Source organism: Diadema setosum, chromosome 17 (assembly GCF_964275005.1).
Source record: "Diadema setosum chromosome 17, eeDiaSeto1, whole genome shotgun sequence".
NCBI lineage: Eukaryota > Metazoa > Echinodermata > Echinoidea > Diadematoida > Diadematidae > Diadema > Diadema setosum.
Window position 1 is genome coordinate 10,592,671 of NC_092701.1, and position 144,179 is coordinate 10,736,849.

Genomic DNA, 144,179 nt, shown 5'->3' on the forward strand with positions numbered 1-144,179 from the left:
TTACAAACAGGTATATTTATGTACAAGTATGCAACAAATCAACTTCCCTCTTTATTTCATAATATTTTTCACTTAAATTCGAATATACACACATATCCAACTCGCCGTTCGACAGACTTTCACCTTGTAAACCCCAAAACTGTTTTAGCTCAGAAATCAATTAGACTTTACGGTCCCGATGTCTGGAATAACCTACCTGATCAATTAAAGCAGTGTACTTCACTTTTTTCCTTTAAAGCTCATTTAAAAAAGTATTATTGAAATATGTTTCCAGTTAGTAGTCTTTGATCAACGTATTTTTTCTTTCTTTTTTTTTTTCCTTAAGTCTCAGTCAGCCCTGATCCATGCAAAGTGTTGTTGTTTTTTTTTTTCGATTTTGTTTTCATTCCCTCCCGTTCCTTTCTTTGATAACGATATTGCATACATTCAGTAAAGCGTATACCTTACCCCAAAAATAGGCATGCTACAGCCTTTATTCTCTCTTGCACTGTCACCTGCACACACGACGCACTGTCACTCACACACACCTACGCTTTTATTGTCTGCTATACCATGCTGTAGTCAATGGTGCTGCGTGCTTTTTTTTTCTTGTTTTAAAGCGCTAAGTCACTATTTTTCTTTTCTGTTTTTTTTTTTTGTCTCTAGCAAAATGTGTTTCGTGTAATAAGATTAAGAGTTTTATGAGTACATATATAATAGACAAGGCAGAGCCAGGCAAAAACTGCCTTTTTTCCAGTCAAGTTTTTCTCACTTGATTCTGGTACTTTAGACCATACTTAACAAAATAAGCTTCTGCGCCATCTTGAAATCTGTCCAAATCCAAGATGGCCGCCAAATATCCAAAATGGCCGCCAGAAGACCTAAAAAGTGCCTTCTGTGGTTAAGATTTGTCTGGGGACGGTTTTTTTTTTTTTTACTCTATTTGATGATAAATGGTAAGAGGAATAAGATTCAGTGAATTAAAATTAAAATCAGTTTCTTTTTTATTGCGAAAATCCAACATGGCCGCCAGACGCAGCTCCCGAAATTGATAAATGTCATAATAACTGGAGGGCCAAACCCTAGAAACTTGTTTACTTAACAAGTGACTTCCACTCTCTCTACAAGCTAAGTAGACCATGCTTATTTTCAAATTCTTATTGTAACAAACAACATTCCACTGGTCTACCTCAAAAAATCTGTTGCGGAAGCCTCCAAATCCAAAATGGCGTCCAAGATGGCCGCCATATTTACTGAATTTGCTATTTGAAAGATAGAATTTGATAGAAACATCACATTTCAACAAATGTGATGTCATATGAAAGAAAATAAAATTTCCTACAAGTTGATACCATTTTTGTGGTCGATTGTGATAACTGAATTGAGATATAAAGGAAAAACACTCATTTTTTGATATTTTTCTGAAAAAAGGAAAATCATGAAAATGCTTGATTCAGCATAAATCAGAAAAAGACTGAAGGATTATCTTGAAACGTTTTTAAGAATTTTTTAACATATAATTAATATTTGGAGAAAATTAGGGGTCAGTACCATTTGCGGTTCAGGAGTTATAATGTCTCAAACTTGAAAACTCACTATATGTAAAAATTTCCACTTTAGCTGTGACAAGACCTTGTTGGTCGTAAAGAGAGTCTGCAACCGCCAAGACTACTACACGCTTGCAGCAGTGCCAGTGGTGCGTGTAGTAGTCTTGATGCGCGCAGACTTTTTTTTTGACAAACAAGAGTTTGTGCCTGCAAACTAACTGTTCATACCAAGTAGTAGCTCAGGTGACGCTGATCGTTATTATTTCAAAGTAGATTGTTCTGATATGTTTTTTATGCCTCCGCCAACGAAGTGGTCGGAGGCATTATGTTTTCGGGTCGTCCGTCCGTCTGTCCGTTCGTACGCCCGGACGTCCGTCCCGTTTTGTTTTTGTCGTTATCTCAAGAACCGTGTGGTGGTTTTACATCAAACTTGGTATGAGGGTATATCCTGGGGGATAATACTTTGTTTGGATTTTAGGGTCATGGGGTCATGGGGTCAAAGGTCACACGTTATTTTGTGAAAAAAGGTTGAAATTTCATGTTTTTCTCCATATCTCGCAAATGGTTAAAGGTATCTTCATGGAACTTACTATATATATGTATATATATATATATATATATATATATATATATGCTTGTACCGATGGGCAGTGATTATCTAGGAAAGTCGGGGGTCATGGGTCAAAGGTCAGGGGGTCAAAGGTCAAGGTCAACTCCTCAAAATATCACTACTTATATTTATGCAATGCCTGAAGGTTTGTTTTTTTAACTTGATGTAGTGCATGTATTACCAAATATATATTATGTGGGAAGTTTTTGCCAAAAGGTCAAAAATCAAAAGGTCAAAGGTCAAGTGAAAGTGTTTAATTGCACTTTTTCCTCCATATCTCGAAAGTAACTCAAGGTATCATCATGAAACTTACATATTTATGCATGTTCTACCTGACAGTGATCTCTCTTTGGAACTGTGAGGTCAAAGGTCAAAGGCCAGGTTTAGATAATTCTATTTTACTATTTGATACTGAAATTATACTTTTTCTCAATACCTTGAAAATTATTCAATGCATAAACTTATAAAAGGGTCAAAAGTCAAGTAAAAATCATCAGTTCCCCCAAATACCTGCACTCTGACGTTTTAATCATTCATCCAATTGAACCTAGTTCTAGGAAAGTGAACATTTAGCACACTCTTTTGTGGCAAACCTGTCATTTTAATATTTTGCTAATTGTGTGAAACTGTCATCACACATTGTCAAGACATTGATTTGTGGCAAACCTGTCATTTTAATATTTTGCCAATTGTGTGAAACTGTCATCACAAATTGTCAAGACATTGTACTATAGACCTATTAGGAGAACCATGCATTATGGCGGAGGTATACCAGTCGCCGTAGCGACATTTCTAGTTTTTTATACTAAGCTGTCAACAGTTATCAATGTTATGGTTTCTTGAACAGAAATGGTGATATATCCGTATGTTTTAGGCTTCATTATATATATAAATATAAATATATATATATATATATATATATATATATATATATATATTGTTACATGGTAGAATGTTTTGTGATACAACTAACCTGCACATATAAATCGAATGTGATATCTCTTCCGATGGTAAACGATACCTTTAGTGTGTTGCGTCAGAGTCAAATCTTGATGAATAATTTGATATATTTTTAGAATGTATTGTATTGATGTCTATCATTGTCCTTGTTTAAACCATATTGAGGGTTTATTTATTTATTATTTTTAGGGGGGGGTGGAGCTCATTTTAGTGTTTGGGTAAGGCCTGATCTTTGATTTAAAAAAGAAATGCTTCTGTATCAAAGATATGCTTTTGTACTTGTATGTTACTCTGCTGTTGTAGAAACGTGAATGATGATGGCATTATTATGTGTAATAATATCTGATCCGTACATGTCCTTGAAAGCCCTTCTGATCCGAGCACCCCCCCCCCCCCGAAAAATCCGACATGGCGGCAATTTCTCAAAGTTGCTTTTAAAATTAATGTGTTGTGCGAAATTACTTTTCAGTATATTGTTCAAATAACACTGTCCAAAATGATTATTCATGCTGTATATTCACATTTCTGAGGGGCTCACATTCTACAACACTTGTCTTTTTAGTGGGTCCTTCCATTTTTCAAATTATCCACCATGTTTACGTACTTCAAATCACTCAAGTTTTATGATAATCTGTAATGATTGTAAGGTGCTACATATTATTGTATTCTTTTCATCCTACATAGTTTTGATTTTCTGTTACCAAAAAAGAAGAAGTGATGTTTATATGTTCTTGTCGAAAAATGAAACAAAACATTGAATTCAATTGAACTGAATTGAATTTACAAATAAGCATGCTGAAAGTGTATTCACTGTGAATAGATTTTTCTTCCATCGTTTTAGGCTGATTTGATGTGGGTTATAGTGTCAAAATTGAATTGAACTAATGCCATTGGCAGATGCTTTCACATCTGAGATATCAGGATCACTCGAGAGTGGAAATGTTCATTTTCATTCCTTTTAGAGTGATCTCAGGGATCACTCAAAAAGTGACGAGTGATCCCTAAGGTCACTCTAAAATGAGTGAAAATGAAAACTTTCACTCAAAATTCACTCCAATTTTACTTTAGATTTACTGATTTCCGTTATTAACTCCTTCAGAAATGAAACTTCCACTCGATTTTTTTTTCTTTTTCGGAGTAGAATACCACTGGTTTTAAAAATATCTCCATAAAAACCCATGACGGTTTGGAATAGCACTACAATGTTCAAAATATATAAAAACTATAGATAGATAGCGCAACAGACAAAATTGTACCAAAATTAAAAATTAATAATACATTTAATTTGGCGCAATAAACTATGTCAGCTTTGATGGCCTGCAATCTTGAAGTTTTTGAGGGATTGATCCAAATTTTGTTTTAAACTTTCTATAGCATGGTTGTTTCAAGCTTCTACTATTTGAAAGACATTTTTTGCTTCATCTCATCTGCTCCAGAACAATCTACTTTGAAATGATAGCGATCGGCGTCACCTGAGCTACCACTTGCTATGAAAAGTTAGTTTGCAGGCACAAACTCTTGTTTGTCAAAAAAGTCTGCGCGCACCAAGACTACTACACGCACCACTGGCACTGCTACAAGCGTCAGTGCCAGTGGTGCGTGTAGTAGTCTTGGTGCGTGCAGACTCTCTTTACGACCAACAATGTCTTGTCACAGCTAAAGTGGAAATTTTTACATAGTGAGTTTTCAAGTTTGAGACATTATAACTCCTGAACCGCATATGGTACTGACCCCTAATTTTCTCCAAATATTAATTTTTGTTAAACAAAATTAATAAAAACGTTTCAAGATAATCCTTCAGTCTTTTTCTGATTTATGCTGAATCAAGCATTTTCATGATTTTCTTTTTTTTTAAGAAAAATATCAAAAAATGAGTATTTTTCCTTAACATCTCAATCCAGTTATCACAATCGACCACAAAAATGGTATCAACTTGTAGGAAATTTTATTCTCTTTCATATGACATCACATTTGTTGAAATGTGATGTTTCTATCAAATTTTATCTTTCAAATAGCAAATTCAGTAAATATGGCGGCCATCTTGGACGCCATTTTGGATTTGGAGGCTTTCGCAACAATTTTTTTTTTTTAGGTAGACCAGTGGTATGTTGTTTGTTACAACAGAAATTTGAAAATAAGCATGGTCTACTTAGTCTACTTTGTAGAGAGAGTGGAACTCACTCGTTAAAGTAAGCGAGTTTTTAGGGTTTGGCCCTCCGGTTATTATGACATTTATTAATTTCGGGAGCTGCGTCTGGCGGCCATTTTGGATTTTTGGCGGCCATCTTGGATTCGGGACAGATTTCAAGATGGCGCAGAAGCTTATTTTGTTAAGTATGGTCTAAAGTACCAGAATCAAGTGAGAAAACCTTGACTGGAAAAAAAAAGGCAGTTTTTGCCTGGCTCTGCCCTGTCTATAATTGGTGTTGCATTACATCGGTATCACATATTCAGATAGGGCCTCATCCACGTCAAGCTCTGCTTATGATGACGGTCCCCTGTATTGATTTCTCCTTTGTTAATAGATACAGTATGCCTTAATATGTTACTTTGATTCATATGTCATTTCAGACTGAATGTTGATACGCATTTTTTTTTATTGATTTGTATGTATCTGTATCATTTTGTTTTCATTTGCAATTGTATTCGGAGAAAGAAAATGCAGAAATAAACCAAACGAACAAACAAACAAACCTTAGAACATTACAAAAATAAAACAACACTACTGACCACCCCTCTTTGTATTTTTTTTTTTTTTTGGGGGGGGGGGGGGAGGGGCAAAGAAGCACATTTCAGTCATATCAAGGTGCCACAAAGGGTTTTTGCAGTCAACTCTCCAACCTGTCCATTGATTTCGCCGATTGTGTAAGATTAATACCTACACGAACTACTGTATACCATGTACAATATATATGGGCCTACGCAACACATTCGATTTTTCATTCAAAATGGGCGTCCGGTAAAAACACATCGTCCCATTTAGGATACCATAAAACGAGTTATATTTCGCCTTATCTTACAATCTCTTTGCTGCATAAGATATCAGAACGTATATTATATTTCGAATAGATAAAAAGTTTTGAATAGATTGATTTAGGTACAATGTAGTTTGAAAAAACTATGAAATATTGGTAGATTTTACAAAGTACAATTTTGAGTAAATCACGGTTTTATGTTTCATTGCGCCAACATTTGTGTGTAATATTCTACATTCAAATGTATATTAGTCAGGTTCTAAACTTGAAATAGAAGATTTTTGTAGTTTGAAAGGTACTTATCAACCATTACTTATTTCGATAAAAAAAAAATAACAATCGTGATTTTTTTTTTACATTCTTTCAAATTTGTGTATTTTCGGCAAAAACGCGCGTGACATCCACCCGTACGCTAAACTTGAGTATTTTTGCAAGACTTTCGGCTGGAAAACTAAGCATTAACAAATTTTGCTGTCCAAAAGAAGAAAAAATCGTCTTGGCTGGCCTACTATGACGACCAGTTTTATCATGCAAACCCAATTCCCCGTACTGCCACTGTCATACGAGCCACTACAAGCTATGGAGAAACTGACTTCATATTGGTACAGTCTGACAGTACTGTACTAATGTACTGTCAACAACTTCATGGGGGGGGGGGGGGAAGATAGTGACAACAAATGGAATAAAATTGCTCACTCTTTTTCTTCATGTTTTGTTGGTTTCTTTATTTTTGTTTCTGCCCAAAAAGGAGAGTTGCTCTGCATGTCCTGTGTAAAAAGAAAAGAAAAGGGTGTACATGAGGTACCGGTACTGGCTGTTTTAGCTTGTCTGAAACTTCAAAATGTGTAATCCTGCAATTTTTTACAGTGTAATGTGTAAATTTGCAATTTTTGATTTGTTATTTTTTTTTTTTTGTCATTAGTCTATGTACTTCTCTCTCGGCCTTTGCCAAAGATATCTGAAAAATAAAAAAATGCCTGTTACTGACACTTGAAACACTTGTAAGTTCTGTTTACCGGTTATGCCATCCCAGGCCTGCGTAGAACATCGTTCCAACACTCTGGACAGAGTTGTGTCAGAAAAACAGAAATGCATAATTTTTAATTTCATTTTGCTACCTATACATGGCACCGGTACCAGTGCATTGCCTCTATCTGTCAAAGTTTTTTTGTTTTGTTTGCTTTTTTTTATAGAATTATGGGTACACTGTATAACCAAAATATTTCTCTATGGTACATGTATTTATATTCTCTGTCTTTGCCAAATATATAATCTGCGAAAACCGTTTGATGTATACAGACACTTCACTACACATTAGCTACGGAGTAACATTATCCTTAAGGTCATGTTAAATTTCATCAAATCATCCAGATCTCTCTAAACTTTAGTTTCATCACAGAAAACAATGTAACACCTTTCTTCGCAACATATTTCGGTTCTGGACATGAATAATTTTCATCACATTTCATTTATCAGGGCATAAACAAAGGTGCAATTAAAATTTCATCTTGTCTTACTTTATGTCCCAGTATGATGTGAGCTTATAAATCTTCTTATCTGGTATCTACTGTAGATAGAACAACCTCAAATTTTGCTGAATTGCACTTCAAAGAAGGAAGTAAACAAAAACTAGAAATATCACAATCAAGATGATACATCCTCCTACTTTAGATACCGGTACTTTCCACTACCTGCAGCCTATTCAACCTAAAAAAAAAAAAAAAAATGTATTCCATAATGTTTAACATTCTATCATAATCACTGTTTCTACTATCTGAATCTGTACAAATTGGAAAAGAATTTCACCACTCTGCACAGCTTCCTGATTTTGAGACCATGATGTGTTATTACCATGACACCACACTTCACTCTTTAAACGTGTATCTTGCACTTTAGATATTGAGTTGCTTTTATGTGGTCCATATTTCTGGTAATTTCTAATTAAAAAAACTGGAGAATTAAATCTTATTTGCTATTCCTTTACCGCATTAAAGGGCCATAATTTGCCGTTGCCATGGCAACACATGGCAGTGGTGATGCTGGGATCAAAGAAAGACCTCCGTTCGTAGTCCATAGTCTGCTCAACATTGTACGCTGTTATAAAATGGGCTTTAGAATCTCTGCAATCTGACTGGTCAATTGTCATGCATTGATTTTTACTGATCCACACTTAGCCATGCGTCCGGTAAAATCCGAATGCATGGCTCAATTCTTGTATAGAGTTGTAGGTGAACCGGACGCATGATGGGGAAAATGGTTGTATTTTGTGAATTTACGGGCCCATTTTATTACACAAATGATGCACAGGCCAACTTGTCACCCTTGTGATAACGCATTGGTATTGAGGACAAATTTGATCATTTATGTGTCATCAACAAGGAGAAGAAAGTGGATGCTATCTGTCAAGTGTGGTGAAAATGTATCATGGTGTTTTAAAGAAGAACAAGATGAAAATGTACAGCAAAGACCCCCTGTTGCGACACGGATTGTCGCCCCTACACGGATTGTCGCCTCTTGCTCGGGGCGACAATCCGTGACGGGCGTTGGCGGCACGGATTGTCGCCCCCTACGCGGATTGTCGCCTGGCGACAATCCGTGTAGGGGGCTCGCGGCACGGATTGTCGCCCGCCCTCGAAGCACATTTTGCTGGGTAATATCGTTCTGGACATAATCATTGAAATACTAACACATAACTTACATGGCTATATCCATGCAAACATGCCGTGTAAAAAGTCATGGTGAGGTTTCAAGGAAGTGTGTATGTGCGCGTGCACATGATAATTTAGTGTCCGTTTGTGCGTGTGTGTGTGTGTGTGTGTGTGTGTGTGTGTGATGGAAGAATGTGTTTATTATGTCAGTTTTTTGCGTATGTGTTTTTTAGCTGCGCGTGGTGAGGGATACCTAGTAAGCTGTTGCTGGCATAAACATTGATATTGATTTTATCAGCAGCTTTGAATTTGATGAGTTTGTTTGGCAGATTTGTATATGAATTCGGAGTGGAGCTTGCGGTCGGGCGGATGCTGCTTTTCTGCATACGGTCCAGTATGTCTTATTTATCAACATTGGGAAATCGTTTCATTAGGAAGGATGTGGTATCGGTTCGGGTGTGCGTCGGTATGTGGGAAGGGGGTTACATTTCGTTATTGCAAAAGTTTGTTATTCTGAAGGCTCATTCGTCCGAAGGGTCATTATTCCGAAGGTTCGTTATTCCAAATTTCATTTTTGGATCAATGAACCACTAGGTATAGGGAATTGTGTGTTTCTGATAAATGAAGCCTCGGAAAAAAACGAAACTTCGGAATAACGAACCTTCGTGTGTGTATGTGTGTGTGTGTGTGTGTGTGTGTGTATGTATGTATTTGGGTCGCTGAATGTGGGTGTGGGATGATTTAGGTTTTGTTTAATCAGGGGTTGGTGGGTTGGGGATTGGATTTGAAGAAGGATAGTTATAAATTTTATGACGGATGTTGGTAGGATTTAATATTTAGGATAGATGTAGGCCCTAGATTTGTTTCGGTTTGGGAGGGGAGGGGGTGGTCGGGTTTTTTATGACTGATTTCATTCTAGATTTGTGGAATATATTTGTGTGTGTTTTTTTTTTTTTATGTATATGCCCTTGTAAGTAAGAAGGTGTTACATGATCCAAACCAATATATTCAAGGAATATAGGTTTGGTAGGGCCCTATACATGTCAAAACTTTCTCGTGAAGAAATTATTAGTAGGGTTGGTCTATAATCGAGTTATCTATGTTGAAGTGAGATTATTTGTGGTATAAATTGACAAATGGATTTGCTTTTGTTTCGAATTGCCATTTGTAACTTTTTTGTTCATGTTGCACCCAGAATGGGTCGATTTATGAATGATTTGAATGAAATCAATAAATATCAAGGAAAAAAGTGTTGAGTTGGTTTATTTGCATTATGAGGTTTGTTTGAGTGTTTGTTGGTGTTTGTTTGTATTACGTATGTATTAGCGGTGTGCAGTTCGTTTGTGCTAAAATCAAGTAACGATTGACAAATTTTTCACGGCGTGTGGAAATTATTCGCTTATGCATAAAGCATGCCAAACCTATTCTGGGACAAAGAATAGTGGTATGGACGTTCTAGTTTATAAGACTGATGGAAGAAAATGACTGCAGGGAAAAATGAACAAAGACAAATAACATTTGGGGAGAGTACCTCCCTCGTATGTATTTTCTCTCGGTCTCTCTCTCGCCTAGCCTGCCTCACCGCTGATATTTGGTTGAACACCAATACTATTTTTAGATCAACGCTGGTGTGAATTCTTTAAACACGTGCTCATGCACTCTGAAGGCGTTTGTATTGCCACAGTAGCGCCATTATATTCCACATACACACGTAAACATACAGGCACACGTATACACACAGACAAACAAACCACTACCACTATGCAACCACCACACATGCACAGTTTTTACATATTGTATTATTATACTCCAAACACACACACACACACACAAACACACACATACACAACAAATCATACACATCACATATCATGCAGCTCACAACACACACACACACACACACACACGCATAACTTACCAGTCATACCCATCCCACCAAAGCTTAACAACGGAGGAACCACCCCGAGCCCGGGGCGACAATCCGTGACGGGGCGACAATCCGTGTCGCAACAAATTTTTTTGCCAACACGGATTGTCGCCTTCGAGGTCAAAAACTGGGAACTGCACAAGCGTCACGGATTGTCGCCCCGAGCAGGAGGCGACAATCCGTGTAGGGGCGACAATCCGTGTCGCAACACCCCCATTTACACCAATATCTCTACCCTACCTGGGCACCAAAGGAGCACCCCTGCAACCGTCATGACGAGAAAAACTTAAAATTACAATAATCAACGCACCGACTCATAATTACAAACTTTAGCTGTATCACTTCTGGTTCTAGAGAAGAGTTCTAATTGTTCCTTAGTTTTAGATATTTGGACCCCTGTGGGCCCAACAGCGTGCATGGTACCCATCTGAAGAAATTGAGATCCTATCCCCAAGCGATATTTCCTGCCAAGTTTGGTTAAAATCTATCAAGGGGTTTTCAGGGAGAAGATGGAAAAAAATATTCATACCCCGTCTAAGACCCCGTTTACAGTGCGAGGCTCGGCCGCGGCCGAGCCGCGGCCGAGCCCAGCCCCCGCACAGTGTAAACGCGCAAAAGGCCAAATGCGAGGCCAAAATTGGCCTCGCATTTGGCCTCGCTCTGGAGGTGGTCTCGGCCTCTTCTTGGTGTAAACGCAAACTGGGCCAAATGCGCGGCCAATTTTAGTCTGGCATCCAGACCCTCTGCCCGTACTATTTCGCTATTCACGATATTAACCCCCTCAACGTGGAAAACTAGTATAGTTTAAGGTGGTTTTGTCCTGCAAAGGATTTTTCCTTCTTCAAAGGCCTTTGCCCGAACGGCGACTTCGTCGCCACGGAATCCAGTTGGCAAAGGGTCTGAAAACCAGGCTATACCAAATTGCGTTTGTTTACAAGCAGAGCGCCACCACGACAAAATATTGAAAGGTTTGAATTAAAAGCGCGGCCAAGCCCAGCAGTGTAAACGGACAAAATTGCGAGGCTCGGCAGCGCAATTGAGGCCGCGGCTGTAAACGGGGTCTAAACCTCTCCCGCCCCTCCCCTGGGCGACAAGGGGCACCCCTGGTGTGGATATGAACAAATTTGATATCACATTTATCAAGAAACGCAAAGTATATTAACTTTTCTCTTTTCCAAAGAAGAACATTTCTATTTAAAATATTCAATATGGGGGATGTCGGGTCCCCTGGTGACCCCTGGAGTCGGCGTGGGGCCCATTTGAACAAACTAGATGATACGTGCCAAACTTGGGTAGGAATATGCCATGGGGTTTTCAAGGAGAAAATGAAAATGCATAAGGTTGACATACGATCGCGACGCACGACGCATGACGGACTCCGGACTCCGGGGGGTGTTTCATCAACGTTTGCTGACAACTTGAATCACCATAGTAACAGTCAGTGACCAGAGCATCTCAGCCAATCAAAACCAAGGATTTTGCTGAAATTGGTCAGCGCCGACAGTTGTCGGCGCTGACAAGCGTTGATGAAACACCCCCCAGGTGATGAGATGAGTGATAGCAATAGCTTACCTGAGCCTTCAGCTCAGATGGGCCGAATAGACCAGTTCAATTTGATCAAATCAAAGCATCACTGCTAACGTTACACGTTTCTTTTTGATAGAGTTATACCGTTGACTGCTTACTTAACACTCAAGTAATCTTCACTTGGCCAAATTTGAGGTTGGCATCTTAGTAGACAATTAATCAAAGTCACATTCATCTCACATAGTCATCATGGAATTCAATGTCAGAGATTTCGTCAAAAAACTCGTGACTATCCTTAACTGTCATGACGCTTAACAACGTTATCACTATTACTACATCTCTTCTGACAAATTCACACATACACATACTTAGATAATTATTATAAAAACCGGGAGGGATCCATAACTTATTACGACTTCGAAACGAAAGATGATCATTTGTGAAGTGGATTACGTTGCGGTGAAGAAAAAGCAAACCTTTATTACAATCAGTCATATGAGCAAACTATTATTGTCAAGAATTACATGTAAATTTCGATGATTCGAACAAACTATAAAGACAAAGACAAAACACGTCATTCAGTCATGTCCTCTGCTAGTATACAGTCTACAACATTTCTTGGTGCTGTTATGTCATATTTGAGGTAAGATCATCTTGACATTTTTATAATGAACTTATCTGACAAATATCAATTGTTGAAAGGCATTTAGGCCTATTGTTGATTTCTCCATGTTCTACATATATATGCAAATTATTATAATTGCACGCGTATTTTTACCCAATATGTCGTAATAAAAGATTACAATTTTAATGGTGTTTGTACGAGATAAAAACTCTCTAAAAACTATTATATCCGGAAAGGATCGACATATCAGCAAATTTAATGAAAGTGAGCAGCTTCACCTAAATATTCAAACTTGATATGTGAATATAGATGTCTATGCAATTTACCTACGCGCAGCTTCTACTTTGTATCACAACACCATTATAAAGATGATTGGTATATATCGGTTCTACCTTTAAAGAGTCATAAACTGATACAAAACATACCTAATGACACCCGAAGCAACAAAAACAACAAGAACATAAAAACATAACCAGAAAAGATGTCGCGGTTCTATACCCGAAACCGTATCCAATATATCATATATCTTTGGAAAGACACCACAACGACCACTGTGTACGTTTTGATATGGCGTTTGTGTTACTTCTTGCGAATGTCAACCCTCATTTTTGATTGATTATTCCTTTTGCTTTATTTATTCATTTTTTTTTTCATTGGGGGGGGGGGGGGGGTTGGAGTAGGGGAGAAACATCTCTCCAGGGGTGTACACATCGAAATCCGGATACCCTACAGCCATACAACCATCATGTGGTTATGATGATATTATCTTTTCATATACATTTTACTTTCATCCTCTTCATCTTTGCAACTGCTCCAGACTGTATAAGCCATGATTTTGTCAAGACTCTTTGGCGCAAGTCTTCGATTCTATATGTTTTATTTCGTGCACTTGAAAACCATGATGTGTGATGTGTATTTTTATTTCTTGTTTTAGTGATAGTCTACTGGGTCATTATCAATACATCACGACCCAAAAACAGTATTTTTTTGTGATGTGATGCTGCTCTTTGTTCATAATAATTCTCTTCATTCATTGTCAGTAGTTTATATGATAGAACTACATTTCTTTTTCTTCTTAGATTTTGGTCGTACAGCATTCATTTCGGTTGTAGACTTAAATACTGAAGAATCAAAACTGAAAAATCCGTATTGAGATAGCATTTTAATAAAATAAGAATGCACATAATAGATAATTCAACCACAGTTCCCATGCACTAATCTCCGTCTATAACGTAGGATACACATTAACTTCATTCAGTTTATGGAGCTAGACTATACCAGTCGACTTAGTACATTAATTTGTAACGACCATCAAAAGCGTGTGGCAAAGCTGTCCGTAGAAGCAGGATTAATTTAAACCGCCCTATCCCTCGCAGCCTGAGTTTGTCATCGTTCTACTGAAGTTATTTAGAAGGTTCGCCTTCGGACCTCGCCCAGGCCACCTTGTAAACTTTGATCCAGCGTCAATCAGATACCGGTATCTGCAATCGATATGATAGGAAAATTAAGAGTAGATTATTATGTCAATAGGATACTTCAATCAAAATAAGGAACTGCGTACAGTAGTGTAATACGAGCAGAAGAACAGTAGACAAAACAAACCGAGAAAAGTAAAAATAACACGCGAATTGCAATCCCTTCAATTTTGATTTTACGCATGTATTTGCCAAATTCGACTTATTCACGAAACAAACTCACTGAATATTGTCTGAAGGCAGTCCCGGTAAATGAGTTTAATCAGAAATATGAGCTACAGAAGTAGGCCTACTACATACAAGATAACGTGTACATACACAGCTGGTCTACGTCGTTAAAAACTCTGCTATGCTGTACTTTGTCATTTCAAACAAGCTTCTTTGCACAGAGTGACTGCTCATATATTAAAGTTGAACAATTTATTGCATCCACTTCTTGTCATGATTACTATACTTAACATCAGACTCTCAAAACACTATATCAATAACATATTGATGCTTTATCAGTAACTAAAGAAAACATCATTGCTATATTTTGTCTGGTTGCAATCAAGGCACTATTGAGGTCTTTCCTTACGTTCGAATTCTAGCAGAAATTTGGTTGATTTCAGTGCACAAGGTCACAGGAATTGTACATGCACATAATGACTCACCCTTCTTCTCCGGATGCCGTAGTGTATTTAACAAATTTGGAACCCACGATAAGGTAATTCCCGTTTCTCCTTAGGTCGATACAGGTGCAATGTTGGGATAAGTAGAACTCCCGTTGCTGCCCCGCACCAAGCCGATCAGTCCCTGGGTATTATTAGCAGGAAATGGAAGGGTACAAGCACAATGATCAGGAACATCGGCGCTTTGGTGATAGATTTGTCAGCCGAATATTAATTCGAAGTCAACTTGAGTTTCTTTCCTGACCCTACTGTAAGTTTTTGAAGAGTGAATAATTAAAATAGATGATATATTGCACGCGGTCGAAGGAAAGTTTTTATCATGAATTTGTCAAAGGCTCAATATGAACGTGATATATTTCTTATCATCTGCAAGTGACATTGCCTGTTGTAGTCAAGATGGATGTCAATATTTCATCAGGACAATGTAAAAAAAGTACGCCACTCTAAAATCAGTCAGTCAATATAAGTTTGAATGAGAAAAACAAAATGGTAGCATTTAAAGAGCAAGACAGGGAACGGTAGCCATAATGCACACGCGCAAAGACTATTTACATCTTTTCGTCAAAAACATTCATGCCACACACGTCATATAACTAGTTTTATTCACAGAAACAAACAGCAATTAAACTTTCAAGCGATCCTTTAAAGTGCAAGTGCAAAATGAATTTCCCTCTTCATAAGAATCGTATTTTGTACTCATTTTACTTATTACATTTGGCTGTTTAGTGATAAGAAAACAATTTGTCATTACACATTCTGCCCATGATTAATGCCAACTGTAACTTTTAACATTATTCTCTCAAACGTGATTACAGTTGAAAGTGAAGAGCGTGCAAAGGATGTTTTAGGACATGGAAAGGGGCCCATGTCAGTTCCTTACCAAAAAAAAAAAAAAAATTGTAGACAAACTTCTGAAAATTCACTTTCCCACTCATTTTGGGATCTCAAACTTAGCAATGATATACAAGAAGAATTTAGAAATGTAAAAAAAAAGAACAGATTGACTTGGTTGACCAGAATCATCTTTTTTAAGTCCTTACGTAAAATCAAGAGGTGCGACTTTTGTTGGTTTGTGATGCACGGTCACATAGATATATATGTATATATATATATATATATATATATATATATATATATATATATATATATATACATATATATATATATATATATATATATCTGTATAATGTATGCATATTAATTTCATATCATTATGTACACTTATCTAACATATGCCATCTTAAAAATGACAAACTAACCTGTTTTAATTGGTCTTGTAACGGTAGCAGTGATGACTTTGAAGCCGCTCTTCTCTGCTACTGTGTTGATTCTGATCCTGAACGCTGACATATAGAATATAAAGAGTTTATTTTAAAAAAAAACCGACAAGCTCATTTTTAGACATGACAATCAATCGATATACACTGTTATATAAACTGAAGATATAATCAGTTTGCAAACCAAACTAAAGATATTATCAGCTTATGAGAAAACGCAATATAACTCGGATTATTACAGTCGTTCGTATGTGTTTTGTTGCAAAACCCGATAGGCCGAGATTTGCAAGTCACCGACTTCACACCGCGTGCGCTGGACTTATCGGCTTTTACAACAAAACGAGAACTGGAAACATTGAAAGGTTAAATATATAACATTTTCACATTTCTAAAGCTTTCTGAAAAGTTCACCTTCTATTACGTAGGTGACCGGCATTTAAACTTGATCTCTACATCATTCGCGTTCAGTGCCAACAAAGTTTAATGACAATTTTGATTTAAAAGAATGGGAAAATGGACATATCGATTTTTTCAAAAACTCTTCATATTCATATTATTAACATTTGATGACGACATCTCTCTAAAGGTAGCTACGAATTGTTAAGAAGTAATATTCAAGTCAGGAACTTTACAAAATATTAAGTGGACATCAATGTCCAGCATATCACACGAAAAAAACCCTTACACTATTAAAGCTATAATCTTGCTTAAAATTGAGAATTTTACATAATTGTTTAAACAACAACAACAAACCGCAGAGCATGATATATATATATATATATATATATATATATATATATATATATATATGAAAGTATTATGATGAGGCAGATTTTTCCCCTTAATCAATGAATAACCTAACCAATACAGTTACATAACAATATTGAATTTTTATGGTCCTACCATGCTTAGCAGCTTCATTGTTATTAATACGAGGATTTATCTTTTCTTCATGCAATTGATAGATTGAATTTGTAAAGCTTTATTTCAGTAGAAATTATTTAATCAAATCCTTTTTATCTTTGTCATATATTTCGTTTGTCATTGTATTACAAAATAATGCCTCCGGCACCACTTTGTGGCGGAGGCATAAAAACAAAGGTTGCAGAAATAAATCGAAACTGACATTAACAGATTAAACACATTATTTAAGATATTTTGGCATGAATGACTGGATATGCAGCATATCTGCTTTGCCTACTATGATACTTGAAGAATAATATAGAAACTGTTTTTCGACACGCAGATGTGTTTTTTTTTTTATTCACCTTCTTCTTCACTCATCGACTCAACTACCAAACATAGTTATTCAAAGCACAACGCAGGTTTGGTCTTTTATGACGGATCTTAGCGAAATAGAAGGCAATATCTCAAATCAGAAAAAAAAAAATGTGGCTTGTTGAACAGCTGTCGTGAATAATTTTGCGGAATTTTTTTTTTAATTCATATTATGCAAACATGAATGAACACATACAAACACACACACAGGCACACACACACACACACACACACTTACCGAAATGTTCATCAGTCACACAAGCCGCCGTCTGTAGTTGTTCTTGGGTGTATGGCCGGCATTCAAAACAAGCGTCTTCAGGAATTAAAAGAAAAAAATAAGTGATGAGTTGGTAAACATTCACCTCGATTGTACCAAAGTTTTTGTTTTTTCCCCTCCCTTCCGTAAATTCTAATATCACTGTCACCTTTCTAAAAATCAAGTTAGATAGTTCCTATGCAGTGGGTTTATCAATGCTTTGGACACCTCCCCCCACCCCCACCCCCGCCAAAAAAAAAAAAAAGTCCTTTCCCGATAGGCCAGCACAACGCTATACAGGAATAACTTGAAATGCAAATGGATGTAAAAAAAGAAAAGAAATTGATGTAACCACCATTCTAAAGGTCTGTCACGCTACAGCGTATATCGTACCAACGAATCCCGACCGGATTCGAACATTTGATGAAACATTCACATCCGTTGCTGATAACTAGAAGAGTTTATAACAAATTTGACTCTCCTCGTGTTCTAGCTATTCGTGAGAATTCGCGGAGATAAGATGGAACCGGTTTCTTTTCCTTTTCATCTGGTGGTCTCATCTCTATGAGGACGAAATTGTACCTCATTACCATTCTAAGTCGTCTCCAAAAGAGTAAGCAATGTTACAGATCACTCTTACGTATTAGCCTGTATAGCTAGTTTAGCTAGTACAGGTGCAGCCTTTTTTATTACGAAATCACGCATGGATGAAACTAAAAACCTATCCATAGAATATTACTTTTAAAAGGTATATTATGACCAAGGGAAAGAGGAACTTCAGTATGTCATGGGTGTCGTACAGGTAAAACGTTTAACACTTTGTGATATATCTCGATCACTACATGAGTGGTATCCCTCTATCTGCTCCAAATGTCCTCTAAATTACACATTGGTAGGTATTTCTGATGTACCTTGCATTGTTTAGCTTTCTATTGCTAACGTCAGGTGTAATAAAGATTAGTCCTTCTCACAGACTTAATTGTGATGACATTTCGGCTTTTATGTGAGAAATATCTACGTAAAAAGTGATTCTTCAAGGGTAATTATGAGTTTCTCAGATTTCAGTTTTCACTTCATCCAATAAGTAGCTCATGTGAGCAACGTTCGTGAAATCTATACACAAATTTCACTGTTGCATTTATCATTCCCACACCAATCATTGCAAAAATTCAGGTAGAATTAATCGTCCTTTCAACACGCTTATTGCGGGGAAAACAGACAAAAAAATACAGAACTGGAGCTACTATCAAAATGAAGACATTGATCGACATCGCACTTAAAATGGCAAGAAACCACAGGGGGCAGTAAGTTTTGATTATCATTGTTTGTTGTTGCTGTTGTTGGGCTGTTTTTTACCTCGAACGCAGACGCATTCATCGGCAGAGCATAGAGTTGAAAGCAGCGGGCTGCCGTCTCCAGGCTTGTAAAAGATTGTGCAAGTCTTATCTGGAGCGTTATCAGAAATGAGAGAACAAACCATGAAAATGTTCCTCAACACAGTATAATTACAGTCACATGGAAAACAATTTCTTTCACCCAATGCTTAAAGGTAATGAATTATATATAAATGCCGATTGTAAATACAGCTATAATTATTTACGTATATATATATATATATATATATATATATGTATATTGTATATATATACGTGTGTATAAAGGAACATACAGCACATAAGATACAGAAAGCATAAACAAAAACAAAGAGCTAGATTAGAACAAAAAAGTTTACAACCGATATTAAATAAACAATTTGGGAAGCATTCAAAATACGTTTATGGTTTTCAAAAGTGCAGGTTTAAGATGTTAGGGCTGTGTTTACTTTTCATATACATTTTAAAGAAGAGTGATATTATAAACAGAATATCAGTAAGGATGAAGAACTGATATTTGACATTAATGCGTAAAAAAGAATGTGTTTTATTGCGTCTCTTACCCCTCTGCCAAAGTGGGTTATTAATGAGTTGGAAAGAGTTTGATAGGAATGTATTTGGTAAAGGGAAACCAAAGATTGTGTAAGAGTGTTTGGTATCAATTACAAATGTGTTAAAAGGTTATTGCATTGTGAGCTAGACATAAAATGGAAGCAATATTTTGAGTCTGCCCGCAAACATTTGTATTAAATATTTGGTGTTTTTTTCTGTAATTGTTTCATCTAAACCTCTCAAAGAAATCCTGCAATTCAGTTTGATGTATTGTTCTCTTAAAACTGCATGATCATTCAAATATGACACCATGAGAAAGTCTAAGTAATCTTTCTCTACAGTGATAACTTTTACTTGTTTGCATTATACATTCTTGGAATGCACAGTACGATTGAGTATGAGGCAAGGCCAAATATGAAATGTAGTAAAATGCAAACGTGTTACGTCAGCAGTATAATCCACAAATTGATTTGTCTTTTCAGGGAAAGTATGTGCTGGAAAAAAAAAATAATTATTATGAGAATCGAATTACATTAAATGCTTCATCGATGAATTAACAACTGCAGTTGTATCTGCAGATAAGAAATATACATTGATTTTGACTAACAATTATCTATAGTAGAGAAAATTTTTAAAGCGTTCTCATGTAAGCATTGCTCATTTTAGTTGCCTTTTTTTCTCTTCGAAACAGTACGTTATCAGCAGTAGAATTGTTGCGATGTTTCATTTTTGATCTGTCCCCATATTAAGCTGTTTTTAACACTCCAGGAACACCCGATCGTAGCACGTTGGGTGTCATTTTAAAGATGATATTAATCAGACATTTTTTTTTTCTGATGTCATATTCAATGAAGATAATGCCTGTATAAGAGAAATATAATATATACTCTGATGGCAGAACTCATTTTGAGGGGCGTATCTTTTGAATTGGTGTAATACGGAATTTTCGAGGAACTTGTTTGTAACACGAGTTAAAAACAATGGAATTTAGGGACAAGTATAATCATGTAAGTAGGGAGGTATTGTTTTTTTTTTAATCATTCGTATTGAAATAAAAATTGTATATGAGAAAAAAAGTTTCAGATTGGATCACGTAATGAATATGAATGGGAAGATATACCCAGTGGATTTTTTTTTTCCTGGAGAAGGGCTTGATTTGAGATGTTTTCAGTATTTGAAAATTATATGGATCACTGCCAACTGCGTTGAAATGGAATACAGAGAACACAGAGGAAGAGGATGGTGCAAGTGTTGATGAAATGAATGACCTTTATGAGAATTGAGAGAAATATCCTTTAAGATCAGATTACTTCCAAAGATGCCTATGGTGATTTTGTTTTTAAAAGAAAAGATAATTTGTTGGTCAAAGAAAAAAAAATCTGTGATTTTTTAAGCAAAGATAAATGAAGACTCCATTTCAGCGGGGCAAGAAGTAGTATCTTTAGTTCCGTTTTGAAGGATTTCAGTTTAGATGACTGCATAGAATAGTGTGCACAAACTATCACGTATGCCAGTTTAATTTTGTAAATGATATATTATGTTCGTTTTGCCATAAACAGGAAGAGATACATGTGCATTCTCCATGGAGACTTAGAAAAAAATGCAATACTTTCTTTCATTTTGTTGGTTTGCGACAGTGGAGTTGAGAAGAGATTATTTTGGTATTGATTTACCAGAAAAAAAAAGGGGGGGGGAAAGCTTTATTAATTAATAATCAAATAGTTTTGGATAAGAAAGTACCATTTTTAAGGAAATTTCATTTAAAGTTTTGTAGAACAAGCAGAGTTTAATAGAAGATGAAAAGTTAGAATATTAAGTTGCCCCCGAGGTTTTTTTTTTTGTTTTGTTTTGTTTTGTTTTGGTTTGGTTTTTGTTGTTGTTATTTTAGCATGTGTACATCTAAAATTGGAGGGGTTGATAAGAGTGAGGGACAATTTTTAAGATTGAAATGGGGGAACTGACGGGAAATATAATTATGGGTTGGGTTTGTTTTGATAGGAGGTTGATGGACATTTTGTGTTTTTGTTTTTCCTACATAACTTTAATCTATAAATATGGAAATTTAAAATCAGTTATGCCAAAATGAATGTGAGTATAATGGTAATGTTACTGATGCAGTTGATATAAATATTGTGTAATAGAACTATAGAGCACTATCAAATCGAAAGTGATTGTTGGTCAGTAAAAAAAATAGTAAAAAAGAATGACGGTGTTTATGGGGTGTAATGATTATGAACATGAAGTTATTATGCATGTATATTGTTTATACAATACATACAATTAGTTTTGTTTTTTTAAATCCTAAACTCCGTATCATCCAGACCTGTCACATTTCATTTACTACATCGTCGATAGAGAAAATTCTGTAATGAATTTGCTACTACACACACTAACTATTAAAAGGCATCGATAGTACAGACTTGCACGTATACTGGATGATTTAGTTGTCTTACAAAATTACATTTCTCTCTATGGTTGGTGATTCTCACTACGAATGCAGATGTAAATGGATGTTCAATTTGAAGAAATAGCTTAAAGTTCAACTGGGAACTTCGTAATAACAGTCCAGACAGACAGAAAAGAAGAATCTTAAATGCGATAATCAAGAGTCCTTATCAAGCTATGGTCGCATTCAAATGATATTTTAAGTTGGTTTGAGAAAGAAAAATAGACAGTCGAATTCAAGAATTGGAATTGGGGCGTTTTAGATTTATGATCACAGATGGGATAAATTAATATCATGAAGAGTTCCATCGCAAAATAAATTCACTGCAGTCTTTCCAATATGAATGTGTTTGCAATCAAACCTGGTAATAACCAACAAAAATAACATTGAAAACTATGATATTCTCAAGCATACCTCCACGAATATTTCTCGTCAGGTCTACATGTATGGAGAGATATTGTTGGAAAAACTTATATACTACTTTATCGGATGATGGACTTTTACTTTGAAATATTCAAACATGACGCTTAACTTGTTTGGGATGACCCTCTTCATAATATTATAGACAATTTGAAATAAGGTGTTTTGAACCTTAATTGTACCTGTATTGTAGTAGTCATAAACATGAACAGGCACGGCTTGGATGTTTCCAACAGTACTCTGGGGAAGCACCTTGAAGCTGACGCACAGGAGTTCATCATGCGGAATCTGTCAATTGAATGTTGCATTGTTATTTTAGTTCGATTTTGATTTCATATCCGACTTGTCAGGCAGTACATACCAACAACAACAACAAAAAAAAACACTTGAAAAAAATACAATTAACTCTAAAATTGTTTTAATCATGTCTTTGGCTTGTTTTTCATGACAAATTCTAACGTGTTGTATTACATATATATATATATATATATATATATATATATATATATATGTGTGTGTGTGTGTGTGTGTGTATTGAAATCAGGCAAGCAATATTATTTGACCTTATTAACGATCTCATAGGACAATACTGCATACATGTATGAACGTCCAGGCAAGATGGACATTAAATTCAAATTCGCAGCTGTGCAACCCAGCGATACGGATGTGATGGCTATTCCATTACGTAATAATGAATTCAGTGATCGATTGATTGGTGGATGGATGATGAACCCGGAGTTTGATGAGATCTAACTTATCAACAACAAAAAATCAGAGAGGATTTAACAAAAGAATTTCAATTTGCGCTTAAGAGAATGCAAAGATGGGGAATGTTTTTATTTCACAGCTTAATGAATTCCAAAATCTAGAACCGGTGTATATAAATGTGTTCTGAGCTAATAAAGTTCTCAGGAGGGGTAAATGAAACTCATTAGATTGCCTAGTGGGATAATAATGAAAAAAAATGGTTCCGTGGAAACATTGAATTGAAAATACTGGGAAGTACATTTGCATTGTAATTAAACATAAACTGACCAAGTTGAAAAAAATGCAAATCTTTAATTTTCAAAATCTTATATTTAGTAAATAACGGCTCAGAATGAGAATGTGGCAGGACGCCACAAATAATACGAAGTGCCTTTTTTGCAGTAACAGTAATTTATCTAGTAAAGTTTGATGGGCACTACCCCACGCTATGAGTCCGTAATTCAGATAAAGTAAAATTAGAGAATCTGATTGTATTCGGATTCAATGTTTCGCCAGGAAACATAGCAATCCTTGTATTCCTTACCGCGTCAGCATAAAAGATGACTGATCGGTCGTTAACTTCGTAGGATGCGATAAGGTCGCTACTGTTCGTGATCTATTAGAAAGATGGAAGAGAATGGACACATCAATATTCAGCACGTTGCAATCGTTTTCACGGTCATAGTTCAACAACTCGGTAGTTCACAGATTCTTTTACAAATGGAAGTGATATTATATTCCCGATTAAATGCAACTTCATTTTACGAATAACTCATACTCAAACTCAAACTCACAACACCGTGTAATTTCATGCTGTCTACACAGTAATTGCAACAACGGTGTAATGCAGAAGGTGTTCGAGAGGGTATCACAAAAAAAAAACATATTTATTAAAATGTTTAAATGATATCTAATGCGTTTCAGTAGAGTTTTTTGTTCTTTTTTTAATTGGCGTACCAGAAAGCTTGTGGATAAGCAACCAAGGATGGACAGTTTTAAGTCATCTACTCAAGAAAGATAAAAAGCTGTGCGTACTGTGTGACAGTTCATTACAAAACCAATGAAAGATGCTCGCCCTGATTTTACATGATTTTACAAAATATGTAAAATGGGTTACCTAGTCAATATCAAGCTGTTTTTATAGTTTCTGAAAGAGTGAATCTTCTTTCACATGATCGTAAAATAGGCATTATAAACGAATGAAAAATTGAAGGGCTTTTTGCAGTTTTTACTAGAACACACTAGAATACAGAATATCCTAATAAGGTAGTTGCCTATGTCTTACAGGCCCTTTTTCATTTCCTGAAAACACACTCTTCACTTTCAACTCTGGTCACTTTTGAAAACATGATGCCACCAGTAATGCACTGGAAGTTAATACTAGGCATAAATGGAACGTGCTAATAAAGTATGCACAATATCAGCTCAATATAATAATCATTTTTATTGTTGTCGCTATGGAGTTTTACTTCCTGTTTCGTCCCATTAATTGCACAGAGCACCGCTTGATACAAGATTAAGCACTTTGAGCCTCTTATTTCAGCAGGGGCTATGCACTTCTGCAAAGTGTGTACATTCTTTCTATAACCTAGATAGGCCACAGAATTCCTTATATATTAAGGTCATACATGATTTTAAAGCTTGGTTCTTTCAAAATCTGCGACGTACTAATGACGACTTTTCGATGGTAAGTGGTGCAGGGTCACAATGTAGGGTAAAACCGCTGCTGTCAACGGAACCACCGAGGACCTTATTATGATCCACTGTATCGACTGAGCCATGTGCAACGGCTCTTCCAAGGAAACATAAAAAGAATTATACCGATAGAGCAGTATAATCACACGATATAAACCCAGGTGACTCTAACACTGACAATTGCTCTTTTACCCACGTGCTTACTGATGAACCAAAATGTCACTGCAAATCACGAAACGTCTTCCGCACTTGTTATCGGTAGTTACGCTATTCACACAATTCAATTTACTCAACCTTTTGATAATCAATAAAAATGATACCATTACGATGGAAAGTAAAACATGCTCTGGACAAGAGTAAGAATTTTAGCATCATCTTGTAAAATCAAGGGGATTCAATTTCATTTCATTTCATTTATTTCATTCCTTCTTTCTTTTTCGTCAAACATAACACGAAATGTATCAGAAGATATAACATAGGCATGTATTCGACTTTACATGGTAGATAATGGTTAACAAATACGAAATTATACATGCATACCGGCAAAATACAAAGTTATGTTTGGAGGAAAAAAAAAAGAAAGAACTGAGAGGTTCACTGAAAAGCATGCTTGTAAATTGTGAACCACTCAAAGGATTCGTGTGAATACACAGGAGAGAACAAGACAGTAGAAACACAACGACATTACATGACTTTACAGTAGGGTATACCATGACAGTAATAAAACACAAAAGAATAATGGAAAGAAAGGAGAGAAAGAAAAAGGAAATGAAAGGAAAAGCCAACACGCTGAACATCGGGATCAGAAGAGGGAATTAAGGTGCTGAACATCGGGATCAGAAGAGGGAATTGAGGTGTTTCAGCTCGATCAGCCGAGCAAAGTTTATACAAATAAGATAATGTAAAAATACACAATGATGAAATCAATGATTGACGATGAACCCTTAGGCTGTAAAGACCAGCTAAGTAATGAATCGCATATATCTTAATATGAGTTCAACAAAAAAAAAAATTAACTTTCGCTTAAACGAATTCAAAGATAAAGAATTTTTTATATCACAACTTAAAGAATTCCAAAATCTAGGGCCAGTGTATATAAATATATTTTGAGCCAATAACGTTCTCAGAAGGGGTAAATGAAACTCATTTGATCGCCTGGTGGGATAATTATGAAAAGATTGATTTCGTGACAACATTGAATCAAAAATGCTGGGAAGTGCATTTGTGTAGTGGTTAAACATAAACTGACCCAGCTGAAAGAAAAACAAATCATTGATTTTTAAAATCTTATATCTAACAAATAATGGATCTGCATGGGAACATGGAGAAACGCCACAAATAATACAAAGTGCCTTTTTTTTGTAATAACAATAATCTATCTAATAAAGTTTGATGGGCACTACCCCATGCTAAGATTCCATAATTCAAATAAGGTGATATTAATGAAAAATACGACGTCAGCAAAGAAGACAACGGGATATGAGATTTAAGTCTATCAATAATACCAATATTACGCGAAATTATTTTACTAATATTAATAATATGAGGCTTCCACGAAAGTTTATCGTCCACTGTAATACCGAGAAACTTTGTATGAGATACACGCTCTAAGTGAACGTCATCAAAGATGATATCTGTGCGTAAAACTTCTATAGACTTACTGAATAACATATAGTTAGTTTTCTGAAGATTCAGTCAAAATTTATTGGCTCTTATCCATTGAGTCACTTTTTTAAATTCAGAATTAACAGTATCGACAAGAGTAATTGGATTTTGGTGGGAGAAGAAAATATTTGAATCATCGGCAAAAAGTATAAAAGAAAGTATATCAGATGATCTACAAAAATCATTTATGTAAATGATGAAAAGTAAAGGTCCTAATATACTACCCTGAGGGACGCCACATTTAATAACTTCAAGACTAGAGCTGTGCTCGTTCAAAGATACATATTGTTTTCGGTTTTGCAGGTAACTCCTGAACCACTCCAAGGCTTTCCCTCGTATACCACAATGAGACAATTTATGAAGTAAAATTTCGTGATTAATTGTATCGAAGGCCTTGGAGAAGTCCAGGAAGATACCAACAAGATGGGAATGGTCATCTATAGTATGTGCGGCGTTATCAATAAACTTCAAAAGAGCATGAATGGTGCTATGTTTTTGACGAAACCCAAATTGAGAATTCGTAAAAACATTATGATTAAGAAATTTAATGGTTCTTGTAAATATAAATTTTTCCAAAACCTTAGATAGGGATGAAAGTAGAGAAATAGGTCTATATTTACTTAACTCAAAACTGTCTCATTTTTTGAATAAAGGACACACCTTAGCAATTTTCATACAATCAGGAAAAACACCATGTATTATGGATTTATTAAAAATATGAGAAAGTGGATCAGCAATAGAAAATATAATTCCCTTTATGATGAAATGACTTAATATCATCATAACCGGCACTTCGTTTATCATTCATTGCAGTAACAATGTCTATTGTTTCATATTTCGTAGTTGGAGCTAAGAAAATAGAACTGGGATTGGATTGACCTAAAAATTTTGCAAAATGCGTATCGGACTGCGGTACTTCTTTTGCCAGATTCTCTCCAATCATTGAAAAATAAGAATTACAAATATTTGCTATATCATTAGGATCTTCAACAATTTTATTATCAAATCTTATTTTTGTAATATTCAATTTCTTTTTTGATATATTCATGGCCTGCTTTAATATCTTCCATGTATTCTTCACGTCACGTTTATATTTTTCTATCTGAATGGTATGATATTTCCGCTTTTCAGATCGTATGACCTTAATCAAAATATTCTTATATGATGTATATTTATTTTTTGACTCCTCAGTTTTTTTCATTTTGAATCTATAATACAACCTATTTTTCCTTTTAATTGAACGGAGGAGAGATTTCGAAATCCATGGAAGTTTAGGTGTTGTTTTATAGTTTACTGACTTATCTTTTAATTTAGGAATATAATCATCTAAATGCTTATTGATTATCTCCATAAAATTATCAAATGATACATTAACATCATCAGTATCACAAACACTTGACCAATCAACCCTATCTAAACAAGCATCAAGACTAGCTAAATTTTCTGGTGTGGCTCTACGTCTAAATGAAGGAAAATAAGACTTATTAACCGAATGTTTAAGATTGCAGCATGTTATAATTGGAAAGTGATCGGTCATATCGGATAAAATTATAGAAGAATTCAAAACTTGTAAAGAATTAGTAAAGATATAATCAAGGAGGGTGGCAGAATGAATTGTAACACGTGTAGGTTTGGAAATTAATGGCAAAAAAGAGGATGACAAAAATAATTCAAGAAATTCTTGTGACGTATTATCATCACTCTTAATCAAATCAATATTAAAGTCACTCATTATATAAATGCATTTATTAACAAAACGAGGACTTTTTAATAAATTTGTGGTACTATCTAAAATATCTTTAGAACTGGAGTTTGGGGGTCTATAAACAACACCAACTATAATATCTTTACTTTGAGGGATGGAAATTTAAACAAACAAAGACTCTATTATATCATTCATTATATTTAAATCATCACAAGTATCAAACTCAAATTCATTAGATAAATAAATCGCAACCCCGCCGCCGGTCCTATTCACTCTATTATTTACAATCAAATCATAACAATTCAATGCATACGGTAAATTAATATCAGATGATAACCATGTTTCTGTTAAACCTATTACAGATATTTGTTGTTTATTTTTATTATCTAACAATACCTGTAATTCATCAAAATGCTTATTCATACTCCTAATATTCAAATGTACTATAGAAAATATACTTTCTGAAAAATCTTTAAATTGATCAACCGTAACATATTTGGAGGAGATTAAAGTGGAATCATGTTCAAAGTCAAATTCATTAAACAAATCATTAGAAGAAAAATTAACATTATTGGCAACGAGGTTTTCAAAAAGTGCGGAAGAACGTGAATTGATCTGACTTCTTGATTCTGTAGGCGAGCGTCTAAACAAATCAATCTGTTTTTGTTTTTGTTTTTTGTTTTTTTCAGAGCACTCACCTCTTCGAGGTCCTCAATCACAGGAGCGAAGCCAGAGTAAATTCCAACATCTATGATCGCCATGTGCGTCTCCTCATTGCCCAGGTACCTTGATGCATCAACATTTTTTTTTTTTTTTTAAGGAAGAAAGGAATGAAACAGATCACATCTGGCGTGGTCCATTTGCAGAATATTTCATCATGCGAAAAAAAAAAATGGACCTACTAAGTACACCTATTTACTATTCAAAAAAGTGATATGTAATATAAAGTAAAATATGTAATACTAGTATCTGTTTACTTCCCGCATGTCCCCTGGATATCCAGAATAGCTCTACAAATAACATTGAAAGCAAATTCATTTATGTCTTTTTCTGTCTAGAAAGAGGATTTTATTTCTTGTTTAAAGTTTCCTTTAATATTCATATTCACATTGACATTGAGATTCAGATTTCCATTTATTGTCCAATACGGAAAATATGGGATTCTGAGGTCCTTGTATTGAACATATTGTCCCCCTAGTGATCATGCCCGCCTCCCTTGTTGACATTTTTGACAATGTGTTTTCGAGAAGAAACTATGAAAATAAGGATCTAATTTGGTCTCACATTCTCCACAGCCCCCCCCCCCCCCCCCATCACCGAACTACTATGAACAGACTTAAAACTGAAGTCACAAATCTACTCATAGAACTAATTTACCTTCTCACCTCTGGTTCTAAAGAAGAAGATTTCTTAGTAAGGGCCCCCCCCCCCCCCCAAAAAAAAAAAAAAAAGAAAAGAAAAGAAAATTATGCAAATCGTGAAGCTGTGCCCATTTGTACAAAAATGTATTCTTCACTTGTAAGAGAATAACACCTGGCAATTTGGGTGAAAATCAGAACCTTTGGCTAGGGTGGGCTAATAGCAATGAATTCCCTACACTATTGTATACCTTGTGCATACTCTAATATCAATGTGTTTCAGGTTGGCGCCTTCTCTGACTTCAGTAGCAGTGACATTCAAGATGAAAGGACAAGTGTCTAGGTCCGATGCCTCCGTGTTGTAGGATAGTTCGACCTGCAAAGCGATGTAGAAGTGCGACAGTTCAAGAGAATTGATACTGTGTCATTGCTCAGTGTTGTGTTATATGTTTAGGTCTCTTTAATCACAAATCAAGTATTAGCATTCAAAATTGCACAGCTGAATTTATTTAGTCAAATAGTCCCGACATATATAATCAGTTCAAATTCAACAATCATTTTATATCTATACACATTTATTTTTTGTTCTTTTTTTATTTAGTTTGATTTTATTTTTTTTTCTCGAGGTATGGAAAGAAATAATCAAAAAGTATGCACAAGAGTACAAATACAAGTTTAATTATTCCAGTCCGCGGTAACCTTCACAGTTACAACAATCAACGTACTTCCGTGAGCACAGGGTATGGAAAAGTAGCGATAGTTTATATCATGACAATTGATAACAGATTGAGAAATGATGCATGTGCGATGATATATAATGATACAGACACAAATGTATCAAATCAAAAGCTTATGAAATAAAGTAAAATCAAAGATATGTAATGAATTAGTGTAGGATTTACAATTAACAAAAATATTTCAAAACTTACGTTTGCCTTGGCAATTCCTTGCCCCGAGCCGACGAGAGTTAATTCTTGACCGATAGAGGGTGTAACCTGTAACAACAATAACCATAAATGCTATTCCACTGACACGAAGAAAGCATAGTGTATATGAACCACTTATGCTTTGAAATGATGAACGCAGGATTCATTATATATCGTGATAACATTTTTAATAAAGGAATAAGCATAACAAACGTATTCAACGCAGTACATTTTCCGAAGAATAAAAATGATATAGTAAATCAGCATTTTATACGTTGTCATGCTTTCTACCTTTTGTTAAATGTTACATGTTGAACCCAAAATATTAAATGTAACAGTCAAAATGTCGAAATACCATTTCAGGAATGGTAAAAACCATTAGATTTTACACTTTACTAGAGGTTGGATGACAACATTTAGAAAATTGATTTACCATGTTTTTTTTTTCCAGCTGCATTCATATATTTTTCTATTGCATCATCCTCGTAGAATTGTATTCAGATTCATGCATATTTATGTCCAAATGTCGTGTAGAGAGAGTTATCAGTTTTTCATGCTTCCTGCCGGGATCCCTGATATTCAAGGTAAATATTTGCAAGCTCTTGAATGATCATGGACAACTTTTTTTTTTTCTGTCCAAACGAAGTGTTTACAAGTATCCATTATTCACAACATCACAATTTCAAACTCATTATAGATATCATACACCACTTCAATTTGGAAAGGTTTGGGTGTAAGCATAGACCTTTGTTAAGTTTAATTCAGTACTGGGTGATCTTTCAGACGAATTTCAATGCTCGCACACCTCGCACTATGCAATATTATTATAAATACGGTTTCCACCCCAGTGCATATGCTCAATTTCCACCATCATACTCACGTGTTCATACACAGAAACAGAATATGAATATAATATAAATAGATGAATATATATATATATATATATATAATATATATATAAATATAAATATATTCAAACATGTGTAACTAGGCAGTATAGTGAGACATATTTAAGAGGATGTTGGTGCAGGGTCACTGTCTATACTGTGAACGTGCAATTCAACTTACATCTTCTTCTTGCTGCACTCTCGCGTTGTCATTGTTGAACGCGTATCTAGTGGTCCTCTCCCGGGAAGGATACCCCACCGTACATTCAAGATCGATATCGTCTTCCATCGGGCGGGAAGAGGAATACTCAGCTAAGGCCTGCATCGCCACAACCGTATCCTATTTAAAGTAAATGATAGAATTCAATGAGCTCATTTCCTTACCTGTAAGGAAGCTCTTCGGCACCAGCCATGGTCTCAAGAGTTATCGATATGTACTCCAACAACTGTAATTTCAATACCCACCTCTATTAAATGCACCAGAAGTAATTACAAGAAGAAATCCATGCAATATAGTCTTTTTTGATACTATGTCTATTTCTTTCAGTTTATTTCTTAATTTTTATCGTCTTTATTTCTTTTCTTTTATTCGTGGATTGAGCGAAAAGAGCTTTTACAAGGGCAATTTCTCCATTTCTTTTAATCTTTTCTTTTCTCGTATGTTGACCTTGCCTCCTTCGATCGTAAAGGTAGTTGACGGAACAAATTTCTCTTTGGCATAATGTACAATTAGCGAAATGGGGAATAATAAGACAGAAATATACTATCATAAGGATGATTCCACCAGACGAGATGAGGAAAATCCAAAGTGGAGTTTTGTGGATGCTGTAAGGATCAGCCGGTTCTGTGCATTAGAATATGCCTGTTTGATACCTCCTTAAAGCAGCAGCCAAATAACAGCAACGTAGCAATCGAATGTCTATCATTTGCCATTCTTTCTTCTCTTTTTTTTTTTTTTGGACAAAGTCACAGAAAATATTGCTTTTTGCAATATTTTCTGGCGCGCTTCGAACAACCCTTGATATTCTACCTGTGGGGTAAGAAAAGCCCGCTATACCAACCTGAGTGGACACGAATCCTCCCTTGTAATTTCCCTGGTTGCTCAGCCATTGAACTATCCTGCCTGCGTAGCTGTAGTCCCGTCTGGTGAGTTGGGCGAGTAAAGCGTAGGCTGTAGTCTCGACAGCAATTGAAGTGGGTCTACGGCGGAGCCAGAATGGGACGTAGCCGGTGTTGTAATTTTGTGCGCTTGGGTCCCAGTATACCGCACTGCTGTCTGTGATGAGGATGAAGATTTTCTCATTTTAATTATACTCAGGTTTTGGTATTGGCTCACTCAACATTTGGAATATGACGCAACTCCATATCATTGTGGTGGACATTAATGACCAAGACATTGTGTGAGATACACTTGTTTATACGTACATTCACAATGAGTTCTTCATTGTCAAAGCTGGCGATATCTAATACATACTGTATAAGGCGCTTAGAGGTCATAAGTTCGCAATTTAGATGGGATATCCCTAGGGGCCTATACACATGCGATAAGAGGTAAGTGTACTCCCTTTAGAACAATACATTAAAATTTTAACAAGTGACGCGGAAAAGATAGCAAAACATAGTTTCCCCAGAGCAAACAATTCTTTTGAATTTCATTTACACAACCTATTCAGTAACAAAAAACAAACAAACAAACAAACAAATGTATGACCTAGACAAAAAAAAAGAACAACTAATTTTCTCTTGTAGATAGGATCGAACCCATGTTCTATTATGAAGTAGACACAGAACTATTTCCTCTTGTAGAAATGTTCTAACCCATTTTCAGTTATCGTTGGTATTTTTTTTTTTCACATAGGCCGTTCGTAACCCTATACTGCTTACCTTCAACAGACCTTGCACTCTCTTTCAGTCTATCATTTGCGTCTTCGGCAGTACCACTGCCCGCCAATGCAAGCGCAAAGGCGACTATGGCCTTGTCATACACCCTTTCAATTTCTGGAATCTTCCCCTCCAAGAAACGGACAGCACCACTAATCGCCTGGTCTATTTCAGCCATATCTTCTGCCTGTGAAAGTGTTGAAAAAATGCTATTATATCAGTAGTTTTCTTTCCTTTTTAACAGTGAAGAAATGATAACGCCAATGATAATAGAAATGATGTTGAAACACTAATGAAAGATCCGGCCCCATGCATTGGCCAAGTGGCAACCGGTTCCCGCCAGTAAGAAACTTTTTATCATTCAGTGATATCGTCCATAATCAATACTACTGCGATTTTGTACTGAAACTGATTGCGACCTTTAATACAGAGCATATTCGGATAAATTTCCTGAGTCTTTGCTCTCAGTTGTTATATGACAAAATGAAAATAGCTTTATTTCTTTTGTTTCACCCTTAATCATGAGGACCAACTCGATTTAAGGGTGAGAAGGTGGAGAATGAAATGATAATTCAAAATAGACCCTACAAAGTAATCATTCGTGAACTACACGAACAGCATCGTCATTGATCGTTTAATAATGGAAACGAAACATATAGAAAGTATAGACTATCTTATAATAAAAGTATACACGAAAGGAAGAAAAATTGCTTGGATTCTTACCGGAGTGGTAGGTTCCAGAAACGCTCTGGTTTCCAGGAGGGAAATCAGAACAAAGGCAGTCATAGATACTGGGCCTGTGACAGCACCCTGTGTAAAAGAAAAATGTTTTTACTTAATTTTACCAAATGCATTTCCGATAAGAGAATTTCAACAATATTGCCATGTCTTTTTGTTTTGTGGTTCTTTTTTTTTTGTTGGGTATAAACATAGACGCCTATGAATAATGTTTGATTTGATTTCATTTGATTTGATTTATTTTCTGTGTGCCATTTTTTCAAGCTCATAAATTTTGTGAAATTTCATTAACATTGTACAAAATAACAGTAGTATGAATATTTCAACAATCATCATTTTCATCTATTATAAAATACATTTGTAATAATTCCATTACCTGAGTTGCATCTTATTTGTACACAGAACGATTGCCAAGAATAGGCAAAAAGCTTGACTGTTTGTCACCCGAAAACGAACAACATTACAGTGAAGAAAAACAAAGGTATCCAACATGATGCTCGTGGAATAAAGTTTGAAGAGAGAGAGAAAGAAAGAAAGAAAGAGAGAGAAAGAAAGAAAGAGAAAGACAGAAAGAGAGGGGGAGGTGGAGGGGAGGGGAGGCGGAGGCGGAGGGGATGAAAACCTCCCGTTTCTAATCTCGCCAGATCAACTAATTATATACCTATAGACACATAAAAACATGCACATAATTATACTCATAAGTTATAGACAATTTTGGTAATTCATTATTTAAAGATCTTATGACACAATGATAATGTTAATTTAAAGAAAATACGTTGGTGTCTTCAGCAGAAGCTACGAAATGTAATAATCTTGATGCACTAGGTAAACACAACAGTGGCGCAACTATTGACCCTCGCGGTACACCACATTTATTTTTTACCTAATCCCATAAGCTTTAGTGTTTGAATAACCCATTAGATGAATAAGGACACAGCAGGTCCTATTTCCATGCCAAATACGAGGGCCACAGCATAATTCTCAGAACGTTTGTACGCTTCAGATTTTTTTTTTTTTTTTTTTTTTTTAGCTGGGCTTGAGGCATTAGTGGTTTTTTTTTGTTTGTTTGTTTGTTTTTTTCGATTAAAGGGATTATTTTGAAGAACGAGACTTTAAAGTAATAAGAATTATTTCGTGGAGGTAAAAATTTGGCAATAACATGATCTAAAAACAATCAACGACACTTGATAAACAGCATTATAAAACGGGTTCAAGAATGTAGCCAATTGGAAGCGCTGAAATGAGTCACGTGTGCGCACATTATTTTCTTACTAACATGCACGGCCGTGCGAAAAGGGTGCAACGAAAAGTCATAACAGCACGGCGTGCATAATTGCAGAGAAAGCGTATAGTACCAGTAACTGCTCAGTCACTGACGTCACAATGTTTACACTAGCAGTGCGCACTCAATCGGTTGTTACAAGCGCGTCGCGCGCTACTATACGCGCTGTCAATCCTGTAAACAACTTCTAGTTCGGGCTGCCAGCCGGCCTTTCTTGTGCATAACATGTGGCGTACGTATACTCTTATACGTACAGTACTTATATGTGCGGGATTTCCGAGTGAGACGTGCGTAAATGTTTGGGACGAACATCTTCGGACATCTTGACTTTTGAGCGAGTGCTACATGTAACGGACTGGTATTGACCCACAAAGGTACATGAAAAATGCTGTTAGTTTTCGACCCATTTTATAAATCAAATAATACACAGGTTTAAGTTCGTGACGTTAGTGGAGATGCAGCTCACTCTATGTAGTGTAACATGCACTCGGCTTCTCCTCGTGCATGTTTCACAATTGTAAATACCCTCGAGTGCGCTACATCTCCACTAACGCACTCTCACCTGTGTATATATTTGTATAACAACAACTTCAAAGACAGTGCGTCTCAGGTGACGTGCGTAATACGCTTGAGGACCGCGTGCTGTCCATTTGCTTTGTACAGGATTAGCGCGCACTTTCCTGTCTTATGATTGATGAAAACCTCAAACAGTCAAAAATGCGCAGCTTGAACTCCCAAGTTCATTGACCCTTACCTGCCAAAACATCGAAAATCCTTCAAAAAATCCATTAAAAAATCCGGATCACTACCAAAGTTTAATCATCTGTTCCTTGTGTCATTCTCAACCTTCCCTCCTAGTTTAATCCAAATCTGTGCAAAACTTTTTGCGCACGGACAAACTAACAAATCAAAGGTAAATGAAAACATAACCTCCTCCCTTGGTGGAGGTAACAAACAGAGAACAAACGGAGGGATTGATTATCATCACGTCTGTTTGTTTGTTTGTTTGTTTTTTTTTAAGTAGGAGAATATTGCGAAAGTGTATTGTAAAAATTTGAAGAACAGGAGCCCGATTTATAAACATACATGTGTATTCAATAGTCACTGCAACGACTATAATAAATCATACACCCTTAAAATGTAGATATAGACCTGGTACAAATATTTGAAAAAATTGCCGGACAATTCTCACTTGATTGTTTTATAATGACTATGACAAGAAGATTATAAAGACTATCATCATGGAGATAACATTCATCATATTTTGTGTTTGTCAAGTTGTGCTGCGCTCACTCCACATTTTATGTTTTGAAATACTGACTTACAATCATTTCTTTGTGTATGACACGATGATTCTCTTCAAAAGAGCCATCATCAATCTGGTTTTCTCTGATCAACCACTTGACGCTCCCAAGAACATGCCCCGGGTCCACTCGCGTAAACTGGCTTGCCTGACTGAACACTTTCAATACGAAAGCGGTGAGCCTGTAAAGCAAGAAACAAAAAAAAAACATTCTGAAACCAGTTCGGTTATATAAGGCAGGGCCAGCGGAACATTTTTTCCAGCTTGTGTTTGTTGTATGTGTGCCTGAAGAGGGGGGGGGGGGGGTGAGGAGGAGGAGGGGAGTGGAATTCTTTGGTTAGATTTAGGGTCAGCTACTTTTTGTTTAAGATGCTTCCTCTCTTTCCGCTTGAGCATAATGTGGATGTTCCAGATTGACCAGTAATCTGATTTTGTATGTTGCATTAATTTTAGAGTAACTACTTGTATGATCATTAAACTAATACTAGTCTGGGTGCCAAAGGTTGAACCATGTTTTACCGTCCACCCAATGTTTTTTGATGGTTTTACCGTATTTCGGGGGTGCTGAATCCGAATCTGGATGATGAAACTCTTGCATCCTTGAGGGTTTTGACATATTCAAGATGGCCGTCAAAATGGCCGCCCAAACCGGAAATTCCTATGTATTTCCTTCTAAATGTTGAGAAATTGAAAACAATTGATAGTTTTACCATATTTCGAGGGTGCTGAATCCGAATCTGGCTGATGCGACTCTTGCATCCTTGAGGATATTGAGATATTCAAGATGGCCGCCAAAATGGCCGCCGAAACCGGAAATTCCCATGTTCCTTCTAAATGGTGAGAAATTGAAAACAATTGATGGTTTTACCCTATTTCGAGGGTGCTGAATCCAAATCTGGATGATGCAACTTTTGCATCCTTGAGGGTTTTGAGATATTCAAGATGGCCGTCAAAATGGCCGCCCAAACCGGAAATTCCTATATATTCCCTTTTAAATGGTGAGAAATTGAAAACAAGTGATGGTCTTACCCTATTTCGATGGTGCTGAATTCGAATCTGGATGATGCAACTCTTGCATCCTTGAGGGTTTTTGAGATATTCAAGATGGCCGCCAAAATGGCCGCCCAAACCGGAAATTCCTATGTATTTCCCTCTTAAAGGACAAGTTCACCTTCATAAACATAAGGATTGAGAGAATGCAGCAATATTAGTAGAACACATCAGTGAAAGTTTGAGGAAACTTGGACAATCGATGCAAAAGTTATGAATTTTTAAAATTTTTGTGTTGGAACTGCTGGATGAGGAGACTACTACAGCTTGTGAGTCATATGCGTATAACAGTATAAAGAAAATGTAAAGAAAATTCAACATATTTTCACATTTTTCGCATAATAAAAGAGCACTTGACTTGCCTCTTTCTAAAGGCAGGGGGAATTATAATTATTACCCCTAACAGGTTTTATGTCGGGGAATGTCAAGGGAATCAAGGGAATGTGTACTTTTTTCAAAAGATGAAATTTTGTGAAATTCTCTTTGTATTTTCCTTATATTGTTGTACGCATGTGACATCTAAGTTATTCACACAATGCAGTAGTCTTCTCATCCAGTGGTTACTGCATCAAAACTTCAAAAATTCATAACTTTTGAACGGATTGTCCGATTTTCCTCAAACTTTCAATGATGTGTTCTGCTAATATTGCTACATTCTCTCAATCCTTATGTTTATGAAGGTGAACTTGTCCTTTATTGATGAGTAATTGAAAACAATTGATAGTTCGAAGCTATTTCGATGGTGGTGAATCCGAATCAGGATGATTTAACTCTTGCATTGTTAAGGATTCTGAGATATTCAAGATGGCCGCCAAAATGGCCGCCAAAACCGAAAATTCCCCTGTATTTCCTTCTAAATGGTGAGAAATTGAAAAACTGTTGATGGTTTTACCCTAGTTCGAGGGTGCTGGATCAGAATTTTGATAAAACTTTTGTATCCTTAAGGGTTTTGAGATAATAAAGATGGAAACCAAAATGACCGCCAAAAATGGAAACTCACATGTAGACCCCCTTTTTCCTTCTAAATGGTGTAAAATTGAAAACAAATTGATGGTTTTACCCTATTTTGAGTTTGCTGAATTTGAAGCTGCAGGATACAGCTGATGGTTTTGAGATGATAAAGATGGCCGCCAAAGTGGCCCCCAAATGGCCGTCAAAAACGGAAATTCCAATGTAGGCCCCCTAATTCGTTCTAAATGGTGTAAAATTGAAAACAATTGGTGGTTTTACCCTATTTTGTGGGTGCTGAATCCGAACCTGGTTGATGTAACTATGTGTTTTGGGGGTTTTGAGAATTCCAAGATGACCGCCAAACTAACTGTCAATATTGAAATTTTTGAGACCCTATTCAGCACCCTCGACTTTTTGTTGTTGCCATTCTTGCATTCCTTAGGGTTTTCGGATGTCCAAGATGACCGCCAAAATAATTGGCAGAAATTGAAATTCCAATGTTAATATTTTTTTTTCTAAATGGTGAAAATTTGAAAATAAATTGGTCTCACCCCATTTCGAGGGTGCTGAAGGTTTTGAGATATTTACAAATGCCCTGTATAAACGAAAATCATATTCCTTGATATTTTCTTATAAATTGTGAAATATTGTGCTATAACGTGAAGCGAGGGATTAAAAGCAATAATCCGTATTCTTGAATACAACTCGGTTGAGCAAATTTGTCAAATCAGCCAACAATAATGGCATCCAAAATGACTGTCACAATGGTATTGTAATATACTGAGATATTCCGATATGTCTCAAACGGAACTTTAACACGTAATGGAAAGAAAAATGATATTGACATCATACTGAAACGTACAAACACAAAGATAAGACCGAAATCTTTTTTTATGCACAATTGTTATAAAGTAATGCCTGTGGTAGCCAATAAGGGCTCCGTAGACTGATGTGAAGTTAATCCTTTTTGGCTATAAGAGTAATATCAAATTATGGCCTGCTGGTACTTGGTGTTGAAATTTGTCTTGTATCCTAATGAGTCTCGCCGCGTACTCTATGAAACTTGTGGCATATAAATACGTCACTATATGAAGAGCTTGCTTCCAAAAGGCGCTAAATCCAATTTTTATCGAACTCCATCTTTCGCATGATTCGAACAGATCTTTGTCATGTGCATATGAGGCACTAAAAATTTAATCAAAATTGTTTGAGGAATTATGAAAAAATCAAACATGAAATTCACGCTTTCAACCAAAAGGCGCTAAATCCATTTTTGCTTTCAACCAAAAGGCGCTATATCCATTTTCTCTATTCCGGTCTCTGATTGGTCAGAGCACGCCAGCTAGGGGTGCTCTGACCAATGAGAACATGCAACACGTACTATTACATGCAGCGATACTGCACTACATAGTTCAATGGCAATTCTTCACGGTCATGGATCACTACCACTGTTGTCTGTAGTGCTGTACAGAACCATGGCTATCAGTCGAAAGTACATGACAGTTTCATAATGGATGAAAGACCCAAGACTGCCGGTGATCTAAAAAGTGGTACGAAAAGTGGAAAAATGAAACAGTGTTGAAGAAATGCAAGGCTAAGCAGTGGAAATACAGCTGTGAAAGGTGAGTTTACTTATCTGTACGACGCCCAGATTAAGTCAGTCCCATATGTGCATCTTGGTGTTGGGACCGAGATGGGCATCATACTCTACTTTGAACATGTTGAGTTGATTTATGAGCAACGTAGAATGTCAATTTTGGGTTTTATTACAAATCTTATAATCAATCATTCAATGGGATCAATAATCTGCTGGGAAAATTGTGAAATGGGCCCCACCATTCACCGCCACCACAAACAGGGCTCGTCGTGCATCAATGTAAATTATGTATTTTACGTGTTGGCTACCCACCAGCTAAATGTTTACCTGTAAATTTACAAGGCTGTAGTGTAGAGCTCTAACGTTAGAGCTCTATTAAATGTTAGTACTATATACAGCTGTAATATGTTTTAGTAAATCAAACCTTTTGATCTACGGGTTCTGCTCGACGATGCAATACCAAGCAAGGTAAATTTACTACTACTAGCAATGACTAGAGTCTAGGCCTATACTAGTAGCTACTACCAGATATTATAGGGTGGACTTACAGCAACAGGGCTGCGTGTGTATATTCACAGGGTAAATTTACCGGTACTTTTTGGCGATGCAATACCAAGCAAGGTAAATTACCAGTAGGCCTACTACTAACGTATAGGGTGGACTTACAGCAACAGCGCTGTGTGTGTATAAACAGGGTACTTTTCGGCGATGCAATGCCAAGCAAGGTAAATTACTACTAACGTTACTAACATAGGGTGGACTTACAGCAACAGGGCTGCGTGTGTATAAACAGGCGAGCCGCTGTGAACCAATCCTGACATGCAGTGGTGGGGCCTATTTAACAAGTATGCCGTTAGTTTAGCGTAGGGTTGTATACCTATGGTAAGAATAATCAAGGGTCATGAGGAAGTCTTTCCAAGGATAGAATGAAGGGCAAAATCGTGAAATCGGCCCCACAGCAGTGTGCTTGCACTCGTGCATTTAGCAATTAAGCAAGGTTAGGTTAGGGTTTAAGGTTAGGTTTGGGTTGTACTTATAGTTGAATTGGCTGTGGAATTAGTCGAGGGACATTAGGTAGTCTTTCCAAGAATAAAATATTAAGACCAGAGAAAAAAAAAAAAACGGGAGAAAGGGAGGACTATGCTGTGGAAATCGGCCCGCCTCTGTATCAATTGCTCGTAAACACCGTTTGGTGGGGCCGCATTCACAAGTATTATACTGTGGAAGAAAGCCCCAACGCAGTGCTTATGTACCAATGAACGCCACACGGTGGGGCTGAATTCGCGAGTATAAACAGGCGAGCCGCTGTAGTATTAGTACCGACACGCAGTGGTGGGGCCTACTTCACGAGTATGCCAAATGAAGTGTATTGCTACATTGTATGCAGTGGAAACTGGTCCTGTTGCTGTATCAATCATGCATATTAAAGTGTCGTTTGGTGGGGCCACATACCTCAGTATTAGCCCTGTATTGTGCAAGAAAGCACCATATTGAACACCACATGGTGGGGATGTAACAGGTACGTAAGCTGCCGTATTATTTAGTACTGATGATAGACAGTGTTGGGGTCCATTTCACAAGTATGTCACTAATTATCTGTTGAAGGAACTGTAATCAATAAATGAAGTTACCTTGACTCATTTTCTCAGTTAAGTTTTCTGTAGATCTACAGCGTGTAACTATTCAAGTCAGTCTATACAGTACTGCTTATGCTGTGTTGCAATGGTAATGACCTGGTTACCTACTTTTCTAACTGTTCGAATTGGTCTATGCAGCACGGGTGCATTGCCCTGGTAATGATAGAATTAGATAGAGCCTGTCTAATATTCACTGATGGATCTTATAATCCTGATATGATTGCATTAGTGTTTTTTTTTTATGGTTGTATTAAACATTAAAAAATTATGTTAAAAAATCTGTAAATCAAACTAGTCCCTTTCTTTTTGGTCTTTTAGTAGAGTAAGTGTTGCTCCAAATCACTATGGCTGTCTAGAAGCTATTGAGAAATGTATAAAAATTGGAAGTTTGAGGTTGTGTTTGCTACTCGTGGACAGATATTCTAAGCCATCAGTATTAATTACTTTTGATTGAATTCTCTTATTCTTCTCTCAATTCAGGTTAATGGCAAATCATCCTTGGAAGTCATACAACCTACAGCATATCTGCAAGCAGCAAGTGTCACTGAGCTGGCAAGACACCCAACGACCTGCCCAACTCCTCCTCACGCCCAATACATATGTCCCCCCAGGAGCAAACCTCCCAAGGAGGGAGTGGGTGTCATTAAATCGGATTCGAACCCGAGTTGGGCGTTTCAACGCAGCCGTGCATCGGTGGGAGCTACGCCCGTCAGCAGCCTGCCAGTGTGGTGCACCAGAACAGACTGCTCAACACATCTTGAGTGAGTGCCCTGATCTCCGCCCTCCTGACAACATGGACCTGACACACCCTAATCCTGAGACTGTAACTTGGCTACAACATCTGAGGGACGTTATTTAGCTGCCGCTGCCTCATACGCAAGAAGAAGAAGAAGCGCACGTCGATGACATTTACCATGCCTTATACCAGGAGGGTGACAGGATGCATTCATAGCAGTACATGAAAGGCCAAGATTTCTTAAGTGAATCAGAGGATTGCGAGAAATCACAGAGCTTATCGTTCATTTCTGAGCTCATGCGTACTGAACCAGACAACGGAACCATCACAGTGGTCTTAATCTCATTGAATGCTGAATCAAGCTTTCTTGAGTACGCCGGTAGGTGCAATACGTCGTACTTCGAGTGGCTGTGTGTTTTTGACATCATTGAACGTAAGCTGAGAGGAGGAGAAAACATCCCTGGAAAACAACATCAAGGTGATATTGCGTGCATTGAGGCGGTGGACAGGAATTGGGTGAGGGGCTGACCTAGTGGCCCGTGCTTTGAATGACTTCCTTGATATTGAATACAGTGGACATCTCAGGCAATTAGGATAAAGCAACAGCAGTGGCCACCAATGATGAAGGGAACTCTGACTCGAGCTTATGGCAAGACATTATGATTCCTAGGGCAGGCACTTTAACTAGTTGAGATATTCTGCCATGGACTTGATGGTATGCATTTCATGCGGTAAACCTCCTGTTTTGGCTGTAAATGACTCAATTTTTACTTTTTAGAAATGAACATGGTAAGAAGACAAAAAAAGACATTGTGATTCACAGTACAGATGCCTAGATGTAGGCCTTATTGCTGTTGACTTACCTATAAACAAAGAGTTTTGTCCACAGATGTGCTTTCATGTGCATCTGTTGCCTTCTTAATAAGTACTACAGTTTTAGCAAATTGACATTTTTTTTTTTTTTAAACAGATGTTTGGTTAGTCCAAATCAAAAAGCCTCCAGCAAAGCCTTGCGATGCTTTCTTAGTATTAATAGGTAAAGCATACAATGTGAGGGCTTATCATAGTGATTTGTTTTCATGTCTGTTGCAGTCAGATTTCTGCATGACAACCTGTATTTTATTTTCACCTGAAGTAAATACTATCAGTCAACATGATTTCACAATCTCTGCAAGTCCTCACTTTCCTTGAGTCACTGTACCTTCTGTATAGACTTCATGATATTCAGTGCAAAGTGTCATTAGGAGATCAAAGTATTTTATTTGTTGTTGTTGTTGCTGCTGCAGTTGTATTTTGCATGTGTGGAATGTATAATGAATAGGTGTACAGTATGCTGCTATTATGAGTAAAATTAAAAGCAGCATGCTGGGAAATATTTCACATTTTGATGTGTGTGTGTTTTGGTGCATTTGTGTGTATATGGGTGTGTGTTTGGGTGTGTGTGTGTGTGTGTGGGTGTGTGTGTGTGTGGGTATGTGTGGCTACTGTGATGTAAATTTATGTAGTTCTCTAGTATTTACCTGGATTGCACATTAATGACATTCCCTAATACCAATGTTATTGAACAACTCAAAAGTATTTCTTCCAAAAGGCGCTAAATCCATGATTTCTTCCAAAAGGCGCTAAATCCGAAAAAAATCTGAAATATAAAAATTCATAAAAAATAAATGGTGTGTGCAGGATTTTTTTAATGTGCATTTTTATTACCTACTGTGATGGCTCTTCCACTAGGAGCATAGACCTAATGAATAAACAAGCTGTAATATGTGTAATTAAAAAACATCAATTTACTCGAAAGTAGCCGGAATGGATTTAGCGCCTTTTGGTTGCAAGCTCTTCATATATGGTTGCATCCATGACCACTATAGTAGATATCAATATAAGGGTAATTTCAAAAGCACTCTGCGTGATTATGATATTCGTAAGTACTGGACTATCAACTATTACCTTACATGTTGTCGTTTGTTTGTTTGTTTGTTTGTTTGTTTTTACTGCGCGTTACCTGTGATTTTTCCATCCCTCCTGTGTATATATGATATCGTCGCTTGGGCGACAAGCCCTGTATCTGAAATTTTAGTGAAAATGACTTTTTTAAATAAACAGTCAGATAATCAGTTAATGATGTCCTGTCCAAACCTTAGCTATCTTACCCCAAAAATGAAGCTACCATGGCATGTCAAAGGAAAAGTTCTCTCATTGTTATAGTGCTTTGGCTGCCATGTTTGTTTGCTTTTTTTCTCTCTCTCCTGAACATGTGACGTTTTGTAGATACGAGGTATGTCGCCCCATTTATTATATATGATATTACATCATATTGAAGAAAAATTTGAAGCAGAACTATAGAAACTTCCGACTCTTGTCTTCAACAATGTCATCAAGACCACCAATATAAACCAATTAACCAATGTGAGTGTTCATGGATGAAACGATTAAAACTGTTCATGGATTAAAACAGGTAATGTTGGGAATCTCAGTAAACTTCTCTACATCACTATCACAATATGATCGAGATGGGTATGTCTTGTCCACTGATTGTTAGTGTTCAAAACATATCCATGATATGTAGATGAAACAGCGTAATCTTTCAAATATTCAACCGCATCTGTAGTCTTGCAGGATTCATTCCTGGCACAGCTGTATCTTACAAACTCCAAGATATCCGGTTAAGCTGATTTCACAGTACAGAAAGTTCAAACTGGGAAGTACAATATGCGTTCGTTTATGAGCAGAGTATGGTTGGGTTTAGATTTTGCCATTGACGAAAACCTGAAATAGGGTAAACCCATCAATTGTTATCAATTTCTAACCATTCCGGCGAGCATTTTGGCGGCTATCTTGAATATCTCCAAACTCTCAATAATGCAAGGGTGGTATCGTCCAGATTCGCATTCAGCACAGTGATCGAAATAGGGTAGAATCATCAATAAAATTGTTCTCAATTACGAAACATTAAAATTGAAATACGTGGAAATTTCCGGTTTTGGCGGCCATTTTGAAATCGGAATAGGATAGAACCATCAATTGTTCTCAATTTTGAACCATTGAGAATGAAATTCGTGAGCATTTCCGGTTTTTGCGGCCATTTTTGCGGCCATCTTGAATATCTCAAAATCCTCAAGGATGCAGGAGATGCATCATCCAGATTCCGATTCAGCACCCTCCAAACAGGGTAAAACAATCAATTGTTTTTCAATTTCTTACCATTTAGAAGGAAATACATCGGCATTTTTGGTTTATTTGGCGGTCATTTCGGCGGCCACTTTGGCGGTCATCTTGAATATCTCAAAATCCTCAACGATGCAAGAGTTGCATCATCCAGATTTGGATTCAGCACCCTCAAAATAGAGTAAAGCATCAATTGTTTGCAATTTCTCACCATTGAGAATGAAATACGTGAGAATTTTCCGTTTTGGCGGCCATTTTGGTGGCCATCTTGAATATCTCAAAATCCTCAAGGATGCAGGAGTCGCATCAGCCTGATTCGGATTCAGCACCCTCCAAACAGGGTAAAACCATCAATTGTTTTCAATTTCTCACCATTTAGAAGGAAATACATCGGAATTTCTAGTTTTAACTGGCGGTTATTTCGGCGGCCAATTTGGCGGCCATCTTGAATATCTCAAAACCCTCAAGGATGCAAGAGTTGCATCATCCAGATTCGGATTCAGCACCATCGAAATAGGGTAAGACCATCACTTGTTTTCAATTTCTCACCATTTAAAAGGGAATATATAGGAATTTCCGGTTTCGGCGGCCATTTTGGCGGCCATCTTGAATATCTCAAAATCCTCAAGGATGCAGGAGTTACATTATCCAGATTTGGATTCAGCACCCTCGAAATAGGGTAAAACCATCAATTGTTCTCAATTTCTCACCATTGGGAAGGAAATACATGGGAATTTCCGGTTTGGGCGGCCATTTTGGCGGCCATCTTGAATATCTCAAAATCCTCAAGGATGCAGGAGTTGCATCATCCAGATTCGGATTCAGCACCCTCGAAATAGGGCAAACCCATCAAAAAACATTGGGTGGACGGTAAAACAAGGTTAGGCCAAAAAAGTGGCTTTGGCACCCAAACTAAACCGCTTCAAATTATGCATCAATACTACAAGTTGACGGCGGGTGCTGCTTCATGATACCCTGCACATCACTGATGTGGCCAAATCAATGTCATTAATATTTCATAATTATTTTCTACTTTTGTTTCTCGAGATTGCTTGGATACACTCACAAAAACGAAACCTTTCAAACCAAGATTCTTCCAGCGACATAATATGTCAATCATTGCTAAAGTACTAAAATGATTGAGAAAAGACACTGACATGCACTTTTCAATAAACTGAGCATAACGTCTATATGAGAAGGTGATTTCTTTTTATTTTTTGATAAATTTAGTACTTTAGCAATGATTGCTAGATGAGGTCACAGGAAAAATCCTGATTTTTTAAAGATTATTTTGCTTTTTCTTTTTTGCTGTTTTTTAATGTGAGCGTATCCAGGTAATGATCTGAAGTAAGATAGAGGAACAGATGCGATGATATTATGCCACATTATGTAGATATTCCTTTTACCACTCAGGTGACTGTATGACACCACAAGTCAACATTTGCATTGCACAGCTTCTTTGAATATCAGACGCAATTTCCACAAAAGTGTATAATTATCATTATTGTCGGATGTCATGCCGTCTCCAAGGGTTTTCGGTAAATGAATTGGGACATATAGCAGGTAAAGGCATTAGGTCTTCAGAATTGGATGGAATTAAAATAAGGCCGCAGCTAACCGCAGACATATAGAAGTACGACCTATCATCAATCACATGATATTATATCTGATAAGTTTTAAGTTGATTCAATGATTAAAGAATCATATCACAGGGGCGTAGAAATCAGTATAAGCCAAGAAAGGCCTGAAACTTCAAGGTTCTACCTGTTTTGCGACACAGATATATCGTTTGCAGCTACATCTGTAAATCTAATTATGGTTATAATAATGAGTAATCACCATGTACTCCCAGGACGATTAGTAAAAGCAGCGTAGGCACCACTAGATTGGCGGTATCTCAGCTCACGACTAACTCCTAGGTGATCAAGCGACAAAGAACAGTCACATGTTAATCCAACATAAGAAAGAACAGATCAGAACAAAACAAAACAAACATGTAAAGTATAGATCCAGACTACACTGAAAAGGGCACTGTCATACATGATTGTAATACGCGAAAGGCAAATTTTTGAGGAACATTAAATTGGTTTTTATGTAGTTGTTGTTGCTGTTATTGTTATCACGCCGTAAGCTCTAAGATTGACGAAAATTTACAGGAGGCAAAACGCTTGTACTTTTTTATTATTTAGGATTCTAATAGAGTATCCAATTGCTGATTATCGGCACGTTTACATGTTTTCGATGTAAGAAAAGATAACGAATGGCCGGAAGAAGTTTTATGTGCTATATCAGATGAAAATAAATTCTTGAATGCTTGAATAGGTCCGTTTTATTTTCAATTCTGCTCCGTTTGTTCTTCATCACTAGCCAACTCAGTCCTATGAGTTTAGGTTACAAACACCAAAATGGATATTTGTTAATGATGTACGTAATTACTATATTACTATTTTACTCTCTTCCACGTTGTATACGATGCCGAATCCTGGCTATCACTATCTAACAGCTGAATCAAATTCACTGGCTTTTTATAAATGCCATCCTTTACTGATAACCATTTCAAACGGCGCTTTCTTTGAAAGGCTCGATCACAAATACCTTTACGAACTGCTACGAACGCCGTACGAACGATTTTTAGACAATTTAGATCTTCTTAAGAATGCCGTACGAAACCAGCGTTAGTAGACCATTCGTTTACCGTTCGTAAGTTCGTAGCCCGGTCGATGGTCTCGTCCAAGATTTTTTTTTTTAAGTTCGTACGAAACCCTCTCTTCGGAAGGCGGCCGTACGAACGTCGTACGCACATGGTAAAAACTACGCAAGATTTTGTAAGGTCCAGAGACAATACGAGAAGCCTTAAATTCTTACGATGGTAGTAAGAACGCCTGAAGTCGTTCATAGAGGGCTCTTACGTGTTTCGTAAGACCGCCTTACGAATTAAGATTCGTAAGGCGTTCTTACGAACAACTCTTCGAGTTTGTAAGGCGTTCGTACGGGACTCGTAATGCGTACTACACAATTTGTGCAACTGTTGAGTTCTAGGGGGTATAAAGCCAAACGCGCGAAGTTAAAATCCTCACTCTGTTCTAGGTGTTCGAGCAGAAAGCCTCTCTGATAGATATGGGGCCAAAAGGGAAGGCAATCAAAGGGAAAAGGGGGAAGGGGAAGAAAAGAAAGGAGGGAGTTGAGGAGGAAGGGGCGAGAGGGGGAGAGTTGGAGCAATAACCTCCTCCTCGTCTACTTGTAGATGCAGCTGCAGTTGTAGTCTCCTTGGCACTAATGACATCTTAAAGTCTGATGAAAGAATAACTCAAGGCATTCGTATGAAAAACGTACGAATTCTAGGGCCATTGTATAACTGAAAATCATTTCGTTTCTCTAAAAGATCTTAAGTTGTTCTTGCGAATTAAACAGCGTTCGTGCGAAATTCGTAAGAAGGCCGTAAGAATCTGTGCCCCAACTACGAATCTCTACGAACTCCAGAATTCGTACGAACAGTGACATTCGTACGAACGCATCGTTCGTACGAATCTTTGTGACCGTATCTTTAGTTACTGATGTTTTCAGATTAATTAAGATTGTCGGTAAGCTCCAAACTTGACTCTTGTTCAGAAATGCATGCATGTATACTTACCATTTGCTATGTAGTTATATGCTCTCGTTTCCATTTCTCGAGTTTCCTCACCAATAACTCGAAGGTACTTGGAGACGTAGAGCGTGGGACCGAGTCTGATCATGGTCTGTTCCCCACACCCTGTAGGGACCCTTATGAGACCCTCTAGTCCCCTTATTGGATCAGCAGAAATTGTTCCAAGTGGATTAGCTACAGATAAAATACCGTGATGATTTTTTTGATGGCGTGAAGTGACATATGTCAAAAGTTTTGAGAAAACTTGGATACAATAGCAACATGATTAATTCAGCATACATTGTATAATTAATATTTGTACCAAGCTCGACACTGACAATTTTTTCCTCTCTCTCTCTCTCTCTCTCTCTCTCTGATGGTTCGTTTGAGTCACTAAAATCTTTAAATCTTAAATTTGATTTTTTTTTTAATTCTTTTTGTTTTGTATTTGCAAAATCAAAACAATAAAAATGTTCATTTGAGAAAACATGAACTGCATTGCAAGGCGAGTTATGTTAAATCTTTTGTGGTTAATGCAAACTTTGGCAAAGTTAGATTTTGCCAGAAGAATTAGAGACTTACTCGTCTTGAATTGAAAGTGATTCGATTCGTTGCGGTTAAGATAAGAATATAACACACCGAGTGGCATCATAGTGCAGGAATGAGAATAGTGCTCTGTCAAAAGCGAGAATGCAGCATTCACATTCTGTTGCTGCAGGTAAGGTGGAGTAATACGTCCTGCCAGGAGAGCATCCTGGTAGCTCAACTGAACCTGTCAAGATCTTTTATACTGATAGTAATGCACAGTCAGTATCTTGAATCGAAGGATAAATTGACAGAGAAGAAGAAAATGATATATGACTTACCAATCATGCTGACAAGGCACGTCTCGGTATCCATGATGGAATCATGTGGAAGAGACACGTTCATTTTGGAAATTTGACGTCTGTTGATGATGCGCTGGTTAACTGTGAAGTTCATCAAAATTAAATTAAACAATGACGGAATTAGCCCCCCCCCCCCATCTCCATGAACGAACTTGAATCTATACAATCACCAGTGCTGTGTCCTAATGCAAACCATGTATTCTATTGCAATCTAGCGATAATATCTGCGAAGTTTGATTTTTGGTCATGTATTGTAAAGGAAAATTCATTTCAAACTAGAAACATTGAGCCCAAATTTGGATTCACATGAACAAACCTGAAACTATACAGTCACTGAGCCGTACTTGCTCATAAACTCAAGCTGAGCTTTTTTACCCTTGGAAATGAAGAAGAAGATTTGAAAATATTCCTAAGTGTTAGAGCCTTGGGCCCGCTTACATTAATTATTTTTAAAATCACTTTTACAGGTAAGAGAATGACACTTACCGTCGATGTTCCCGGGGGCCTGCGTAGTGACACCGCCTTCCCCATTCACCAGAATTTCGCTTGGGTCAAGGGTCAGAGATCGGACAGAGCTCTTCCGCACTCCTTGAGCCTGATAGAAATAAAGTATTAAGAAAAGATCAGAAACCGGAAATTGTTCTTGCAAAAACCAACATTTCACTGCTAACAATTCAGAGGAAGAGGCTCATTGATTAATTTCGCAGTCTAGTTGCTAGTGAATCAAAGGTAACAGTCATTCTCTAAATCCATTTAAAGTTTGGGAGGGTGTGTACATTCATGAGCACGAAATCATCGTTCACTTCATTGCTCTTGGAGAAAGAGCGATTTAATGCCCGGAAAACAAAAACAAGACAAAAATAAAATAAACGCTTGCTTGTTGGATGATCTCATGAGGAATTGCGTTGTGTTGGTCAATTAAAGGTACTCGTTACTTTTCCCTCTTCAAACTACGAAAAGTTGCGTGGTGTACGATACCGGCGCCACTTATACCCTCTAGAAGACTTAAAACTTATTACCACAATTAAGACTGAATATTTCACCCGTGTGATGCTAAACCTACCCTAAACAAGAGGAATATGCTAACACTCTTCGTCTTGTAGTTCCCTATTATGAATAGAATTTTAATTATACGTTATACTTAATCGCATGATTTAGGAATATTTCAGCATGCATCTACTTTTTTTTTGTGAGTCCAAAACAGTCTTGCTACATCAAAGTAAAATGATGATAACAATAACAACAACGACAATAATAATAATGATAATAATAAGGATAATAATAACCTCTCTCGTTTTTTGCGCGTTGAAAACTATCTTTATCAAGCTGCGTTTTTCACCGAATCCAGCACGGATCACGAAACGGGGTTTTTGCTATGATGCGCCAAAAGAAACCATGTCTGGTTCTGTTACAATATTTTACTTCCTCGTTAATAATTTTGTTACAATATTGATCTTCTACTGTTGATTTTATTGCTCTTGACTTTTACATAAATATAACATTTGGGGTTATTTTGTACCGAATAACTGATTCTTTTAACAGAACCAGATGTGATTCATTTTGGCTTACCATACCAAAAACCCGGCCCATTGCCCGTACCGTGCTCGGTGTAAACGCGTCAATCGTTCCAACTACGACACACACTACCTACCACAACTCGGAGTTTCTTCTCGACCGCATCTATCGCATCGCCAGACCTCGCCTTCGCGTGAACCCTGATCGGGTGCTCGCCAACCTCGATAGGGAGAACAAGGAAGGTCGCGGTGTTGGCATCGTTGCGAGGGACAGTCAAGGTTCGACGTATTGGTCCCCTTGCTCCGCTGCCTGCACATAGACCTTCCGGAACGGTGAAGTTAACATCAACCTTTGGCAGAGAAATGAGATGTTGATGATGGAGAGAGATCGTTTAATCTAGGCCTATGGGTAGAGTTACAGGGCTCACGTTCTCTTTTTGTAAAACACCATTCCATAAGCATTTGATGCTATCATGGAATGGAGGATCCCGAATAGATATTGAACTGAATTGAATCGAATCGAATCGAATCGAATTGAATCGAATCGAATTGAATTGAATTGAATTGTATTGAATTGAATTGAATTGAATCGAAATGAAAAAGATAAGGGATGCTTCAGTTCACTGAAGCTTACTAAACGTTGGCGCACAAGTGCGGACAATTTTTAAATGCTCAATTTGAGTTGAGATAAACGCTTTTTGGATCATTAGAGAGCTATAACTTCAGAGTATTTAAGAAACTAACTTCATGGGGTTTTTTAGAATCTGGATATGAGGGTAGTGGCAAGTCATCACGCGAAGAGCTATAAAAATATGTTAAAAAGTACGGTAGACCATGGTCTGAAGTTTATGTGTACAAGATATGACTGGGTTATACCTTCTTGCGAGTAGTATTGATAACGTGGTGTTGCAATAAGACGCTTAGATGACCACACTGTCAAGTGACCACACGAGCACACACACACACAAGGAAGACCAATTTTGGATAGTATGAGCATGGATCAAAATGCTCTCTTTTGCGAAATTACAGTTAAAATTTACAATTAAAGGTATTCAGCTATCTCTGAAATTGCAAGAAACAAATTGCATGGCTTGCAGCATGTTATTTTATAATATCAGAATTATACTGTTTTGTATAATGGTAATCGCTGTTGTTTCGTAGGTAAATGTAGTTTAATTTGAACTGAATTAAACTATTAAGACAGTTACTAACAAGTTAACACGTAGTATTTTCTTGTGTGCAAAGAACTCCGAGAATTAATTTTTATTGCGTTATACGAAAGCATCATACTTCATTATTATCCTTATCATTAAAATCAAAGCAGTGCAAGAGACAAAATTGTAAAAAGGTCTTACAATGGATATGAAACTTATTTCTTACTTACTTAATCTACTCTCTCATCTCCTCTGTTACTTCTCTGTGGACTGCCTTGATACTTACTAAAAGATTTATAATTCTTATATAGATATGTATAAGGCCCATATGTATCTGTTTAATACAATAAATGAATATTTCAGTGTTTGCTTTTTTTAATATAGTTTTGTTATAATGGTTTGCTGATTTGCTTATTTTTCATTTAATGATAGTTTTTTCATATCACACCAAAATCATTTATCGTCATGGGTCTACATCTTACAAGCTTAGCCTCTCAGTAGGCCCCTTCACACCACATTGTTATGCATTACTCAAGTTATTCATTCTTTCTTTTTTTTCTTTCAATATGGAATGAAATATATTTTTAATAAATGTACTCGAATGCTTTGTGAAATACGAATATTTTTTTCGATCTTTCTGTACAATCGATGATCTATATCAAACACCACTGTATCTGCATTTTGTATACTCTGAGTGCCATTGATATCTGTACCTCTAGCTGTTCCGGCCTGTAGTTGAAAATCGTCACTAACACCTGCATCTGCTCCATCCTAACCACTGAGTACGGCAGGTGAAGCTGGATGAAGAAGTTCTGGAACACTCTGACGGACGATGGGGGTGCCACGCACATCCCGAGAAGTCCTGACACACTGACGGCGGCCATTTCCCATGTGGTTATGCTACTTGGTGCTGATGTTTCGTATGTGAGCGCCGTATTATCACTTGCAGGAAGAGAAAATAAAGGAAGTGACAATGGTAATTGTGTCCATGCATTTACAACCAACACTTGACTTCTTAAAAGCCTCTCCGGTTAACCATTGTTATGCCCTCCCATCCCTTTCAAGAGAGGGGCCTTCCCGGAAAAAAAAAAATAGATGATTGATTCTTCAGTAACACATATTAGATTATGGATTTTAATGTTAAAGCAATGACATGATAATAATCTTTTGAATATCAGTCATTAACGTCATAATTGATGACGTGAAAGTACAGCACAGAAATAAACGAAAAGCTAAAAGATTTTATGGTCACAACATCTACCCGTTTGTTTGAAACAATTCCTTGAAAACAATGTTTTCTGCGTGAATAGATCTGGTTTATTCTCAAAAAGTATTTCCATTACAGTAACAAATAAAGATTACAAACAAAATGAAATTTTAAACAGTGTATAATAAATAATACAACACTCCTTACCCCATTTCCAGGAGCTCAAAAAACCACGTCTCTCTGAAATCTTTCCGAACTTCGGCGTTGGCATTAACCTCCCCTACGTCTTCGTCATCACTCGAACGAAGAACAAAGGTCTGGGTTCGACTTTGGCAGCATAGCCTGAATTCCTGTAATAAATTCCGCATTGTATTAAGTGTTGCATCGCTAACAGCTCCATTATTGTGTGAGCTCGATATCTATAACTGTATCAAACGTCTTTGAAATAAATGATGAAATATCCTTAATGGGCATTATTTCCTCCTCATTACATGAAGTACATTACTCGTCTCATCACTATTAACATTTTTTATTCTTTATTTTTTTTTTATTCCCCTAATTGTTAAGTTTCGTTTCAGGATAAAGGTCAAAAGTCAGGATAAAGTTTTTTGATGCTAAAGAAAATGAGCTTTCTTTTTTTTTTCTATCTTTGCTTTATTTTACATTGTTATCGACGATTATTGTCTCACTCGTGTTGAAATGTGACCGAAGATCTGTTTTCGTAGTTGAAGCATTGACAAACGTTGTTTCCCTTAGGAACTGAATAGAGCACAGTAGCTTGCTTTACTTTGTGTCTGCTTGATGAACTATCAATATTTTCGAAATACCTACACAGGATTGATACAGGCAAAGAAAAATGTAGCGTAATGATGTGTGATAAACTCCGTGTGAGAACACATGTTAAAAAAGAATCATTGCGTGGGATTTGGAGCACTACAACAGTCAGGCTCTAAACTATATAAACAATAAGAAAGAAAAAAGTGAAGTGCTCACCACTCTCTCACTTCGCGTGACCGAGTCACAAGTCCTTTTCAGCAGTTGAGTCAAGAAGGTACAGTCAGGGGTGTTCCCTTCTAACACAGTTCGCAAGCGAGGCCGGTCGGTCATGCACTGTTGAATTTTCGTACTAAAGCACTCTGTAATAGATATTAAGTGGAACAGGAAGAGATGAAGACTACAAATCAACCACATTTAAGGACATTTTTTCCGGGCACGATGTGATTAAATTCTTTAAGATGACACATGACACTTATTTCATTAAAAAAAAAATCAGAATTTGGCTTAAAAAGGCGATTTCGTTCACAACCACACATGCCAATTACAAACGACGATGGTTACATCATCGCTGAATAAGTACCAGTACACTATCATGGCTGCATAAATGGGCAATTCCACGGTAACTGACGTTACGCGTAAGGATTTTCATGAAATTGTTTATGTTGTAGTTTTGTAAATGAAAGCACCCAGGGCTTGTAATTAGTATTGATTAATGAGTTCATGAGAATGAAGAAATAAGTGGAAAGTTTTTCTCTCAAACTGCATTTCTTATCACATAGCAAGTGAAAATGTGTCGGTAACTGACGTTACGGAAAAAGGACATGGGAAATTATGGTGTAGATTTAAATGGAAATATCTCATGTCCCTGACTTCTGAACTTTATGTGTTTAATATGGCAATATACCTAGGTTCTTAGGAACAGGTGTGCAAAATAATGTGCACTTTAGATATTTCCTTTTAGCACCACGCCAATTTCAGTGAAGGCATGCCGGTAACTGACGTTACGCTTACATTTGCCATAGGGTTTACACATGGAAAATCTTGATTAGGAATAGTTTTGTGATATTTTATAATTCTGACCTTTCAGAGTGATTTGTTTGATATGGAATCATACCTTGGTTCATCAATTGCAAATACCCAAATGAAATGAAACATTAGTCCATTTTCTTTGTGTTCTATGAAAACTTAAAGGTAAACATGTCAGTAACTGACGTTACGTAACTGACGTTACACATACTTTTGCTATGGGGTTTACAGAGAACTAATTTATTTAACAGGTTTTATACTGCTGCAGTATACCAGTAAAAATCCCAGGCATTTACTTAGCAACAAATTAAAACAAAATCCAAAGACACAAATGGGGTGGGGCCCTTAGAGGGCAAGCCCCCCCCCCCCCCATGCCATAGCACAGTTGAGCAAAAATAATGTAAATGCACCAGAGGATATTTCTTGACATTTGTCTTAAGATTGAATGCTTATTCAACAGTTATGATTACACAGAGCAATTTAGATTCATCAGTTCCAAGTATAAATATTGACATAACTAAGGGTTGTTGTTGTTGTTTTTAATGAACAGGAAAGTTTCTATGTAGAGTACCCCACCCATAATGCCCTGCAGTACTACACAAAACACGGTTTTTTGTGTGTGAAAAAAAAAAAAAATCTTTCAGGTCATGGGGAAATACAAATAGATAGATTCACAAATATGTATGAAATCTAACTGTGATATATTTCTTCTTCTTTTCTTTATTTTACTCCTTCTCCCTCAGGGCATTGTTAGGGCCACAAATAAAAACATGATCTCCATTATCAATAATGATTTAAATGAATAGTGTTACACTTTTAATATTTTTTTTGTAAAGAAGAAACATGCTTTTTTTTTTTGGTCAAAAGGGCATTATTTGTTTATTCCTTGCTTGAAGGAATGTAATTGTTTTTCTATTCCTTTTCACTGGTATATCAAGGCTTGCAAATATATTCCAGATACCAAGAAATATGACTTTGCAACAAAAGAATTCTAAGATCAGTATAAACGAATCTTCCTGTTCATAATTATCATGTACATGTACGTATTACAGAAATGTCCCTGCATGAATGGAATAAAGTAATCAACAAATATGAACAGTTTTTTATTTTACCCTAGAATCACCTTTCACTTTGAGCAACATCAGTGTTAAACGTTGAGCAACATCGGTGTTAGTTTCAAACAGTAATGACAGTACAAGTGTACATGCCTTATGTCAGGCCATCTTATGTACCATTTCAAGATGTGCCATATTAACTAAACCACACATTTAAGTGCAAGCGAAGAATTGCCTTGAGGTAGAAACTTCACTAAGCTTCCAGAAAAAAAGAAAAATGCTATAATAGCAAAAGTAGTCATTAGTAAAGATTATAAAACTGTTGGTATACAGCTGTACACAAGCTTTTGAATAGAAAAAGGTGGTTACCATGCAACCACATCATTGATTAGGCCTATAAATTAGGTAGCTTTATCATCCCGCAGGACTGTGAATGTACTGTAAAGTAATTTGAGTGCATTATATATTGCATGTGGTAAACCTAAACTTCCAGATGATTTAACCTTAAACTTGTGCTGAACTGAAAATCAAAAGCTCAAGCCCCCCCCCCCCTCTCCCCACCAAAAAAAAAAGATAAATAAATAAATAAGATAAAATGAAAAAAAAAATGTATCCATGGACATACAGTGTACCATGGTGATGGCATCAGTCCCTATCAAAGGGATTGCTGCTCTTTGTTGATAACCTTTGACTTCCCAGATGTATTGAAATGGCCTAAAGTAAAAAAAAAAAAAAAAAATTACCTAAGTTATAATTACTGTCATGGTAACTGACGTTACATACTGGTATATGACGTTTCGGTAACTGACGTTACACATTTTGATGTGTTCATTTGACTCTCCAGTATGCCAACTATCCTTATTTTCTGGTATTGAAAGGAAGGCATATGGGCATACATTAGAAATCCTAAATTACATCATACAGCTCACTTTCTTTGATGAATAAATTTAAAAATTCCTTGTTTTTGGTAACTGACGTTACATCCATCATTGTCGAACTAATTAAAAGTTTTTATAAAATTCTTTAAAGCAACCAGCTTTTTCTTTCTATCATGTGGTAAAAGACTTGTCTGGTAACTGCATACATATAAAATATTGTTGTTTAGAGTACTAGTAAAGTAGATGTACAGAGGGTAAATTATGTGACAATACACTCTTTCTTACCATTGAGTTATAGGCATATTTTGGCAGCCATTTTGAAAATCAAAATGGCCGCTTTTATTGAAAAACATAATGATTCTTAAAACTTCAACTCAAGTATTGTCTGAAAATGTAAGGTGTTTGAAACAAATATCATTTTGAATTTTCGGCATCTGTGTCCTACATACCGTGGAATTGCCCAAATGTATTACACCTGATTAACTGCATTAATTTTCTTTTTGAATGTCACTATAACGTACAATTCCACACATGTGTAAAGGTCCGCATTAATGATGCCCCTTTCATAAATGTCTCCCAAATTATTCCTGGAAGAATAATGTAGACAACTCAACAAAGACTGCAGTCACATAATCTGGAAAAAATTTGCACTGCTTTTCCTAGGAGTTCCCCCCCCCCCCCAAAAAAAAAGAAAGAATCATAAATAGAAATAATGAAAGGTACAAATTTTGTTTGTTGTTTGTTGTTGTTCTTTTTTCATTTCCATCTGAGAAGATGGATGGATAGCCCACATAAGAATTATTATATTCAGCTGCAATAGCTGGTCTTCCAGTGGGTCCAGTTGGGTGTAGGCGGGATCACTTCAAAATAAAAGACTGGCAAAGACGTGTTATCATTGTGACAACTGAACGCCCCCCTCCCCCCCCCCCCCCCAGTCGTGTTGGAATATGGTGACCTTTTGACCCCATCAATTGATCCGCATCATTATGGAATTTCGGTTACAACCTCCAGGTCTGGTAGTGATACTGATTACAATGCGAGGAAAAAAATAATCTCACTGCTCTGGCCCCACTCATGAATTATTTTACGACCAGAAAGAACGGATGTTATCAACATAATTAAGTTTATGAAGGGGTATTGGAGCCTATAGGCTGACTTTTAAACAGAGTAAAATCATGCACATGCGCAGAAAGAGGATAGTTTCATGGAAATCGGATCTAGAAATAGGGAATGTAATGAACCATTGCAGATTCTCATAATTTTCTTGAGTATTAGAATTCACAAATTTACAATTTGGTGAGATGAAAATGTCATGACCTTAAAAAAAGACTTTAAAAGGCACAGGATGTCCACATATTATTTACTGTTTTAGACAAAAAGCATGAAGAGAAACTTAATCTCCCATACCATGCTTGTGTGTGTGTCTGTCTACGTGAGTGCGTGTCCACGTGAGTGCGTGCATGTTCAAATACCAAAGTAATATCAACTTCTTGAGGGGGTCTCTTTAGTATTGTTAAATCGTCGACCGATATTAACATAATTTCTTCCGGTTTTCCTATTTCTTGAACAGGATCTTAAATGATACATTTCTTCAAAATAATAGTAAAATCATAATGTTCGGTAATTTTGCAGAAATTTCTGAATTTTATCGTTTTGCATACAGATTTTATTGTACGTTACAGCAAAGTCAAGGTCATGTTGAATGGATTTTTTTCTTTGTTTTTTAAATTCCAAAAATTACTGCTGTGGTCTATGACCACATCATGATTCAGTATGATCTTTGAAGTAATCTTAGACGTTTGAAGCGGCTTCCCCATGCTAGTGATTCTTCTCTCTCTCTCTCTCTCTCTCTCTCTCTTTTTTGGGGGGGGGAAGATTTCCTCCCACATAGTATATGTGACCCTGCATCAAAAGAACAACAAAAAGTCGCTAGACATTGATATTTAGTTAAGAGCAGATTCTGGAAGAGCAGACTCTAAGCTTTAAGATTATGTAAAATTCAATTTGGACTCTCCTAATATTGGAAAGAAAGGACACACTCTGGAAAATGTGTACGGAGAAAACAGGCTCTAAAGTACAGGGTCTATTCAAGCGCCTGATCTTTACCAAGCCATGCTAGCTGTGGGATGAATGGAACAAAATAACATGATGTTGACCATCGGAGCAACAACAATGAAAGGATAATTAGATTAAGCTGATATTGAAAATTAAAACATTCTGTATATGATTAATGCCAACTTTCAATGCAGTAGCATCGTTTTTTTCAAAAGTTATTAGAGTGGAAAGTAAAGAGTATGGACAGGGCTTTTCAAAAAATGAAGAGGGCTCTATGAGAAACACCGAATCACACTATATTCCACCAAAAAAGTGTTCGAGAAAAACTGATGAAAACACAACTTCCCGTATGTTTTATGATCCCAAACTTTCACAAAATGTAGAAGAAAACTTGTTCTTTCGGAAAATATGAAAAACACAAGATCGGCTAGGTTGACCCATTTCATCTATTTTTAGTCCTCACACAAAATCACTGCGTGCGACTTTCTGTTCGTTTGGTAATCCACGGTCACATAATAGAGATATAAGTCGTCTTCGAATAAATTTCAATACATCACTTTGTAACTTTGCCCTTTATCAGACTGCTCAAACACACCCCTCCCCCCCCCCTTCCCCGAACAAAATAATAGATTTATAAATGGGGGTGGAGGGGGGGGGGAACTGTCGCCCAACAAACCATTTTCTTCACGATGCGTAGGTGTAAAAAAAAAAAAAAAGTTGAAAATTTAACCCCTTCTTGATACAAAATTTACAAAACCCGTGGAGACGATTTTTTTTTTTTTGGGGGGGGGGGTATTAATGTTATTTCCCCCATTAGACTAGACAGGAGAAAAAGTATATCTTATCGAACGTCTGTCACGCATCATCACTGTGATAAGCGCACCTATGGAAACAACAATGAATGAGCAGATTTGTTCATAGTTACTGTACTATGCCGCAATTCTAAATAAAAAAATGAATAAATAAATAAATAAAACACACACAAACATACAATCGATTTCCGCATTGATGACTTTCAATGTAATTAAACTGTCTGAATGCTGTTTCAGGGTCTAAATAAAAACACCTTACCTACATTTTGCAGAAAACCGCATTCAATTTGGCTGAGCGGTCACAGAGAAATGTGGATCGCTGTAAAGCATTAATGTAATGGGTCTGTTTTATTCCAAGTTTACACTTGGGTACTCTCGGAAATGCATTAATGTGTGAACATAATCAGATAATGGACAGTATTTGGAGGGAAGTGATTAATGACATGCTCTACAAAGATTCTCATTTCTCTTCGACCACTGAAGCAAGATGGATGGAGTTTTCGGTAAGATGTGGGTAATAAGTTATAGTTTCATATACACCTTTAAATTGTATTTCAATTGAATCCCTGTTTTTGTTTTTGTTTTTTAAGTTATCGTTGCGGAGGGTCCCGTTGTATTTTCATTTGGGGGAGGGGGCATACGGTATGTAGGAGAAGGACCCCCCCCCCCCCCCAAAAAAAAAAAGGCTTACCTGCAATTACACTTCGACGCTTTCTCGCAGGTGCCTGCCTGCATTGGGGCCCTAAAAGACGAATGATTAAAAACGAATATTTACCGTCAGGCGTCATGCCACGTTTGTAAAAAGAGAGACACCTTTTGAATGACACAACTAATCAAAGGATAGAAGCATCTCGTTTGGCACTAGGAATCAAACTACGGGGAAAATAAAAGAGGATCCGCATTAACGTGGCTGTTGTATATAAACATTTATAACAATCACCCATAAACGCATATATATATATACATATATATATATATATGTGTGTGTGTGTGTGTGTGTATGTATATATATATATATATATATATATATATATATATATATATATATATATTATATACACATATATATATATCCCTAGTTGGCACCTTAGGGAGACATATTGGGGGGAAGTGTCTTCATTAGGGAGACAACTGGTCATTAAGGAGACAATTTTCGTGTCTCCATTGCGTAAATTGCCATTGAACATGTATTTTAAAATTTGCATATAAAACAAATGGAAATGTCTTCCAAATGACCCATCTAGGAGTATATATATATATATACTTATACGTACGCACGTAGATTTACATACACATTATACAAACATACCATACATCAGATGTAAGGATTAAACGATAAAGAAAAGACGAGCAAGAGATGCCAATTAATGTATGAGATTTAAATGTAAACGAAATATATTGCTTTAAAAAGAAGTGACAGCGCATCCTGAGCAAATGCTATGTCACATAGTGGAGGCGAGAGGAAGTTCTCATGAGCGCCGGGTAGAACTCATCAAATCAAATAATGCTGCCTTGAACTACAGCCTCAGCTTGGATATTAACGTAAAAGACTATAACCCTCCGCCCTCAGTCCCTCACCCACCCGTTGTCCTGCATCATTCCATGGAAGGAAAAGTATGATGAACCTTGCAAAAGTGTCACTGGTCTTGTAGAGTAATCTCTCCTGCCCTTACTTTCTGAACAAGGTATCATTTAATATTTTGCTGATGAAAAAAAAAAACAACGAACTCTACGTGCTTCAAAATAGTTCTACGATGTGAATTACGAATAGAAACAACAAATGTAAAATTTTAATCAGTATATACAATGTTAAGTATTGTAAATGTACAAAGTGAGACCATTAGTTAGTTTCGAATAAACCGTCTACACTTGTTGTTTATAGAGAAAAATGATGATATCTCTTTATATTTTAGGCTTTACTGAGAATAGTTTGTGTGGTAAGATTTCGTGATTCAACCGACCTACACGTCATAAAGTGATGATGTTAATGATGATGATGATGGTGATCCACAGCACTTGTAGAGCGCCATAACATCTCTGTTGTAGAGACATTCAAAGGCGTAGACACATGCAACAAATATGATAACTCGAGCATTTTTCTAAATCACTGCTCCCTGAGGTAAACAGTACAATTGCACCGTTAAGGTCAGAATTTTCCGCAGTTACGTTTACTAACCTTCACGTACGCTGAGCTCGAGTTGTGCGTTCGTAAGCACCGTCATTCCAGAGTTCTGTTATCAAAATAATTGAAGTATTCGAGTGAAATGTGTATGCTTTTAAGATGCAGATTACAAAGAGGTACATGCATGTATAACTTTGGTCTTTCAACCTGTGTGAGATGACTTTTCTGACAATATTCAAATAGGCCTGTACTGGAAATGGTTTACAAAACTTTTAATTCTTTCAATCAGTCAAGTGTGAGCGGGTGGGAAATAGTGGGATGGTTATGAATCCCCTGTAACTCTCAAATCACACCTGTCTACGTTCACAAATGAATCGATTTCTAAAACATTCGAACAGCAGTCAGTTAATAGCCAGGGTTCGACTATAGAGAATATGAGCATTTCATTTCCCGAACTGTCTTTGTAGAGACATGCACCAAGTAATAGAATCTGTGATAAATATGTATTTATTAGTGCAAGTTTCCATTAGTTACCATAATCTATTGTAGACCTACCAAGTTTCACGCCTACGGCGTGGAGTCTCACTCCCCATGCAACCCATCTCACGCCCACCGGTCCTTCAATCAATACATAAACACTGGATGAGAGGTCCGGTTATGCTGATCTGAGTAGTGAACTTTTTCCTCATACTGTGTATACTTTTTGTTGGCTGGAACTCACCTACATGGGTTAAAGTTATTTCCCTTTCTACATAAACAATCCAAACAGATCACTTAGAATTGTGCCATCAACTAAGCCAAATTGCATAATTTCTATTTCAAAATGAAAAGACCTCTATGGGACGGTGGGGGGAGGGGGGGGGGCATGCTCCTACAACCCGTGCAACCCATCCCTTCCTCCCTCCCCCCCCCCTCCCTAACTTCAGTTGCTTCGATAAATCGCAGTTTCTCACTCCCATCCAGTTGAGAAATTTAGTGTCTCTGCTATTGTTGGAGCAGTTCTGAACTATGGCTAGCCAGCGCGTGCCTTCTGTAAGTTGCTGCGATAAAGTATGGTTAGAGGAGACGGTGTATTTGAGTCTTCTCTGCAGCTTGTACATGTGCCTGTCACGACTTACATGCAGAAGACGTGATATGTCACAAGTTGGGGAATTCAAAGCTGCTTTTTAGTCCATAGACGGTTCTGATCCATCAAGATTGAATACAGCTATGGGGTAGGGAACATGCCTGCAAAGTGTGCATAAACGTCAAACGTGCGATGTTCAGCTACAATTTGTAGCTGGACTAATATCTTTTGTTTAGAGATGTAGAGGAATATTGAAGGTGGTTATTACATCAATGCACACCGAGTAACATCTCTGACAATTTCAAGACGTACGTAGGCCACTTTGAGTTAAAAAAAAAAAAAAAAAACTTCGTCGAAGTTCACTATAACACTTTAAACAATAATACACTTCAGATTGGTATGTTTCAGACTGGATACATGAGGGGGTGGTACGTCACTCGACGTCATGATACAATCTCACCTCAAAGACCATTGACGCCGTACGTCCTCCACCCGGTCCACAGCCAACGTCATACCTCTTCATTCGGTTGAACATCTACAAGGAGAGAGAATAAAAATATAGACTATAGTCCAAAGGTAATAGAATGTGGATGATGGGTGCGATTTTTTATTTTTTTTTTGAGGCGCCTCAAAGGACCGATTTATTCTCTGATCGCGTTTTTGTGGTAGCTAATGTCCCAAAAGGATTCTTTTCAAACGAGGTTTATTAAAGAAATAAAGGACAAAGTCACTTTTCAATTACATATTCTTTCCCTTTATCGGAAACTGATAAGTTTACAATTTTTGAAATCAGCTCCTTTAATCACTATGTTCTGTTTCCATGAAGAAATCTGTAGAATCAGTCAACATTTTCAGAAAGGGTTCATAATGGATAAGCTCTCGTCCGCAGTCTTAGTAAAAGATAGTCGTGCCAGCTATAGTTCAGCAGCACACGTTCTTAACCGATAGAAACTGATCTTCTTTGCAGAGTTGTAAGAGAATAAACTTGTCAGTGTTCTTCTCCCTTTTTCATTTCTGTAAGTATGACATGTTCTTCTTTGATTTGAAAGTTCATTTTGTACTTTTGATTAATTATGATATAAAATTCCTTCCAAACACGGGATTTTCATATTTTGCTGTTTGTTATTTTTGTAGATGTGCATGTATGGCACAAAGACAATTTGTGGAAAACTTAATAAATGGAAATGAAAATGAAATGTAAGAGGGTTTTATACCTTTCGTCTAGTCAAGCGATCCTTATCTCTGAGGAGATAGACAGCCGTATCAACAGCCATGATTGCCACGGCCGACTCCCTCGGGGCTTCTATCCTTACGTTCACTGGAGCATGAGGTAAGTACTCATTAACCAGTGGAGGCGGTCTCCTGCTACTGATGGTCACCTAACGTGTTGAAAATGGATATTGAGAGAGGGACAACATGGATAAATACTTTTGTCACTTCCTGTCATTAATTCTTCCTGCGCCTTTAACATGAACTAGTCAATATGCAAACATACAGGATAAATTAGTGTGCTATTTGTATCTCATATGTCCACGCTTCATACTGTCCCTGCATTAAACTTGTTTGGGTGGCGTGTTGTTGGGTTTTTTTTTTTCTTCTAGTTTGCAGTTGGAGTGAAAAGAATACCCTTCACCGAATTGGGCACGTACATGACAACTCAGGACTATAACAGCCGATTACCAACAGGTATGAGTTTTGACGGGCAATTCTGAAACCAGCTACGCTAAGCTACGCTAAGCTGGTCTTCCATGAGGTCCAGTTGGATGTGATGCGGGGCCAATTCACTGGGTTAAACACCCTGCTCTTTGCGATGAATGAATTAAGCGGGATCTTTTTACGTGTACGAGTCGTGGCTCTCTCACACACGGGATCTCCATTTTATGTCCTATCCGAGGGACAGAGTATTTTGCCTTTTGCTAGAGGGGACGGTATGATTACACACAACATTCCTCAGTCCAGACTCGGGTTCGAACCCGGGTCCTTGGGCAGACGCGCTCCAGACTGAGCCAACTCACCGCCCTTAAACTCACTTCGCCGCCACACTGTTCCTCCACTTCCACCAGCAAAGAGTCAGCTGTGACGTAGGTTTCACCCGTTGCCGTTTCAGTGAAATAGTACACAATGATCCGTGTTCTAGGCACCATAGCCTGTGAGATGGGAATCTGTAGAACTGGGGTGGCGCCAACGTTTGGAAGCGTACCTGAGTGTACTATTTTTCCTGCTGTCACGCACTACGTGAAAACAAACATACAAAAAAATAACAACTTGGTGATCGATGACAATATTTTAAGCGCCATGAGCACTGAAAAGTGGACCTGTGCGCTATACAAGTAGCCACTCATTATTATCATTATTATTATTATTATTATTATCATTATTATTATTATTATTATTATTATTATTATTTATGTCACGTGGGGCTAAGTGCAAGAGAGCGTTTAACATCTGAACTCAAAAGATTCCGAATTGGAATACACCCTTACTTTTCTGCGATTCGACGACATGTTATATCTGCAGCTCCCTCTTATACCAATGGTCAAAAATGGGGACTTGTCAATCTTTGATCGTTTTCATTTATCGCCTTTTTCTGTTTTTTGTTCAAGCAATTTATATCATAATTGTAGATTCATACCACTGCAATTAGTTATTTGTTTGTCTAATTATTATTTTTGATTCATGGAGTTGTAGTATACTCTTTCTGTTCGTAATCTTGTCGCAGTGAATAGACGTATCATTTCGCCTGAAACATTGGGAAAAAAAAATGTTTGAATTAACTTTTTTCTTGCGTATTCAGTTATTAATTGAGGGGTTATATTGCTACGTGGTCTCACTGCCTTTTAAAGGGAAAATCCAGTCCGAATATAAGTTAGTCTGTTCAACGATAGGAATTTGACTGAAATCGAATGAAAAATGAGGAAATTATGACATTTTGAATTTCTGCTAATTTCTGCACAACAGTTCCTGTACATTGGATAGGAATATGCAAAGGAGTGAGCTAACCATTGGTCATGTACACAAAAAAAAGACGAAAATTTCTTGTTTCTGTCGTTGAAGCCTGAAACGTGATGTTATTCCTGGTTGAATAACTTCAGGATAGTGATCACATAGATATACCACAAATTGAGCCTCTGGCATAAATTGCATTTGAATGAAAAACTGGAAATTTCAAAATTTTATGTACCAACTATCTGGCAAGTTGTGAAGAGATGACATGCTCACATTGCATTTGCATATTCATATTGACCGTTCAAGAACTGTTTCCTGGAAAATTAGCCAAACTTCAAAATGTCATAACCTCTTTATTTTTCACCCGATTTCGATCACAATTTTTACCGTAGAACTCGTAATATTTTACTCGTTCTTATCATACTAACTTTATTTGGACTGGATTCCCCTTTAGAAAATATCAGAAACTCCCCTTTAAAGAATATCAGCTCGTCTGCATATTATTAAGATGTTTTTCTTCTTCTTTTTGGCAAGTTCCCTTACAGTGTGCAGCATTATCATTACACCGTATGCTCTCACATTTACTGAATAACATAATATTTGAATTTCACGAGTAGGTCGCCATCGGAAATTCAAAGAGAAAGACAGAGAGAGAGAGGCGTCCTCTTCTACATCATATTTTGTGAATTGTGCCAGAATGTTTTCCTACTGTCGTTATAAAACGCCGTACAAGTATCCCGATCCTGATTGGGATTAGGGCCGACACAGTTGTTTGTATCTCCTAATTGTGTGCGCAATTTAAAGTGAAGTACTTACCATGTAATGCAACTGGGCACTGTCTGATCCGGATCTGTAGACGTTCACCTGTTTTATTTCACCAACCTGAGTCACGGAAGATATAATCCAATAGCATTAGGAAGGCTTCGTACTTCCAATACCATTACTTCCAATTCTTCCAATACTTCGTTACTCCAATTGAATATCAATTCAATTTGAAGTTGAATTTGGAGTTGAATGAAATTAAATAATTTGATATCTATCTTTATTTATTCATTTTTACCCCATGTTTGCAAAACTCAGAAATCTGCATCTTTTTTTTTTATGTAGGTCCTAATTCGTTTTTCATTTCTTTAGTAAAAAAAAAAATAAAATCAAAATAAACAAGCAGTCACTTTTTCAAAAGATATTTTGTCCAAGAACACAATGAACAACTTGCTATATTTGTAAGGTGTAAACACAATGGATAACTCTCCTCCACAAAACATGTAGGAAAGGGACTTCTGGCAAGCTTTACAAGGATCCACATTTCTCTGTGACCACAGAAGCAATCTTTTCCAATAGCACAATTATTGTGAAAATTTTGGTCTAGGGAAAGCCAATGACAGAGGGGAGAAGCTTCTGGAATTTTGCACACTACACAAGTTGGCTGTCTGCAACACATACTTTCAGCACAAAGAATGCAGACGAGCCACGTGGACATCTCCAGATGGACGGTACAAAAACCAAATTGACTTCATCATCACCCAAGTGGAGAATTTGAGGACATTTCATAACTGCAGATCGTACTGCTCAGCTGACATAGGTTCGGATCACAACCTAGTAGTCGCCTATGTCAAACTGTTCCCAAGCAGAGCACGACGACCCAAGTCTCTACCAAGAAATTATGACGTCAGCAGACTTGGCAATCCGGTTATTGCAGAAGAATTCTGTGCCAGAATAGGTAGGGCCTTTGAGCCACTCCTCCACCTGCCTGATACAGATGTGGACAGCCTGTGGACTAGTTTTAAAGACACTACCAACAAGATCACTGAAGACGTTGTTGGCCATAAAAGAGCAAAACAAGTGAAAGGCCTACCTGAGGATGTCCGCACAGCTTGTGAGGAGAGAAGGAAAACTCGTCTCCTAATGTTAAACAACCCTACATCCAGTAATAAGGCAAAATATCGCAAGTTAAACAAAAATGTAAAATACAGGGTGAAAAGCTGGAAAAAGAAATTACTTGACAGAGACGTGGAAGACATGGAGGCTGCCTATGCCAGAAATGACAGCCACGAACTCTTCAAGAGGGTGAAGAAGCTTGCTGGTGACAGAGATAAAACACTTCCGGCAGTTAAGAACAGCGATGGCATACTTAAGACGTCCCCAGAAGAGGTAATAAAGTGTTGGGAGGAATATTTCTGCACTCATCTGAATACACAGTTTCCAAGGGATGAGAATGTGCTCCAATCCATCCCAGACCCCCAAGCAAGGAGGACCATTGTGAACCATTTACATTAGCAGAAGTGGAAGGTGCAATTAAATCCCTCAAGATTAATAAAGCATGTGGATGGGACAGAATAGCGGCGGAAACCCTGAAAGCAGGAGAAGCTCCAATGAGGCAGATGGTACTCAAAATCATCAACGTTGCAAGGGCAGAAGGAAAAACACCTAAAGACTGGAGCAAAGGCCTCATAACTCCAGTTTTCAAGAAGGGAGACAGATTCAAACCAAGTAATTACAGAGCCATCACCCTGCTTGCTTTCCATCTCAGGGAAAGTATTCTGCAGAATGATCCTCAACAGAATTCAGGACACCATTGATAGCTACTTGACTGAAGAACAATGTGGCTTTCGGCAGTCACGTGGCACAACTGATGCAGTATTTGTTGTGAGGCAAATCATTGAAAAGCCAAAGAAAGGAATGTTGCACTTCACTGGAATTTCGTAGATTTTAAGGCTGCATTTGACACAATCTGGAGAGAAGCCCTGTGGAAATGTCTGCGCTCTATTTGCGTAAACAAGATGATGGTAGACCTAATTGAGAGCATGTACTATCAAACAGAATGCTCTGTCATTGTCAACGGAAAGATCACAGAATGGTTTCAAGTAGTGACAGGAGTTAGACAAGGGTGTCTCCTTTCCCTTAGCCTCTTCAACTTGTTCCTTGAATTTGTAATGAAAGACGTCCAAAATTTAGACAGTGGAATCCGGATGGGCGACATGTGCATTAACAACATCCGATATGCAGATGACACCACACTGATGGATCTTGTCTTTGAGAAACTACAAGTCTCGACAAACGAACTGGAAAAGGCCTGCACCAGATGGGGTATGAAAATCAACCCCAGCAAATGCAAAGTCATATCACAAGACAAACGTCACATATCCTTGAGTGGAGTAGACATCGACAAAGTTGGATTCTTGGGTAGCAACATTCCTACAGTGGCAAATGATGTGAATCGTCGTACCAGATTAGCGGCCTGGGCATTTGGCAAACTGAAAAGCACCATATGGACGAACCAGATTATCCCCAGATCACTTAAAGTGAGAATCTTCAAAGCACTCATCCTCCCTATTGCCATCTACGGTGCTGAGTCTTGGACACTACGCCACGCCGACCAGCGTCGATTAGACACCTTTGAAATGAGATGCCTACGAGCAATCCTTGGTGTGAGGCTCATTGACAAGATAAGGAATGAGGAAATTAGACAGAGGCTTTGTCTCACCAACACCATCTGTGATGAAGTAACCAAAAGGAGATTGAAGTGGTTTGGGTATGTAATTCGTATGCCGTCACATAGGATCCCATTCCAAGCCTTCAAAAATAACTTTCTCGGGAAAAGAACACCAGGACGCCCTCCTGCCCGCTGGAGAGACCAAATTGAAAGAGACTTGGGCATTCCCCTGAAAGAGGCTGAACAGCAAGCCCAGGGAAGACCAAACTGGAGAAGGATCACTCGTAGGAGAGCAAAGGGACACACTGTCCTATGCAATTAAGTCAGTAAGTCAATATATAATGGGCTATATGTATATATTACACACATATATATATACATATAGATACACACATATTATGTATATATATATATATATATATATATATATATATATATATTAATATTGTACCTTTTCCATGAGCTTGTATAGTGCTATTGGAAATAAAATGTCTTTTGAATTAAATTCAATTGAATTGATACGAATTGAATACCCAGTTCCGATGGTTGCCTATATGTATTTTATTGCCATCTATAGCAACATGATTATCATATGAAAATGCAGCAAACAAGACTCCCCTTCGGAAGAATTGTAGGAAATCTCTTACTACATTATTAAGATAATGTAACACCCATCAAGGCATTATACCTTACATTACGTGTTACGACTTTTAGAGTCAAACTCTGCTTCCATCCTGTCTACACATTATAGCAAACACATAAACAGACCAACGCACATTATGTAAGATTTATCTTACCCTTCATCCAAAAAATTGTTACCGCAGCAGCTTATGAGCGCTAATGATCCTAAATAGTTAGGAGGAGGCCAAGATACGAACCATTACAAATCTTGTTAAAACTCCTGTTTACTTTTGGGAGCAGTGATTTAAAAAAAAAAAAATCAAGATAACACATTTGATCCATATGTGTAGGTCGGTTGTATTACAACACATCCTACCATGTAACATTTTTGCAATAAAGCCGAAAATATAAGGAGATATCAGTATTTTTCTCAGTAAACAAACCAGGGTAAACCATAACTGTAGACGGTTTAGTCTGGAAACTTTTTTTTTAAATAACTATCATTCACATTTTTTGGTAATTCACAATACTTAACATCAATTATACGGATTCAAATTTTTACAGTGGTTGTTTCTATCCCTAACTCACATTTCAGAACTATTTTAAAGCACTACCACTCGGTTTTTGTTTCATCTGCAAATAGTAAATTATGCCTTTAAACGCATAAAATATCTTTATCATTTTGCAGATGAAATAAAACCCTGCTTTGGTGCTTCAAAATAGTTGTAAAATATGAGTTTGGGATAGAACAACAAATATCAAAATATAATAATTAGTATATTCAATGTTAAGTAATGTTAAATATAACATACAAAATGAGAACGAAAGTGCTAACATTTTTTTTTTTTATACAGAATAAACCGTATACACTTTCAGGAGCGGATCCAGGAATCCGTAAAGGGGGGGGGGGCGCCTTTACAAAATCTAAGGGGGCGCACGTGCGGGTGAGCCCCCCCCCCCCCCCCCCTTTGATCCGCCGGTGCAGTTATGGTTTATTGAGAAAAATGGTGATATTTCCTTAAATTTGGGGCTTTATTGCAAAATTTTTATACGGAGGGATGTTTGTGATACAACGGACCTACGCATGATAATGCATCAAGTGTGATAACTCGAACATTTTATAAATCACTGCTCCCAATGGTAAACAGTACCTCTAAGATGAAAATATAAACTTTTATAGATCACAAACTATCATCTCCATATCATTGTCAACTTTCGGGCATCCACATGCAGTATACACTTTTTCTTATAATGGCCACCTCTACAGAGGAGTTAGATGCATACATGCAATTTAACAATGAAATGTAAAAATTGCTCTTCATAAGTTTTCATTGGCATTATATTTTTGATATAGTAGTACACACTTGCAAAGGTTCCAAGTCGCTAATTATGATGGCAATCGCTTCATTTTCAAAGCTTGGTTCGTAGGGAATCAGTTCGAATCGCAGCACAGCCTGGCTCCCAATAAACTCCCCTGTGGTCGTTTGACACTGTGAAAAAAACAAACAAACCCCGAGGTCGGTTTGGAGACACAACGAATAAATAATTCAACACCGAAAATCGTTTTACTTTTTTTTCAAATGTCCCTACTACAAACAGGGATCAATTACATTCATCTATTAGCACGAAATATCTTCAATAACGGAAGTTGTGCAAAGAACTACTGAAAACATCTAAATAAACAAGTCAATAACTGCTGCCGTTCCTTGAAAGGATAAAAACAAAACAAACAAACAACCATAACTGTGGACAGGTGATATCAAAACAACTTTACAACGAGATATTGTTGCACATAATTATGTTTGAAGGCTCGTTGTGGTTTTAAACATTAAAAAAAAAATGAAAGAACACCCTTCTTGCGTCGGGTTCTTGATTTGATGACTGTACGATGGACTTACCAGAACTGATATTGACAATGCATTTGGAGGAGTGTCTTCGACCACCGCCACCCGACCTTTGGCGTCAGTCTCCTGCTCCCTTTCGTATAAAACTTGTGTCGATCGGTCGCTTAATGTTGCCTCCAACACAATTTGGACGGGCACTTCCGATGCAATGTTTCCATTCGCGTATTGTACATCAATCTGTTTCAATTAAATTCAATCAAACTTTATTTCCAACAAACAAACGAAGTTAACAAAAGGTGGTACAAAGTGCAAAATACACATTTTGCTCATTGTATTGTTTAACACTTTGTAAAAAAAATGCAAGTTTCAAATTTATGATACAGACATTTATGGCACAATACTTCCCCCCCCCCAAAAAAAAAAATACTATCGGATTTTCGAATTTATTACTTTCAAAATGATTAAACAATCTATATGATTCCTAATCCTGGCTGTGAAACTATAACTTAACATGTACATCTTGCAGAAGAACCCATTCAATTTGGTTCAGTGGTCATCGAAAAATTGGATCTTCGAAATGCATTTCATGGGTCCATTTCTCCCGAATTCAGCACTTACGCATGAAAATATTTCAAAAACAATTACAATGGCAAGGCAACCAAAAAAAAAAATTGATTTTAAATTTTGTGACGGACATAGCATCAATGTGTGAGTATGCAAATACGTAAATATGTAAATATTGCTATCATGTTCATCTTGATTGGGAAAATGAAAACTAAAAAAGAACATCTCAATCCCGTCTAACGTTAAAAATTTGATAGCTTTCTTTATTCATTCATTTTCACGTATTCATGTTTGGAAAACTCAGAAACCTTCATCCTATTTAATGTAATTCATTTATCATTTCTTTAGTTGAAAATCAAAAGAAACAATCAGTTACTTCTGGAATTCCTAGACCCGCCCCTGGTTAAACGTGACTAATGCGGTGACATAAATCGTGAAATACCTTGGAAAGATGATTGAAGTTATGATTAAGAACTGAACAAGTTTAAATAGGTACAAGTATTTCACTTGCAAAATTTGTCGTCAGAAATCCTAATCAAGCATGAGTATGTGCTCTGGTATGGTCGGTGGTTGAAGACTATTCTGATCGTCAACTTTTGCAATAAAAGGGGTTCATCCAGGATTGTCTGACAATATAAAATTTGTTGCCTAAGGCAATATATAACTTGATTAAAGTGTTATTCATGCACATAAAGTAAAAATAGTACCTTCCCCTATTCATTACACCTTTATCACGCTAATGGATCATTCAGAATTATACAACAGTTTCACGAATGCTTATTATCAACGCAAATTCATTAAAAAATGCAATAGAAGTAACTTTTACCAAAAAATATATATATAATTATATTTTTTTTCAACTTTCAAACACAATGTGTTTACGTAAATAGATCGTGTGACTTTTTTCTTTTATTCGTCATTCATGCTCTCTTCAAAATATTGGGTTAAGGATGAAAATAAAAAGGGTTTGAATCATCCGCGAATGTAATGAGAGTTTGGTTTGAAAACCTATGAAAATCTATGATGTAAATCAATCTATGATGTTAATTATGAATAGCAGTTTGCAAAATTTCGTCGCGGAACAGCACATACGATTAATATTTTCATTCGGGAGTCAAAAGCGTTTGGTCTGCAAAAAATAAAAAAAAAATTAAGAAAAAAAAAAAAAATATATATATATATATATATATACATGTATAATACCTATGTGAACAAACGAGGGCCCGGGTCACAACTCTCTTATTTCGTCCATCAGAATCATAGAAGTGACCATTCGATCTTAGGCAAATTTAAGGACTGCACTTGGTAAAACTCATCGTTAGCTAGTAACCACTTCAACATTAAATGGGAAAAATAAGCTCTTTTAGGAAAAATAAGCTCTTTTATATATTCAAGTCTCAAAAAACTGATGCTGCTAAAAGCAAATATACTAGTTATCGTAATGTTCTTACTTCTGTGTTGCGTGAGGCAAAAAAAGAAATATTTTCTTCACTGTTTCTTCTCCATGAGAAGGACATTACGTATAAATCCACGTGGAAAGTTATGAATAATGTTCTTTAGAAGAAACGAAATAAATCGGATATCCATAAGATTTGTTTAAATGACATCGAGTTAAGAGATGATAATGAAATCTCTGAAGCGTTTAACTCATATTTTGTGAATGTTGGATCTAATTCCGGAAACGGATATACCGTTTTCTACGTATTTAAGTCATCACAATTATCAATCTTTGTTTTTTATGCCTGTATTAGAATCCGAAATTGTTGACATTGTAAATAATCTTAAAGCCAAAAAAAAGTACTGGTTATGATGGAATTTCTTAATTATCTTCTGAAATATGTTGTACATGAGATTGTTGTACCTCTCGCCCATATATTTAATTTGTCATTACTGAACGGTGTAGTGCCTACTAGGATGAAAATCACTAAAGTTATCCCGATATATAAAAAGGGCCGAGAGGACGAACTGGGAAATTATCGACCAATATCGTTATTAACTTCTTTTTCTAAATTACTTGAAAAGATTGGGTACACACGTGTATTCCGATTCTTAAACGACTGTAATGTATTAGATGATAATCAATTTGGATTTCGTAAAAAGCATTCCACAATTCATGATATTTTACTATGATAGAGAAAATTATTGAAGCGATCAATGCCAAGTGTCACACAGTAGGCATCTTTCTTGACTACTCCAAGGCCTTTGACACAATCAACAATGAAATATTATTATACAAATTACAACACTATGGGATTCGTGGAAGGGCCTTGGAGTGGTTTAGAAGTTACCTTACCGGAAGAACTCAATTTGTTAGTTTGAATGGCCATGTGTCCAGCTCACAGCCAATAACTTGTGGGGTACCGCAAGGATCCCTTATTCTTTATATGAATGACTTTCGCAGTTCGTCCTCTCTGTTCTATTTTCTACTTTTTGCCGATGACACCAGCATTTTTTATTCAAATCTAAACCCTCATGTTTTACTGAAATACAATTAATACTGAATTAAAATCAGTATCTAAGTGGATTCAGGATAATAAATTGTCACTGAATTTGACCAAGACAAAATTTATGGTCTTTAGCAATATAATCAATATTTTTTTTCGGGTAACTTGGTCGTAAACGACGTGGAATTGAACCAGGTGGAATATACAAAATTCCTTGGTCTTTTTATATTGATCGTAAGTTGGCATAGAAAGTTCATGTTGATTCTTTGCGTAAATTACTATAAAAAATGTAGGTGTTATGTATAACTTAAAACAGTATTTTCCTAGACATGTTCTGCATTCATTGTATTCTACTCTTTTTTTGCCTTATATAGGTTATGGAATCCTGGCATGGGGAAACTGCTGTACAACTAGACTTAATTCTTTATCATTGATACAGAAAAGAGCTATACGGATAATTAACTTCGCCACAATTTTGGAACACATAATGTCTTATTCTTTTCCAGTAGAACACTTAATATCCAGGATTTATATCATTTCAATATCGGGTCATTTATGTTTCAATGAAACTCAGGTGGTCTCCCTGATGTGTTTTCTTCGATGTTTGTCAAAAATACTGAAGTTCATTCTTACCCTACTATACAAAAAGATTCTTTTCATATTTCTCCTGTACGGACCGTATCTGCTTTAAAAACAATAACAATAACCACTACAGGACCTAAATTTTGGAATGAGTTGGATAGAGAAATAATCAAATCTCAGTCTCTTTATTCATTTAAGCATAAGCTACAGCTATTCTTCAATCCTCCTCGACATTCTCTATTCATACTTTACATTACTGACATTATCGATTATGTAACATGTGCCTCGCTCGTGATTTCTGTATCATCTCCTGAACTTCCTTTGTATACATTTGGTATCTCTGCTATTGTACACTGCATCTGACTTGTACCTCGCTCGGGCGATCACGCAACTCTCAGGAAGTCTTGTGCCGCGGACATTGTTTTCTTTGTTTTTTTCTTTTTTCTTTTTTACTTTTCGGCGCTTATATTTCTCCAATTCACAAATTGTCATTCCTTTAATTACATATACCAAGTAAGAAATAATCTCACATCCGCATCTGGGAATCTACACCCTAAAAGCAATGCTTCTATGTGGATTCCTCATATTTCACATGTTTTATTGTCGTATAAGCTGTACTTGACAATTCATCCATGCTTTTGTATTGTGATGTTTATGTTTTATGTATTTGTTGAAATGTGGAATATGGAACAATAAAAAACAAACAAAACAAAACAAATGACACATCGGGGCTTCCATTTAATGTCGAGTTATGGGGGATGTGTGTCAGTGCTATGTGTGTGTGTGTGTGTGTGTGTGTGTGATAGAAAGAGTGTTCGATGTGTGTGGGTGAATGTGTGTGTGTTCGTGTGCGTGTGTTTGTGCGTGGGGGTCCATAGCTTAAAAGTTATTAACATCAGAGCTCATTATGATAGGAACAATATTGGCGGCCGAAGATAACAAACGTTAAAATCAAAGAGCTCTTCGTGATTTTTCTATTTCCACTGCTAGTATGCAGGCAGTGTAAGTGGCGACCGGAAGAGTATTGTACCTTGACGTGAACGTTGAGACCTTTCTTGAAGTATTGCACGGTGTGTTTGTGGGACAGCTTGTACGGCGTGGACACAACCATGGTTGAAGTGTCGATAGCTGCTTCAGTGTGGCCCGTCGTTCTCTCTTCCACAATAGCCTCGACGTGCCAGCGGCAATCCTCGAAGTCCTCAAACCAGTCCTCGCCGAAGGCAGTATCCAGGGAATCTATTGTTACTGTTGCATCTCCTGCTTGCAACTGAAGCATCAAAGTTATTCATTTCGTAATCCCTCCAGTTCAAAATGATTAATTTAAAGTTCTTACAGGCCTCTGAAAAATCTCTATATAAGTTGTCATGTTCATTCCCAAGGTATAGTAGCTGGCTGTTCAACAAATGCCATCTCGCCATCGAGATGAATCAAATTCATGTTTTTAAGTAGAGTACGTTATATGTTAGTTAAAGCTATAGTTGTAGTATGTTATCAAATGGCTCTCTTATCTCTTCAATCTGATTGGTAAATTGTCATGCACTAATCTTTCCTGATCCACACTGAGCCATGCGTCCGGTAAAATCCGAATGCATGGCTCAAGTCTTGTACAGTGGTGTAGGTGTACCGGAAGCATGATAAGGAAAATGGTTGCATTTCATGAATTTACGGGCCCATTTTATTACACAAATGATGCACAGGCCTATTTCGTGGAGCAGTGAGAATTGGATGCTCTCGTTTAACTTTGGAACAGTTCCAAAGCTAAACCAATTCTCACCGATCCACTCTGCTGTTCTGTGCATCATTTGTATATTATAGTTATTTTTTTAGTTATATAAAATGTTCGGTTTTTATTTTTAATTGCAGTCTTTGTAAACAGTTCCTTGAGATTAAGTAAAAGTCAAAGTTAAGCAGGAATAGCTGACTCCAAATAATAAGAATGAAGGTTCGATGTGTAGTGTCTACTTACCTGTCCCCGCTTCATTTCCGTCATCATTTCGACCGTCCCGTCTCTTCTAACGAAGCCGTACTTCAAGAGATATCGCCCGTTAACTGGTTTTCCATACACGTAACTGAAACATAACGGTTCTATGTTGATCAGACATGGAAAACATTGAACTGGGCCCAACTTTTAATGTTGTTACTATTGGTGGTGTGTTAAGTTCGGGGCTTGCGGAGAGATGGGCATTAATGCAGCTGAATTATTTCAGTAATTCTCCGTCCTTGTACGTTAAAGACGTAGAGTATAGTCTTCGACAGTGTTATCATGCAATCAAACACACGCATGAAATGTGTACGTTTCTCATCCGAAACCTCACTACAAGTAAAAATGTATGGTGTCCGTCCGTAACTTAAGTGACCTATGCACGATGTACATAAAGACCTTGCTTCCAACAGGCGCTAAATCTATCATTTTTTTTTTCAATAGATTTAGCGCCTTCTGGAAGCAAGCTCTTTACATTATATATATTTACAATCATATACATATATCGCATATATAAGAGATAAAGTAACAACCCACTATTATAAAATCAAAACAACGTACAGGTACAAGTTCTTTACAAAAAAAAAAGAAAAAACAGCAAATTTAATGATTTCAAAGAGGTGCTGCAACATTGTGTTTGTTTGATAGATACTTTATTTTCTGCAAATCAAATACATAAGTTACATGATCATGAACATGTTGGAAACATACAAAGTATATTTAAAACAGAGTCGTTTTACTTGCATAAACAACGATATAAAAGGAAATTAATGGTATAATAATACAGTATGCAGGGATTACAATAACAATATTGTACTTAAGAAGCGATTATGCAGAGGGCCTCCATTGTAAGCATAGCTTGAAAAGATGGCCGGTCAGAGATTAATTGACTAACATTAAATGACTAACTTCTGTGAGAATGTGTGAGTGGCCGGTTGAGTCGTGCCTGAGTGCGCAGACACTGAAGACAAAAATAATGATCACTTTTCAAAAGTCTTTAGGGGTCTGAAAAAAAGGGGTTTTGACAAATTCGGATTCTGGGGATATGTACATGTGCTGGTAATAGGGAGCTTAATATTTTCGCGACGGGACGTTCAGAGGGGAAAAAATTTTCAGAGCATGCGCAAAACGCGCGTCAAGTCGATCTATTTATAGTTTGCGTCGTCTGAGTTTTTCATTCAAATTACGACGTAGAGAGCTACTTCAATATAAATAAGACCGGAGCAATTGTCCCAGAAGCAAATGTCGAGTCACCTGAAGTTTAACAGTGTTTGATATTTCCTGTTTAGCAGAAGCAAAGTCGCATGACCTAGTTTGCATGGATACCGTCAAAACGAAGGATGCGGTGCATGCAAAGTCACCTGAACCTGCATAATACACAGCTATATACATGTAGGAAGGAAAAAAAAAACTTACCTGGCCGTAATGTCTACCTCAAGACTTTGGGTTCCCTGCAGAATGTATCCGGTTCTAGGTTGTACGGTCACGGAGAAAGTCGGCAATACTGTATCAAAGTAAAGCACTCTACCTCAGTTAACTGGCCAATTTTTTTTTCTCGACATAAAGAGCAATGGGTATCAAATTTCTCAAGGAATTATACGGATTTAAAGATGTATTCATTGTAGTAACAAAAAGGAACAAAGAACGACCTTCTATATTTTGTCACTCTTCTTCTCATGTTATTAATCGGTAGTTGATCCAGTTTTGATTACAGTGAATATACGGATTGAGACAATAATGTTGCAGGACTTCTGGAAAACTTACCATACTCTCTGACTTCAAAAGTCACGTTAGTCGTCAGCTGAAACTGAGAGCAAAATGTTATCAAATGTGTTATTATTTTGGTATAAGAGGGTGATGAAAATAGTGCTGGCTATTATGGTACGGATTAGTGTGAGCGCAAAAAAAGTAAAATTATAGCGTAATCCTTCCGGTTGGGAAAAATAGTTTTCTAGTACAATGATTCATCAATATTGTAAGCATGCATTATTTTAACCATGATTTTCAGCAACACCGGTATTTTACAGGCCTAAAGTGATATAAGTAATTAGGACTGCAGAAACTAATTCCCACAATGGCATCCACTTTAGTCTAAAATTAGAAAAATGACAATATCAATTTCAAACTGTTGCCTCTCACCCTCAAAAAATAGCATATCCAAATAAAATTTAGAAAATAAATAAAATCAATGCCAATCAAACAGATTCGTATAATGTCATCTACTGTTATTGCATGACACAAATCAACAATAAATCACTGTCGATATTGAAATTACAGTCCAGCCGACTTGCATTCTGACATTTGATTACACAGACCTTGTGTCTAAAGATATTTTTGTCCCATGATGACCAGATGACGTGAAGTATCAATAACAGTTATAATAAACCCTATATACATACTTTTACATACATAGTTATATGATATAATATAAGCATGTGTGTGTGTGTGTGTGTGTGTCTTTTCTAGCTTCCTCGGGATATCAGGAAACATTTACTTACATTATGTCCGTAAGAAGCCACGATAGTCCAGATGCCGAACATTGGCCTCGACGGAATTTCGAATAGATCTTGGATAAACCCATTGGGCCCGGCTGCTGTTTCCTTGAATCGCTTCACACTGATCCCATCCGGATTTTTTACTTCAACGTGAAGCTTTACCAAGAAGAGATGATATATCACAAGATGACATATCATGTGTACTTGACTTCATACGGCACTTTTCATTAGAAAGATGAATATGGTAATGGTAATTTTGCTTGGGTATGTTTAACACGTTAAATTCCTTTTTAAACCCGCATGAATAGAATACAAAGAAAACCAGAAGGTCTATAGCATTCAACCATTTCTTGTTACAAAAACAACCACTTCTGAATGACTTTCAGACGCTTGGATTTGAATCAATCAACAAATAGGCAATTGTGGGTAGAGATTTTCAGGATTTATAGTAGCCAGGTCGAGGAATATGAATATTCTTAAAGTTCACAGCAAATCGCAATGATTGAACAGGGACGATGAAATAGTAGCTTCACTTAAAATGGCATGATTGCATGTCTATGACTCAAGGAAGCAGAACAAATGAAGAGCTTGGTATACATTTTACCTAAGTAAAGTTGTTCAGCAAGTGGCATTCTAATTATAGCTACATTATAAGAAAATTTCAGCCTCCTCATAGTGCATCATCCGTGTTTGATATCTGCTGAAAGACCACTTACCGTTCGGGTGGACGGCCGCATATTCTGATCCAGGGAAATCACATTGGTTTTTACTGAGAATAAATGGAGGAATGGTATCTTGCGTCAATGTCTTGTATCGAAGGCGCAACACATTTTGTAATGTCATTGCAACATTACAAATATGAAATAGAAGAAAGGAAAATCACTCGCGGAATGTTCCATTCAATCCATCGGTTTCAATTATCATCACATGCTTAGAGTGCCTTTTCTTTTTTGGATAAACTGCTTTCATAGAAAAAGAATTTGAATATAAAAGCAGTTTTCCGGCAAGAGCTGCCATTGACCAAGCAATTTACAATTCAATTCAAATGTTTATTTCATTTTATTTAGACAAAAACATTATACCCATCACTTTCTACGGTAACCAAGAATAAGGTAAGTAAAACTACGTGACATAAAGAGAATAATACTATAATAGTTGTGGAACCTTATGATAATTATACATTGCCGTGAATACTGAGTGATCAGAGAGAGATAAACTATACACAAAATTCGAAAGATGAAGGGACCAACTGAAAAGACAAAGCATGTAGAATGTTGGCCCCTCTGGAAAAGAACTATCAATAGAAAACACCAAAACAAAAGTTCTGGACTATCCTAGAATAAGTAAAGCCGTAATTATCATTATCTTCATTATCTTAACTCAGTTAGGACCCGTATTATCTCTCTATCTTTAAGTTAACAGCATCCTTGTACTTCTGTTGTTGTTGTTGTTGTTGTTGTTGTTTTGTTTCTTTCTTTCTTTCTTTGTTTCGAGGCCTAATCTTAGTTCTAAAAAGGAAGTCATAATATTATGTGAGAGGTACTTTCGGCGTCGTATTATAAAGGTTCAAGCGTACCCTCTGAGTTCGGTACGTAGATGGGCTTGTCTGTCTGGATGAACACGAATCCAGACTGGAAGGTGACTGGCACATTCTGCTCGTCTTGAAATGGGTAGTTTGAATTCTGAGACGTAACGCCCAGCTTCACGTGGTGCTGGGAAACACGCGCTCGTAGGTCCCTGGGCTCAATCCTAATGGTCGTTGTCACTGACCTTGGACCTGGTCAACAGAGGCGATGGCGAGAGTTTCAAATAAAAGGCTCATGTTATTTCACTTAACTTCACTTCTTGAATTCATATTCGTGAAACATGAAGTTGATTTCTCTCGCATTGACATAAGTTAGCAAAAGAACACCAAGTTAAAATTGGCTTAAGAGCAAAGTTAATCACACGGAAGGGTACAGGTTTTGAAAATATGGGGTTAAAAAAAACACACACAAACACGTAGCAAAAGCGATGGGTTCCAGGTATGCTCTGCGATTGCAATAACTCCAGCGTAGTTTTATGGTTACATTTCAACTTTTCGTCGTTACCAAACTGACATTGTGTTACTACAACATTATTTCACAGTTGCGCTATGCATGTATCTCCAGCTGACATAAAAAAAAATCGACAGTTTTTGTTATATGTATCACCTATAACAAAATACACAGCCCCATAACTGAGCATCCCGAAACATCGACACAACGTCTTACCTGAATTAGGAATGGTAACCGCAGTGCGGATAAATTTTTCGTCTGAATTCGGCAGAGTCAGATACACCAACATGGAGACATCTTCAGCCACGTCTCCAGACATACTCAGGAAGACATTTTCGTCGACGCCTACCCGAAGCACTTCGGGTGCAGTGACGAAGAAAATCCTGAAAATGGCACGGGGACGTGACATCATTAATGATGATATTAACCTTTGACATCTGGCAACATCTTAGAGTTGTATCGACTCACAGCAACGATGACTATAAGGCAATAACGTCAATTGGTCTATAAAAAAAAAAATGAGAAGTTTTTTTTTTTTGGGGGGGGGGATTATTTTGCACGATTCACTTGTTGGGAGATGATATCACCGCATTATCTACGTCTAAGGCTAAAAAAGACAAAACAAATATGTCATAGCTTCCTCAATCCTGCCTAAATAAAGAAAAAGAGGTGCCCTTTATTTGTTCGAATGGCCCCTCATTAATTTTTCAAGACAACTGGCTGAACTTTTATCAGCATAACCGCCTTAAAAAATATATATATATATATCTAAAAAAAAAAAATGGGCTCTACATTATGGAAAGTTTTGCTGAGAAAGTGTACAATATTTAATGCAATCTTTCGAAAAATTTGATACGAAATTCGATTTTTTTTCTCCTCAAAAGTTGTGTAGAGATTAGCTGAAAAAGCCCTCTGTCTATCAATTTCAAACTTATACCATATGTATCATGCCCGAAAGACGACAGATCTAGTAAAATCATTGTGATCAGTCGACCGTGACGTCACTATGACGTCATTATATGAAAATCACATTTTTATTCATATCTCATTAATGGAATGGAATTTCTCAATGAAATTTACGTTTCATATAGTTCAAGTCAAGCTCATTCTACTCATATTCTCAAAATTCATCTCTACACTTAAAACGTACGCGTACGCGCGGGTTGAAATATTTACATGCTCCAATCGAGCTCAAAATTTTTTGGCACACGTTTCAGATCATTTGGAACATTTTTTGAAAAATTGAAAAAAATAGACGGACGCGTACATTTCCCATTTTTTCACATGGATCGGATGTCTAAATTGTAAAGGAATAATTCTACTAAGTTTCAAGTCAATCCGACTCAATATGATGTCATAAGGGGCCGTCAAAGTTGAAATTCCGCGCGCGCGTCAATGGCTATATACAGTGCACCTATGCCAAAAAAACCGCCAAATTTAAATCCGATTTTACTCGTCAGGATGGACGGTGATCCCCCATTTTCTTTACATATTCTGAAAGCTGATAAGTTGTACATGTCATTTCATGGGTTGGCAATGCTGGAAAAATGATAAAAAGATATCAAATTTCTTAATTAAATAAAAAAAGTAAAATTTCAAAATGACGTCGTCGAATTTCAAGTTTACTCGAGCATATCTCACTTATTCTTTGCCGATTTTCAACCAGATTTCAGTATGTTGTAGTTTATTAAATGTTCTTTCATAAATGCATATCAAAATTTTGATTGGATGTCTTCATCACCTCGTAAAAATGGATTGAAAGTAACCTTGTCAAAGTTGACCAGTTTACGTGCCTCTACGGGAGTGCAGTTTTTCTGGAAATGAAAATTGACATGACTATCTGTTTCGAGCACTAGCTCACTTATCCTTCGGTGAATTTCTCCCAGATTTTGATATGTTGTATCTGAGACATTGATCTATCATAATTGCACCTCCATTTTTTCATACGACGTCGGGATCATGCTGAAAAACTTGGTTGAAATTGGCACTTGACTTCGATGTAGCGTCATTTTGCTTAATACACAGAGCCTATGGGGGATGAAATAGGTCAGTGCATAGCGCATCGGACTTTTAATCTAAAGGTCCCAGGTTCGAGCCTCACCCCTGCTTTTTGCTTTTTTTAACACTTTTTTCTTCCTTTTCTTTAGTTATACTTATTCTCCCTTCCTAAGTTTATCTTTTTAATGCTTCTTCTTCAAATTTCTATACAATACCTTCTACTTTTTCTTTATTTTTCTTTCTTTCTTCCACTTTCTGTGCAATAGATCAACAACAACAATGGCTATCAACCCCATATTTTGCACAAGTTTAGGTCATGTCACGAACATCATTTCATAAGATGACAACTACTTCCTTCGACACCATCTTGGGTAGGTAAATTAGGGTTAACGGTCAAAAGTGTTTAATCCTGTATCTTGGTAAATACACGTCCTATCTTTCCCACATTTTGCACACGTAAGGAACATGTTGCAAGAATCATTTCACAAAATAACAACTTTTTGCTCAGATGCCATCTTGGCTGTGTAAAGTGGGGTCAAAGGTCAAATATACTTCACTCTGTAATCTCATTAGTGTATATGGTATCACCGTCATATTTTGCACACACATGGACCTCGATAGATGTATCATTTTGTAAAATAACGACGCTTTGGTCGGACGCTTTTTTTATTCTTTATCACTTTGGGAGTACATTTTTTTCTGGAAATGAAAAATGACATGATTGTCTTTATCGAGCACTAGCTAATTTATCCTTCCGTGAATTTCTCCCAGATTTTGATATGTGTAGATGAAACTTTGGGCTATCGTTCATGTGATCGGCATTACGTCCAAAGACCTGGTTGAAATTGACGCTTAGCTTCAATGTCGGGAGATAATATGTCTTTTTTTCTGTGACTTTCTTTGCAATAGCTCAAGAAAAATATGCCCTTTAACCCCCATATTTTGCACATGTTTAGTCCATTTCAAGTACCCCATTTCATAAAATAAAAGCTACTTTATCAGACACTGTCTTGTGCAGGTAAATTGGGGTCAAAGGTCATAAACATTTCATCCTGTATCTTGGTAAATACCTGTCCTATCTTTGCCATGTTTTGCACACGTATAGACGGTGTCGCAATAATCACTTCACAAAATAATCACTTTTTGCTCAAATGCCATCTTGGGTGTGCAAAGTGGGGTCAAAGGTCAAATATACTTCATTCTGTATCTTCGTTACGGAATTTGGTACCAAAGATGGCAGATCTTGACTCCATTTTCTAAATGAGAATCCAAACATCACACGGCCAATGTCCCTAAACACAAATGAAACTTGTATGGTCATGCCTATTGGGATCAGGACTCAAATCATTGATTTCCGAATAGATCGGATCACCTAATTTGTCAGTGTTGACAAATTCCAAGTCTAGTAGTTTCAACAACAACGACAAAAAATAATTGAAATGGGCTTCACTTATGAATGATATTTCGTGCTGGATTCCTTCTTTGAAAAGATATAAAACTAGCAGGAGCAAAAAAAAAAAAAAAAAAAAACAAGAAAAAAGAAAAAAAAAACTGGTGATAACTGCTTATCCGATAGTGACCAGCCCTGTATATATTGTTTATTAAAGATCAAAGTATTATTATTATTATATTTATATACTTTGATCTGTTTGGTAACTTGCATTTGTTGATTGACTCTCATTAAATTTGTTGATTGGGCTCGCTGCTTGCTCCCCCTCCCCCCCCCCCCACACACACACACACTCTTGCTTTTCCTATTTCACTCTTTTCCTTTCTTTATCCCTCTATTGTTCCTTATCTTGTTTGATCACAGGTTGTCCTCTCGGTCACGTTGGTCATCACTGACCATCCTCAGCCTTTTGTCTGTCCACCCTCCAGCTTTTAAGCCCCTCCCTTTATCTGTTTCGCTCCTTGCCCATGACCTCAAACCCTTCCCTTTTGTTTTCTTTGTTCTGTGTCCCCAGCCCTCCCATGACCGTTCCTGTTGTATGTAGTCCTTTTATGTGATTGATTTCCCTGCCTGATGTCATTTTGCCTCTGGCGAGGATTCTGCTAGGATCGGAAGCTTAGGCCCCCTTTGACTCCAAGATGTAAAACTGTTACCTTCCATAACGATTGTAAACGAATCAGTGATGACAGTTTCCCTGTTCTATCTTTATTTTTGCATAACTTCTTTTTCTTGTTAAGGAAACTTAAAAACATTAATAATCGCCTTCCCAGGTCGAAAAGCCCATAATCAAGATAAAACTGTATCATAGGCCAATTTCGCACTTTTGTCAGTCCATTGATAGAAGGTTCATTCAATTTAGCAAAAACACTCGTTATCGCACAGTTTGTCTTTCAAAACTGAAACTTGTGCGTTCAATTCAACATTCGATCAATGCACTTGTGGCATTCGAATTCGTAAAAAAAGCATTCAAATTGCCTGGTACTCTACGTTCATTCAAATTCGCCACCACTAGCTGAAATAGAAAAGGGTATTTGAGTCTTTCAATTTCACGAATGGGCGGTCAAATTCCAATTTTTTTTTTCAAATTAACGCCATGTTATTTCTTTTTTGTAATGGTGAGAACATTTAAACGTGTGCATTTGTATGTGACTTTTTGTTTCATCCACATACTGTTAAGCAGTAAAAGTATCATTTTTTTTTACCCGATATAATTCGAGTTTGTTGTTCTATGACTCCCGTTTTATTTCATACATATAGGCCTACATGTACCAATACTACAGATTAACTTCATCTTCTTACAGTCATGACAGCACAAGTTAAATACAGACGTATATCTCAAGAAGACAGAAAAAGAATTATAGAAACATTGATGATCATAACCTTGACTTCCTAGAATGGCCGACACATTCGGAATAAAGGGCTAAACGGACTGAAAGACTCTATAACGCATTAAAAAAAAAAGGAAAAGATGTTGCCAAATCTCTAAAATGAATACGAAAATATGAAGTGTAATGATGCTTACTAAACAATAACTATGTCGAAGAAGAATGAAGAATAAACCAAAGCATAAATGTGCTAAACTGACTGCAAAAGATGTTAAATTGGATGCCCAAAAATGAATTCGAATGAACGAGATACGTGATCACGTGATCATATCCTTCTAAATTTAATTAACGAATAACGAAATAGTGTGTTTTTTATTTAAATTGAAAAGGTGTTAATTAGAATGAGGTTATATTTAATTCAATTTAATTCAATTCAACTTTTATTTTCATTTCCATGATATAAACAGGGAAAATTATATACAATGCATTAACAAAACATATTTGTAGTAATTTTAAAAACGTACATTAACAAAATACAATCATGTAATCGTGAGTAACAACATAATTGCATTATAAGGTATATACATATGCATATTACACGGATGGGAATGAAATGGAGGGTCTCACTAAAAGGCCAAGCTTGTACGATATGGGACCCTCAAAAATACATAAGAAAACGAATAATGACTTCATGAAACTGCAAACAAACATATGAAACAAAATCAAAGAAACCAATGTCAACTGACATGAAATAAAATAACAGGAAAAAACGGGAAAAAAGGAAAAAAAGAAAAGGTAATTTGAATGCTCCAAAATGAATTTGCATGAATAAATCATAAGATTTAAATACCGCACATGTCATGTACGCTAAATTTTGCTAAACTGAAAGCAGCATTAAGAAATTGGACTGACAAAAGTGCGAAATTGGCCAGGAAAACCTATATCAAAGGAAAATAAGACATGGGAAACCAATAGAAATGCTCTAGGTCTGTAGAACCTACATTAAAAACTTTTGATAATCAATATAGACCCCTTTACCCACAAATCCTGTTGAACAAATACAAAATCACAAAGATATCTCAATATATAATATAGGTTTTCCCGACCAATTTCGAACTTTTGGTCAGTCCATTTGATAGAACGTTCATTCAATTTAGCAAAAACCTCACGTTATCGCACAGTCTGTCATTCAAAATGTGCCACTTGTGCGTTCAATTTAGCATTTCGATCAATGAAATTCGGTCATGTGGCTATCAAATTCGTAAAAAGGGCATTCACATTGGCTGGTACCTACGTTCATTCAAATTCGCCACCACTCCCCGAAAAGAGTACTTGAGACATTCAATTTCGCGCATGGGCAGTCAAATTCCGAACATTTTGATTCAAATTAAGGTCATGTTATTTTTTCTTGAATAGGTGAGAACATTTAAGTGTGTGCATTTGTATGTGACTTATTGTTTCATCAACACACTGTTAAGCAGTAAAAGTATCACTTTTTGACCCGATATAACTTTTTGTTGTTTGTTGTTCTGTGTTCGTTTCTTTCATAGGCCCTACATATAGGCCTTGTCATGTACCAATACTACAGACTAACTTCATCTTCTCACAGTCATGACAGCACATGTTAGATACAGACGTATATTTCAAGAAGACAGAGAAAGAATTATAGGAACATTAATGATAATCATAACCTTGACTCAGAGTCCTATAGAACTGGCCGACATACTCGGAATAAAAGCGCTCAACGGCCAGATAAGTTGTGGCCACATGCACTATCTACGGACTGGGAGACTAACTCAATAAGCACATTGAATGAAAACAAAACAAAAAAAAAGTTGTTGCCATAGTCTCTGAAATGAATACGAAAATATAAAGTGTAATGATGCTTACAAAACAATATTTATGTCGAAGAAGAATGAAGAAAGAACCAAAGCATAAACATGTGTGCTAAATTGACTGCAAATGATTTTATCTACATTTTGATTTATTGTTTGAAACCGAGTGGCTTCGAAAATTAACATGGATAGGCTAAAAGGCAGCAGAACTGCGAACTTCTATGGTTGAGCCCTCTGTCCGTGTTTTTGGCAAACTGAGGGTTCTCTTCCACCTCCTAGTTGAAGACCCTCCCATCCGACGCTTTATGTATGGTCCCGAGAAGGGGGGGGGGGGGGTTATTAAGATCTTATCGGCCCATGGGTATGGTTAGAATATTTGCAGAGACACCATACCCTTTCTATTTCTGCTATCTATACCACTTCTAAACGATGTCTGTACACTGCCTTCCCGGTGAATAAATCATTTTCCTTTTCATCATTTCTTAGATATTAAAGTGTGATAATATCTTTTTTGAAAGAATTCTGTCCAATGACATCCGTTTGGGGCAGCAACTTCTATTAAAACAAAAAATGCCCTGTAACTATCTTTGTAAAGACCTGAAATATAATGACATTTTCACAAAATATGCAAATTAGTTTCTATAATGAAAGAATCCAATAAAAACTAGCAGAACCAATAGGATCTCGTATTGGAGATATGCATAGCACAGTTTCCAGCAGAGATCACAATCAATAAAGTGCTATGAGAACATAAGTGAAACTGAAAAATAATATTAAACAAATAGAGCCTACAATGTATGGCAATGGGTTTATATCGGATTTTAATTTAAAAAAAGAAAAAAAAATTACACCAATGGTTATATCGGATTCCTGTAGAAATCATTACCAGCAACAGAATACAACATGACAGTTCGAACGTTCTGCTGATACCAATAGAAGCTGATAGCTAGCTGTGCTGATTTTTGCTGGCACTTGTGGATGCATAATTATGTCACATTCACGCACCTTTTAATAATCTACGATAAAATTAGTTCCAAGAGGAAACATAAGAAATCCATAAAAGGAAAAGAAACATATATATAACCTGTACACATTGTGAACACAGTGTGAAATCACATCACACTGTTGAATTCGAGCACTGTACGATTGAGAGCACATTGTGAAGCATCAATTTACAGTGTGACCTTCTACGTGAACTCTCTGTGTAAAACTACACCACAGTGTGAAATCATCTTTACATTATTAAATTCGAGAGTTTTTATAAAGCTGGCAGTGTGAACACATTGTTGATATACTGTAGGGCACTGTGATCTTTCCAGCAGGGAAGATCCAAAAGTCGAGGTTGATGAATTGGTTACAAAAAAAAAAATGGTACTAAGTACTTACGGTTCTGTAGCTCCTCCTGATATCATCACGGCTACAGCAGCCAGAGCTAGGCCAAGCTGCCAACGCCCCATCCTGATGCGCGGGGTGATAATCTGTCGTGTCGGTAGTATAGGAAGATGACGATGAACCGTCAGCCCTCAGACAGCGTCAGAAAGCAGTCGAAAAAACTTGACTCAGTGGAGAGTCCCAGCCTGTCAAAACTTTGCCTCCTGTTCTCTTAGTGGTTCCTAAGAGAAGTGATTTCTGTTAGACAGTGCTAGCCAGTATAAAAGCTTTCGTAAGAGCCCTTTCAAGCTCCGCTGTCACTCCAGAAAATGTGCGGTTACTGCTCCCGGATCTGTGCAAGGGTTCAGCGCAGTAAACTGTGATTTTATCTTGTGTTTTTAGAAATCCTGATCCTTGGCCTGGGAAAGTGAGGAAAAAAAACCCAAACTAGCTGGGCAGCTGTGGTAATGCGTAGGACCGCTCACTCTTTAGAGAGAGAGAGGGGGGGGGGGGAGGGAGAGAGATGGAGAGGAGGAAATAATAGATAGACAAAGAACTGAAGAAAGAAAGAGATAGAGAAGAACTTTCTATAACTTTTTACTCTTTGAGTGGAAACGTCAACTGCACATTCTATGTGGCTTGTGTGTTTTAATGAAAGTGAAAGTACTGGGCTATAAAACACAAGCAATAAATCAGATCAGAAAATGAACGTGCATTTACTGTGTCCATGTATATCCTTTTTAATTGAATTGTTATTGTTTCAGGGTTTTTGGCTTTAGCGGGACTGATTAGCATGGTATGTGATGTTTTCGTATTCATATTTGTTTTTGTTAATTTTCGGTGGGGCCGTTGTGTTTCTTTTCACTTTTGATACGTTCATTTGCATACATGATTTTTTACTTGACAATAAATATTGTTAATGCACATCACATACCTCTTTAAAGTTCCTCGAGCACGCAATCATGCATTCTAATGTGAAGCTATGTCATCACCATCCATTGTGATTTGTAATGCATTTTTAAAACATTTTTTTCCCTCATCCCAGTCACTTTGGATTCTGAAACTCTGTTCCCAATTTAACCAATTTATACAAGTTCAAAAACTTAAGTCTAAAAATCATAGGGACGTCTCCCTTAAAGGTAATGATATACTATTGGGAGCATTGATTTAAAAAAGAGAAAGTTTAAGTTACCACATTTGATGCATATGTGCAGGTCAGGTGTATAACAAAACATCCTACCATATAAAAATTTCACGATAAAGCCTAAAGGATGAGGATATATCACTATTTTTTTTAATAAACCAAAACTGAAGATGGTTTGTTCTAGAAACACTTTTTAATTATACGTATATCAGTATTGTTCACATTTTATATATTTAACAAATACTTAACATTTGCTATACTGATAATCATTTTCACATTGGTTGTTTCTATCCCTACCTTACAGTTTAGAACCAGTTTTGAAGCTCTTTAGCTGAGTTTATGTTTCAACTGCAAATGGTAAATGATGCTCACGCGACGAGTGACCCTTGTATACGAACCCTGCGATAGATTTTACTGGTGCCAGTTAACTATCTGCGGAGTGACGAGGTCCGGATTGTAATCACAGGAACTGAAAGGGGAATTTACCCCCAAAACGATGCAATGCCATGTAGATTCAGTTAATGCAGACATATCGGAAATGCACAGTTAAAGGAGACCTCCGGATGATTTTCAAATTTTTACATTTGAACATATATAAATTAGTTATACTGGGTACAGAGTTTCAGGATTTATAATGATTGGGATGAAAAATAAGAATGTTTTCGAAGTTTATAACAAATTGCAATGAAGAAGGATGATGACATGGCAGCCTCACCATAAGAATGCATGAGATGTGGCTCAAGGAAGCAGCACAAAAGAAGAAGGCATGCATAGATTACACACAGGTGAGCTTGCAAGCATGCGGTATTGTAATGGAATGACACTGCTACATTTCTGAGATATGTGAGGCTCCTATGTCGTCATCTTTGTTCAGTGTAATTTGTTTAAGGTTTTTGAAAGTACTGTTTCTCTGCTCAAGAACCACAATAAATTCTACAAATCTATACATGAAGCTGTTGATTTATGTACTACATGATGTGAAATTATGAAAATCGTCCGGAATGCCCCTTTAAAGGGATCGTATAGTTTTGGTTTAGACCTAATTTCAGGTTTCTAACATTTTTTGGTGAGGAAGTGAGAAACCTCTTATGAAACATGAAAGAGCATGTAATACCATGAGGAATTCAACGTTTATTGGATAAAAAGTGGAACCCACCTTAATACGATCGCTTTGTTTTACTTTGTTTTTGGATGTTTCAGTCATTCCAAGCACGATTTTCATCAAACAAACTTTTAATTCCTCTTAAAATGGAATGCCATGTACTATTTGATAAGCGGTTTTTTTTTGTATCTTGCAAAAAGTTAAAAGCGTAATTCTCATCTCCACCAATACTGTACCATCCCTTTAATGATCTTTGAGAAAAATCAGACATCATTATGGTTATCGTGCACTGTTGTTACATCAAGAATTGGTGTAGTCTTCTTAATACTGCGATGAAAACAAACTTTAAAATTAACACTTCCGTGCCTCGATTGATAAATAACGGACAGTCCTGTTTTGTCAAACATCACAAATGTGTGGGCCTGCTACAAATGATTTGTGTGTGTGTGTGTGTGTGTGTGTGTGTGCGTGCGTGCGTGCATTCACGGGAATCAGCTTTACAAGAACGTTTGATTTCATTCCTATCCTCGACGAGATGTAGAGAGGGAAGGAATCCACATTAGTACGCTCTATGCAGGGACCGCGAACCGGTTTGGTAATTAAAGGGGCTGCACTACCACCACCACCATTTTCTTCTTTTTTTTTTTTCTCTCTCTCTCTCTCTCTTTATGTTCTTCGAACAAACAAACAAAAAAAGGAGAAACAACGGAAAATAATGATGACAATGATAATTATAGTAATAACAGCACCACCAACAACAACGATGATACGCACAACAACGCACATACATCTACACACACACACATACAGACACACACACACACACACACACACACACACACACACATGAATTTAAAAAAAAAAAAAAAGTTCCGTTGCCCCAGCAGAGAGTGTTTGCCTCCGCTACTGCTGTTGTTTTGAAGACTTGGTCTTTTTAGGGAAGTTCCCCGTTGAGACCACAATCGCTAGCGCTTTCCGCCACATGCGCCACCTGACACTACTGATCTATGAAACTTACCTGAACTCGTATCATAATGACATACATTGTAATGATGATTGTGCACATTAAAAAAAAAGAAAAAAAAAGATATTTTGTTTACCTGCGTGAGCCCTTGGCTTTTCCTTTTCCAAGACATCGGATGAGTACTTGGCCAAGCTCCTCTAGAAAGAGAATATTTTTTTTTTTTTGACTTCGGTGTGAGTAGATCTGAATATATCAAAGGGATACGTTTGACCTTCTTTTCTTCAGCCCTCTAAATGCCACAATGATTACCTCTCCATATATGTTTGTGTGTGAAATTTGTGCAAATTATTAACTCATTGGCATATAAAAGGTTAATGGAGTATATATAAATATGTGTAGGTTTTCCCATTCAATTTCAAACGTTTTCATTCAATTTCAAAAATTTTTACTTCAAATTCGTCGCAGGATGTCGGGTATAGGCCAATCGTACTTTCAAATTCGTCTTTCGTCGTTCATTTTCAAATAAAGTCTATTCAATTTAGTCATTTGGCATACATTTTTGTCATTTACAGTTCAAATTCGTCAGTCTCACTCGAAGCACTCATAACAGCAGGATTGATTTCGTCTTTTGTCAATCATTTTCGTTAAATTTTCATTCATATTCGTCTCATATGTCTATCCGGTGTGATTTTCCAGTCATTAATGTATTTTTTTTTCTGGAACCGTTCACATTTTACATTCAGGAGTTAACATACACACGTGTCCCCTCCCCACACACACACACACAGAACCACAGATACAGACACACACACAAGCAACCCGAGTACACACTGCTACAAACAGACGTACCGTCTAGCAAACGAAAACACTTTGAGGAAATCACCTGAGTCGGATGTTTATCCTGATTGTTCAGCCGATGTATTGGCTGATTATTCCAACAGATGGGCATATCCGTTTGTCCCGGATATACTGTTCTGATTGGTTGTTGATGTTTCAAAACAACATAACTTTAAGTACTTGTATGCACTTCATCAATCGAACCATATGCAGTAGTGTAATATGTTTGGAACTAGTCATGACATTGGGTACATTTAAGGCAATCTCTCTACTGACATTTTTCACCAAATAACACAACCAGACGAATTTCTGACGTATTTATAATAATCATCACTTCAAAATGTAGCAAAGATAGAAATATAACATTTAATACATTCTGGTTTGTATAATCAATTCATTTTCATTCGTTCTTTATTGTAACGGACGTGATTATATATTAAAAAAATCATAAATTTGGAGGATGGAGGGTCGAGTTCAGTTCTTATGTTCATTCTGAGCTTTATTTGTAATCCTGCCAGCTTTGCATACCTATCCTGCAGTGTCGAAAATATTCAGCTAAAGCTTTATTGTTACGTCGATGTAGGGAAATTTGTTTAATCAGTTGCAATGAAAACATGTCGACGGAAGAATTTCATGGATTTCAAGCCTTATTGTTGTCTCCGATTTTGTTTCCGTTCCAGTGTTTTTTGTTTTTGTTTTGTTTTTTTTTTTTGATAGAAATTCTTTTCTAATTGTTGGCTTCAAGTCACTGGGAGATGAATATGCACATGTCACCTATGCTATGGTCTCTCGCCTTGGGAACGATTTGAATTTATTTGATGATAATGGGGTGTTGCGTCGCTTTAGTCTCTTCCAGTGGAAGATGATGACTACGACTACGACGTGACGACGACAACAACGACGTGACGACTGTTGGCCTTTTTCTCCCTTTTTTTTTCTTTTTTGCCTGTTTTCTTACTTGGGCCTGTCAGGTGTCTTCTAGCTATGTGTTTCGCATTATTGTTGATATCGGTAGTCTTTAACTTATTGTTTTCATGAACATCGATCACTTTCAGTGTATTTTTGTTTCTCGGTGAGCAGCATTTCATTGCCAGGAATCCTTCACTTTGTATTATACTGCAAAGGAGTCTGTTCCCTTCTCTCAGTCTGTTTCAGTTTCCTTTCCTCTGTGGTCATTTGAGACGAGACCTCGAGGGTCCAATCCATGACCCCGTTGACCCGAGTTCCGCTTTCGTTTCTTTCATCGCTCCCAGGATTACCTCCTCTATACAGACACTTTGTGAGTGATAGTTTGATTTTCCAGTCAAGGGAAGTGCATCGCTATATGATTTACCGGAGTACCAAAAAGTGTCATCAAATGGTCCCTAAAAGGAAACTCGATGCCACAAAATTGTACAAACAGGATTTTGCGGGCAATCGACGACTATCAGTTTTTCCAGGGCCATAAGCGCGCACGTTATACTTTGATGAGGAAGTAATCAACAATAATAGGACATTATCATAGAACAAAAAAAAATCTATAATTTTAAATTAGGCCTATATGGAAGTAACGACCGTTTAAAGATTTGTTTTTAAGTGATTGTAAAAACACTACAAAACACGCAAGCGTTTGGCCTTTCCAAAAAGCGTTCGTCACATATTCGAGACCCGACATCGCATGATAAGCCAGTTTGGAGTTCCACTTTGTGCATACTCAGAAAAAAACAAAAACAAAACAAAAAAAAAACCGTTTGTATCTACAGAGTATGTTTTTTTTTTTTTATTTCAAGTAGATATGCATCTGTGACGTAAAAATTAAAGTAGGCGTGATCTTCATAAAGTTCCTTGTCAGCATATCCCCTGACAACAAAAGTGGTATTTGGTTATAGGCCTACCAATAAAAAAATGATTGCTTATTCACTCATGACGAAATAGCGAAATAGACTGATGCTTCCGAAAATGTTAATTGACGGACTTAGGGTCACTTCGTCTATGCAATTTCATTATTTTGTGGAACAAAAAGAAAATCACACTTATAAACCCACACGTACACTCATTGTCTCCTTTTGTATTCTATATTTTCTCCTCTCTTCTTTCTCCTATCCTATCTCTATGCAAGTCATCCCTTCCCCTATTTTCCTATACATGTATGTTATGTACTATGTACGAGGGCTGCATGCAAATCAAGCAACTGTAGCCCTTCTGCGTTATTCATTGCATCACTGATATGTTCTGTTGTACATTGTAAAGGCAATGAAGAAACTGTATTGCTGTATATTCTAAAAGTAATGAAGAAACATACCTTGTTAGCAATTAATATTTATGTATATCCATTTATATGTATGGTACCATCAATGTATATGATATATGTGTATGTATCTGCATGAGCAATGATATAATGCAGGAACCAATAAATCAAATCAATTCAAATCAAATATTTGAATTTTATTTGATAGTATCAAAATCATACAAAAAACCAAAAAACAAATACACACAAAAAGAAACCCCATACAAATTGAAAACTTGGTCAGATTAATAAAGAGTAATTTATTACAATAATGATACACATGCATGCACCTTTCGTGAAAGATGGCAATACACAAAAACATTGTACAGTAGGCTAAGATTTTATACAAGTCACCGTTATCTTATTGATATAACTAGATTCCCAGCCCTCCTTCCCTCTTCCCCAACACACACATACATACACCTCGCATGAAGTAATGAATCCTCGCCGTGATTCTCCTTCTTCTACGGAAGTTGACAAAAATACACACACACACACACACACACACACACACACACACACACACACACACACAAACACACACACACACACTGATGCAAAAATGAAGCTCATGACGTTATCACAGGTGCTGCTATATTGGTGGTTTTATAACAAATACCCCCTGGACAATTTATTACCCCAGCCATTTCCCCTGACCCTTAGCTTAATCCTTACTCAACATAATCCTGACTTATACAAACCAAATTCTAACATTGATACTAACCCTAGCGTTAAATCCTAACCCTAACCCTTGCCCTAACCCTTACAAACCCTAACCCTCACCCTCACCGTAACCCTAACCCTAACCTTAACCCTAACCTTAACCCTAACCTTAACCCCAATCCTGAACCCAACCCTTTTACTGAAAGGGGTAATTTTCCTGATAATGACGATTGGCTTCGACAGTCATACCAAAGCAAAGGAGCTAGACGGAGGCGAATTTTTGTTCAGCAAATTTTTTTCTTGGCTGTTTTATCTAATCGAATGGCGGATTCCGGACCATTTAATGTTCGACAAAAAAGATTTGTTTTTTCTTTTTAATTCATAATCACAATAGTGAAAACTTGATCGAAATCAGATAAAGATGAGGATTAGTTACGAAATTGTGAACATTTCTCTCATTTATGCGAGCAGCCGATTTGAATAATATGCAAATCAGCCAGGTGATGTTGTCATCACCTTTTTTTTTCATTGATCGCGCACAAGAAATCTGACAAAATTCATATAAATAAAAATTATGCCTGTCATAAATGTGTACAGTTAGTTTATTAAAGATAATGCCATTCATGACTGAACAACTTATCTTTTAAATAGGGACCTTACTGATCAGACATGATTAGGATTTGAGCCTGGGCGCAGTTGTATTCAGAAAAAAAAAATAGAATATACTAGAATTTTCAAAATTATCATAAGTATTATACGCAAAGTTCATGCTTGCCTGATATGGCCTGACAAATCTTACGTGTTGACTCTCAGGTGTGACGTCTCCGTGAATCTCATTCGCTCCCGCTCCCCCCCCCCCCCATATTATATAGCTTGGGCAGGACCACAACCTCCCGTTGCAACCAGTTTACATTACAGAATGTAATCGTGGCACATCATGGAGTTTATCGCCTGTCCTGCGTCTTTCTATATACCGGTACTTGGGTTTATAATCATTGAGTGGGAGTCTAGCTCGCCCAAAAGTGTTATCTGATAAGGTTTTACGTCTGATCTGTGGACGCTCATAGTGGTTTATAGGGAATAAAACCCAAAGGATAATATAATGTCAATAAGAACATATTTCATCTTACTTCATATTTTCATTATATTGAGTTTTCACACAATTTGCATACATCCAGAGATCAATTGATAGTGAAAATAATATCAAAAAAAAATTCAGGGTACAGAACAGGGCCGGCGCACTGTTTTCAAAAGTGTGGGGCCCACTTCCGGGTTTCATGAGATAACAAGCAAAAAAAAAAAAAAAAAAAAAAAAAAGGTCCTCAGCTCATCTCTCCCCGTCCACTTCCGGGTTTCTTCAGCTGACAAGCAAAAAAAAAAAAAAAAAAAAAAAAAAAAGGTCCTCAGCTCATTCTCTCCCCTCCCGTTATAGTGCCTCTTACGTACTTCCGGGTTGAAAAAAAGTGTGGGGGCCCAAAGTGATGACACCTTATGTATTCCTTTGTATGGTGCACAAAAAGTGTGGGGGCCCGAGCCCCCACGGCCCCCACGGCTGCGCCGCCCCTGCAGACTTTGTAAATAGGGCATGGCACAGAATAGATTTAAATCCGTGTAAATGACGGTGGATGAGTAGGCCTACGTCACATTCATGTTAGATAATACACTGTAATAATAAAAGATCTTTGCTTCTTTAATGTAATATAGCCACACAAACCAAAACCTAATGCCTACAAGATTAAATTCAAACTTTTGTCATGCTATGAAATTATTATCACGTCTTGATACAGGGGTATACGTCTCGCCTCCCCAAGCTTGCCACATAGGTCACCTACGTGTTGTCAGTGGTATGCGGATTACTATGATATGTTTTTAAGCTCTCTAAATGTACTTGTGTAGGTACCATACATATTTATGACTACAATCCTAAATCTGTTCTACTGATAGTCACTATTTCTCGTTTGCCTCCCCTTACTGTAACGACTTTATTCTTTGCGTACGTAAAATATCACTTATCTTGAACGGCTGTCTACTTCATACAGCAGTTCAAAGTGACAATGTTTGCATTTCGCCAGGGTGCGGTTGTATGGCTAATGTTGACAAAATTTATGCAAGTCACGACATGGTTCACAGCTTCGCTGGATTTTGCTCGACGATCCCATGCCAAAGGGGAACTACAGTATCCAGATTATATTGTACAATGCTAGATTGTTACACTGTGGCGTTGCAAAACATCGCTGGAAACTCTATTAGATGAATAATTCACAAGCATGTTCTAAATAATTGTATTGGTCACACACCATCCCGAACAATGGGAGCCGTATCAGGCCTTTATATCAATATAGTTTTATCTCATGTAATTTGGATGACTGCCTCTAGTCCCGACGATGTATAGTTAGACATCACTTCATGTTCAAAAATTGTAAAAAACGCAAACAGAAAAACTGACCAGAAATGAATAGAATGTCAAAGCATTTGCTAAATTAAGTGGACACCAAGAGTTATGGAATTCTGTATCCGCAGCTCTACCTGTCGGGTATAGGCCTATAACCACAAATTTGAGCTTCGAAAATATACTCTAAATTCCTTAGATTGATAGATTGTAGTCAGGGACCAATCCAAACGTTGGATTGAAGTTTTCAATCTAATAAACTATCAATCCTATTTTGGATTAGTCCCTCATGAATTAGATTGACTTTCAATCCACGGAATTTAGAGAATATACCTAGCTTTCCCGAAAAATCGGGAATGCGCATGCGGTACGGATGACAACCTGAAAAAAAAAGGGGTATTTTACGTGCGTGTTGTAAAGATGGTATTATCCTTAGATCGGAGGATAAGGAACGCTATACATGGTATTATCCATAAATTATTTTGTCAGTGTACAGGAAACTATCCGAAAAGCTGTGTATACAGTTTAGGTGCTTGATCTACTATCAATTCAAATTATAATAGGTTTGGCGGAAAAAAAAACCGGAAAAAAAAAATCAGCTACAGGGTATAACAGGGGCGGATCCAGAATTTCTGTTAGGGGGGGGGGGCGTAACTAATATTTCTGGTGCCACTTCCGGGTTTCATTTAATTTTTTCTTTATTGTTTCTAGCGAAAAATTTAGGAAGCGTGCGCCGGTTGCGCCCCCCCCCCCCCCCATCCGCCACTGAACTAATTACTATACATTGTACTCATTAAAGTTTCATGCTCTGCCGTCATCACCGCTAAAAACAACTAGATCAATAGACCGGGGGCCCAGAGCATTTATTCAGCTGAAAAGGGTCACACTTTTTGATGGTCTCATCATGTAGGGATGTGGCCAAGGGTCAATAAAATGAATTGCTGGCAAGTCACATCCTGTACCGTAAGCCTAGGGACCACAAAAAGGGACCCCGAAAAATGGATTTATTCAGCCGAAGGGGGTCACGGACAAAAGTTGGTGGATATTGCTCCTTTGGGTGTACTTATCATGAAAACAGCAATGCCAGCTATTTTATCCTGTACGGGGCCCCAGACAGTAGCCCCAAAGGGCCCCAGAAATATGGTTTTATTCAGCTGAAAAGGGTCACGGCTAATTTCTTTTGCAATGGAAGTAGTTCCCATCAGAGATATCCAAAACACCAGTGCCAGCTATTTTATCCTGTACGGGGCCCTAGACAGTAGCCCCAAAGGGCCCCACCCCCATAGGCCTACGTATAAACACACACAGACGTTGATTTTATTCAATTAAAAAGATTCAGGGCTAATTTCTTTTGCAATGGACGGAGTACCAATCAGAGATATCCAAAACACCAAAGCCAGCTATTTTATCCTGCACGGGGCCCCAGACAGTAGCCCCAAAGTGCCCCACCCCCTATAAGCCCTACGTACAAACACACACACACACATTGACTTTATTCAGCTGATAAGAGTAACGGCTAATTTCATTTGCAATGGAAGTAGTACCCATCAGAGACATACAAAACACCAAAGCCAGTTATTTTGTCCTGTACGGGGCCCTAGACAGTAGCCCCAAAGTGCCCCCCCCCCCCTCCAACACACATACCCACACAATAGTTTCATTCAGCTGAAAAAGGGTCACGGCTAATTTCTTTTGCAATGGAATTAGTACCCATCAGAGAAATCCAAAATACCAAAGCCAGTTATTTTATCCTGCATGGGGCCCCAGACAGTAGCCCCAGACAGTAGCCCCAAATTGCCCCCTTACCCCCTCCCCCTCCCCCCCCCCCCCCCCCACACGCACACATTGATTTTATTCAGCTGAAAAGGGTCACGGCTACTTGCTTTTGCAATCGGAAGTAGTACTCATCAGAGATAGAATTATTCAAAGCACTAAAGCAAGTTATTTCATCCTGTACGGGGCCCCAGACAGTAGCCCCAAAGTGCCCCCTACACACACACACACACACACACACACACACACACACACACACACACACATTGTAAATATTTACTAATAGATTTACTGTTCTTGCACCGCCCGCCATGTTGTGGTTAAGTCTTTTGATGCCAGTACACACACACATATATATATATATATATATATATATATATATATATATATATATATATATATATATATATATATATATATATATTGGTTTCATTCTGCCGAAAAGGGTCACGGCTAATTTCTTTTGCAATGGAAGTAGTATCCAACGGATATCAAAATACCAAAGTCAGATATCTTATCCTGCACAGGGTCCAGTACAGTAGCTCCAAAGTGTTTTGCTTTATTCTCTTTATTGTGTGCATCTCTTCTTCTTAAATATGCGCTCCTTCGTCCTCATTTTCGCGACAACGACAACGCGCCCTCCTCATCATCATCTGTTTTGCTGTTCTCAGTGGCAAACATTTTTCAGCGTATCGGCTACGTTCGATTTTACAGCGGCGAGAGCGGAAGACGTGCATAATTGAGTCTGGGAAAGCGTAGGAACAGCGTAGCTAAAGCGGCCAACAGCGTTATCGAAGCAGGAATGAAGCGTCGTAGGAACAGGCCTTGATTTTATACGAGAGTAGAGAACTTAGTGAGAGCGTCGTTAAAGCGGGAAGGTCGTGCTTTGATCAAGAAAGCGGCGTAGCAGCGGGACCATGTCGTCGTAGTCTAGTTTAGACTATATTTCCCGTTCTTGTGCCGCTGTTACTACGGTCAGAAAAACCTGGAATTGTTACGCTCATCCCGCGGTATTTACACTGTCACTGCTCTCTCCCCGTTTGAGCTACGATTCAAAATAGGTCAATCTTGATGGGGAGATGAGGAAGAAATTTTGAACCAGTTCAAAATTTCTTCCCGATCTGTAAAATTGCCAGATCCAACCCCATCACCCAAACGCTGCTGCTACGATGCTCCCGGTCCCCGTACACTTTTGCCGCTCTCTCCCGATCTGACAGATTGAATAGATCGGGATGCAGATCTTGATAGTGGAATTACATGTGGGGACACTCTTTAGAAACACTCCGTGGGGCCACGTACAGCTATATAACTGGTTTCGGTGTTTTTGATACCTCCTTGAGTACTACTTCCATTGCAAAAGAAATTATAGCAATGATTCTTTTCACTTAGAATATAATAATACGGGAGCACTTTCCAGCTACTGGCTGGGGGCCCCTTAACTGGATGGGTTTGTGTTTTACGTATCTCAGCTGTTAATTCCACTGCCGAGGAAAATAGGCATACATGACTGTTTTCACCTAAAAACAATTAATTCATATGGGGTGGGAATACCTTGGGGCTATACCTGTCAAGGGCTCTGCATCCGGGCCAATATCGCACCTCTTTTAATCGAATTCTTTAATGTTGAATTAAATTTAGCAAAAACTTCGCCTAGATAACATGGTAGTTCAATGTCATATTAATCTCTTCATTCAAATTTATTTTGAAACATTCACATTACCTCTAACCTTATTCTAAATAACACTTTTTCAAATCCATATATAAGACAAGTACCATTCCACTATCCGTTCATTCATAAATTCATAATGATATAGTCACGTGATTACATGCTGCGCTCGTTCATTCAAATTGATTTCTAGCCATCTAATTTAACATGTTCTGCAGTCAATTAAACAGATATGTTCATGCTTGGCCTCTTTCCTTATTTTCTTTTCGTCGTAGTTATAGTCATGAGCATGTAGCATTTTCATCGTATTCGTCTAAGAGACTTTGACACCATTTTTAAGTGTTTTTGAATCCAAAGAAGTAAGAAGCCCAACATTTGAGGATCATAACCGCGACTTCTTGTAACTGGCCGACCGCGGTCGGCCAGTTACAAGAAGTCGAGGTTATGATCCTCAAATGTTTTTTTTTTTTTTAAATATAATTCGTTCTATGTCTTCTAGAGATATACGTCTGTATAATTGTACTGTCATGACTATAACAAATGAAGTTAAGCTGCATTACTGGTACACGTATATGCCTATAATGACATGTATATGAAAGAGAAGGAGCGTTACCAGTCTGGTTACAGAACAACCAAATCCAGCTATACTAGATAAGAAATATGACACTTTTACTGCTTTATAACAGTAATTTATAGATGAAACGAAAACACACATAGAAAGACATGTTAAAAAGATCTGAAACAAAGAAATAGGATGATTTGAATTTGAATGAACACGTTTGGAATTTGACTGTCTTTCGCGAAATTTAATGACTGAAATACACTTTTCGGCAAGTCAAGGCGAATTTGAATGAACGTAGGGTACCAGCCAATTTGAATACCCATTTTACGAATTCGAACCTTCTATCAAAATTAATGAACCAACAAAAGTGCGAAATTGGCTGGGAAAACCTAACTGGCTTTGATGTTTTGGGTATCTATGATGTAAACTAAGGCCTACTTCGATTGTAAAAGAAAAACAACTATGACTCTTTTCAGCTAAATGATGTCATAATAATTATGTGGGGGAGGGGCACTTTATGGCTACTGTAACCTGGGCCCAGTACAAGATGAAATGACTGGTTTTCGTAATATGGTCATCTTGGTTGTGCACTATACAGAAGTATGCTTCCTTTGCAAATTTCTTGAGTGTTTTGCTTCTGTAACCTATGGGACCCCGTATACAGGATAAGATGACTTGCTTTAGTGTTTGTGATATCTCTGTTCAGTAGGCCCTGATATTAACGTTACAAAAGAATTTGTAAGACCATTTTCAGCTGATTCACAGTACATGTATAATGGATGGGACACTGTGGAGCTAGTGTCTAGGGCTCTGTGCAGGATGAAATAACTAGCCTTGGTGTGTTGAATATCTCTGATAGGTACTTTTTCCAGTGCAAAAGAAATTACCCGTGTTTGGGGCTATACTGGGGTGCACGTCACGAGACCGACACCCACGAGTCATACAGCCCACAAGTTATACAGCTCACAAGTCATACAGCCCACGAGTCATACAGCTCACAAGTCATACAGCCCACCAGTTATACAGCCCACGAGTTCGACACTGGGTAAATAAAGCCCACGAGTTCGACATCAAGTAAAATAAGCCCACGAGTTATACGGCTCACGAGACCGACACTACGCACAAAAGGCTCACGAGACCGACAGTATAAGCAAACAAAGCCCACGAGACCGACACTACACTTTAAAGGTCCACGAGACCGACGCTACGCATACAAGGCTCAAGAGACCGACATTACGCAAAAGAGGTTCACGAGACCGACACTAAGCAAAGAAGGCCCACGAGACCGACAGGATGAACAGCGCCACCTATAGACCAATAAATTGTATAGGGTGTCCTGATAATAGCATAGGAAGATATGAGAGATGGGAAAGAAGAGTTGCCATCTCCGGCAGGGTGTAACCCCATCAGTTGCCCCCCCCCCCCCCCCCCCCCCCCCCCCCCGAAATGATCAGGATCTTTAATTGTGTTTGCATGGGTGTTTGTTTGTGAAAAAAAATGAACAAAGTACAGTAAAAGTGTGTAACATATCTTTCCACAGTAAACCTGCGAGGGTGTTGAATTAGTATTAATTAGAAATAAAAAATAACATAATCGTCTATTAAGGTAGCGTAAGGGATCCGAAAAAATTAGATGCATCCATGAAAACAGCTATTGTATTTCACGAACAAATTTACTGTTTGGAGGAGAATAACACAAGCCACATATTAAGGTGAATCCCTGCGATATAAAATCAGTAGCATTACATTACAGTTACAGAGAAAATTACAAATAGATCTTACTGCAAAACTTCCAAGCAGGAGGGTAGAAAATCTAAAATAGAATAAGTAACTAGTGAATCGGGAAAGAGAAGAGGTAAAAATTATATCCTGTCCATCTTCTAGCTAAAAACTGGGAAAGCCTATTAAGATAGCACGATGACATTATCGAAGCTCTAAAATTAATCCGTACATCGTTCTTGCCTCCTTTTAATTCATTTGTGGGTTTTTTTTTTTTTTTTTTGGTCTCTTTTTTTTTGGGGGGGGGGAATGAAGAATACTAATTCTTCTATTTTTTTTTTTTGGGGGGGGGGCATGAAGAATACAATTCTATTCTTCTACTTGATAACAATGTCGCTCCCTGACACACTTGCCCCCCCCCCCCCCCGAAGTATGTAGAAATACATGTTTGATGTCGTTCATTAAAATTTACAAATTGCAACCGCCAGTATGTTATTTTTCCGTCCATGGAACACCCTGTACAGGTGATTGACATGTAGATGGCGCTGTTTATCCTGTCGGTCTCGTGGGCCTTCTTTGCCTACTGTCGGTCTCGTGAGCTTTCTTTGCTTAGTGTCGGTCTCGTGAGCCTTTTTAGCTTAGTGTCGGTCTCGTGGGCCTTTTTTGCCTACTGTCGGTCTCGTGGGCTTTCTTTGCTTAGTGTCGGTCTCATGAGCCTTTATTGCTTAGTGTCGGTCTCGTGGGCTATGTTTGCTTAGTGTCGGTCTCATGAGCCTTTTGTGCGTAGTGTCGAACTCATGGGCTGTATGACTCCTGAGCCGTATAACTCGTGGGCTGTATGACTCACGGACCTATTATTGATGTCGGTCTCGTGGACCGTATGACTCGTGGGTGTCGGTCTCGTGGGATGCCCCCCTATACTGTGCGGGGCCCCATACAGGATAAAATAACTGGCTTTGGTATTTTGGATATCTCTGATGGGTACTACTTCCATTGCAAAAGAAATTAGCCGTGACTCTTTTCAGCTGAATGAAACAAGTGTGGGTGTGTGTGTTGGGGGGGGGGGGGGAGCTCCTTTGGGGCTACTGTCCGGGGCCCCGTACTGGATAACATAGCTGACTTTGGTGTTTTTGATATCTCTGATGGGTACTCCTTCCATTGCAAATGAAATTAGCCGTGACTCTTCTCAGCTGCACGAATGAAATCAATGTTTGTGTGTGTTTGTACGTATGGCCTATGGGGGGTGGGGCACTTTGGGGCTACTGTCTGGGGCCCCGTACAGGATAAAATAGCTGGTATTGGTGTTTTGAATATCTCTGATGGGAACTACTTCAATTGCAAAAGAAATTACCCGTGACTCTTTTCAACTGAATAAAATCAATGTTTGTGTGTGTTTGTACGTAGGCCTATGGGGTGGGGCCCTTTGGGGCTACTGTCTAGGGCCCCGTACAGGATAAAATAGCTGGCATTGGTGTTTTGGATATCTCTGATGGGAACTACTTCCATTGCAAAAGAAATTAGCCGTGACCCTTTCCAGCTGAATAACACCATATTTCTGGGGCCCTTTGGGGCTACTGTCTGGGGCCCCGACAGGATAAAATAGCTGGCATTGCTGTTTTCATGATAAGTACACCGAAAGGAACAATATCCACCAACTTTTGTCCGTGACCCCCTTCGGCTGAATAAATCCATTTTTCGGGGTCCCTTTTTATGGTCCCTAGGCTTACGGTACAGGATGTGACTTGCCAGCAATGCATTTTATTGACCCTTGGACACATCCCTATATGATGAGACCATGAAGAAGTGTGACCCTTTTCAGCTGAATAAATCTTCTGGGCCCCCGGTCTACAAGGACTGCCGTACTTACAATACGTAATCGTGTTTTTATCAAGACCCCCCCCCCCCCCAAAAAAAAAAAAAAAAAAAAAAAAGCAAAAAACGATGCAAAGTATCAGCTAGACTACATAATCATGTTACCGAATCACGGGTGTATTAGTATCTCTGCATGCAGTCCTGTATGCCTACTGGTAGTAAAATGTGCCTTTCTGTAGGTACTTTTGATAGATTAAAAGAAAAGAAGACATAGCAAACAAATCACAAAGTCCTGTCTACTACAGAACACAAAGTTGGCATGGTACTGTCGTGTCTACTGTACGGTGTCTATCCAAAGAGGTATGACCTCCTTGGTCTATCACATGACAAGCTACTTGGACTAGATCACGATCTACTTGGTATGGTGGTTGCGTGTATACACTGTACAGTCTCAGTTACATAAGCCTTCAACACGAGCAGTCCAGTCACTTGGTAAAACAGCCACAAAGTGCACAATGTCACTACCTCAAAGAATACCAAGAGCAACCACTTTGGTTTTAAGCTGTGGTAATATTCTCAACTGGGGTAGCTTAAAGCGAAAAGTTCCGAAGTCCTCAACAGAGGAGGTAAGACAGTTGTTAAAACAGCTAAAAAGCTCAGTTCATATTCAGTCCCACACATGTAGTATTGTGTTAGTTATTGACCGAATGATCGGTCTGTACACGTACATCTCTGCCACTGCACTAGTCTAGTGGTAACTGCGACCAGCCCCAACGTGCAGCGTTGGGAGCGGCGGGTCTCCGGGGCTATGCCACTGGCACTGGGTATGGGGATATATGTTCCGCGGAGACTGCTGCGTCTGCCTTCACGGAATCCCCCAAAGAGAGCAATAAACGTCCAAAAAAAAAAAAAAAAACACGGATCTTTCTATAGATCTATTCTGTCTAGCTAGTTGTTACTAGTCGGCGCATTACGTCCGACCTAGCAATAAATTTGATTTATAGTAAATATTAGCATTATTGCGCATATATTTTACAGTGCACTCCCGGAGTCCCGGCTCCCATGACAACGAAATTTCGTCAATATAACGATTTAAAACTTCTGGTACCAAAATTATCGCCATTAAAGTCTATACTAATAGTACAAAATTTGCTTATGACAAACACGTTTATAGCGAAATTTTTGTTATAACGAAGTCTTTTTCGAGTGCCACTGACGAAGAAAAACAAAAGAAATGTGCTCCGTTAACCCGTTATAACGAAATGTGGATCGCTTCTGAAAATACATACTATTGGAACAAGCATTTACCAGTACAGCGTCTCTGCATGGGCGAACACTTCAAATCACTGTGTGACTGTTCGCTCCTTGTGTCACGCACAGTTTCCTGGGGGGAACTTGCGTTATTGTAATACAATAATCTGATTAATAAATAAAGGTTATTGTAAAACAGTAGTCTGATAATAAATAAGGTTATTGTAATACAGTAGTCTGATACAATAAGGTTGGTGTTACTGCTCCAAAGATTCTTTAATACAAAACACACAGATTCTGATACAAATAACACCTAAATGTCCGCTAGTTCGAAAATGAACAGGGTTTGTTATTACAAACATTTTGGCATTACTAGTATTCTGAAGGTTAGTTTTAGGTTTGTCCACCCGACAAAGAAATGTGGTTCTTATTACGACAGTTCGTTAGTCCGAAAATGATAGGAATTCCACACATTCATTAAACGGAACAATGAAAACAATGTTTCGTTAATCCAAAAGTGAAGAAGGCGAGTCCACTAATAAAACTTAGGAAAGTTCTGCAAATCTTACAATTGTCGTCAGATAACTGAACCTTCGAGATAACTAACCTTTCTCATCTTTTTTTTTTATTAAACCTTCTTCTGAATAACGAACCTTATTTCATTTTCAGATGAAAAAAAAACCTTCGGAACAACGAACTTTCTGAATAGTGATCTTTCCTCATTTCTTGATTTACAAACCATAGGAATGACAGACCTCATTTCATTTTCCGATCAACAAACCTTTGGAAAACGAATAATATTACAAGGGTATTTATATCTAAATTATGAACTTTCAGAATTCATAACGAATTTTAGGAAGAGTAAAGCTTCAAATGAACAAGCCTTCAGAATCCCTGGAATGGCGAATCTTCGTAATAAGGACCCTTTGGAGTAACGAACTTTTGGAATAGCGAACTTTAACCGAATCTTAAACCGTTATTTTTCCATAGAAAAACTATACGAAACAATACAAAAACTTTATGCTCTCTTTTAAATGTAATATTCAAATGAAATTAAAAAGGTACCATCCCGTTTCACATAGCTTTTCAGGGTATGATGAGTATTCAACAAACAGAAGATGATATGTGCGTGGTTTCCTTGTTTTCGTCATGTATATTGTATTTGTTCGTTTATAACGAAAGAAAACAGCCGTTCCTGAGCATTTCGTTATAACGGGAGTGCACTGTAGCTAGACCTTATCATGTTATTATAGAGCTAATATTAATAACAGGGGCGGATCCAGGAATTCCGTAAAGAGGGGACGTGTTTACAAAAATAAAGGGGGGGCGCACGCACCCCTCCCTCCATTTTTTCCTTTTTATTTCTTTTGTTTCAACAAAAAATAAAGGGGGGGCGTGCGCCGGTTGCTGTCCTCCCTGGATCCGCCCCTGAATAAGGTTAGAGTTGAGCCGTCTCTTCTTACTCTTCTCTTTGATTTTGAAGAGTCTTGGGGTGCGTTCGAGCGCTCTCCTAAAGCGAACTGTACCGTACCGTACCCGCACCAGAGGAGCATTCGAACGCTCCTAAAGTGTACCGTACCGTACTGTACCTAGCCAAAAGTGGACCACTTCCCGATGTGCTCCAAAAGCGTACCAAAGCGTACCAAAAGTTCGTTGTAAAGCATGCGCGTATCATGCGCATACGTCACAATGCAAAAACATCATTCTCTTTGTTCTGGACAGCTGTAAGTAGTTCAAGCGCCAGGGGTGAATGACATTCTTGCTACAAACAAGCATGACATTACTAAAAATAACTCGTGAGTACGCTTTCTCCACAGAGCGCTCGAACGCTCCAAAATTGGCATGGTACGGTACGGTACGCTTTAGTTCAGTTCGCTTTGGTTCGCTTTAGAGCGCTCGAACGTACCCTTGTACTTGTAGAGGAATCTACTTGTAGTTTATCAATGCATTTCTTTGGTTGCTCACACAATCTGTTAGAAATACAGAAGACTGTATGATTCAGTAATAAACTTAGGTCTATATAAAAATGGTAATGAGAATGCCTCGTGTTATGCAATTTTTTTTTTTTTTTTTGTAATTTGATGTCTTGAATGTAAAAGTAAAACCCATTCTCTAAAGTTATTCCTCTAACTCCATTTCATGCACCCCATACAGATCAAATTCTGCCTGCGGCAAACATTGAAGAATTGTGTAGAAAAGGCTGGTGACACAGGCTGTCTCCAAGGGGAAGTGATCCAGCTTTCTGACCCTCAGAACGCCCCTTCCCAGCATTCCGAGGCTAGGGAGGACCTCAAAGTCACCGTGAAGCTTATGATCACAAAGAGTGATGAGGAGGAGATTACTGAGGCAGTTGATATGGGTATTCATCTCTTTTACCATATAACTTCAAAGTAATCTAGGAAGCATTTGTCATTTTTAGATCTAATAATACATAACCACAATCATAAACATTGCTGCAGATAAATTCAGAATGCACAAGATGAATTTACAGCGTATCTTCATGAGCAGCATGTTGTGCCCAAAGAGAGAATAATGATGTTTTTCTTTGTTTTTTTAACATCGTTCATAATATGGATTGTTGAACCGTTCTCACTTTATAAAACCCCATTCTTGGATTAAATGCTTTTTGACAGTGATTTATGTACATCATCAGTGTGGTCTTTACTATGAAATGTATGTATTCAATAGCCACATGTGTACATGAACATTATCCTTAGTTACTTGTTGCAGTATCCTATTCGCAGCTCCAAGGAAGCTATACCGGGATGCAATCCGGAATGCTATCCTACACACATTGTAGCTGCTTTGCAAACAAAATGATGCAATCCCTTTACCAGTGGATGGCAGTCAAAAGAATAATTTCTTATTGAATGTGTAGATTGTCTTTCTATTACTACGGTAGTAGTTGTTCCCCCCCCCCCCCCCTTCACCTGAGTAAGTTTTCATGCTCGGCTGAGTTCAATTAATTTTGCACACATTACATAGCAGTATGTAGAATTGGCAAATATATTTGTGTGCTTTTATTTTTACTGTAGTCTTTGGTATCATAAAGTAGCCACAAATTTCCACTCGTAAAGTATTGTGTACTGTTTCACGCCTCTTATTTTTATCCATGCAGTATTGAAAGAACTCAACCTTGCCAAGATTGATGTTCTGCTACTGGCCATTTCAAAAAGGCCAAATGTTATCGAGGATCTCACCTTTGAGCACTACAAGCCGCTGTGGTGGGAACTTGAGCGGGAGGTCAGCAGAGGTCGCATAGGGGCCCTTGGGATCTGTGATGCAGACAAGACGATGCTTGAGGAGCTATACAACTGGTCAAGGGTAAGAATATTTGGAGCCCAGAAGTGGAGACTGTACCTGCATGTGTTCCCTAGTACATTCAGTGATGTCAGACCATAGAGAGAGATAATCCTTTGAATACAACACTTCAATTTGCTTTTTTCCAGTTAACCCATTGAGGACGGTTTGATTTTGCTACAACACGCATTTCCCATAGACACCTGCCCGAGTATACTCGGGACTCGTCCTCAATGGGTTAATAATGATGATAATGATAATAATAATAATAATAATAATGAGAAGAAGAAGAAGAATACAGTGCTTATATAGCACATATCACTGCTGTAGTGTCTCTATGTACCTTAAGGGAGAGGGTTAAAAATGGGGAAAAAAAGGAAATGTACTGTGTGTACTGTAGAAAGTTCCACATATTAGGGCTAGACTTTGTTGCTCAAAACCAAAATGAAAAAGCAAAAAGTAAAAACCAAAGCAAAAAAAAAAAAAGAATGCTGTACACACTGAAAACCTTGAACACTTTGCTCAGTATGACAAATAATTGATGTACATGTACTGTGCCGTGTGTGCCAGCTCATTATCTTCCATGGCAGTCTCTCTATCTCTCTGTTGCCTGCTGAATTTTACTTTCTTCATTAAGACTTTTGACCCGCCCCCCGCCATAACAAAAGGACGGGAAAGTCGCTGACGGCCAAGCTGAGAAAATCAAGCTTAAAGTCGGATCATCAAAAACGATCAAAACCATCGAATATACTGGGTTTTTTTTTTTTTGCTTAAGTCTGTAGTCTAATCTAAAGGCATAATTTACCATTTGCAGATGAAACAAAAACCCAGCATTCGTGCTCTAAAATAGTTCTGAAATTTGAGTTTGGGATACAAAAAACCTCTGTAAAAATTTGAATCTGTATTATCAACATTAAGTATTGTTAAATACACAAAATGTGAACAATAGTTATAATAAAAATGTTTCCAGACTAAACCCTTTACAGTTATGGTTTAATGAGAAAAATACTGATATCTCCTAATATTTTAGGCTTTACTGCAAAAATTTTATATGGTAGGATGTTTTGTGATACAACAGACCTACACACATGTATTAAATGTGATATCTTGAGCATTTTTGAAATCACTGTTCCCAAAGGTAAACAGGACCTTTAATGTTTCGTCTATAATCTGCCAAAATATCAAAGCTAAATGACCAAAGGAGAGGCAACAAATTAGCGTTTTTCTGGGCCATGATTTTCTGACTTTCAATGGAACAGAAACCTGTCTGAAGATTTTGATTTCTCGCCGCAAATAGACTCTGCCCCTAGCAACGAGGGAGCGATCTTATTGGTCAGTGCACGACATCCTTGTTACTAATTGGTTGTGCTAGACCGCTGGCACTAAGCTTGAGTGAGCATCGCTGAGGTTGCTTTGAGCGTACCTTCTATTTGTCAAGAGGTGAAAACTGTCTTTCCTCTCCTTGATCACGATTGGGCGGAAGGAAGACTTTGAAGGCAGTATTTCTCAAAATGCTGATTTCTTTGACCACTTAACATAATCTCATAAAATTATCGATATCTCTGCAACCGAGTACTTTTATGAGTAGAGTCAAATGAAATTAAAGTGGAAGAGTAAGGGAATGATGTCATGTCATTTTCAGAAAATTGACCTCCCCTGACTTTTTTGTTGTAGCACATTTGTTTAGTTTTCTCTCGCATTTTCCTCCCTCTCCTTCAAGGTGAAACCAATCATAGACCAACTTAACCAGGAAACGTGCTGTGTCATCCCACCGGAGTTGAATGAGTATGCCAAGGCAAACAAGATCCAGCTCCTGACTCACAATGATGCCAGTGGTGAGAGGAATTTCTGCAGATTCTTTAGGCGCCTTCTCTTTTGTGGGGGTACATACTGTACAACACGATATTTTCGCGGCATGAAATTTTCGCGAATTGGAGCCGACGGCCTTTTATGCAGCGTGAATTTTTTGCGAGTTGCCTCTAACATTCAATGCATATAGTGTAGACAAGAATATTCGCGTGCATTTTAATTTCGCGAATTTTGGCTCGCGAAATTTGTGAAATTAAAGTGCACGCGAACATTCATGCCAACTGTCATGCCACTAACATTTTTGCCACATAATTATTCATAATTGATTATTGCTAATTAACAAATTTAACTACAACAGTATCCACCCATCTTCCACACAAGTAGGACTCACAGGAAGCTTGTAAGAAAATATAATTGCTAGGGCATGATTGATCAACACATAATGTTCTACCTATGCACACTGCTGAACAGGGAGGGCTCTCTTGCAATAAAAGTGTACTAGGATCTAAATAATTTTTCACTTTTGATCTCAAAAGTACTCCAAATAAACTCATCATTCTGGCAAATCATGTCAGTCAGGAAAGTCTTTTTGTCAACCCTTTCTATGCATTGCAAGCAAATTTCAAATGGTGAAAGATTAATTTTGAGCTCTTCTGAGTACTACTACAATAATATGTAGTATGTTTTTGCTTCTAGAATTATTCCTTTGATTTCCTTATGTGCATGTTTTCTGTCTTGCCGCGTGCTTTCCGCAGACGTCCTACCACCGGAGGAGTTCCAATCTGTCCTCGGCGAGTTCTTCACGGGCCCTGACTCTGAGCGGTGGTATCCCGCGTGGACGCTACGCTTCTCCGTTCTCATCCGATGTCGCGGAGTTATAACAACCAAGGGATACACACTCAAGGCCCTGAAGGATAGCGACTGATACTTTATAGGGTAACACAAACAAAATGTATGAACGACATAGTGATCATCCTGCCTATGAGTGGGGCTGAGACCAACATGGAATCAGAGCCTCTGATCGCTAAGTGTTTAGGGTTCGAGGGCAAGTGAGAATAGGTTGTAGAATAATACAGATTACTATTTTTCTCGGGTTTTCACAAGGTTTGCTTTGTAACAGGTGGAAGTATATTTTTGCAAACTGAAATTCTTGTGATTTACATCATCGATAATTCAAGTTCAGTGTATGCTTGCTTATCATACTGCCATTCCAGGTTCCATTGTGAAAAGAACTGAAAATGCCCTCAAAGCTTTCGTGAGGAGCCTTGAAATAAGTTGAATAGATGTTTATACAAACATGATGATTTTGATAGCAGTCTATATTTTTAGGAGTCTTTCCCGTTTGGCCCTTTTATAATGCTTTCCACATATAAGTAGTGGCTATCTAGAGTCCACTCAACTGATTTAATATCTGCACAATACATTTTTTTTTTTCCCGCAGATAATCCTTATTCCCAAGTAACACCTTCTGTACATAAAGCCCTATCAAACAGATTGTTTTGTCAAGGATATCGGATGGACTTCACTTGAGAGCAGAAAATGTGATTGAAGTCTTGGGTTAATAAGTAACTACTTTAAAATTATGACAGCTGGTTTAGTAGCATATTTGAAGTACACATGGTCTAGATGTGTTTTTCAAGCACAGTTCTCATGATTCATGTTATATTTTTGTCATATACACAGGTTGACTTAGTGTCATCCTCATATATCAACTTGACGCGATTGATAAGGGAAAATCGGAACTCATTTTATCTGATTTGCTGCATATAGCTGATGCTTTTACATCTGCTGTCATAATGCTATGTGATTACTACTCTTTGAGGCAACTTATGTGTTATGTGTTTGACTGCACTACAAGCACATTCAGGGCTCGGGTTGAAGGCGTCAGTGACCGGACTAATTTCATGGGATCAGCTTCCCTATTTTGTTAGAGAATATGAGGGAAAAGGCAAGTGTATGTATAGTTTGACTGATAAAAACTGGTTGGAGGAGGGAGAGATTAATATATTGTTCAGGTACTGAAAGTGGTTTATCTTCCAGTTACTGTCAGCAGAAGGCAGGATATACTTCTGGACTATTGTGACAACCTCTCGATTACAAAGTAATGAACAAACACATCACATTTTGTTATCTAGAATCATAACTCTTTTTTTTTTTTTTAGTCATGCTTCCCATGCAGACTTCTCCTCCTTGTGTTAGGTTTGTCAGTCTAGTGCCTACAATTGCAAACTTGAACGTGACCACACATTGGCTGTCATGTAAAAATTGTTGGTAAGTGAAAATAGTGGTTATTATTCTTTTGACACATGTCTGAGGAATATTTTTATGCGCTGTTTGTAGTTTGTTGTTTTATGATGCAAGGGGGAGATATGATTTATGTTGTTGGTTTGTGTTTCTTTGTGCAGCTGGCCAATCCACATCATTCTAGGTTATAAAAGAGTCAGTGTGAAAAATATATTCAGAAAATGGACAACTTTTAAGATTTTTTTGGAAAAAAAAAAAACAGGTGTGTAAGATGTGATAGTGATGAAAATTAGAGTCTTTGAAACACATAAATGAAAATTAGCAAGAAAGTGGCATTTCATAGGGATGGAATCACATATTCGTTACTCAATTTCATTCATTTCTGGTCAGGTTCTCTTTTTGTTTGAAGTTGAGTTTTTAAAACATGATGACAGTATTCATTTTATGAGTGATATATTTTACACTAATGTTAAAAGAGGATATGATAATGTTTGATTATAATATCATAGGTCTGAGTTGTGTTATTGCATTGAAAAAGTGTGATCTCCACATAATTTATACTTGTATATACAGAAATTTTATTCACTTTATGACCGCAAGCATTTACTCCTTTCTGTTGGGGAAGAGTTGTGTTTGTTATGAAATGTATTTGATAGTCTGTGCTTCAGTACTTTGCAACTACCTAAAGATGACGCATATACTGACCAATTGTTTCTTGTTGCTGCTCAATTCATACCAGGCTTTTTGTCATGGTTTGATATACAGGCATCTCCTGTTGATAACTCCAATTAATTTCATGAAGAAAGTCGATGATTATAGAGTTTTATTACGTTTAATATAAATCTTTCTCTGTGTTTAAAATCAATATCAGAGCAGCTAATTGATGTCAGTTTTTAGTAGTTGAGCATAAAATTCCATGATTTGCTTGACCATCCATTGGTATATAGAATGACAAAATCCAATTTGTTTATACTATTTTGTAAAACTGATTAGCAAAAACTTTTGATTGTAAACGATAGATTCTTCATAATTATATTAGGGTGTTTTGTTTCCAGTACACTTGTATGTACAGTATATGTTACAAATGCATATGCATATACTTTTGTAATTAGGTATGAATAAACACAGTCGATAGTATTTATATCTATTTTATGCGTCGTGGTGTTGTATTGTTTATCTACATCTTGATCAGTGGTACTTTAGTACAGCACTTTGAACAAACATAAAATGAGATGCACATGTCAGTGTGTGGAGAATAACTGCAACATAGCCTGCTAACTGAAAACCTATCACTCATTTTATCTTTCCTTACATAAGTCTTTGTTCTCTTCCATCAAGTTAGTGTCAATGGTAAATTCCCTTCCCCTGCTGCATAGGGTCTTCTGGTAAAGCCGTCAGAGAGTTATAGGTTTGTTTGCTCGTTTGTTTGTTTCATGTTTGTTGCCGTTTTTTAAGAGAAAAAAGGGAATACAAAGTTGTGCATAATATATTTTATAACGATGCACTTAACTGCGTTTTCGCAAAACCTCCAGGGTACAATATCCCTCTTCACTTGTTTGCAATACAGGATGTTTGTTCCGATGTGCCTGAAGTTGTGCGGGTATAAGTGCATTTCATGTCTTGAGTGATTGAGTGTGTGTATGTGTGTGTGTGTGTGTTTGCCTGTGTGTTCGTGTTTGTGTGTGCGTGTTTGCCTTTCCTTCATCCTTTTTTGATACAAAATTCTTTTTCATTTGTAATTTTGACAATGTGAAATTATTTTGTTTTTATAATGAAATTTGTATTATTTTGCAATTAACTAATTTTTATATATGTTATTGGTCACATTAAAAAGAAAAAAAAATAAAGGATTGACAAAAACAAAAAAGTGTGTGTGTGTTTGTGGACGCATTTTTATGTTCTTACACCTCTCCCACCTTTTGACCGTAACTTAGATGGTATATTATATCGTTTAATGACCAAATATTGGGGGGGGGGGAAATCGGTAGTTCAACAAAACGGCTGAATAAAGTTTACGTTCATAAGAAGAAGAAGAAAAAAAAAGGAGCCTGTTTTGCCAGTGATGTTCTGTTTCCCCCCCCCCCCCATTAAAAAAAAAAAAAAATAGACATTGTTGTGCCTTGCCATAAAAAAGTTTCGTCTTTACCACTTGTTGATTTTGACACAAGGCCTCGCGTTGACAACAAGTAGTAAAAGAGTCAGCCAATGAGAGAGAGCGCGGTGACACCTTGAACCCGGACCTTCCGAGCTTTCGCAGTGGTTCCTGCAGCGGCCAATCAGACAGCGGATGTAAGATTTATCAGCCGATGATGAAGAAGGGGTGTGTCTTAAAAAGAAAATGAGTTCTCACTCGCATTCTGAGCAAAAACAACAACCCTGGATTTCTCATCAAGGAAAATTAAAGATCCAATTTACCTTTGTGAACAACTCGCACCTGAAAAGAAAATGTACCGTTCAGGGCTGTCATACCAAGGAGATTCAAGAGCTGGAGTTCCTACTTTTCATAACAGTTACTATTCAAACAGTTTTCTTAAGATGCACAAAAGAACAGTGGCGGATCCAGAGGGGGGCGCAAGCGGCGCACGCCCCCCCCCTTTATTTTTCGTTAAAAGCAAAAGAAATAAAAAGAAAAAAATGAAATTAAACCCGGAATTGGCACAAGAAATACATGTATTAGTTACGCCCTCCCCCCCCCCCCCCCTTTTACAGTATTTCTGGATCCGCCCCTGAAAGAATTTCACAGGACATGAGTGCCATTGATGTTCGGGGCCGCCTTTCTGAGCAATCTGATGATTCATTTTTCAGTCAGGAATAGTTTGCGTGCTTATTCATGAAATGTAATGAAATTTCACATCATGGTAAAACATGAAATATCATTCAATACCGTCCAGAGATAGGTGCAGAAGTGTAAATTGGAGCTGTATGCTGGGAAAGTGTTCGAAACTCTGCCCTCTTGATAAGACGCTCTTATCATTTTCCAATAACTTCCGGCAAATAAAACTGACATAGTCCAATTTTCAAGTGTAGGTTTATATCATGTCAAATAATGTCTAGAAATGTCCAGTCGATTAATCAGATCCCGTTTGACACATGTGACTACTGTACTTCAAATAAGTTCGAGTGTCGGCACTGAAAACGGGTTCAAAGGGAAAAAGACAGTTGTGACTCAATCTCTAAAATTTTCTTGTAATAAGACGGTGCGCATCAGACATTGCCAGAGCGGAGAGGGGCAGTTGTTTCCCTAGAAAAAAACAAAAAACAAAAAACAAAAACAAAAAACCATCCCCGAAAATTCCTACAGCAGTATCCTTGTTTCGTTTCACTGAGAAAAAGAATTCGGCCAATACATTGCTTACATCTTGGTTACGGATTTCTTTCAAGAATTTGCAAATCGTGGGTTTTAAAAAGAGAATGAGACAGTTGTAACTCCATCTCTCTGCTGATTTTTCTGCCTTGATTTGCTCTTATTGGTGAAGTGTAAGCCAGTCCATAGAGTTAGGTCATGTGCACAATGGTTGCGTAAGCTTGCGCGACGTAATTATTTATTGAATTCATAAGTCATGTTTGATGAAACAAAGGGTGAACTTGCGCATATGAGACAACTGTGACCAGAATGGTTTGTCAATTAACACTTGGGGAAGCATTCAGTTTATTCTTTGCATGAATTCAATTTGTCTTCTATCGATATTAATTGCCAAATACCAAGGTTCCTGACAGATGGATGTGGTTGCAAGCATCATAAAAAAAAACTACATGTACAATCATTACATCACGGATGCTGATCTCAGTGAATCTAAAAACCAACATGCCTGATTGGTACGAAATCATTTTTTTTTTTCTCAATCATGCGCAGAGTGGAACGCAGAACTGACTTGATTTTAAAGTGAAGAAACTACATGCCCTTCGTTGACTACTGCATGCTTTCTTTGATACAATTTCCCTTCTTTTCGTAAATATTTTGGTGTTTTTAAAACATTGTGAAATAGCAGATAAGAGGAAATTATTTGTTGTTGTTTTTTTTTCTGATTATAAAAAGTACACATATCTTGACTAATTACTGCCCCTGCATTTCTATCAAGCTAAAAATTGTGATCCTGCATCACAAAACCAACAAAAATTCGCCAAGCACGAATTTGACTTTAAGAGCAGATTCTAAGCTTTGAAATGATGTATAACTCGACTCAAATGAACTCTCCCAACCTATCTAAATATTGAAAAGAAAACATACACTCCGGAAAAGTGTGAACTAGAGAAAAGAAGCCTTGAAGTACAAAGTCTATTCAAGCGTTTAGTCTTTACCAAGTTGCGCTTGCTTCGCGATGAATGAGACAAAAACAAAAGATGTTAACAACCAGAGAAACAACAATGAAGGGACTATCAAGTTTAGCTGAAATTAAGCATGCTTTGTTAACATATTCTGTCCGTGATTAATCCCAAGTTTCAAATTAGTAGCATTATCTTTTATTTTAAGTTATTAGAGTTGATAGTTATGGATGCGTTCAGGGTTTTTGAGGAATGAAAGGGGAATTCTGTAAGACACACCTAATCAACAAAATCTACAAAAAGTGTCTACAAACTACAAACACAATATCCTGTTCATTTTATGATCCTAAACTTCAGCATATGAGGTAGAAGAAGAGTCGCTCTTTCAAAGAATATGAAAAAACTAGGTTGACCCATTTCGCCTATTTTCAGTCTTCATGCAAAATCACTGCGTGCGACTTTTTGTTCGTTTTGTATTATAGATATAGATATTTAAACTTTGCTCTCATTGTCAACTTTCCTCAAGAGTCATTGCCGCGTTCTACTAAATTTCTGCATCATCTGCATTCACGTAACTTTTTAGGGGTGATCGGAGTCCCCTTTCGTCGTTTTCTTTCCTCTTGACTTAGGTGTATAACCCGGAATTGATTGGATATTGAAAATAAGGGTACCAGCTTGGAGAAGAGCTTGTCGCCAAACAATTGAATTTTGAACGTCGTCCCGGAGTACTCTGTGTGACACGTATGCCTATTGGAGTGTTATTCATGGAACATGTCTGCAGCTATAAGTATGTCAAGTATAGTATGGCAAACCTACATGAGAATACGTTGCAGGTTTTATCCTTGTATATTATCAGGTTACAAAATGGGTATAATATGAAAACACTTGATTGGAAAACAGCACCTAGGGCTACCAGGTCCTATATGCATGGGAACGGAAGGCGAAAGAGATTGTGGTTCAAGTAGGGAAATTCCCTGACAAAAACAAAGGGGAAAAAATAACTGCGGGTATCATTCCACGGCATCCGGTTCAGGGGATTGTTTTTCTCCCACTCACAGACCTGCTTCCTCTTCCTTCTCCAACCCCCCCCCCCCCCTCTCTCTCTCTCTCTCTCTCTCTCTCTGACTCTACCTCTCTCTCTCTCCGTTTTTCCAACCATCACGACACTGACCTTTGCCCTACACGGAAAGATGTTCGATATATAGGTTTTCCCATCCATTTTCGCACTTTTGTCATTCAGTTTCAAAGATTTATTATTCAATTTCGTCCCGAGAAGCAGGTGGAACGCAAATCCTAACTTCAATTTCGTCAATTGTCATTGTAATTCGTTTTTCGTCAAACATTTTCGAAAACATAGCATTCACAATCGTCAATTTTCATTCAAATTCGTCCCTCCCGCTGACGGATCGCAGAATGTGAAGATCAAATTCGTCTTTGTTCACACAATTTCATGAATTTTTCATTCAAATTAGTCAGATGTTGTCGATTCTTTATTTTGATGGTGAACCAACTTTAAGTCGACATATTTTTAGTTTCTCTCGTAAACTGTATCGTTACACATTATTCCCTAACCATTAGCTTTAACAATACACAAAACACAAGACTGCCAACGAAAATGATTGAAGGATAAACGCAGAGACTCCAACTCTCCCGTTTTCGACGGGAGATCTCCCGCCGAAAACCCATTTTTGCAAAATCTCCCGTTCTCCCGCTGGAGATTTGATTTCTCCCGCCCTGGCTCTGTGTCTCCCGGTGGAAAGGATTTCTTACTTATTGCTATCGTATGTTGAAAAAATAAGCCTTAGATAGCACCAGAGAACATCTAGAACCCTAGGAACTTCGCGCTTCGCACACATCGACTTGGAGTCTCCCGTTTGCTAGGGGTTTCGGGCGGGAGAACCTCCAGATTAGAAGGTGCTTGGGGTTGGAGTCTCTGTAAACGACAGTCAAAAATCATAACCCAGGACAGTATGTCAGTGTCACATTTAAAACTTTAACTCCTAATGTTCAGGTTTTCGCATCATAATGCATGAAGCAAAGTTTAAATTTTGTACCCTGGAAAGTAGCAAACATAATTATGTTATCCATTCTTTGATATTAAACAGGCGATAATTCTACACTTAAATTTATCCTTAACCATGTTTGCCTAGAAATCATTTGTCAGTGTTTTCGTTTGCGAGACGGTATACGTACATGTATGTTTGTATCAATGTGTACTCGGATTGCTTGTGTGTGTGTCTGTATCTGTGGTTCTGCGTGTGTGTGTGTGGGGGGGGGGGGGAGGGGGTACTTTAATAGGTGTATGTTAACTCCTGAATGTAAAATGTGTACGTTTACAGGAAAAAAACAATACATGAATGACTGGAAAATTACACCGAGTAGAGATATGAGACGAATATGAATGAAAATTTAACGAAAATGATTGACAAAAGACGAAATCGATCCTGCTGTTTTGAGTGCTGCGAGTGAGACTGACGAATTTGAACTGTAAATGACGAATATGTATGCCAAATCACTAAATTGAATGGACTTTATTTGAAATGAACGGCGAAAGACGAATTTGAAAGTAAGATTGGCCTACTCTCGACATTCCGCGACGAAATTGAAGTAAAAATTTGTGAAATTGAATGAAAAAGTTTGAAAATGAATGGGAAAACCTATATTACGCAGATGACACATGACACGGTATTGGGAAAAACTTGAACAAAAGCGACACATTTGAAGAGGTCTAAGTTATAGACATTGTTTACCTTCTTACTCATGCTCGAACTCTATGTGACAGTAATGATCTGTATTCAGGACGAATGACAAATTTAAATACGAAAGCAGCCGATTGAGAGGTAATTAAAAAAAAAAAGTAGCATTGTATTTGTATGTAATGCAGTCATTCGCTGGATGAACAGCAATTCTCTTGTTCTAAATGACAGTAAAATGGAATTGCTTCATATTCACTCCTACATGGAACCATATTAAAGGAGTGTTGGCAATCTCTTTGGGGGTTTTTTTCTCCATCAGTCCGTGGTCGTGGTGCACTTTTAGACAGTCACCTCAACAATAAGAACAGTCACATGAACAACATTTGTTTATTCTCCGCTTTTTGCAAAATTGAGAAAATTCGTGGTTTCCTCAGTAAATATACAACTGTAACTATCTTATTGTCCATGCCCTTGTCACATTATTATTATTATTATTATTTTTACTGTTGCAACAGCCTTTTCATTGCCCTCCCGGATAAGCAGGTTTCCAAGCTTCAAACAATTCAAATTTCGGCCGCCCATCCTATTGTTACAGCCGCCCAGAACCGTGAACACAGAAATCATGTAAATAGCTTTAGGTTCATTTGAAAAAAAAAAGAAAAAGAAAAAAAAAGATTACTATGTGTCTAATATTGTTGCAAGAATTAGTAATTCTTCTCAGTTATGAAAGATTTTAAAAGGCCTCTCTGGGACCAAAAGTATCATGATTAAAGGAGAAATGCATGATTCCATTCAAATGGCAAATGAACTGAACCAAATCTTTGTTTGTTTTGGTGTTACATCAATGTGTGATCAAAAAGTTCAGAGAGGTATAGAGTTGTACTGTCAAAACCCAGCTTGATATGAAAAAAGGCTTCTGGACGGAATTGGTGGAATCTATTCGAGACTGTTGAAAATAGCAGCACCAGTTATTCATGAGATTCTTTAACCTCTCTTGTAACTGGGGTTATTCCTGACGAGTTGAAGGAGACTACGGTTACCCCAACTTCATAAGGGTTGTTATCCGAACAATCATCACCCTATCTCTGCAATACCGGTAGTCATGAAGATTTTTGAAAGACTATAGTCCACAGCCAACTGCACAACTTCTTTACTGAAAACAATCTCCTTGAGAAAGAACAATCTTCATGCATTCAACAACAACAACAACAACAAAAACAACACTTGACCAATACAAATAGTGAATGCATACACTACTTTAGTGATTTCTTGTACAAGCATACGGATCGTAGGAGACTAACTGAAGTGGTGTATTTGAATTTGAAGAAAGCCTTTATCTCAGTAGACCATGAGCTCTTACTAGGAAATGTGCATAACGATGTCAAAGGAAATGCATTGAGATGATTCCATGGTGGTCGTACACAGCGCACCTCATTAAAATGGGTCCTTGTATATGTGTGGGTGTACTCTAAGGTTCGATTCTAAGGCCACTTCTGTTTTCAGTTATGTTAAATGATCTGCCGAGTTCAGCAAACGAGTGTAAACTAATGTTATATGCAGATGACACGGCTCTGTTTTACAGTGGAAATGATGCCCGGGAGGTTGAAACCGTGCTAAGTATTCTTGCACAATGTCAACCGGTGCTGGGCCGAGCCGCGGCCGAGCCCAGCCTCAATTGCGGGGCCGAGCCCCGCAATTTTGTCCGTTTACACTGCCGGGCTCGGCCGCGCTTTTAATTCAAACCTTTCAATATTTTGTCGTAGTGGCGCTCTGCTTGTAAACAAAAGCAATTTGGTATAGCCTGGTTTTCAGACCCTTTGCCAACTGGATTCCGTGGCGTCGAAGCCGCCGTTCGGGCAAATGCCTTTGCCGAACAGGACAGGACAGCGGACAGGGCAGGACAAAACCACCTTAAACTATACTATTTTCGACGTTGAGGGGGTTAATATCGTGAATAGCGAAATAGTACGGTCAGAGGGTCTGGAAGCCAGACTAAAATTGGCCGCGCATTTGGCCCAGTTTGCGTTTACACCAAGAAGAGGCCGGGCTCGGCCGCGGCTCAGCCGCGGCCGAGACCACCTCCAGAGCGTGGCCAAATGCGCGGCCAATTTTGGCCTCGCATTTGGCCTTTTGCGCGTTTACACTGAAATGAAGGAGGGCTCGGCCGCGGCCGAGCCTCGCACTGTAAACGGGGTCACAACACAGCAACTTTTGGAGGTCAAAAATATCCGGCGTCATGCGGGGCCTGTCGTGTTGGCCGAGCAATTCGGGATGGTCCGTGTGGCTGCAATGTAGCTACCGTGTTGATCCGTGTAGATGCCGCACTCTTCCGGCATGGACCGTGTAGTTGCCGGCTGGGTCCCGCATGGTCCGTGTAAGCGCCGTGTAGATGCCGTGTTGATACCGTGTGCACAGTCATCAACGCTCGTCGACGCTCCATCCAGGGCGAAACTATCACGGAACTCCCCGGATCATCGTGTAGATTCTTGAGTATCCGTGTTTATATGTGACTGGGGCCTAAGACACTTCATGACAAAATGCCTGAATATGTGCGAGAACTAATTACACCCCTTGGTAGCACACACTCATAGTACACGAGACGCAAGTAATAATGGTCTCATAATCACACAAGTTAAAACTCAAACAGAAAAAAAAAAGATCGTTTTCACATTATGTCGTATGCTTCATGTCTTTGGAATCAGCTCCCCGCTGAAGCCAGAAACACCACATCCCTTCAAACGTTCGTAAGAGCATACATGTCACTTGGGGTAGAATTCCGTCATTTTGACATTCCCATATTATGAAAGGGTTTCATCCTATTAATAACATACAAATAATAATATACAAATAATGTAAATTTGTGTATTGTTATCATCAAAGACTTATTAATTTGCAATCTATGTGACACTATCGATATTGTTTTGATACTGCGACGTATAACGGATGTCCTTGATTTATTACTTTTTGTTTGTTGAATTAACTGTTGTATTGTGTTGTTCTGTTGCAGGGCCCCCAAGAATAACAGTATATAAACCACTAATGGGACTACCCTTGCCAAAGAATACATAATATAATTCAATTCATTTATTTCATTCTCATTTTCTTTCCAACACAACATAACTCAAGGTAAATCAGAAAATCCATCATAAGCATATATACAGTACAAAGTGCGAAGGATTAACGATATACAACAAACTAATAGATATATATCATGTATACATACGGGAAAATACAAAGTTATATTTTGAGGAGAAAAAAAAAGAGAACTGAGAGGTCCACTAAAAAGCAGTGCTTGTAGATTGTGGACCACTCAAGTATTTCTTCCAAAAATACTTACTTCACATACAATTGCAAATACATTACACAAAAACGATTTAGACAAAATGGAACAAACAACAGAGACACAACAACATGACATGACTAAACTAAGGAGAAACTTATTGAACGGAATAGGACAAAAACAAAATTAAAGGAAGAAAGGGAAAGGAAGAAAGAGAGAGAGGGGGCGGGAGAGGGAGGGAGAGAAAAGAGAGAGAATGCCTACACGCTGAACAAGAGAAACGGAAGAGAGAATTGATGAGGTGCTTCGAACAGCTGGTGACTGCACGCAGCTGTGTAAAATTATGCAAATAACATGCCGTATTTCATTGCCTAGTAATGCCGTTTTTCACTGCGTAATGATGAATTTAATAACCGATGATGACCCTCATGTTTGCTGTAACCTGTATAGGTAATGAAAATAAATATCTCAGCTAGAATTTAACAAAAAAGATTTCAAATTACGCTTAAAAATGTATAACGATGAAGATTTTTTTTTTATTTCAGGACTTAATGAATTCCAAAATTTAGGGCCGATGTATATAAATGTGTTCTGAGCTAATAAGTTTCTCAGAAGTGGTAAGTGAAACTCATTAGACCTCCTAGTAGGATTATCATGAAAAGATTGATTTCGTGGAAACCTTGAATTAAAAATATTGGGAAGAGCATTTGTGATATAATTGAACATGAACTGGCCCAGCTGAAAAAGAAACAAATCTTTAATTTTTAAATCTTATATTCAATGAACAATGAATCTGAATGAGAACGTGGCGAAACCCCACAAATAATACGAAGTACTTTCTTTTTTTAATAATAATAGTTTATCTAATAAAGTTTGATGGGCGCCACCCCATGCTAAAATTCCGTAATAAGATAAGGTAATATTAAAGAAAAATAGAACGTTAACAAAGACGACGATGGAATGTGAAACATAGGTCTGTTGATAATACCAATATTTCGTGAAATTATTTTACTTATGTTGATAATATGAGGCCTCCACGAAAGTTTATCATTCACTGCAATACCAAGGAATTTTATGTGGGATACACGTTCTAATTGAGTACCATCAAAAATAAGATCTGTGCTTAATGTTTCTATGCTACGGATTTACTAAAAAGCATATACTTAGTTTTCTGAAGATTACGAGATAATTTATTACCTCTTATCTACTAAGTCACTTTTTTCAATTCAGAGTTGACGGTGTGAATTAAAGTAACTGGGTTTTGATGGGAAAAAAACATTTGAGTCATCAGCAAGTCAGATGACCTGCAAAAATCATTGATGTAAACAATAAAAAGTAAAGGACCTAATATACTACCCTGAGGGATGCTACAATTAATAAATTTGAAACTTGAGTTATTCTCGGTCAGAGATACATATTGTTTTCGGTTTTGCAGGTAACTCCTGAACCATTCCAAGGCCTTCCCCCTTATGCCATAATGTGACAATTTATGAAATAAAATGTCATGATTAATTGTATCGAAGGCCTTGGAGAAGTCCAGAAAGATTCCAACAAGATGAATTGTGAATGGTTATCTGTTGTATGCGCGGCATTATCAATAAACTTCAAAAGAGCGTGAATAGTGCTGTGTTTCCGACGAAACCCAAACTGAGAGTTTACAAAAACATTATGAAAGTTAGGAAAATTAATTGTTCTTTTGAATATTAATTTTTCTAAAATTTTAGATAAGGATGAAAGTAAAGAAATGGGTCTATAATTGCTTACATCAAGATCATCTCCTTTTTTTAAATAAAGGGACAACCTTAGCAATTGTCATTTGATCAGGAAAAACACCATATAACATAGACTTATTGAAAATATGTACAAGTGGGTCCACAATTGAGGATATAATACCCTTTAACAGGCGCGGTGGAGCACCCCAATTTGCATCTCATTATCGCCCCGTTCTATTTGAATTTCCAACGGGCATCCACGGCTGCCCGAAACTGTGTGCATGAAAAAGTCAAATCTTTACCTTCTCCTTGTGCCGCTATGCGTGCCGCTAGTAAACTCAAACTTCCCACACTATCTAAGTTTCTAAAAACCTTCCTTTTGATGAAGAAATTATGAAATTTGCTGCACTAGAACTTGAGATATTAAAGCGTTTTGAAAATCACCTCTCGCAAAACATGCTCTCTGTTTTTTTACGACTGGACTATGGCCGGGCTCCAATGTGTGCGAAATTGTCAACATAAGTTCATCAGGCCTCAATCCATATATGGTGAAAGTTTTCGCTTGATTCCACCTGTACTTTTTGAGAAATCAACTTGTTTCTACAGGGTTTGGAATAGAAAATTGTAGTGAGCGAAACAATTGAAAATGACGTCATTTCTTTTCCCGTAATATTGGGCATGCGTGGTACGTGAGATTCAAGATTTCGTGCTCATTGTTGGTTTGCATGTGACGCAGTCAATTTGCTGAGTGTCGCACGGCGGTGACTGCTGAGCTGCTGCCGCGCACGCTGCATGCAGCAATGCGTTGTGTGTGCTGTGACATGCAACGCTACAGCAGGGAGGTGAGACTCACCGCCCTGGCTACAGTGACGCGATTATATATACATGGGACCAACCTGTACGCTTTGCGTTCGTGTCATTTTTGACACCACCTTCTGGTTTTTTTCCGACACAACCATGGCCGGGAATATTACGGTATGAAATTTAAAATGCAAGCAGATAAATAAATTGCGGTGTACTTTGTTGGAATGGCGCTTTGGTTCCGTAATCCCACGTCGTGAAATTTAGGATGATTTTCGAGGCATATTTTTGGTAATTTTGCTCGCCAGGTTTTCGCTAAAATTTCACATTTTATCATTGTCAAATCCTTTAATATGTTATATGTGCATATTCGGACATGTTTTCAAATTCAAACTAACTCTATTTTAATCCGAAAATAGGTTTCCTTAAATTGTTATTAGCTTGAGAAGTTGTTTACTTTTTCTCAACTACGCGAGTACATGTTGTTTACTTTATGCAAATGAGGCTCGGCTGCCGATGGATTTCTGCGAGATAATTGGGGTGCTCCACCGCGCCTGTTAACATGTTTAAACTGAAGTTACTTATGTCATCATAACCGCACTGCGTTTGTTATTCATTCCAGTAACAATATCCATTATTCCATGTTTCGCAGTTGGAACGAAAAAAAAAATAGAACTAGAATTAGATATACCTAAACAATTTGAAAAATGTGTATTAGACGGTGGTACTTCTTTCGCCAAATTCTCTCCAATCATTGAAAAATAAGAATTAAAAATATTTGCCATATCACCAGAATCTTCAAAAATTTTATCATCAAATCGAATTTTTGTAATACTTGATTTTTTTTTATACATCCATGGCCTGTTTCAATACCTTTCATGTATTCTTCATATCATGTTTATATTTTTCTAACTGAATCGCATAATATTTCCTCTTTTCAAATCGTATAACTTTAGCTAAAACATTTTTATACGATGTATATGTCCTTTTTGACTCTTCAGGGTTTTTTTTTCATTTTAAATCTATAATATAATCAATATAATCAATCGATCAATCAATCAATCAATCAATCAATTAATCAATCAACCAATCAATCAATCATTCTATCTATCCATCTATCAATCAATCTATCTATATATCTATCTTTCAATCAATCAATCAATCTATTCTAATAAATAGATAGAATAGATAATACATAAAAGAAGTAAGTCATCTCTGTCAAGGCCTTATGTGCTCTACGGTCAATTTGAAGAAATTCAACACAGTTGTCACTTAGACTGCACCTCAAGATAAAACAAAACTATTGTTATATAGAATCAGGTCTCTAAATTAAATCTCTGAGCACAACAGCCTCTATCCAATGGTCATCTTGAAATTGTCCATCGGGATACCATGTGACCCCTGCTAGAGATGACCAACCTCTGCTGGTGATGTTTTCAATTGACAGCTGCAAAGCCATTATGTATATATATATATATATATATATATATATATATATATATATATATATATATATTATATATATATATATAATATATATATACATATATATCAATCAATCTCTCTCTATAAATATATATCTATCTATCAATCAATCAATCAATCAATCTATCTATCTATCTACCAATCAATCAATCAATCTCTCTCTATATATCTATCTATCAATCAATCAATCAATCAATCAATAAACCCTTCGTGATACAAAAAACACGCAAGATTCGTGTCTTTAGTGTTTCATATCTACGTATACCATTTTTTTTCTTTCACTCGAACCTTGAAAACTGAAAGGGGAGCTCAAACTCCGCTCTCTAGGAATGCTATAGTAACATTGCAGTAGGGTGAAAAAAATTCCAGTATGAATAGCAGCATTGATCAAATCATCCCCCTGGTTTTCAAATTGTTTGGCCTTCGTGAACGCTGCTTACATAGCACTCTGTAGGAAAATATACAGTGTACTTTCATAAAGTAATTACAAATCCTATTACAAATGCAGGAAACCGTAGAAAGCTTGACTTCAATGTCATTGCAAATCATTTCACACAAAATTTCATGGGGGGGGGTTAAGTAGAAATTAGTGCAAGGGTGAGTTTAGGGTGTGTTTATGGATGTGCAGTTTCGTAGTAGAGGACTTTGTGTTGATTTATATGCACATCAATTTTGTGTTTATGAACATAAATTTAATGCAAACTCCCCTACACGTATGTCCGTACACTAAGAGTTTTTCTACTTGTATAGCAGAGATTTTTGAGGGTCAGGTTAACTATTTTATTGTGGTATCTGTGTCCTCACTTTTCTGCTTTCTTATTCTCCGCAAACACAAACGGTGGAAACCTCCGAAGGTCCCCTTGCGATAACTCTCGCTAGAAGACTCTGCTCGCTGCTCGCTATAACTCAATACTGCCCTCTGTTGTCACAATTTGCTCTTGCAGGCCTCAAGCCTGCACTACACTAAAATCATTTAGGATTATCATAAATAAAAAAAAATGATAAGCTTAAGCTCAGTGAGAACTACAGTTCTGTTATTAGGGTCCACCTCTTCAATCTCTAATGGAGGATAGTTTCTTTTTAGGTTTGGAGGTAATTTTTGTTCCTTCGGCATTATTCTTTTGACTTAATAATTAAAGGCATAATTTACCATTTGCAAATAAAACAAATTCCAGCATTAGCGCTTTAAAATATGTAGTTCTAAAATTGTCAGTTAGGGATAGAAACAATCGCTGTTTGAATCCGTATAATCCATGTTAATTCTTGTTAAATACACAAAATGCGAGTAATAGTTATAATAAAAACTTTTCCAGACTACAGTTATGGTAAAAGTTTATACCGTAGGGTGTTTTGTGATATAATAGACCTACACATATGCATCAAATGTGATATTTTGAATATTTTTTACATCACTGCTCCCAAAGGTAAACAATACCTTTAAGTCTCTGATTTTCATCATCAGTTCAGATCTCAATTGTTCTTCGAAGGACACCATGAGCCAAATTAGGGAACCACAGTGACGTCATACTAGGTGCCTATTTGTCTACTGTGTACCCGAGTGGCCTAGATTCTCAATTGTGATTGATAAGTCTGCTCAAGGACTTACTAGCCCTGCACATGGACATTCATCGCTCGTTAATTAATTCGTGCACCTGTTTCTGTCAAAAGCGTCACAAGAACGTTTTGAACATGCTTTCCTAGTTTGATCCAGTCGTGTCCACCGACAGCCACCCTGGATAAAAACAAGACGGCGCTTTGAAAAATCTAGAAACTACATGCGCAGAAGATAAAAACTCTCTTAAATCAAGAAAAATGCATGTGCAGATGTAGTGTACGTTGCGAAATCATCGCTAAAGCAACTCCATTTGCTAAATACAATTACTTTACAAGAAAAAGCAAATAATTAGGCAGGTGGACTGTACTTTGTAATCTATTTTTCTCCATTTTTTTGTCGCACATTGTTGTCCAAACATGGACAGTAACAGTATAGACTGCATGCTTGTCTTACCATTCAGGGACGTTACATGGGTGGACGCAAGTGTCCGCATCAGTAATATTAGGGAGCTTTAGATTTTGACGCGCGGACGTTTGAGCCGACGCTTACGCTGGGCGTTCTCCTCTCCCTGCGTCGTGTGGAAAAGTAGCTTTAGATTACGCTGGGACGCGACGTATAAAAAAACAAAATCGCGCCCCCATATGATCAGTGCATGAAGAAGCTCTCTACGTCGCAAACTGTGCGGACGTGAAAATAGCCCAGTACGCGTAGTGAAAAACTCATTGAACTTTGAACTTTGAACTTTATTGAGAATAACACCTTTTGGCCCCGTGGGGGCATATAAAGGCTTAAACGTACATAACATAAACATAATATGATACTATAACGATATAGAACATATACATGTATATACAGTTGTCAGCCGTCACTCAATCTGTGAATCAAGGTCTACTTGGCAGTGAGCAAAATTAATTAATTGCTTAATTACTTAAAGGGAAGGTTCAGCAGTGGGGTAGAGGGAGGTCTAAAAACTGATTTTCGATTATAAATTCATCGATTAACAAATTTTTCATCACTTTTGAATTGTAAGTTCTCTAAAGACTAAGACAAAAATGCAAATAGGTTCTAAAGTAACAAAGTTACATTTTAATCGGAGTATACAATAACAAAGGGTTTTTAAGACAGTTGAAAGCTTCGATTTTGTTCCACTATTGAACCATCCCTTTAAGTCGGAACCGGATAAAGAGTAATGGTGCATAAGACATTATAGTTTCTAAGTAAAACAATAATATTAAGAGTCATGGAATTAGGAGGGGAAAAAATGTATTCTACGGGGAGGGGAAGGGGAGAGATGGGGGTTGGGAGGAGCTAAAATGGTGGCTTAGAGGACTTGAGTTCCACCATAATAGCATGGGCAAACTTGGCAAGTATGATCAAAATCTTTCTATCTGCAACATTAAACAGCTTTTCCATTTTATATGTATTTGGTTTAGTATAATAATAACTTGGTAACAATTCTGACCTGGTATTTTCTAATGAACTGCATTCAAAAAGGACATGAAATTCATCACCAATCTTTTCACTTTTACACAGAGTACAGTACCTTTCATCATAACTAGTATCTCCAAGTCTTCCTAGTACTACGGGGAGATGAGTAAAACCCAATCTGAATTTAGTCAAGTTAATGGCATAATATTTTCGTGGGAGTATTAATAAGTATTTCTCAAGGCCAAATTTTTTCTTGAAAATTCTATAATTTATACAGGCACTTGATGATTCAATAGAAGAATACCAACTTTGGATGTATTGGTCATCCAATCTTCGTTTAATGTTGGCTTTCAACCATGAGAGGTTACATGTTTGTGATGACCAAACCCCACTAAAACCACAATCTGAAAGAGTTCTTCTAACACATTCTAACCATTCTGACTGATAACCTTGGGTGTTATGCATCTGAAAAATAAGACTATAGATGGTAAAAGCAATATTACTCTCGCTTTTGTGTATGAGTTTTGCCCAGAAATTAACCATTCTGTACCTTATGTGGTTTGCTATTGGATAGCGTCCAAGTTCACCTGATACCATGCAGGTAGGAGTTGACAATTTACAGCTAAGAACTATTTTACAGAATTTCAGGTGGAGCTTTTCGGCGAGGTGACAATGAGAGAAGCCCCAAATCTCACAACCATAGGTAAGAATTGGTAGTACTAGACTACCAAATAAGTCAAGTTGGATATCAATAGGGAGAGCAAGTCCCTACATCTATCAAAGAGTACATAGCTTTGCTGGCTTGATCATACAGTTTTTTTTTTTTTTTCTGGGCTTTAGCAAAGCTTCCATTATAATTGAAAGTAATACCTAGATAAACATACTCATCTACAACATCTATGCATGAGTTTCCTATGTGAAATGAGGGGATGTTTCTCATCTTGCCTTTTGAAAATAGAACAACTTCAGTTTTAGATACATTTACATTCAGGTCTTTTTCATTACAATAAGAATAAAGAGTATCTAATGATTTTTGCATATCTTCTTTTGACTCTGCTAAAATTATGGTATCATCAGCATACAAAAGTGTAATTAAATTTAGGTAAACAACTGTATCATCGGTCTGGAGTATTATGTGAGGTTTGAAATAAGGGAAAGTCCCTTGCAAGAATTCAAGAGGCACCTTTCAAGATCATTCAAATAGATTGCAAAAAGGAGGGGTGATAAGTTGTCACCCTGTCTTACTCCAACTAATGATGGAAAAAGTTGTGATAGCTGGCCAGCGTTGGACTTAACACATGATCTGGCTTTCTTGTATAAGTTAATAATAACATTTAGGACTTTACCATTTATGCCATAAGCGATAAGTCGATTCCACAGTTTGACCCTATTTATAGAGTCGAAGGCCTTCCGATAATCAATAAAAGTGCAATACAACCTCTTCTTTTTATTGAGGTAAAGGTCAATTATTGATTTGAGGCTAAATATGTGATCCAATGTGGAATAATTATGACGAAAACCAGCTTGTTCACTTCCAAGTGAGCCAGACGCTTCCAGAAACTGGGAAATTCTATTATTAAGTTACAAAGTAAACAGGTGACCGACACAACTGAGAACAGAAATGCCTCGGTAATTATCAGGATTCAGGGGTGAGCCCTTTTTAAGTATTGGACAAATAATACCTATTGACCATTCATCAGGAGTACAACCAGATAATAAGATAGCATTAAACATTTTTGTCAACATGCTTAACATCTTTTCTTTGGAGTATATAATAAATTCATTAAGAATATTATCTATGCCAGCAGCTTTATTATGCATATGGAAAACTTTCGCACGATTTCGCGCATTTAGGGTTGACAGACCAGAGTGCACGTAGTCGCCGAGAGCCAACAGCCGAGTGCACTCGAGCATAATATGGGAAGGCGCGGACTCGTCCATTGTACGGGAATCGGGAGAACCGTGCGTGTGCTTACTGGAGGGACAGAATGCATGAACATAGAAGCCATTCTTTTTTATCTGACAGCTAATAATGAAATGATATTAGTATTTTGAGTACCGGGAATCTAGATTTTCTACAACGGCATTTCCATTTCACCACACAAGTTGATCATTCACGAGCACACACACCAACGCGTACAGTATCTACATAATGGGTTCATTTACCCCTGTTGATTTAATGGGACTGAACCATGGTCTGTTCAAGCACGGCTTGTTGCAACCTCAAGTCATCTCTGCAGAGCAAAATACGCATGATGATCCTTGAATTTGGCAATATTTAGCTCTGAAAGAAGTGGTAATACACTCTGCAGGATTGTCAGAATATTAATAAAGACTAATCTGTTATAATGTGGACGAAAGACGATTCAAAAGGCATGATATCCAGCGAAAATTGTGAATAACTTGAACTCTCCCGCCTTCGTTTCACAGCACAAACACAATTGTTTGTTTACGCACACTCGTCCGTTGTCCGTAAGCATTAGGGGAATTGTGTACAATGGACAGCACAAATGCTCGCACGCTTTAGCAAAGTCACAAGCAGTTTTGTAAAACATTCTTTGATTTGACAAGAAAAGTGCCCTAATTTCTCTCTGACCAATCAAAGCAAGTTATACATCACTGAAGAGCCCAAACATTCTACTTCATTTTGAAGTGCGAGGGTAAACAATTCCACTAAGCGTCCGTGGTACAGCCTGTGATTTGTATGGGCATGTCCGAAAATTATGGTTTATTTTGGGTACTCCGCCATAGACAAACTCAAGATTTGGTGATTTGAAGCAGAATTTCAGAGGAAAAGTGCCCTAATTTCCCCAAACCTATTTTTTGGGGGAAATACACGGAGTAGAAAGAGGGTACATTCTAGTTTCATTTGGAGTGCGAGGGTTTTGAATTCATAGCCATGTTTTTTGTGCAGAGCTATTTTTGTCCCAAAGGAGGGGGATATGACGCGTCTTTTCACGTGTTATAAGCACCGGTGCTCTCGCTCCGGAGCAAATGCGCGCAAGTTTTCCATATGTTTTAGTTGGCAAATACCATTACTTACTTCTAATTCAGTAAAGTCCTTATTAATAATTGTATTAATTGAATCTAGACTGACCTGAGGTATGTGGTCATTACAAACATCATTTACACAAAGAGGGTTATTCAGTTCCACAAAATGTTTAACAAGCAAAAATAGATTGACTTTACGCTCGCTACTGCGCACGCTCAGATCATGTTTTTTTTTTTCCTTTGAACGTCCGCGCGTCTAAAATCTAAAGCTCCCTATTACCAATTTTGTGACGCAAAATTTGTCCTTGTTTGAGGTTTGCTGCTCCCTCATCATTGGTGTTTATTCAAAGGCAGTTGAGTCTGAAAATGCACCTCAGCCAAATACGACCGAAATGAGTGAAACGGTTCTTTTGTCAGTGGTGATGCACGATTACACATTCATCATCATCAAAAGGTCTGAATGTACTAAATGCACATAATCAGGTGGCGGTGGTGATGATGGAATCAAAGAAAAGCCTCCGTTCATTGTTCATAATAGTAGTCTGCTCAACATTGTACCCTGCTGTCACCAAGCCGGGTTAGTCTGGACGATTGCAAATCAGCGAAAGCACAGACCGCACACAGTCTCCAAGCTAGGACCAAGGAGGTTTAAGAGTTGGAGTTCCAACTGGCTGTAATTATTCAAATAGTTGTTAAATTTCTATTGATGTACAAAAGAATTTCACAGGTGCATTTGTGCCTTTGATGATCTATGTTCAACGCTACCGTCTTGCTGAGCAATCTGAAGAGTTATTTTGAACGTTAATATAATGTTGGCCATATTTTGCTCATTTATCTATTAAGTGAAATGAAATTTCACTTAATGATAAGGCATGTAAAGGAAAAGTCAATCTAGTCCAGAAATTTGTGCAAATGTGTAAAATAGAGCTGTATCTGAGAAAATGTTTAAAAATGTACCATCCTGGAAAGCCGGTGTTATCACTTTTGCACTTAATTTCCACAAATAAAAATAATAAGGAATAATCTCCAAGTATAATTCTATATTGACAGATATATCAGATTAGTGCCCGGGTATGCCCAGTCGAGTAATTTTCATCTTTATTTCAGCATTTTTGCGCAATTTCTATTCGCGCATCCTAATGTCTATACCACCTACCTTTTACAAGAAGGGATAGCGAAAAGTGATTACCATCACAAAGACATATCTTCCTTATAGAAAGTGGCTGGTGATTATGCAATGAGACACCAGTCAATTGTCTTCCTATCTGCGTGGCAGATCCGGTTTGGCACATGCCTCAAATATTTTTGAGCGGCGGCATCGAAAATCTAGAAAAGGAAATAAGACGGTTGTGACTCCATTCTCTTGAACCTCCTTCCTAGGACTGAGAGGACTAAATGACTTACTGGAGTACGCAACCCAAACAACGAGACTATAGAGGCGAATCAGTATAGTTAACTTTGTCTGAACCGCCAAAAATAAAACAAGGTTTTGGCATAAAAGTATGTTTGAACAGAGTATGAGCAGGAAGAAAAAAAATAGTAATGCAAACCTGAAGACTGAAGTAGAATAGATATCAAACATATCAGTGGAATACTTTTGTGAATACTTCATAGATAATCAATACCATTATAATTTCGTCAGTTTGACAAGTAAGTGTAAACGAAGACATAATACTACTAGACACGAGTAGGACGTGCAGTATATCCCTCGCTCATTTAACCCCGTGTAAATGATGCAGTTGACTTCTCCTCGAGTGAACATTTATCCCTACTTTTCCAAATTAATGGCCTCGATGCGGCGCGCTGATCATTCATAAGAAAAAGTTGATAATCCTTATTTCGTTCGCTAAAACCTCTTTTGCCTTTTGTATTTTTTTTTTTCGTTGTTCTGCCCGTTCGCACAAACAATTATAGGCCTACTTACCAGCCCTCACAAACGTAAACTGTGCGTCTACCGCGTCGAAAACAGCAGTGTTGTGCTTTCATTGAGCAGGCATCGCATTGTTAATTCGTTCCAGTAGGCACGGTTGGACAATTTTTTGGCTTGGCAACAGGGCGAAGTTCTAACCCATTTTGTAACTCTATGCACACACACTCAGTCGCAGTGGACGACTGTAATTAACTCCCCCGAAACCCACGAAACGTTTTGAATTTTCAACCGTCATCAAGCACTGAAACTCCTCTGGCCGCTCTGAAGAAAGGCGAAGACATGGACGAGAAGGCAATAGGAAATCACGTCATGGAGGAAATAGTAAGTCAAACAACGCAATACCATCTTCCATTCCTAATCATGATTAGTGATGAGTATTCACCTTTGATAGCAGCTGGAATTAGGACACAAAGGCAAGGGAGCGCGGTGACTTTCTTATGCATTGTTATGGTAGTGACAGAGATAGGGGAGGGTGTGGGCGGGGTTATGTTATCCCGTACATGCAATATCTATACAAGGGAGCTTTGCCTATGCAGGATTGCAATTCAATGATCTGTCTCACAGTTTTGGTGGAAATATAATCGAAAGTTTTCAATTAAGAATATAAGTAAAATAAGCATTGAGGGGACAAGGTCCCTTCCATTTCCAGCGACATTTCTGTCATGCAGTCCAATACCTAGAGTTACATCTGTTTTTGTATTGTATGTTTCTCACACTATGTTTTCCCTTATCATTGATTATTATATCAAATCTGCGCGTATTCCTTATTTCACTCTGTCACATGGTGCGTTTATGCTGAATTTTCTGGGGCCAAAATCAGACTTTTAAAACGCATATCACAGCTCGAATGCGTGCCGACTCATTTTGATATGAAAGGTGTCTCAAAAACGCCTATTCAAATCGCAGAAAAAGGTGCGCTTATTACAATCGACGATTCCATGAACGCAAATGAGGTTTGCGATTGGTGATTCTTGGAAATGATAAAACATTTGATGTCTTGGTTGAGATTTTGCAGCTTATATTTTTCCTCTTCCTCCTCCCAGTCTTTATCACAATTCTTGGAACAAAACGATTACTCCGCGAACAACACATGTACTCACTTTGACTCCAGATTAGAGAGAAAAAAGGAAATTTAAAGAAGATTGGCGAACAGGTTCGTGAAGGCTAATTGTGACCACGACAATATCAACTTATGTTTAATATCCATATGTGGTTGCCACCAGAAAACAACAACAACAAAACAAATGTGTACTGTGAAATCTTAACATGATGAAATATTCAGCCTCCCTTTTTCTCCATTGTACTTTTTTAATGGTATTGAGATCATCATATAACCCTTGACATTATACATATGCGCAGGCATGTTATTGCTCATCCGAGTTAGAGCCACTGTGAAGAGAACAGCATTGCAAAGATCCTTGAGGGTCTCGGTGCTTATAAGTGTCGCTCAATTTGCAAAGCCTTTCGAACGTAATCCGTGACCAAGATGTAAGAAATATAATGGCAAAAATTCGCGTAGTTGTTCTTGCAGATGTCAATGATTCTGAGTGAAATAAGACAACGAATACTGATGTTGGAATTTTGGGCGGGGCGGGTAGGGAGTGTTGGGAATGAATTGCCCCTCTCTACTATGACAATGTCTGATACGAATTGACTTGAAGCCATTTCACAGTTCCAATCTGAGCATGTGCAGTTAAGGTAATTGCAAACATTCTCTTGAAATGGATTTGCAACTGAGGTATAATCAAAACCTATATAGGGCTTCATGATAACTGTGTTGTAAATTAACCAGGTGCAGATTTATTTTACAGGACAATGTGCATTCTTTTCAGAAACATTAACAAAAGCCATTCATGCAGCACTGGCATGTGTGACCACTTCCTGCATGGCTGTTTTCAACTGCTCTTCTTGAAGACTATTCCATGTTTCGCAAAGTCTGTGGTTGGAGAGGTCATTCGAGACTAGTGCTAACTGTGAACTGGCTTATTACGAGGAAATTATAGTTGTCATCTTGATGCCCTTTGAATCCGTTTTCAGTGCCGCTACTCAAAAACATTTAAAAGATGCGCTAAACTGGAGCTGCTCTTCAGATAGGAAGACATCTGAGACATGTCTCATAGCATAATGACCAGCCACTCTCTAAGGAAGATGTTTTGTCTTTAATTGTACTTTCGTCATCATTTATAAAAGATGAGCGACAAATAATGGTAAAGACACGGAGATGCTCGAATAAAAATTGATTGATGAAATGAAAAAAAAAAAATTACTTGACTGGGCATGTCGGGGCACGAATCTGACATATTCATTCGTAAATAGCAATACTTTGATGCTAGTACAACATTGCTTGTCGGAAGTAATCGGGAGAAAATAGTAAAATCGGCTTTCTAGGGGGAACAGTTCAAACAATTTTACAATATATACGGCTCTGTTTTGTGGGGGCGCTTTGGCATAGTGGATACGACTCCCGACTCCCAATCGGAGGACCCAAGTTCGAATCCCGCCCAGTGCTTACGTCCATGGACAAGATGTTTTTACCCACCATGTTCCACTCAATCCAGGTGTATAAATGGGTACCTGGTAACGCTAGGGTAATAATAATGATAGGGCCCCTGGTAGAGCAGTGACGACACTGAAGAGGCCAACACACAATAAATAAGATGTTATCATCATCATCATCATCATTATCATCATTTACACCTTTGCACATATTTGTGAACGGGTTTGACTTTTGTTGCACATCGTACATGTTTTATCATCAGGTAAAGTATAACTTACTTTCATTAATACACAAAACAAAATATGCCCAACATTATGTTAGAGTTCAAAATGGATATTCAGATTGCTCAAAAAGATGGCGGCTTCAAATACACGTGTGAAAATTGTTTTGTCCATCCATCCCTACAAAGCCGACCATTTTGTGAATAGTAATATGAACTCTAGCCCTTGGCATTCCTTGGTTATAAGGACAGAATTGGATAGTATAATGGCCTGGTTTAGCAACGTATTCAATTATCATGATTATTCCTATACTCGGCGTATTCATTGTCATGATATACCCTTTTCATCCCATTTTAGCCGTCGGGATTTATTTTGCACATCATAATGGAGTAAAAATCTATTCCTCTATTCAGTCGACCTCAATCAAAATACAATGAAATCAGAGTGGTAGAAGGTAAAAGAAAAAAATGCACAAGGAATCTCATTGCCCGTCCCCCCCCCCCCCCCATCCCCTTGTCCGAAACCATTGAGGTCACTCCCTCCAACTCTAAAAAAGGGCATTAAAGGCTAATAAAGGAAAATAAGACGATATGAAAATGCCGCCTATGTCACCGTGTATCGCAAAACCAACGAAAAGTCGCACGCCCTGATTTTACGCGAGGACTCAAAATAGGTGAAACGGGTCAACCGATACAGTTTATCTTGAGTTGTTTTGGTTTTTTTTTTCTGAAAGGGCATTTCTTCTGCTACAACATTTTAAAGTTTGGAATCATGAAACGAATGGGAAATTGCGTTTTAGCATGTTTTTCCTTTCTTTTTGTTTTTTAAGAACTGAAATTTGACATACAATTATATGCAGATCTGGTAGAAAGGGAGGCGTGTTTTTTATTGATTCCATATTTAAAACAAATTCATGACAATCAAATTACATATACATTGTATTCCAAAATCAATACAATTCAGCATAGCACACTTATAATGAAATCAAACCAATCTGTATTTTCACCAAACAATACGTTCATAAAGTATGTACAATGCACCGATAGCATGTGCACTGCACACTTATAATCGTTGAAATGAAATCAAGCTGTACTTTCAGCAAGACAGTACATTCATTTAAAAAAGTAATACTTGACACGTCAAGATACAAAAAAAAAAATAATGGCATATATATGTCCCTTTTATCACCCCCCCCCCCCCCCCCCGGTTGGTCTAGCTGAATCGAGGATCTGCATTAGCTACCAACCGGGGTAAATTCGAAAAGATGCACGACTATTCTACACATAGTGCATACAGGTCTACTGAAATAGTGAATTGGTGTGTGCATCGAAGAGAATGTTCATCGGTAAAGTTCGACTGAAGTCGAGATTTTTGGGCTGGGTGTGTACTCATAGTTCGGTGATAAAGCTAAAAGCAGTTTGTTACAGGGGTACCTGAATATGATATCCGAGCCGGGCAAGCCCTCTGTTGTATGATTCTGCACGTCGAAAGGGGTCTTTTATCACAATGCTGCAATTCATCCGGTACAACATCTGTACAAGAAAAATAGTTAAACCATATTTTTTTCATATATTAATCACACTAGTTATGTTTTCAGATATCAGAAATGCAAGAGGAACTTTAAGCAATATATATCGTGTACGTGATAATTATATTTGCACTTCAAGATCGGAGGAAAGGTTTATTTTCAAAGGTAAAAAAACAGTTGATAGTGATTAAGTGGAAAACCAAACGATGGATGATACGGGATAAATATTTCAGGGGATTCGTTTTTGTAGAGAGCAGATGTGGGAATAAAGAATATGAAGGTCCCTATTTACTGACAAATACAATTACTAGGGGTGATGTTCTTCATTTCGCTCGTTCGTCAATCCGAAAATGACGCAAGGTCTGTTATTTTGACTGTTCGTTAATTCGAAACACGCAATTTCCCAATATATGTAGAGGTTCGTTGATCCGAAATTTAAAAAAAGTGTTCTTAATGCCAACATATTATTTGTGGCGTTATTCCGAAGGTTCGTAATTCTGAAAATGGCATAAGGTTCTTTACTCCGAATGTTCGTTAATCGTTAAATAAGGTTCGTTATTCCGAATTAAGGTTCGTATACGAAAACGTGAAAATGATGCCAATAGTAACAAACCTTCGCAATTACGAATCTTTTTCTTGTTTGAATTAACAAACCTTTGGAATAACGAACCTTATTTAATTTTTGGATTAACGAATTTTCGGATTAACGAATTGCAACTGTTAATAGTATCTCCGGGAAAAAAAACAAGAGGAAATGCGAGTTACAACATATCCTGTTTTTGTTTGCTGCACATAGACAATAGACATAGACAAAGTACAATTTGTAGTTGATTCTTATTTGCAGTATCAATTTGGGCATTTAACAAAGCCAAGCACAAGTCAGATAATACGCCAACGGTGGTCTGTACGTAGCTGGAAGAAGAATGGGAAGAAGATGAAGGAGGAGGAGGAGGAGGAGAAAAAGATGCATGGCTTGTCATGTATGACCTCAAAATGGTGATACGATGTAAACGAAAGAAAATGTACAGCAAGGACAGAAAATTATCACTAAGAAGCTTATACCCTCAGGCAACAAAGAAGAACACCTTGAAAATTTTCAAATGACAAAAAAAAAAAACAACACACACGATGGAATCACTTTTTTCTTTCATTTTTACTGCTTTTCTTGAACACACTGTAAAGATAGAAATATTTTTATAAACCTATAGGTTTTCAAAAAGCGTTTACGTGGGAGCCTTTATGAGCTGAGTCTGTGATCACTGGTCATCTGTATCAATAAACGGAGCCGGTCGGATCAGCATGAAGGTGCCAATGGCCAAG

General features: G+C 37.5%; 2 protein-coding genes across 2 annotated transcripts; one reads left to right on the top strand and one right to left on the bottom strand.

Annotated features, from left to right (window-relative positions):
• Nucleotides 1-12,622: 12,622 nt before the first annotated feature.
• Nucleotides 12,623-91,204, bottom strand: LOC140240971 (A.superbus venom factor 1-like). The gene is made up of 40 exons (XM_072320744.1): nucleotides 90,988-91,204; nucleotides 83,210-83,376; nucleotides 82,534-82,734; nucleotides 81,674-81,726; nucleotides 80,961-81,113; nucleotides 80,227-80,269; nucleotides 79,879-79,966; nucleotides 78,448-78,550; nucleotides 77,512-77,748; nucleotides 72,946-73,128; nucleotides 72,412-72,537; nucleotides 67,810-67,875; nucleotides 66,078-66,278; nucleotides 65,262-65,426; nucleotides 64,508-64,582; nucleotides 63,036-63,090; nucleotides 61,551-61,601; nucleotides 55,250-55,392; nucleotides 54,464-54,606; nucleotides 53,763-53,991; nucleotides 52,033-52,245; nucleotides 50,868-50,976; nucleotides 50,361-50,462; nucleotides 49,501-49,689; nucleotides 47,709-47,784; nucleotides 36,756-36,915; nucleotides 34,134-34,220; nucleotides 33,414-33,597; nucleotides 32,591-32,805; nucleotides 31,711-31,869; nucleotides 30,646-30,711; nucleotides 29,968-30,092; nucleotides 29,057-29,144; nucleotides 23,838-23,909; nucleotides 22,729-22,834; nucleotides 19,112-19,201; nucleotides 17,738-17,812; nucleotides 16,204-16,287; nucleotides 14,927-15,068; nucleotides 12,623-14,279 (listed from the first exon to the last, which is right to left on the bottom strand). Exons 1-40 carry the CDS (start codon nucleotides 91,056-91,058, stop codon nucleotides 14,162-14,164), a joined length of 5,013 nt encoding a protein of 1,670 aa, XP_072176845.1. The 5' UTR covers nucleotides 91,059-91,204; the 3' UTR covers nucleotides 12,623-14,161.
• Nucleotides 91,205-108,330: 17,126 nt separating this feature from the next.
• LOC140240757 (glutamate--cysteine ligase regulatory subunit-like) lies at nucleotides 108,331-115,260 on the top strand. The gene is made up of 5 exons (XM_072320528.1): nucleotides 108,331-108,494; nucleotides 111,274-111,478; nucleotides 112,238-112,443; nucleotides 114,140-114,254; nucleotides 114,984-115,260. The coding sequence occupies exons 1-5, from the start codon at nucleotides 108,384-108,386 to the stop codon at nucleotides 115,151-115,153; spliced, it is 807 nt and encodes a 268-aa protein (XP_072176629.1). The 5' UTR covers nucleotides 108,331-108,383; the 3' UTR covers nucleotides 115,154-115,260.
• Nucleotides 115,261-144,179: the final 28,919 nt, after the last annotated feature.

Excerpts from the sequence above, each read along its gene's own strand:
- LOC140240971 (XM_072320744.1), bottom strand. The coding sequence starts at position 91,058 with ATGGGGCGTTGGCAGCTTGGCCTAGCTCTGGCTGCTGTAGCCGTGATG. Across the intron at positions 49,690-50,360 it reads GTGCCTTGTCAGCATGATTG|CTAATCCACTTGGAACAATT; the intron begins GTAAGTCATATA and ends TTTTATCTGTAG. Across the intron at positions 19,202-22,728 it reads TTATGACTACTACAATACAG|ATAAGACTTGCACAATCTTT; the intron begins GTACAATTAAGG and ends ATAACGCTCCAG.
- LOC140240757 (XM_072320528.1), top strand. The coding sequence starts at position 108,384 with ATGTCACTACCTCAAAGAATACCAAGAGCAACCACTTTGGTTTTAAGC. Across the intron at positions 111,479-112,237 it reads TACTGAGGCAGTTGATATGG|TATTGAAAGAACTCAACCTT; the intron begins GTATTCATCTCT and ends TTATCCATGCAG. Across the intron at positions 114,255-114,983 it reads GACTCACAATGATGCCAGTG|ACGTCCTACCACCGGAGGAG; the intron begins GTGAGAGGAATT and ends TGCTTTCCGCAG.